The sequence below is a fragment of the Oryctolagus cuniculus genome, chromosome X, assembly GCF_051225735.1.
Source record: "Oryctolagus cuniculus isolate XC-2025 breed Fujian yellow rabbit chromosome X, ASM5122573v1, whole genome shotgun sequence".
Taxonomy (NCBI): Eukaryota; Metazoa; Chordata; class Mammalia; order Lagomorpha; family Leporidae; genus Oryctolagus; species Oryctolagus cuniculus.
In genome coordinates, this window is record NC_142888.1 from 86,734,256 (window position 1) to 86,856,151 (window position 121,896).

Consider the following 121,896-nt stretch of genomic DNA (forward strand, 5'->3'; position numbering starts at 1 on the left):
AAGACGTGCAAGTCCCTTGGCCCCTGCACTCATGTGGGAAACATGCATGAAACTCCTGGTTACTGGCTTCAGTCTGGCCTAGTCCTGGTCATTGTGGCCATCTGGAGAGTGAACCAGCAGATAGAAGATGTATCTCTCTCCCTCTCTCTCTGCCTTTGCCTCTCAGTCACTGTAAATCTGATATTCTGACATTGAAAGACAGAGTTACAGCGAGGGGGAAAGAAAGGGAGGGAAGGAGAGAGATTTTCCATCTTCTGGTTCACTCCCCACATGGTTGCAATGGCCGGAGCTGAGCCAATCTGAAGCCGGGAGCCAGGAGCCTCTTCCGGGTTTCCCACCTGGGTCCTGAGGACTTAGGCCATCATCCACTGCTTCCCAGTAGCATTAGCAGGGAGCTGGATCAGAAGTTGAGCCGCAGGGACTCCAACCAGTGCCTCTATGGGATGCTGGCACTGCAGGCTTTGGCTTTAACCTGCTGATTCACAAGGCTGGCCCCAAATAAATAAATCTGAAAAAAATTGGGGAGGGAAAGAGCACCAACACTTGTCTGTCTGTCTGTCTGTCTGTGATCCTTTGTCTTCCTGCCTTGTCTTTTTTTGCTTTCAGAATTTGTTCTGTTAAGTTGAAAGATGGAGTGATCACGTGAGAGGGGAGACAGAGAAACATGGAGATATTCCATTGCTTGTATCATGGCTACAATGCTTGGGGCAAGACCAGGACAAAGTCTGGAGGCCAGAACTTCATGCTGGTCCCTGCTGTGGTTGCAGGGGCCAAAGTGATTGGGTCTACATAGGACTTTCATCCCATTAGCAGTGAGCTGCAAGGGAACCAGAACCCAGCCTCCCATATGCCCCATGCGAGTGGCCAGTGGAGGCCTAGCACCCTGAGCCACAAGGCTAGCTCCACACTCAGCCTTTGAAAGTCGTGTATGCACGAGTTCATTTGACTTTATCTGTGTTCTCAGTGATGCTTTAACCTGACTGGGACCCCAATGGGTATGGCTGGTCTTTGTGGCTCCTTTGAATCTCTAGCTTCTGTCTATCTGTCCACTTCTCAAATCAAGAAAGCTGTGGTTTTGGTAGAGATTATGGTTACCATTACATTTGTTTGTTTTCATTGTAAGACTTCCTAGATTGCCTTAAAGTTAACTTGGGCAGTAGGCAAAAGATCTTCTGTCTGCTGGTTCACCGCCCCCCCCCCCCCAATTGCTTTCATGGTGGCCCAGGCCATCTACAGCAACCTGGAATTGCATCTTTGTCCACCATGTGGATAGTAGGGGCCTGAGTACCTGATCCATCACTTCTGCATTCCCAGACACAAGAGCAGGAAGTTGGATAGAAAGTGGACCTAGGCCCATATGAGAAGTTGGCATTGAGGGTGGCAATTTAACCAGCTGGGCCACAAAGCTGGCCCCCAAGCAGTTTGGAAAACTTGCAGTGTGGGGTATGCATTTGGTTCAGCCAGCAGCTTAGGTGTGTTTTGTGATGCCTGCATCCCACATGACAGTGTCTGGGGTCCACTCTAGCCTCAGTTCCCATTCCAGCTTCCTGCTCTTACACACTCCGGGAGGGAGCAGGCCATGGCAAGGGCTATGGCGGGACACCTGAATTAAGCGCATGGGTATCCTGCTTCAGCTTGGACCAGCCCTAGCTCTCTCAGAGATCTGGGGAGGAAATAAGCACATGGGAGATTTCTGTCTGTCTGTCTTTCCTCCTCCAACTGCTTTTGCAGATGGTTTTGAAAATATGTTAATTATGGGAAAGGCAGAGGGATATTGAGAAAAGGACAGAGAGAGATGGAAAACAAGATCTTCCATCTTCACACCCCAAATGGCCTCCATGGCTGGGTCAGGCCAGTCTAGAGCCAAGATTTGGAAACCATGTGCCAGTCTCCCGCGTGAGTGGGAGAACCTAAGAATCTGAGATATCTGCTGCCTTCCCTGGCACATTAGCACAGAGCTACAACACATCCTGAGCAGAGGGCACTGCAAGCCTCTGCATTGCTGCAGTTGCCAGTCCAGGCTCTGGTCCCAATCCCAGCTTCCTGCCCTTACACAGTGTAGGGGGCTTCAGGTGATGGTTCAAGCATGTGGGACCCTGCCACACACCTGGGAGAACAGGGTTAAGGTCTTGGGGCCTGGTATCAGCCTGGCCCAGCACCAGCAATTTCAGAAATTGGGGAGGGAAACAGCAGACCAGATATTTATGTTTGTCTGTTTGTGTCCCCTGTTTTCCTTTCTTGTCTTTTTTACTTTCCAGATTTGTTCTGTTTAGTTTAAAGGGGCAGAAACAGAGAGATACAGAGATCTTCCATCCCCTGGAGTACTTCCCAAACAACTGAAATGACTGTGGCAGGACCAGTCCAAAGCCATGAGTGCAGAACTTCATGCAAGTTCCTGATGTGGGTGGCTGGGGAACAAGGATTGGGTCGTCCTGGGCTGACATCCCTGGCATACTACCAGGGAGCTGGATGGGAAGCAGAAGCTGGGCTCCAGTATGCCCTGCAGGAGTGGCCAGCTGAGGCCCAATGCCCTGATCCACAAGGCTAGCCCCATGCTCAGCCTTTGAAAGTCATGTGTTCATGATTTCATTTGGCTTCATCTGTGCTCTCAGTAACACTCTAACCTGATTGGGACCACATTGTATATTGCTGGTCTTTGGGGGGCTGCTCTGATTCTCTGTCTTCTGTCTGTCTGTCTACCTCTCAAATCAACAAAGCTGTAGTTTTGGTAGAGATTTTGGTTACCATTACATTTGTTGGTATTCTTGTTTTCTTTTAGGACTTCCTTCATTGTCTGGAGTAGACTTAGACAGCAAGAACTGGCAAAGAACAGACAGATCTTCTGTCTGCTTTTTGCTCCCCAAACTGTTGGTACAGGCCAGGCCTTCCACAGCAACCTGAAACTATCCAGGTAGGCCACACAGTGAGCAGGGGCCCTGGTACCTGATCTTTCACCTACTTCTCTTGCAGGCACATGAGTAAGGACCTGGATGGGAGGTGGAGCAGCCAGGACTAGAACCTGTGCTCATCCGGGATGCTGACATTGCAGGTGGTGGATTAACCTACTGGGGACAATTCTAGCACACATGATGATGTTGGTAGAATCCTACAGTGAGGCTATGCATTTGTCCCAGTGAGCAGCTCAGGTGTGTCTTGTGATGCCTACATCCCACATGGCGGTATCTGGGATCCACTCCAGTCACTGTTCCTATAACAACGTCCAGGACTATGGGACCCTGCAATCCATGTGGGATACCTGGAGTAAGCACCTGGTGCCTGGCTTCAATCTGGACCAGCACCAGTTCTTTCAAGGTTTGGGGAGGAAATCAGCACATGAGAGATTTCTCTTTCTGTCTGTCCATCCCCTTCCAGCTTTCTACTTTTGCTGATGGTTTCAGAAAGTATTTTAGTTATGGGAAAGGCAGAGGAACACAGAGAGAAGGAGAAAGACATGTTCCATTTGCTGGTTCTCATCCCCAAACAGCTTCAATGGCTGGGTCAGGCCAGTCTAGAGTCAGGATCTGGAACCTCATCCCAGTCTCCCATGTGAGTGGGGGGTGGGGGGGACAGGAAGTTGGCCATCTTCTGCTGCCTTTCCCTGCACATTAGCAAGAGGCTGAATTATTTACTGGGCAGCTGGGAATGCAACAATGTGCATTGCTGCAGTTACAAGTGCAGCCTCTGTTTCCAGTCTGTGCCCTGTGAGGCAGCAGGTGATGGTTCAAGCACGTGGGACCCTACCACACACCTGGGAGACCTGGGTTGAGCTCCCAGGGCCTGGCATCAACCTGGCCTGACACTAGCAGCTTCAGAAACTTTTTGAGGGAAACAGCAGATCAGACATAACTGTTTATCTGTTTTTCTGTGTCTGTCTGTCTCCTTGCCTTACCTTTTTTGCTTTCAAGATTTTATTCTGTCTAAAGCAGACTGACAGGGAGAGTGGGGAGACAGAGCGATATGGAGATCTTCCAATTCCAGTGTCATCCCCAAGTGGCCAAAATGCTGGGGACAGGAACAGGCCAAAGTCAGGAGGCCAGAACGGCATGATGGTACCTGCTGAGGGTGATGGAGACTCAAGTGATTGAGCCATCTTGGGGTTGCCAATCCATTAGCAGGGTGCTGAATGGAAAGCAGAAACAGGGCTTCTGTATACCCAGTGTATATGACCAGCTGAGGCCCAACACCCGGTACCGAAAAGCTAGCGCCACATCTGCCTTTGAAAACCATGCATTCACGAATTCATTTGTCATAATGTCTGTTCTCAGTGACACTTTGATCGGGACCCCAGTGCATAATTTGGTCTTTGGGGCTGCTCTGATTCTGTCTTCTGTCTGTCTGCCTCTCATATCGACAAAGCTCTGCTTTTCATAGACATTGTGGTTAGCATTACATTTGTTTGTTTTCTTGTTTTTTTTTTTTTTTTGGTACAACTTCCTTCATTGCCTAAAAGTGGACTTAAGCAGAGATAGCGATGCAGAGAAAGACAGGCATTCCTTCTGTTTTACTCCACCAAGGGCTGCTGCGGCAGGCCAGGCCTTCCATAGGAACCTGGAACTGCAGCCAGGTAGGGGACATGGCTGGCAGGGGCCCAAGTCCAGGCTCTGTTCCCAATATCAGCTTCCAGCCCATACGTAATGCGGGGGCAACAGGTGAATGGAGCTGGCCATCACCTGGGAGTCCTATGGTAAGTTCCGGGTACCTGGTGTCAGCCTGGCCCAGCACTAGCAGTTTCAGAAATCTGGGGAGAGAATTAGCAGATCAGACATTTCTGTCTGTGTTTTGTTCTGTGTCCTCTGATCTCCCTGCCTTGTATTTTTTGCTTTCAAGATGTATTGTTTAGTTAAAAGGCAGAGTGACAGCTAGAGAGGGTAGTCAGAGAGACATGGTGATCTTCCATCCCCCGGATCACCCCTCAAATGGCCAAAAAGGCTGTGGCAGGACCAGGCCAAAGCTGGGAGTCTAGAACTGCATGCTGGTTCCTGATTTTTTTGGCAGGGCCCCAAACCATTGGGCCTTCTTCGGCTGTCATCCCAGGTGCATTAGCAGGGAGCTACATGGGAAGCAGAACCCAGGCTCCCGTTTGCCCCCTTGCAAGTGGGCAACTGAGGCCCTGTGCCCTGGACCATAAGGCTAGCCAACACTCAGCCTTTGAAAGTCATATATTCATGACTTTGTTTATTTTCATCTGTGTTCTCAGTTATGTTTTAACCTGATTGGGACCCCAGTGCAAATCGCTGGTCCTTGGCGCTGCTCTGTTTCTGTGGTTTCTATCTGTCTGTCTGCATCTCAGATCAACAAAGCTGTGGTTTTGGTAGAGATTTTGATTACCATTGCATGTGTTTGTTTTCTTGTTTGCTTTGTAAGACTTCTTTCATTGCCTGAAAGTGAACTTGGGCAGCCAGACCTGGCGAGGCTGAGAGAGACAGATCTTCCATCTGCTGTTTCACTCCTAAATGACTTGGGGCAGTTCAGGTTTTCCATAGCAACCTGGAACTGTATGCAAGTTGGCCATGTGGGTGAGATTTTCCCCAGAAACCTGATCCATTACCTATTGCCATACCAGGAGCCTTAGCAGGTAGCTGGATGGGAAGTGGAATAGCCAGGACTAGAACCTGTGCTCCTGTGATATGCTGGCATTGCAGGCGGCAGCTTAACTCACTGTGCCACAACCATCCCCCACCTCCACCCCAAGATGAGGTTGGAAAAACCTAAAGCAGAGGAGTATGCATTTTGTCTGGCCAGCAGCTCAGGTGTGTCTTCTGGAGCAGCTCAAACTGTTTGAGATATTGAGGGAGGAAATCAGCATATGGGAGATTTCTGTCTGTCTGTCTTCTTCCTCCCCACCCCTGCTGTCTCTCTGCTTTCAATGATAGGTTAAAGAAGTATTTTAGTTATGGAAAATGCAGAGGAATACAAAGACAGAGAAAGAGAATTCCATCTGATGGTCCATACCCCAGATGGCCTATATGGCTGGGCCAGGCCAGTCTAAAGCCAGGATCTGGGAACCCCAACTCAGTTTCCTGAGGGGGTTGGAGCCCCAAGATTGTGGGCTATCTTCTGCTGCCTTCGCCAGCATATTAGCAAGGAGCTGACTCTGATCTGGGGCAGCAAGAAATGCAACCCTCTGCATTGCTGCAGTTGTAAGTCCAGGCTCTGGTCCCAATCCTAGCTTCCTGCCCATACACACTGTGGGAAGCAGCAGGTGATGGTTTAGGCACTTGAAACTGCCACACACCTGGGAGACTCCAGTTAAACTCCTGGACTTAACATCAGCCTGGCCCAGTACAACCATTTTCAGAAATTGGGGAGGGAAACAGCAGAGCAGAAATTTTTGTCTGTCTGTCTGTGTCCCCCAGTCTCCCTGCCTTGTCTTTGTTTTTGTTTTGTTTAGTTGAAGGCAAAGTGACAGCAAGTGATAAAGAGACAGAAAGATTTGGAAATATTCCATTCCCTGTATCACCCCTGAAATGGTGGCACAGGCTTGTACAGGACTGGGTAGAAAACAGGAACCCAGACCTGTACACTAGTCTCCGTTGTGGGTGTCAGGGAACCAAGTGATTGGGCTGTCTTGGGCTGCCATCCCAGGCACATTAGCAGAAAGCTACATGGGAAGCAGAACTTGGGCTCCCCTATACCTCACGTGGCTAGCTTAGGCCCCACACCCTGATCCATGAGGTTAGCCCCATGCTTAGCCTTTGAAAGCTGTGTATCCATGACTTCATTTGTCTTCATCTGTTCTATCAGTGATGCTTTAACCTGACCAAGACTCCTGTGCATAGTGCTGGTCTTTGGGGCTGCTCTGATTCTCTGGCTTCTGCCTGTCTGTCTGTCTGCATCTGAAATCAACAAAGCCATAGTTTTGGTAGAGATTTTGATTCTCATTAAATTTTTTTTGTCAGTTTTCTTCATAGGACTTCTTCATTGGCTTAAACTGGACTTAGGCATCCAGAGGTGGTGTGGAAGAGAGTGACAGATCTTTTGTCTGCTAGTTCACTCCCCAAATGGCTGTTGGGGCAGGTCAGGCCTTTCTCAACAACCTGGAACTGTATGCAGGTTGGACACGTGGGTGGAAAGGTCCCGTGAATATGATCCATCACCTGCTGCCTTCCCTGGTGCAGCAGCAGGGAGCTGGATGGGAAGTGGAGCAGCCAGGACTGGAACCTGGGCTCACCTGGGAAGCTGTCATGGCAGGCAGCAGATTAACTCACTGGGCCACAATGCCAGCCCCCGAGGTAAGGTTGGAAAAACCTTGCAGTGTGGGGTACGCATTTGGTCCAGCCTACAGCTCAGGTTTGTCTTGTGTTGGCTGCCCACATCCCACATGGCAGTCCCTGGGTTCCACTACATTCATTATTCCCTTTCCAGTTTCTTGCTTGTACACAGAGAGGTTGACAACAGATGATGGGAAAGGCTGTATTGGCCCTGACACTCACGTGAGACACCCGGAATAAACACGTGGTGCACAGCATCAGCCTGGACCAGCGCTAGCTCTTTCAGAGCTCTGGGGAGTAAATCAACACATGGGAAATTTCTGTCTGTCTGTCTGTCTCCCTCCATCTTCCTGCTTTCACTGATGGGCTTGGGGAGTATTTTAGTTATAGGAAAGGCAGAGGAACACAGAGACAAGAACAGACAGAGAAAGAAAGAGAAAGAGATATTCTATCTGCTGCTTTACCAACCAAAAGTCCTCCTTGGCTGGGTCAGGCCTTTCTAAATCCAGGATCTGGAAACCCCAACCCAGTCTCCCTTGTGGGTGGAATGGCCCGGGAACACGGGCCATCTTCTGTTGCCCTCCCTGGCTCATTAGCATGGAGCTGAAAACCCTCTGCATTGCTGCAGTTGCCACGGTCCAGGCTCTGCTCCCAATCCCAGCTTCCTGCCCACACACAGTGTATGAGGCAGGAGGTGATGGTTTAGCATGTGGGACCCTGCCGAACACATGGGAGATCCAGGTTAAGCTGCTGGGCCTGGCCCCTGTCTGGCCCAGGACTGGAAGTTTCAGATATTGGGGAGGGAGAGAGCAGACCAGACATTCCGGTCTATCTGTCTGTCTGTTTTTATGTGTCTCTGGTTTCTCTGCCTTGTCTTTTTGATTTCAAGTTTTACTTAGTTTAGTTGAAAGGCAGAGTGTCACTGAGAATGAGGAGACAGAGAGAGCTGGAGATCTGACATCTGGATCACCCCCAAATGGACACAAATGATTGGGTAGGACCAGGTGGACTCCAGAAGCCCAGAACTGCTTGATGGTCCCTTCATAGACGGTGGGGACCCAAGTGATTGGGCCACCTTTGGCTGCCTTCCCATTAGCAGGGAGCTGCATGGAAAGCACAACATGGGCTCCTGTATTCCCTGCGCGAGTGACCAGCTTAGGCCAAACTCCCTGGGCTATGACAGTCGTGTAGTCAAGACTTCTTTTGTCTTCATCTGTGTTCTCAGTGACACTTTCATCTGATCGGGACACCAGTGCGTATTGCTGGTCTTTGGGGCTACTCTGATTGTCTGGCTTCTGTCTGTCTTTCTGTCTGCCTCTCAAATCAACAAAGCTGTGGTTTTTGTAAAGATTTTGGTGACCATCTCATGTGTTCATTTTCCTGTTTTCTTTGTAAGATGTCCTTCATTGCCTCAGAGTGGATTTAGGCAGGGAGAGCCAATGAGGCAGACACAGACAGATTTTCAGTCTGCTTGTTCATTGGCCAAATGGCTTTCAGGGCAAGCCAGGCCTTCCACAGGAACCTGGAACTGCATCCAGGTCTGCCACTTAGGTAGCAGGGGACCAAGTACCTGATCCATCACCTGCTGCCTTCCCAGGCACATTAGCAGGGAGCTGGCTCAAACCTAAAGCTGTGGGGTATGCATTTAGTCTGGCCAGCAGCCCACATCCCACATGGCAGTACCTGAGTTCCACACCAGGTTCTGTTCCCATCCTATCTTGTTGCCTGCACACATCAGGGTTTACAACAGGTCATGGCAGGAGCTGTGGTGGGACACCTGGAGTGAGCGGCTGGCACCTGGCTTCAGGCCGAACCAGTGCTAGCTCTTTCAGACATATGGGGAGGAAATAAGCACATGGGAGATTTCTATCAGAAATTTCCATCTGTCTTTCCCACTTCAGCTCTCTGCTTTCTCTGATGGGTTTGTGAAGTATTTTAGTTATGAGAAAGGTACAGGAACACAGAGACAAGGACAGACAGAAAAAGAGATTTTCCATCTGCTGTTTCACACCCAACGTGGGCCCTATGGCTGGGTCAGGCCAGTCTTAAGCCAGGATCTAGAAATACTGTCCCAGTCTCCCATGTGGATGGGAGGGCCGAAGAGTATGGGCCATCTTCTGCTGCCCTCCCCAGCACATTAGCCAGGAGAGCTACATCACATCTTGGCCAAGAGTAATGCAAACCTCTGCATTGCTGTGGTTGCACGTCCAGGCTCTGCTCCCATGTGGGATCCTGCCACATACCTGAGGGTCCCAAGATAAGCTCAGGGGGCCTGGCTTCAACCTGGTCCATCACTAGCAGTTTCAGAATTTGGGGAGGGAAACAGCAAAGCAGACATTTATGTCTGTCTGTCTGTCTGTCTCTGTTTCCCTGTCTGTCTGCCTTATCTTTTGGCTTTCAAGGTTTGTTGTGTTTAGTTGAAATGTGCAGTGTCAGAGAGAGATGGAGATCTTCCATTCTTCCATACCCAGGAATACCCCTCAAATGGCCAAATTGCTCAGGCAGTACATGGCCAAGGCCGGGAGCCCAGACTTCATGCTGCTCCCTGCTGTGATTGGCAGCCCCCCAAGTGACTGAGCCATCTTGGGCTGCCATCCCAGATGTATTAGCTTGGAGTTGCATCATAAACATAACCCCGGCTTGCCTGTGCACCTTGCAAGTGGCAAGCTGAGGCCCAATACCCTGAGCACAAGGCTAGCCTACACTCAGCCACTGAAAGTCATGTATTCATGGCCTCGTTTGTCTTCATATGTGTTCTCAGTGATGCTTTAACCTGATTGGGAACCCAGAGCATACTGCTGGTCTTTGGGGCATCTCTGTTTCTCTGCCTTCTGTCTGTCTGCCTCTCAAATCAACAAAGCTGTGGTTTTGGTAGAGATTTTTGTTACTGTCACATTTTTTCAGGTTTTGTTTATAAGACATCCATCATTGACTTAAAGTGTACTTTCCTTTTCTCACTGTCACTCCACCTTTCAACTAAACAGAACAAAATAGACAAGGCAGGGAGACAGGGACACAGAAAAAACAGACAGACTTAAATATCTAGTCAGTGGTTTCTCTCCCAAAATTCTGAAAATGTCAGCGCTGGGCCAGGTTGCTGCCAGGGCCCCAGAGATTACCCTGGGTCATCCAGGTGTGTGGTAGAGTCCCAAGTGCTTGAACCATCACCTGCTGCCTCCCACAGTGTGTGTGGGCAGAAAGCTGGGATTGGGAGCAGAGCCTAGACTTGCAACTGCAGCAATGCAGAAGACTACATAGCTGGCTGCCCAGGATGTGATGCAGCTCCCTGCGAACGGGCCGGGAAAGGCAGCAGGAGATGGTCCATGTTCCTGGCTCTCCCATATACATGGGAGTCCTGGGTGGGGTTTCTAGATCCTGGCTGTAGACTGGCCTGACCCAGCTGTGGAGGGCATTTGGGGTGAGAAGCAGCAGATAGGAGATCTCTTTCTCTTTCTCTCTCTGTCTGTCCTCATCTGTGTGTTCCTCTGCCTTTTCCATAACTAAAATACCTCCTGAACCCATTAGTGAAAGCAGAGAGCTAGAGGGGGACGGCAGACAGAAAGACAGAAGTCTCCCATGTGCTGATTTCCTCCGCAGATCTCTTATAGAGATAGTGATGATGCAAGCTGATGCTGGGCACCAGGCAGTTACTCCAGGTGTCCCACCTGGCTGGCTGGACCAACACAGTCCTTGCTGTCACCTCTTGGCAACCTTGCTGTGTGTGAGTAGGAAGCTGTAATGGGAACAGAACCTGGAGTGGAACCAGGGCACTACCAGGTGGGATGTGGACATTACAAAATAAACCTGAGCTTCTGGCTGGATCAAATGCATACCCCACACTATTGGTTTTTTTGATCCTCATCTTGGGGGTTGCCATTGTAACCCAGTGGGTTAAGCTGCTGTCTGCAATGCCAGCCTCCCAGATGAGCACAGAGCCCAATCCCAGCTGCTTTACTTCTCATCCACCTGGGAAGGCAGCAGGCCTTGACACCTATGTGACCAACCTGCATGTCATTCCAGGATGCTGTGGAAGGCCTTGCCCACCCCATAGCCATTTGGGGAGAGAACAAGCAGATGAAAGATCTGTGTGCCTGGCCAGCTCTCGCTGCCTAAGTCTGCTTTCGGGGAATGAAAGGTTTCTTACAAGGAAAACGAGAAAACAAAGGCAATGGCAACCAAAATCTCTACCAAAACCACAGTTTGGTTGATTTGAGAGGCAAAGAGACAAGCAGAAGGCAGAGAAACAGGGCAGCCCAAAGACCAACAATATACACTGAGGTCCTGATCAGGTTACAGCGTCACTGAGAACACAAATGAAGTCATGAATACACGACTTTCAAAGGCTGACTGTGGGGATAGCCTTGTTGCCCAGGGTGTTGGACCTCAGCTGGTCACTCGTGTGGGGCATACGGAAGCCTGGGTTCTGCTTGCCATGCAGCTCCCTGCTAATGCACCTGGGATGGTAACCACCAGAGGCCACAATCGCTTGGGTCCCCACCACCCACTCCGGCCCAGCATGCAGTTCTGGCTTCCTGACTTCGGTCTGGTCCTGACCGAGGCATTGCGGCTGTTTGGGGGTGATCCAGGCATTGGAAAATCTCCATGTCTCTCTGTCTCCTCTCTCTTACTGTCAATCCACTTTTTAACTAAACAGAACAAATTTTGAAAGCAAAAAAAGGCAACATAGGAGACGGGTGGACATAGACAGACAGACAGACAGGTATGTGTGGTCTGCTGTTTCCCTCCACAAATTCTGAAACTGCTAGTTCTGGGCCAGGCTGAAGTCAGGTTCCTGGATCTTAACTTGGGTCATCCAGGTGTGTGGCAGAGTCCCAAGTGCTGAACCTGACCTGCTGCCTCCCACAGTGTGTGTGGGCAGGAAGCTGGGGGTGGGAGCAGAGCCTGGACTTGCAACTGCAGCAATGCAGAGGATTACATAGCTGGCTGCCCAGGATGTGATGCAGCTCCCTGCTAATGTGCAGGGCAAGACAGCAGAAGATGGCCCACATCTTGGGCCCTCCCACTCAAATGGGAGACTGGGACGGAGTTCCTAGATCCTGGCTGTAGACTGGCCTGACCCAGCTGTGGAGGGCATTTGGGGTGAGAAGCAGCAGATAAAAGATCTATTTTTGCTTCTTTCCATATCTCCTTGTCACTGTGTTCCTTTTCTTTTCCCATAACTAAAACATTTTCTGAGATCATCAGCAAAATCAGAGAGCTGTTGGGGGACAGACAGAAAGACAGAAATCTCTCATGTGCTGATTTCCTCCCCAAATCTCTGAAAGAGCTAGCACTTTCCAGGCTGAAACTGGGCACCAGGCACTTGCTGCAGTTTTCCCACATAGATGGCAGGGCACCATAGCCCAGGCCGTGTCTGCTGCCTGCCAGAGTATATAGAAGAAAGGAGTTGAGCTGGGAACAGAACTGGAGTGGGTCCCAGGCACTGCCATGTGGGTTGTGGGCACCATAAGACACACCTGAGCTGCTGACTGGACCAAATGCGTACCTCACACAACAGAGTTCTTCGGTCTTCATCTTGGGAGCTGGCATTGTGGCCCAGCAGGTTAAGCTGCCACCTGCAATGCCAGCATTCCAGATGAGCACAGGTTCCAGTTCTGGCTGCTCTACTTCCTATTGAGATTCCTGCTAAGGTACCTGCGAAGGCAGCCAGTGATGGATCAGGGACGCGAAGGCAGCCAGTGATGGATCAGGGACTTGGGTCCCTGCCACCTATGTGGCCGACTTAAATGCAATTCCAGGTTGCTGAGAACAGCCTGGCCTACCATGACAGACCTTTGGGGAGTGAACAAGCACATGAAAGATCTGTCTCACTCCTTCTCGTGGCCTTTGCTTTCACTCGATGAAGGACGTCTTACAAAGAAAACAAGAAAACACACAAATGTCATGGTAACCAAATCTCTACCAAAATCACAGCTTTGTTGATTTGAGAGGTGGGCAGACAGACAGAAGCCAGAGAAACACAGCAGTCCAAAGACCAGCAATATGCACTGGGGTCATGGTCAGGTTAAAGCAGCACTGAGAGCAAAGCTGAAGACAAATGAAGTCATCAAGGGTGGGATAGTCTTATGGCACAGGGTACTGGGCCTCAGCTGGCCATTTGGGCAGGGTATATGGGATCCTTGGTTCTTATCCTCATACAGTTCCCTATAAATAGGATGGGAGTGCCTAGACAGCCCACAGACTTTGTTCCCAGCCACCCTCAGTGGGGCCAGCATACAATTCTGGGATCCTGACTTTGGCATTGTCCTGTCCCAGTCACTGTGGCCTGCTCAAGGGTGATCCACACGATAGAAGATCTCCATGTGTCACTGTGTCACCTCTCTCGCTGTCACTCTACCTTTCCAACTAAACAATAAATCTGGAAGGTAAAAAGGACAATGCAGGGAGACAGAGGGATACAGACAAGCAAACAGAAGGACATAAATGTCTGGTCTGCTATTTCCCTTCATAATTTCTTTTTTTTTAAATGTTTATTTTATTTGAATGTCAGAGTTACAAAGAGGTAGTGGCAGAGGGGGAGGGAGAGGGAGAGAGAGGGAAAGAAAAAGAGAGTTGTCTTCCATGTGCTGGTTCAATCCCAAATGGCCATGGCTCTGGTAGGCTGAATCCAGGAGCCAGGAGCTTCATTGCGGTCTCCCACATGGGTTCTGGGACTTTGGTCATCTTCCACTGCTTTCCCAGGTGCACTATGGGGAGCTGGATTGGAAGCAAAGCAGTTGGTATTCAAGCTGGTGCCCATATGGGATGCTGGCACTACAGGCTGTCTCATTACCTGCTACTCCACAGTTCCGGCCCCATCCTCCTCAATTTCTAAAACTGCTAGTTCTGGGTCAGGCTGACGCCAGGTCTCTGGAGCTTAATACAGGTCCCCCAGGTGTGCAGCAGCATCCTATGCATTGAACTTTCACCCACTGCTTTCTACAGCATGTATGGGCATGAGGCTGGGATTGGGAACAGAGCCTGGACTTGCAACTGCAGCAGTGCAGAGGGATTGCATTGCTGGCTGCCCAGGATCTGATGCAACTCCCTGCAAATGCACCAGGGAAGGCAGTGGATAATGAATCAGGTTCTGAGGACTCTCCCATACATATGGCTGACTTGTATACAGTTCCAGGTTGCTTTGGAGGCTTGGCCTGCCCTGGCAGTTGGGAGTGAACCAGCAGATAGATCTGTCTCTTTCTCTGTCTCGTTGGTTCTCACTGCCTAAGTCCACTTTCAGGAAATAAAGGAAGTCTTGCAAAGAAACTAAGAGAACAAATGAAGTAGTAACTGAAATCTCTACTGTAACCACAGCTTTGTTGATATGAAAGGCAGAAAGAGAGTCAGAAGCCAGCGAAACACAGCAGACCCAAAGACCAGCAACATGCACTGGGTCCCGGTCATGTTAAAGCATCAATGAGAGCACAGATGAAGACAAAAATGTGTTTATAGATACGTGACTTTCAAAGGCCTAGCATGTGGCTAGCCTTGTGGCACAAGGTGTTAGGTCTCTGCTGGTCACTCATGCAGGGCATACAGGAGCCCCATGTTCTGCTTCCCATGTAGCTCCCTGTTAATGGGTTGTCAGCTGCAAGATGGCCCAATCGCTTGGGTCTGCACAGCAAGAACCAGCATATAGTTCTGGGCTCCAGAATTCAGCCTGGTCCCACTCCAGCTATTGAGGCTGTTTGGGGTGATCCAGGCACTGGAAGATCTCCATGCCTATCTGTCTCCCCTCTCTCATTGCCACTCTGCCCTTCAACTAAAAATAATAAATAGTGAAAGCCAAATAGAAAAAGCAGGGAGACTGGTGGACATAGATTTGTCTGGTCTGCTGATTCCCTCCCCAAATGACTGAAACTGCTGGTGCTGGGCCAGGCTGATGCCAGGGCTCCCAGGTGTGTGGCAGGGTCCCAAGTGCTTGAACCATCACCTGCTGCCTCCCACAGTGTGTATGGGCAGGAAGCTGGGATTGGGAGCAGAGCCTGGACTTGGAACTGCAATAAGCAGAAGGTTGCATTCTGGCTGCCCAGGATCTGATTCAACTCTGTGCTATGCCAGGGAAGGCATGGAGTCAAATGAAGTTATGACTTCTAAAGGATGAGCATGGGGCATTGTGGCTCAGGGTATGGGGCCTGGACTCTGCTTTCCATGCAGCTCCTTGCTAATGCACCTGGGATGGCAGCCCAAAACGGCCCAATCACTTGGGCTTCTGCCACCCACAATGGGAACCAGCGTGCAACTCTGGGATCCTGTCTTCAGCCAGGTCCTGCTACAGCTTTTGTGGCTGTTAGGGGCTTGATCCAGGGGACAGAAGATCTCTTTGTCTCTGACTCTCCCTGTCTCACTGCCATTCCACCTTTCAACTAAATAGAATAAAACTTGAAAGCAAAAAATACAAGGCAGGGAGACATAGAAAAACAGACAGACATAAAGGTAGGGTCTGATGTTTCTATCCCCAATTTATGAAACTGGTAGTGCTGGGCCAGTCTGATACCCAGGAGCATAACCCAGGTTTCCCAGGTGTGTGGCAGATTCCCAAGTGCTTGAAGTATCTCCTGTTACCTCCAAGTGTGTATGAGCAGGAAGCTGGGAATTGTAACTGGAGCCATGTAGAGGGTTGCATTCTCAGCTACCAAGAATTTCATGCAGCTCCTTGCTAATATGCTGGGAAGGCAGTAAAAGATGACCCACATCCTTGGGACTTTTCACCCACACGGGAGACTGGGATGGGGTTCCTAGATCCTGGCTTTAGACAGGCCTGACCTAGTCATGGAGGCTGTGTGGAATGTGAAGCAGATGGAAGATCTCTTTCTCCTCTCTCTGTCCGTGTCTCCTTATCTCTGTGTTTCTCTGCCTTTCCCATGACTAAAATACTTCCGGAATCCATCAGAGAAAGCAAAGAGATAGAGGGGGACAGCAGACAGAAAGACAGAAATTTCCCATGTGCCTATTTCCTCTGCAGACCTCTGAGAGAGCTATTGCTGGTCCAGGCTGAAGCTGGGTGCCAGGCACTTACTGCTGGTGCCCCACGGGGGTGGTAGGGACAACAAAGCCCTTGCCATGACCTGTTGCCAACCTTGGTGTGTACGAGCAGGAAGGAATGAGAACAGTGATTAGAGTGGATCCCAGGCACTGCCATGTGGGATGCAGGCTTCACAAGACACACCTGAGCTGCTGGATGGGCCAAATGCATACCCCACACTGCACAGCTTTTTCACACTCATTTTGGGGACTGCCATTGTGGCCCAGTAGATAAGACGATGCCTACAACCCCAGCCTCCCAAATGAACACAGGTTCGAGTCCCAGCTGCTATGTTTCCCATCCAGCTTCTTTTTTTAAGATTTATTTTATTTATTTGAAAGGCAGAGTTACAGAGAGAGGTAGAGACAGAGAGAGAGGTCTTCCATCTGCTGGTTCACTCCCCAGATGGCCACAATGGCCGGAGCTGCGCAGATCCGAAGCCAGGAGTCAGGAGCTTCTTCTGGGTCTCCCACATGGGTGCAGGGACCCAAAAACTTGGGCCATCTTCTACTGCTTTCCCAGGCCTTAGCAGAGAGATGGATCAGAAGTGGAGTAGCTGGGACTAGAACTGGCACCCATATGGGATGCCGGCACTTCAGGTCAGGGCTTTAACCTGCTGTGCCACAGCGCCAGCAACCCCCCCACCCATCCAGCTTCTTAGTAATGTGCTTTGGAAGGCAGCAGGTGATAGATGAGGTACTAGGGCCCCTGCCACCTATGGGCTGACCTGCACACACTTGCATGTTGCTATGTAAGGCCTGACCTGCCCTGATAGCCATTTGGGGTATTAATGAGCAGACGGTAGATCTGTCTCTGTCTCCCTCATCTGCTTGGCTGCCTAAGTCCGCTGTCAGGCAGTGAAGGCTGTCTTACAAAGAAAACCAACAAATGTCATGGTTACCAAAATCTCTTCCAATACCACAGCTTTGTTGATTTGAGAGGCAGACAGACAGACAGAAGCCAGAGAATCAGAGCAGCCCCAAAGGCCAGCACTGGGGTCCTGATCAGGTTAAAGTATCACTGAGAGCACAGATGAAGTCAAATGAAGTCATGAATGCATGATTTCAAAAGCTGAGTGTGGGGCTAGCCTTGTGGCAACAGGGCACTGGGCCTCAGCTGGTCACTTGCGAGGGGCATAGGGGAGCCTGGTTCTGCTTCCCTTGCAGTTCTCTGCTAATGCGCCTGGGATGACAGCTCAAGAGAGACTAATAACTTGGGCCTGGCCACCCACAGCAGGGACCAGCATGCAGTTTTGGGCTCTTGGCTTAGGTCTGGTCCTGCCTCAGTCACTGAGGTCATTTGTATGGTATTCCAAGGGATGGAAGATGTCCATGTCTGTCTCTCCCTCTCTCACTGTCACTCCATCTTTCAACTGAAATTGAATAAATCTTGAAAGCAAGAAAGACAAGGCAGGTAGACAGAGGGACACAGGGAAACAGACAGACAAATGTCTACTCTGCCATTTCCCTCCAAAATTCTGAAGCTACTAGTGCTGGCACAGGTTGATACCAGGCCCTAGGAGCTTACCCCGGGTCCTCCAGGTGTGTGGCAGGGTCCCATGGGCTTGACCTGTCACCTGCTGCCTTGCACAGGGTGTATGGGCAGGAAGCTCAGATTGGGAGCAGAGCCTGGACTGGCAACTGCAGCAGTTCAGAGGGTTGTATTACCATTGGCCAGGTTCTGATGAGCTCCTTGCTAATGTGCTGAGGAAGGCAGAAGATGGCCCACTTTTTTTGGCCCTCCCACCACTCGGGAGACTGGGACGGGATTCCCAGATCCTGGCTTTAGACAGGCCTGACCCAGCCACGGGGGCCATTTGGGATGGGAAGCAGCAGATGGAAGATCCCTTTGTCTCTCTGTCTGCCTTTGCGTCTGTGTCTGTGTTCTTCTGCCATTCCCATAACTAAAATAGTTCCCAAACCCATCAGCAAAAGCTGAAAGTTGGAAGGGGATAGCAGATAGAAATCTCCCGTGTACTGACTTCCTCCCCACATCTCTGAGAGAGGTAGCATTGGTGCCAGGCACTTACTCCAGGTGCCTGCCCTACATGGATGGCAAGTCCCCATAGCCCTTGACATGACCTGCTACCTGCTTCAGTGAGTAAGAGCAGGAAGCTGGGATGGGAACAGTGACTGGAGTGGAACCCAGGCACTGTCATGTGGGATGTGGGCATCATAGACCAAATGCATACCCCAGAGCTTTAGGTTTTTCCAGCTTCATCATGGGGGTGTCATTATGGGCCAGCTGGTTAAGCTACCACCTGCAGTGCCAGCATCCCTGATGAGCAGAGGTCCTGGTCCCAGCTGCTCCACTTCCCATCCAGCTCTCTGCTAATGTGCCTGGGAAGGCAGCAGGTGGTGGATCAGTAACTGGAGCCCCTGACACCCACGTGGCATACCTGGATGTTGTTTCAGTTTGTCTTGGAAGGAACTTTTTGCCCCAACAGCCATTTGGGTATGAACCAGCAGATGGAAGATCTGTCTCTCTCTGCCTCACCGGCTCTCATTGCCTAAGTCCTCTTTCAGGAAATGAAGGAAGTACTACAAAGAGAACAAACAAATGGAATAGTAATCAAACTCTACCAAATCTACAACTTGGCTGATTTCAGAGGCAGAGATAGGCCAGAGAATCAGAGCAGTCTCAAAGACCAGCAGTATTCACCAGGGTTTGGATCATGTTAAAGCATTACAGAGAACACAGATGAAGTCAAGTGAAGTCATGAATACATGGCTTTCAAAGGCTGAGCTTGGGGTCAGCCTTGTGACATAGGCTGTTGGATCTCAGCTGGCCACTTGTGTGGGGGCAAACTGGAGCCTTGGTTCTACTTCCCATGTGGCTCCTTGTTAAAGCACCAAGATGGCCCAATAGCTCTGCCCCTGCCACCCACAGTGGGGACCAGCACGCAGTCCAGTCATGGAGACGGTGTGGGGTGTCAACCAATAGATTAAAGACCCATTTCTCTTTCTCTATGTGTCTGTCCTTGTCTGTGTGTTCCTCTGTCTTTCCCATACCTAAAATACTTCCAGAACCCATCAGTGAAGGAAGAGTTGGAAGGGGGCAGACAGACAGTTTGCCATGTGCTGATTTCCTCCCCAAATCTCTGAGAGAGCTGGTGTTGGTCCAGACTGAACTGGGTGCCAGGCACTTACTCTGGGTGTCCCACCAAAGCACTTCCCATGGCCTGATGCCCATCATGGTGTATACGAGTGGGAATCTGGAATGGGAACAGAGCCTGGAGTGGACCCCAGGCACTGCCATGTGGGATGTAGGCATCACAAGTCACACCTTAGCTGCTGGCTGGGCCAAATGCATACCCCACAGTAGTGGGTTTTTCCAACTTCATCTTGGGGTCCTGCATTGTGGCCCAGTGGGGTAAGCTGCTGCATGCAGTGCCAGAATTGCAAATGAGTAAAAGTCCTTGTCCCAGCTGCTCCACTTCCCATCCAGCTCCCTGCTAAGGCACCTGGGAAAGCAGCAGGTGATGGATCTGGTACTCGGTCCTCTGCCATCCACATAGCTGACTTGGACTCAGTTCCAGGTTGCTGTGCAATGCATGGCCTGCCCTGACATCCCTTTGGGGGGTGAACCAGCAGACAGAAGATCTGTCTCTGCCTTGCTGACTCTGGCTGCCCAAGTCCACTTTCGGGCAACGAAGGACGTCTTACAAAGAAAACAAACAAATGTAATGGTAACTGAAATCTCTACCAAAGCCACAACTTCATTGATTTGAGATGTGGACAGGCAGAAGTCAGAAAAACAAAGCAGCCCCCAAGACCAGTAATGTGCACTGGGGTCCCAATGAGGTTAAAACATCACTGAGAACACAGATGGAGACAAAGGAAATCATGAATACACGGCTTTCAAAGGCTGAGCATGAAGCTAGCCTGTGGCTCATGGTGTCAGTCCTCAGCTGGCCACTTGCACACAGTAAATGGGAGCTGGCATTCTATTTCCCATGCAGTTCCCTGCTAATGAGATGGCAGCCCCAAAAAGGCCCAACACCCACAGCGGGGACCAGCATATAGTTCTGGGTTCCTCATCTCGGCCTGGTCCTGCTTCAGGCATAACGACAGATTGTGGTGATCCAGGTGATGGAAGATCTCCATACCTCTGTCTAGTCTCTCTTGCTCTCACTCTGCCTTTCAACTAAACAGAATGAATTTTGAAAAGCCAAAAAGTCAAGGCGGGGAACAGGAAACAGTCAAACAGACACAAGTGTCAGGTCTGATGTTTCCCTCCCCAATATCTGAAACTGCTAACACTAGGCCAGGCAGTCCTAGGAGCTTAACACAGAACTCCCAGGTGTGTGACAGGGTCATATCTGCTGCCTCCCACAGTGTGTGTGGGCAGGAAGCTGGGACTGGGAACAGAGCCTCGACTTGCAGCCGCAGCAATGCAGAAGGTGGATTGCCTGCTGCCCAGAATGTGGTTTAGCTCCTTGTTGCCAGGGAAGGCAGCAGAAGATGGCCTATGTTGTTGGGCCCCCCAGACATACAGGAGACAGGGGTGCGGTTCCCAGATCCTGGCTTTAGCTTGTCCTGACCCAGCCATGGAGACCACTTTGCATGTGAAGCAACAGTGGAAAGATCTTTTTCTTCTTTCTCTCTGTCCTGCGTTCTTAAGCCTTTCCCATAACTAAAATACTTTCCAAACACATTAGCGAAAGCAGAGAGCCAGAGTAGGACAGACAGTGAAATTTCTAACAGAAATCTCCCATGTGCTGATTTCTTCCCCAAATCTATGAAAGAGCTGGCACTGGTCCAGGTTTAAGTCGGGTGCCAGGCACTTAATCCAGGTTTCCCAAGTGGGTGGTAGGGCCAACACAGCCCTTTCTGTGACTTGTTGTCAACCTCAGTGTATACAAAGTAGGACTCTGGAATGGGAGCAGTGACTGGAGTGGAATCCTGGCACTCCCATATGGGATGTGGCCATCACAATACACCTGATCTGCTGCCGGACCAAATGCATACCCCACACTGCAGGTTCTTCCAACCTCATCTTGGGGGGTCGGCATTGTAGCCCAGTGGGTTAACTTGCAATGCCGGCATCCCACGTGAGCAGAGGTCCTGGTCCTGGCTGCTCCACTTACCATCCAACTCCCTGGGAATGCTGCAGGTGATGGGTCAGGTACTTGGGCCCCTGCCACTGATGTGGCTGATGTGCATGAAGTTCCTGATTGTTGTAGAAAGCTTTGTCCACCCCGAATTCTGTTTGAGGAGTTACGCAGCAAACGTAACATCTGTATGTCTGCCTTGCGGTCTCTCACTGCCCAATTCCACTTTCTGGCAATGAAGGAAGTCTTACAAAGAAAACTAGAAAACAAGCAGATGTAATGGTACCAAAATCTCTACCAAAACCACTGCTTTGTTGATTTGAAATGCGAACAGACAGACAGAAGCCAGAGAATCAGAGTAGCCCCAAAGACTAGCAATGTGCACTGGGGTGTCAATCAGGTTAAAGCGTCACCGAGAACACAGATGAAGTCAAGTGAAGTCATGAATACACGACTTTCACAGGTTGAGCATGGCTCAGGCTGTAGGGTCTCAGCTGGCCACTCACTGGGTTCCACAACCGGGTTCCAGAATTGCCTCTCACTCCTGATGCCAGCTTCCTACCAGGGCAGCCCCTCATGTGTCTGGGTTCCTGCCAGCCATGTAGGAGACCTGGAGTGAATTCCTGTTTGCTTGTTTCAGCCAAGGCTGTTTTGGGCATTTGGGGAGTGAACCAGTGAACAGAAGGGCTTGCTCTCTGTCTCTTTCTGCCTCCCAAATAATAAAAGAAAGCTAGAGGTAGGTGTTTTGTTCCTTTTTTCAATCCCCTTTCTCTTACTAATTGCACAGAAAGAGCTGCTGGCTCGGTGGCTGAGCCTGCCTGCAGATGGGCCCCGTAGCCCTGGGATATTGTCCTGCTTTCTCACACCTGGTTCCAGTGCTCTTTTTCTTTCCTCCAGGGCAGTCGTCACCTCCCAGAGATCTCCCAGAGGCACTCAGCCACCCCCTCCCTCCAGCTGAGCCCAACAGCAGCCTCTCACATCTGGATAAGGGACTCAGCCACTGCACTTATTAAGTGAAATCATCACCCTCTCTCAGCCACAGCGATTGTGCAGAACTCTCAAAAGGTTGAGAGCAAATAGGATAAAACAAAGACAAACAAACAAACCCGGGGCATATGTGAGCCCAGGTCCTGCTTCCATGCACCTGGGATGGTAGCACAAGACGGCCCAATTACTTGGGCCCCTGCTACCCACAGTGGGGACCAGCATGCAGTTTTGAGTTCCCAGTTTTGGCTTGGTCCTTCCCCTGCCTTTGTGGTCATTTGGGGGGTGATCTAGGGGATGGAAGATCTCCATGTCTCTCTGTCTCAAGCTCTATTGCTGTCACTCCTCCCTTCAAATAAACAAATCTTGAAAGCAAAAAAGATAAAGCAGAGAGATAGGGAGACACAGAGAGACAGATAGAAATATCTAATTTTCTGTTTCTATCCCCAAATTTTTCTGAAAATGGTAGTGTTGGTCCAGGCTGATGCCAAGCCCCAGGAGCTTATCCCAGGTCTCCTAGATGTGTGGCAGAGTCCCAAGAGCTTGAACCATCATCTGCTGCCTCCCATAGTATGTACGGGCAGGAAGCTGGGATCCGGAAGGCAGACTGGACTTGGGACTGCAGCAAGGCATAGTGGAGCCAAGGTTGCATTGCTGGCTGTGCAGGATGTGATGCTTCTCCTTACTGATGTGTCAGGGAAGTCAGCAGAAGATGACCTATGTCTTGGGCCCTTCTACCCATATGGGAGAGTGGGATGGGGTCCCCAGAGCATGGCTTTAACCTGCTCTGATCAAGCCATGGAGGCTGTTTCCGGTGTGAACCAGCAGATGGAAGGTCTGGTGTTTTTTTTTTCTCTCTGTCTCTCCTGTCTCTGTTCATCTGCCTTGGCTATAACTAAAATACCTTCCGAAACCATCAGCAAAAGCAGAGAGATGGAGGGGGACACAGAACAATACACGAATCTCCCTCCTGCAGATCTCCCCAAAAATCTGAAAGAGCTAGCACTTTTCTATCCTGAGCGCAAGTGCCAGGAGTTACTCCAGACATTGCACAGAGGTGGCAGGGCCACTGTAGCCCTTGCTGTGACCTGTTGCATGCCACAGTGTATTCTAGTAGGAAGCTGAAATGGGTCAGAGCCTTGACTCCAAGCCTGCACTCCTGAGTGGAATATGGGCACCTCAAGAGTGATCTGAACTGCTGGCCCAAATGCCCATTCCTATGCTTTCATTTTCTGAAACATAATCTTTGGCCAGCCAGCCATTGTGGCACAGTAGGTTAAGGCTCTGCTTAGAATGTGGATGTCCCATGTGTGCCTGGGTTGTTGTAGTCTTGGCTGTTCCACTTCCCATCCTGCTCACTGCTAATGTGGCTGAGAAAGCTACAGTAGATGGCCTCAGTCCTTGTCCTCTGCCATACCTGTGGGATACCCAAATGTAGTTTCAACTTCCTGGCTCCTACTTGGCTCACCCTGTCCATTCTTGGGTCTGGCGAGTAAAATCATTGCTAGTAGAGCCTTCTCTCCCTCTCCCTCTCTCCCTCTCTCCCTCCCTTTCTGTAACTGTCTCACATAAATAAATAAATATTTTCTAAAGAGAGCCCCTTATCCTATAGTAGAGTGCCTTGCATTTGTGTTTCTGCTCCCCTTTTAATTCCAGCTGCTTGCTAGTACATACTTTGGGAGGTAGAATGTGGTACCTTTTGTGGTGAGTCCCTGCTGCCCATGGGGCAGATCCAGACTGAGCCACTGGGTTTTGGTTTTGTCTAGCCCATTCCTGAGCATTGGTTTGTCTTTGTGTCTGTCTCTCTCTGCCTCTCAAGTAAATTTTTAAAAATAGTTTTCCTTTCTGGGTCGATATTGCTCAAGAAAACATAGTAAATATTCGTAAAACCCTCTGGACCTTCTGTAAGTGATGTGGCAAGCACCCACCCCACAAATTGACACAGTATAAGAAGGACAATGGCTATCTGTATTCCCAGGCAAAGTGGCACTATGATAGGAGTCAGAGTGTGTGTGTGTTGGGGGAGGGGGACAGACAAAGCCAGTTTTCCCAGGAGAAAGGCTCAATGGACAAATAAGTTGTGCTGAGACTTGAGTGTGTGGGGCCCAACTGCAGATCTAAGAGAATGTTAGTTCTTAAGAGATGTAAACATTTTGAATTGGGAAGAGATAAGAGAAGGGGCCATGAGGATGTGGGGAAAAAGGGACACTAATCCACTGTTGGTGGGAATGCAAACTGGTAAAGCCACTATGGAAGACAGTTTGGAGAGTCCTCAGAAACCTGAATATAGCCCTACCACAGGGACCCAGCCACCCCACTCCTTGGAATTTACCCAAATGGAATTAAAGGGAAAAAAAGAGCCATTTGCACCTCAATATTTGTTGCAGCTTAATTCACAATAGCTAAGACATAGAATCAACCTAAATATCCATCAACAGATGACTGGATAAAGAAACTATGGGATATATACTCTATGGAACACTATACATCAGTAAAAAAACAATGAAATCCGGTCATTTGCAACAAAATGTAGGAATCTGGAAAACATCATGCTGAGTGAAATAAGCCAGTCCAAAAGGGACAAATATCATATGTTTTCCCTGATCGATGACAACTAAACGAGCATCTAAAAGGAAACCCATTGAAGTGAAATGGACACTATGAGAGACAATGACATGATCAGCCCTTGTCTAGACTGTTGTGGAAGAACTTACTATTTTATTCCTTTTAGTATTTTTTGTTGTTGTTGTTGTTCTATCTGTTCCACTTAATACCGCTGGTTGAACTCTGTAATTAATACACAATTATTCTTAGGCATTTAAAATTAACAGAAAAGTGATCTCTGTTAAATATAAGAATAGGAATAAGAGAGGGAGGAGATATACAGGTCGGCACATACTCAGACTAATGAAGGATAGAATTAAAAGGCGAGAATGATCCTGCGGGGGAAGCAGGACACACAGCAGACTCATAGAATGGCAAATGCCCTAAACAGCACTCCAGCCTCAGAATCAACCCTTGGGGCATTCGGATCTGGCTAAAAGGCCCATGAGAGTCTCACAGGCATGGAAAGCCAAGACACTGTGGCAAAAACAACCTAAATGAAAGATCTTTGTGAACAAGACCTCACTGGAAGGAACAGGCCATCAAGGAGAGAGGCGCTTTTCTCTAAAGGGAGGAAGGAACCTCCACTGTGATATGGCCTTGACTAAACAAATTCAGAGTTGGTGAACTCAAGGGGCTTCCATACCCTTGACAGCTCATGGCAAGAGCCTTGGGTGATTACTAACGTCATAAACAAGAGTGTCAATTGCTAAATCAACAACGGGAGTCACTGGGCATATGCTCCCCACGTAGGATCTCTGTCCTTAATGTGTTTTACTATGAGAGTTAAAGATAACACTACTAGTCGAACAATACCTATACCTTGTGCGGTTGTGTGAGTGCAGTCTGTTGAAATCTTTGCTTAGTATATACTAATTTGATCTTCTGTATATAAAGATAATTGAAAATGAAACTTGACGAAAGGTAGGAAGGGAGAGGGAGTGGGAGAGGGGAGGGCCGCGGGAGGGAGGGAGGTGTTGGGGGGGAGCCACAACAATGCAAAAGTTGCACTTTGTAAATTCACATTCATTAAATAAAAATAAAAAAGAAAAGGGGCCATGAGATTGGATTCTATGCTTCATCTTCAGTTTTATTATGAACACAATAAAATCATATGCACTTCATATGGCCCCTGCTTCCAGACCACAACTTACAGACTGAGTCTTCAGACCCTACTTAGCATGGCAAGGGACTGCCTCTACTAATCCTGTCAACCTCAAACAGACAGTAAGATATCAACTACTGAGCAGTAGGACAGGAATGTGAGCACAGAACTTTGCCATGGAGTTCAGTGCTGGGCCTGCTATAGTGAGACTCAACACACAATAGAGCACAAAGACCCCATACTCAAGACAATGTTCACAGATAGCATCTATTGACCTGCCCCAGTATCAGGCAAAGACCTGTGCCCTGGTAGTCTGGACTTATGTTTTGGCTTGCATCCCTGACAGCTCTGCATTGTTCTGGCTCACACCTATGAGACTGAACAGGGCCCTGTGTGTGTGAGATTCATAACCCAGATTGTGTCAGCCTAAGTGGCCAAGGGACTGCTTGGAAGTACAGTAAAAAAATGATCACTGGACTGTGTCTCGGAATTCAGTGCCAGGCTGGTAAAACCCAATGCTGGGAAGATGCTAACTGGCCCTGTTCCCCCATGAGCAGCTGCATATAGGGCCTCTGGACCTGTCCCAGTGCTAAGTAGAGATCCTTAGCCCCAATCAACTGAAATTATATCCATGCTAGCATCATTTGTAGGTGGTTGCAGTTGTTTCAGGCTGTGATTCCATGTCAGCCACAGGCTTTGGTCCTAGTCCTGTGTTATGCTGGTCTTAGTGGGCTGCGGGCTCTGCATGTGATCACAAATTGCAGTGTTAGTGTCCAAAGAACTTCCCGCTCTAGTCCTCTTCCAATGCCAATCAGCACAACACAGAGAAAGTAATTATCCATTTGGTGGAAGAACATGTGTATAGATTCCAAGATATTGCATGGAAACCTGGGACTGGTACCTCCATGGTGAAGGCCAGAGCCAGGTAAAATCCTGTGGTGCCTGACCACAGGCTGGTAACTAAGGACAAGGCATCTGAGCCTACATTGACCACAGGAACAGGCATGGGGCTATGGATTATCCGTTTTAAGAAACAACTTCATTTCATTTTAAACACAGCAATGGTTCACTTGGGACAAACCTGAGATAGAAGTGCCCTCTAGTGCTGAAAAAATGATAACACACCAATAGCTGACAACAGAAAACCATGACTTCAGGGGCTGTCTAGTGCAGAAATAGCAGAACAGAGATGTGAAGAAAATAAGCAGACTGCTTAGAATTTCTGGAACAACAGTTACAACCAGAGTCAGGCTATGAAGATACTGAAAAAGCATGTTCAGATGACCTCATATGCCAACCATCAAGACTTCTCAGGGAATTGTGAATTCACCTGTAAACAAAGGTATACGAAATCAACCAGATAGCAATTGACATCTGCAAAATCTAGGATTAAGAATTCAAAATGGTGGCCGACATTGTAATGTAGCGGTTTTATCCATTGCCTGCAACATCAGCAGCCCATATGGGCTCTGGTTCAATTTCTGGCTGCAGCACTTTCAGTCCAGCTCCCTGTGAAAGTATGCGGTAAAGCAGTGGAAGATGGCCCAATGGCTTCAGTCTGGCCCAGCCATGGCAGTTGTGGGCATTTGGTGAGTGAACCAGCACATGGAGGTGCTCTCTCTCTCTCTCTCTCTCTCCCTGTTACTCTGCCTTTCAAATAAATAAACAAAATAAATGTTTTTTTTTTTAATTCAAAGCCTCTGTCTTAAGGCACCTCATCAGACTTCAAGCAGAGAAATGGAAGTAATTTAAAAAATAAAACCAAAATGCTTGAGTGAAAAAAGAAAACTAAGCAAAATTAAAAGCATGATAGAAGGGGGAGATTCAAGATGGCTTTCTAGAGAAGTCCAGTATTTGCCTCTCCCTCTACCAAGATACTCCAAAACAGCTGTATCTGTGGGGCCCTAGAGACATCCCTGCAGGATAGCAGGGCAGAATGAGCCCTGTGGGTCCAGCTGGGCTCAGCAGGGTAGCAGAAGCCCCAGAGCCCAGGCCCACAAAGCACTCCGCACCACAGCAGATAGCAGGAGCAAGGCAGCTGTGATAGCCCCTAGGACTCTGGAAATAAGGAGGCCCACCCCATCATTATTGCCACCACCTCCCCTCCCCTAACCACTTGAAAAATCACAGGTTCTGACTGGATTCCCTTGCATACACCCAGTCTGACTGCAGAGGCTCAGAACTCCTTACACACTAGGGATGGTTCTCCCAGTGGGTTGGAGGGCACATTAAGGAGCTAGTCTGTGCTCCTCACAACTGGGTGGGTGAAATGTGCTGGCACCATGAGCTCATCTGAGCTGTGAATCAGCTGGCTCACCTTGGCACAAGGGAAAGCTGGTAATTCAAGCACAGCGGTTGGTACCATCAACACCTTCCCCCTACCAACTGTAGTCAGAGGTAGTCCACCATGACCATCTTGGGCTTCACTCTGGACACTTGCCCTATCCAAAAATGGTGGTCAGATCTCCTGGGCCCTAGCCAGTGTACACTCCTGGAACTCAGACTTAAGTGTGAGGTATTCCACCTAGCCCAGCAATGCCTTACTAAGCACGGCTTGTAATAGGGCTCTTTGTGCTGAGCCTAACACAATACAACACTATGGCTTGCTGGAGAATCCACACGTAGCCCAGGACCAGCATAAGCCTCATGGCTCTGGGCTCCATTCACTCCCACAGAAGCTGCTAGTTTGGGTACTGCTGCTGACTCAATGCTTGGGCCTGAGGTAGCTGCACCCAACCCAAATCAGTAAGTAGCACAGAGATAGTGCCCAGACAGCCTGTTCTGCTAGTACCGAGCCAAAGTCACTCTCACATTTCCAAGCACTCTCTCAGACAACATCTTTGATTGCCTCATTGATGCAGCATTGGTACAACCCTTAGAGCTCTTGATCTGAACAATGGCTAGGAGCCTTTAAATTCATTCAGCTCCTAGAGCTAGCACTGACTTCCCAACTCCAGGGCTAGACTAAAGACTGGCTGGGAACCTATGTGCCAGGCACACCCACAACACCAGCAAGGCCTGCTTCCAACACGGGAAAAACTCATCATGCCAGTTCTATGTGGCCTTGAAAGATAGCAGAGACCTGTGTAACAGGAATCTCAGTAAATGCACTGAGCCAAAGGAACAGCCCAGATTCTTTCCACAGCTACCATCAGCTATAGTGAATAAAGGCTAAGGAAGATAATACTACAACATCTAACTGAAGCTAAAGATAAAACACTATTAAAACAACACCCAAAGGTATACCTCAAGGAACAAAGCCTTCAATCAGCAAAAACCATCCTGCAGCAGTGATAGAAACAAGAGATCACCCAGATGCACAAAAATCAACATAGAAACACGAGAAACAAGAAAAAAGGAAAAAATATGATTTCCCCCAAAAGAACAAAACAATGCATTCATATTGGATTGTGAAGAAAGGGAAACTTACAAAATGTCTGAAAAATAATCCAAAAGAATGATTTTAAGGTTATTCAAAAATGCAGAGAAAGAATTAAATGAAATTAGGAAATTAGTACATGACATTGATGAAAAATTTGGTCAAAATACTGAAAAAGAACAAAGCATAAATAGTAGAAATGAAGTATTCAGTAAGTCAAATAGAAAATGCCCTGGAAAGCCTTAACAACAGACTACATGAGTCAAAAGAACTGAAACAGGTCTTTGAAACATATCAGTCAGACCAAAAAAAAAAAAAAAAACCTAAAAAAGAAGAAAAATTAGATTGAAAACAGTTTGGAATCTGTGGGATACAATTAAATGACCAAATATATGAGGCTTTGGGATTCTTGAAGGAATGCAAAAACAATTTAGAAAAGGGTTCAGAAAACCTATACAACTAAGTAATAGCAGAAAATTTCCCAATTTGGAGAAAGTTATACACATTCAAATATAGGAAATGCATGGCAAATCAGAAAAAAATGCTCATCGTGGCACATAATAGTTAACATTTCAGAAGTAAAACAAAAAGAATATCCTAAAATTTGGAAGACAGAAATGCTAAGTCACTTTTAAAGCAACTCCCATCAGATGGACAGCAGGTTTCTCAAGAAAAGACCTATGGTCGGCGCCGCGGCTTCCTAGGCTAATCCTCCACCTGCGGCGCCGGCACCTCGGGTTCTAATCCCGGCTGGGGCACCGGTTCTGTCCCAGTTGCTCCTGCTGTGGTCCGGGAAGGCAGTGGAGGATGGCCCAAGTGCTTGGGCCCTGCATCCGCATGGGAGACCAGGAGAAAGCAGCGCCGGCCGCAGCAGCCATTGAGGGGTGAACCAACAGAAAAGGAAGACCTTTCTCTCTGACTCTCTCATTATCCACTCTGCCTGTCAAAAAAAAAAAAAAAAAGATAAAAATTCCTCTTGATGTTTAAGGTGTATTCTTCCAGAAAACTATAATCCTTTCTTTTTCTATTTATCCAGTGGCTTGTGTTTCCCAAAGTGACCCTGTTGCTATTTCAACTATATATTTAAAGGGATTGTTGTTGCTTCCCATAGTGGAAGCATTCACTCATGAGATCAGGAGAAATAAGGAATTTGGCTAGTAGATAATTAGGGTAATAATGAGATGACCCATATCTGTTTTCCTTCTGGGACTTCCCTGTTGGTGAATCTAGGTGAACATACTTTACATTCCAAAGGTTGAAGCCCAGACCTGCAAGATGTCACTTAGTTGGCTCTGAAACTGAGTCATCAAAAGCCATTCTGCTTTCTATTAAGCCAGCTGCTTCAGGGTGTAGTGGAACATGCTGAGGCCAGTGTGAACGTAACTGTGCTCATTAGGGACTGAATGGAAAATGCCATTAAAATGGACAAGGCCTTCAGTGAAAGGTATTTTCCTCATGAGCTTTCCTGGCAACAAATGCAAAGTAGTATTTAGGGTTTTTACATATTTTCATGAAAACAAAATGAAGCACCTTCTATGATGGATGTGTTGCATTGTAAGTCAGCTATACACATGTGTCTTGCTTGTGTCTCTGAAGAATGGTGCCATATTGTAATCTTAGTTTTCATACACGCTGAAGCTGTAACCAGTTTGACCCAGGTGAGTGATAGTCTATTTCTGAGTCTATGCCTAAAGTTCATGCTGGCTGATACTACTGTTTTCTCCATGAGCCCAGCAAGCCATGCCAGAGTGTCTGGAGGCAGATGTGTGGTGGAGTGGTTAAGATGCCACCTGGGATGCCTACATACATTAAAGTGCCTGGCTAGCTCCATTTCCAAACCAGCTTCCTGCTAATGTGCACCTTGGGGAGGCAGCAGATGATGGATTTAGTACTTGGGCCCCCTACAATCCATGCAGGAGACCCAGATTGAGCTGCTGGCTCCTGGCTTTGCCTGGTCCAGCCCTGGAGGTTGTGGGCACTTTGGAAGTAAACCAGCAGATGGAAGGTTCATTCTCTCTCTCTCTCGCACAATGAAACCTAATTTTTAAAAAGAATGAACTGTCTCACAAAGAAGCTAACATCCATAGAATATATCATATCATCCCCTGATTATTCAGCTCCATATCTTCTGAGATTGCTCTTTAGTGAGCATTCACAGGAGATCCAAATATATCCATACCCTGCCCTTTTGCACTGATCTGCATAATACTTACCCCTTATACATTTTTATCACCTATTTCATAATCATGTCCTATATAAGAGACATCCAGACAAACCATTATCTAATGTTCATGTACTAGGGATGATTCATACCTCTGTCCCCATCTCTTTCCCTGCAAAATAAGCAAGTTTTTCTGGCATTACTGCCAATTTTATATGGAGTCATATCCTTCAATAAATGTCTTTTATGTTACTATTTGCTAATAGCAGTTACTATTGTTTTGAACCAAGTTCTGTAACTGATGCAGACATTGATATCCAAAATTAGATACCATATAACAAAATTAAGGATAATTATTGAACTTCAGAGTAGATTACCTGTCCTAGTTAGGCTAAAAGCAGTTGAAGACCTTACAGGTGTTCTAGAAGGTTAATATGGAAGTCCACAGAATGAAAAGACAAAATACTAAGTGCTTCTCTTAAATGTATAGCTTTCAGAAGGTATAATGTTAGAAGATCTCATTGCTGCCATATAGAAGTCTGAAGGATATAAGGAGTGAAAAGATTGTGGGGGTGAAGTGGAAGCTTCTGAGGGCTGTAGAAAGCTTTAAAATGATTAAATTTTTGATCCAAGCTGTCAAGGAACATTCTAAAGCTGAGACATGTACAAATAGAATTTCTTGATTTCTTGAAATGCAACTGAAGGGCTAAGTTAGCCAAATCCTATACTTGACACTTAATACTGTGACTTATCAAATTGCAGAATTTGTTGACCAGCATTGACGATTCACTTTTATCAATGGCAGTCACTGAAACAAAAAGTGACAACTCATGAATATGAAAATTGAGGAAAGTAAAAGAACCTCTACCTAAAATGCCACTGAGCATCTTTTCAGCAGAAACAATCCTTCTCTTTGCCCAAAGAAGCAGTTTCTCTTTTGCTCAAGACCAAGTAATTCCTTGCCTATGATATTAAATTGCAAGAGCAAGCCAATTTTCCTATCCCATGTCTATCATTGTCTTCAGATTTATAGTGGAGTAAGATCCCACCATTTACCCCCAGACTGGGATGGAATATCAAATATCATGTCAAATCAAGGAGAAAAGCATTTGCCCAAAGAACTGTTGGACTTTGAACATATCTGAAATATCTAAAATAAAATTCTGAGCATTTATGCGGGAATGGATTATGATGGTGATATATAATTTCAGATCTGATTGAATCTATTAATGTGGCCACTTTCCAGAGAATCTGTATTCAATATGCTAGAGCTAGCAGCTTAACACAAGACTGAAATCACTGTGCTGAATAAAAATTTGCAAGAAAAATCTCATATCTCATCAATGTTTTTCATCTGAAGGAGAATAAATTTTCAGAGAGCAGAATGGTAGGGGATGAAAATGGAAGCCAGCGATCACAGGAAGAGAATCAGGATAGAAGATGGAAAGAGAACCAATAGTTGTAGGAGCCCCACTGTGCCAGGCAGTATGACAGGAGCTCCTGGACACCACTTCTAAATTTCATTTGACACTCAAGCACGTTATGTGTGGATTGTAATAATTTCCCCTTTAGAGGTAAGGAAGCTGAAGTTCAGAGGTATTAATTAACTTGCCCCGGAGTGCACAGTTACTACACAGCAGAGACATGATAGGGGCACAGATCCATTGCCTGTGACTGCAAAACACAGGATGGGGTGTTTGCAGGCCGAAAGGCGCCTTTCTCCTATGTCAGAGACTAGTGCCTGCTAGCACAACTCAGCCGAATCAAACGCAACTAAAGACAACCTGTGCTATTGTCTGACTATGCCACCAGAGGGCCCGGGTTTGGAAGTTTTCTTTAAACAGTTTTTTCCTGTTTCTTCTACAGGGACTTGCTGTAGCTGAGGGAGCAGAAAATGCATTGCCTTGTCAAGACTGAGTGTATTGGCCTGGCAGTAGAGACATGAACTTGCCATTCATTGCCTTTCTGTGAAACACATGCACCATTCACTATCCCATATGTGAAGTGTGTCATTTCCTATTCAGTTTTGGAGAGGAACCCAGGTAGAGAGATATTTTGGATTCTGGACTGAAATTTGCCACTCACCTCTGAAATTTCAGGGATGAGTGTGGTGCTCCCTGCAGAGTAGGAGCTCAGTCTGTGTGTGGTCTAGATGAAACAACAGCACAATCATCCTCTCTCCAATCACTGCATTGTCAAAACCCCACTTTCTCAATGCCCTCATGGTATAAAGGCTGCACTATCTCCTGGCTTCCAAGTGTCACCATAGACTGCATCGTGGCTTAGCTCCTACAGCTGGCCTCCCTTCCCTGCCCCATCCCAATTTAACACATGTGTCCTGAATGCAGGCAAGTCCTGGAGCCGACAGTCTCTGGAATCAGATGCGTGGTCAAATGTTCTGCACATGGTAAATACTCAAAGGTAGGAGTTTCTACTGTTTTTTTTGACAGGCAGAGTGGACAGTGAGAGAGAGAGACAGAGAGAAAGGTTTTCCTTTGCCATTGGTTCACCCTCCAATGGCTGCCGCGGCCGGCGCGCTGTGGCTGGCACACCGCGCTGATCCGATGGCAGGAGCCAGGTGCTTCTCCTGGTCTCCCATGGGGTGCAGGGCCCAAGCACTTGGGCCATCCTCCACTGCACACCTGGGCCACAGCAGAGAGCTGGCCTGGAAGAGGGGCAACCGGGACAGAATCTGGCGCCCCGACCAGGACTAGAACCCAGTGTGCTGGCGCCGCAAGGTGGAGGATTAGCCTATTGAGCCACGGCACCAGCCTAGGAGTTTTTACTTCTACCACTCCTTCTCCTCCTTCTCTTCCTCCTCCTCCTCCTCCTCCTCCTCCTAGAAACTGGCAGAGGTGAGGTTGAACTCGAGTCTCCTGACTGAGCTCAGTACTGTTTGCTCTCACTTCTTTTTGCACCACTGTCAGTACACAGTTAATTTTGGATAGTGGAATCTTTGCTTCCTTCCTCCTTGGCTGCTTCTGCATCCTCTTTTGGAGTCCCATGGCCAGGGGATTTTAGTCACCAAAAGACAGGACTGGTTTTCTGCCTAAGCAGACATGTATGTGAAAACCATCATAAAGGTCTATGGTTGGAAGCTATGTTTGATGTCATTTCCAGTACAGATGCATAAATAATTTCAACTGAGCCCACTAGAGAGATTCACTCTCTCCCTAAAATGTGTCCTTATCCCAGCACTGCATATCCTTGATAGTAGGAACTGTCTTCTACTACTGTTGGAACTTTCCCCCATGGCCTTCATTCTGCCTGCCAAAAAGATACTTTTCCTAGCACAAACCTGGACCCCACTAGCTTTGATATTCCTCTTTCTCTTTTGTTATGGATGAAGGCTTTTGTAGCCAAAACAATCATTCAAAGTTTCATCCTTATCATTTTCACTTTGTTTCCTTTGGCCTTGGTTCTATGCATTGGCTTTGAAAATGTCATCCCAGGGTTAACGCTGGAGTTAATTTGTAACAAAGAGTGCTCTGGTTTTGCAATAGAGGGCATGTTATAAAGATGGAAAGGCGTTGCTTTCTGAGAGATGCAGGTGGCTTCTTGGGCATGTGCTGTAAGTACTTTTTTTTCTCTTTGGGGACTTTGAACATCTCTATCAGGAACGGAGAGTCTCAAACAAGTGTGAGCTTCAAATTCTTAGCTCTAAGGGCCAAGGTCTAAGTGTGGTCATCTGACTTGTAGCAGTTTTGGTGACTTACATAATGAGGACACTGGTGGCAATGGATGTTGGGTGGAGTGGTGGAAAGGGGTGGAAAAGGGGAGTTTGGGATGGAAGTGCTAGGAGGCAGTGTGAGCTTCTCAGAGCTGACACATAGGAATGGAGAGGTGCCCCAGAGGTGCGATGCACAGGGCATCATGGCTCATTACATGCAGGGAATGAGAATGAAGGAGGCCCGTAGGATGACTTCCGGGTTTCTGGCATGGGGGTTTCCATCTCCATAGACAGTGATGTTGAGATGAAACACTAGACTGAGATGTCAAATGATTAAGAAGGAGCAGGCCTGAGGGAAAGGGAGATGATATGTTTATGTTTGGGACCTTTGAGATGTCTGAATTGAGACGGAAGCACTTGTGACCATCCTGTAGGATATATCCAACAGACAACCAGATAAGTGGCCAGGAACTCAGGAGAGCAAGCTGGGCTATAAACATGTAGGGCCACGTGGTAGTTGAGTGTCTAGGATGAGATCACTCAGGAAAATGGTGGTGGGTTGAGTAAGGAGCCTTGCCTGACTCCATGGATATTTTCCTTCTAACCACTTATTTATGATCACTGGAGTTCCATAGCTGACTTCACTTATTCATGGTCACTGCAGTCCCACAGCTGACTCCCTTACTTTGCTCCTTTGTCTTAGCTCTTCCATGTTCAATGAACCTTACACCATATCTTTCTTCCTTCCTTTTTAATAATTAAGAAAGGAAAATTTATGGGTATAAGAAAAATAGTGTTAAGATATCTTACACTTTAGAAAGGACTCTGTAGATGATCCTGATGGCGAGGGAGATCTAAAACACAGAAAGTCACAATTTTATTTTCCTGTCATTTGAAAATACTCCAGGCCGGCACCGTGGCTCACTAGGCTAATCCTCCACCTAGTGGCGCCGGCGCACCAGGTTCTAGTCCTGGTCGGGGCGCCGGATTGTGTCCTGGTTGCCCCTCTTCCAGGCCAGCTCTCTGCTGTGGCCCGGGAAGGCAGTGGAGGATGGCCCAGGTGCTTGGGCCCTGCACCCCATGGGAGACCAGAAGAAGCACCTGGCTCCTGGCTTCGGATCAGTGCAGTGCACCAGCTGCAGCGCACCAGCCGTGGCGGCCATTGGAGGGTGAACCAACGGCAAAAGGAAGACCTTTCTCTCTGTCTCTCTCTCTCTCTCACTATCCACTCTGTCAAAAAAAAAAAAAAAAAAAAAAAAAAAGAAAAAAGAAAGAAAGAAAGAAAGAAAGAAAATACTCCAGTGCTTCTATGCTTTACATACATGCATGAATTTCAGCTCATGACCTTGTACATAAACCACTATCCTTTCATTTTACCTAATCATATATTTTACAAATTATTCTTAGTTTGTCTTTTAGCTAAATATAGGTGGTTACTCATTGCACAATTTTATGTTAAGAAAATGCCAAGTTTTCAAAAATAAATCACAATCCAAAATTCTAATCTACAAAAAAATGTAAAGAAAGAGAATTCCTCCCTCTCCAAAAGGCTGCCTCTCATTCAAATAAATGGTGATTCAAATTCCATAGATTCAATTTAATTCAATATTTTTACAACATTGCTATTACATCTGATTCAGAGTCTGTGACATTATTTTTGTGGCTCTGACAAGTCATTTGTCCTATGCCCTGCCCTTTTTACGTCCATCATGTTTTCAGGAGAGAGAGGCCCCTACCAAACCCCCGATGAGCACAACATCAAATATTTGCTATTGTTTTATTGATCGAGGTGGGCAATTATTATGTCTCTGGCTCAGAGAGTGTTTCATCCAGCCAAGCTCTCCTAATGATTCTCTCATGTCATCTGTTATAGATTACCTTCCTTCCAAAATGTCACAATTCCTCTATTTGGTTCTCTTGGTACTTGGGCTTCATGGTGCAATCCAGTGTGTGCCACCTAACAGGCCTGAAGGCAAAGTAACCATCTGCCATTCGCCCCAACAAAATTCCACTCTCTCTAAGATGGCATCCATCAATGCTGATTTTGCTTTCAACCTGTACCGGAGGTTCCTTGAGGAGACCCCAGATCGCAACATCTTCTTTTCCCCTGTGAGCATTTCTGCAGCTTTAGCCATGCTTTCCTTTGGAGCCTGCTCCAGAACTCAAACCCAAATTCTGGAGGTATTGGGGTTCAACCTCACAGATACTCCAATGGCAGAGCTCCAGCAGGGCTTTCAGCACTTGATCTGTTCACTAAATTTTCCAAAGACGGAGCTGGAATTGCAGATGGGAAATGCCCTCTTCATTTGGAAGCAGCTGAAACCATTGGCAAAGTTCTTGGATGATGTCAAGACCCTCTATGAGACTGAAGTCTTTTCTACTGACTTCTCCAGTGTTTCTTCAGCCCAGCAGGAGATCAACAGTCACATGGAGAAGCAAAGCAAAGGGAGGATTGTGGGCCTGATCCAAGACCTCAAACCAAACACCATCATGGTCTTGGTGAACTATATTTACTTTAAAGGTAATGCTCTAATATGTCAGTTTCAAGTCTAAAGTAGAGATACTTTGTGGGGCCTGGGGGTGGGGAGCTCATGGTTTCCAATAGGGATCTGCTCCTTTGGACATTGCTTTGCACAGTACTAACTCTACTAGCAAGGACACACAGCTCTGAAAAGGAGCCCAGTTAATGTCTAGGGAGAGCACACTTGCAGGGTGCTGGTTACAATAATGTTAACATCCTGCTCAGATTTGGCTAACGCATCATGTTTTTCAAAAGATTTAGTGGAATGAGACAAGCCTGCTTTTGGCACGTAGACAGATTTACATTTAGGTTGTACCATAAGCTTCATTTATTGTGCACACTTGAGCATATTACATAAATATTTTATCATATATTACGCACCCATTATGTAGCAAATACTGTGTTACATGTGTGGTTCATACACATTGTCTCATTCAACCTTCACAAGTGTCCATGTTCACACAGTCAATAAGTTACAGAGCTGGCATTTCTAATTAGGTCTTATTCTAAAGCTGATGTGTATGACAAGAACCATGTGACTCTTCTCTGAAAGTTCTGTGCCAAATCATTTCTCCTAGTTCTGTAACACATGTTGGCCACATTTGGTGGAGAGTGAACAATTGTTAAGCCATAAACCACAAGCATGTAGATGACTAAAACAGCAGGACAGACCTGTTTTCTTATCTCACTTTATGTGTTCCTATGGAAGAGTAAACTGTGGCTCTGATGGTTTTAATGTAAGTGCAGTGGTTTTGAACACAGACTATGAAGTCCAATAACCCTGGATTTTGGCTCTCAGCTCTGACATTTGCTAACCATGTCAAGTGACTTTCTCTTCCTGATCTTCAGTGACTCACTTGTAAGTACCTACCTTTGTGACAGTCTTATTTACTAGCAAGATGACTAGTGGAAAAGATCTCATTGCCACTAATATTCCTTTTTTAAAAGCACAACTCTCTTCCCTATTTTAAGCACAGTGGGCAAATCCTTTTGATCCATCCAAGACACAAGGCAGTTCTAATTTCTTGGTGGACAAGACCACCATCGTACAAGTGCCCATGATGCACCAGATGGAACAGTACTATCACCTAGTGGATGTGGAACTGAACTGTACAGTACTGCAAATGGACTACAGCAAGAATGCTCTAGCACTCTTTGTCCTGCCCAAGGAGGGGCACATGCAGTGGCTAGAAGCAGCCATGTCATCTAAAACACTGAAGAAATGGAATCGCTTACTGCACAAGGGGTAAACATGTTAGAGGATATGAAGAGATGGGTGGAGGTTGGGCATAACGGTGTGGGTGAGACTGTATTTGACAGGAACCAAGAGTCAGGAAAATAACCCTGAGCCACCTAAATATCTATGTGAAGATAGTTGTTAAGAGTATGTTGAGAACATGTCATGTGCCATGCCCTTTGCCAGGCCAGATACTTTATATCTTTTATTTCAGCTAAAAACATCAACAAGCCTACAAAGCAGGTAGTATCAATGGCATTCTTAAAATTGGAATGGCAGGGAGCCAATGTTGTGGCGTGGTGGGTTAAGCCACCACCTGAGATGCTGGCATTCCATGTGGGCGCTGGTTGGTGTCCTGGCTACTCCACTTCCAGTCTAGCTTCCTGCTAATGGCCTGGGAAAGCAGCGGGTAATGGCCCAGATACTTGGACCCCTGCACCTGTGTGGGAGACCCAGAAGAAGCTCCTGACTCCTGGCTTTGGATCAGCTCAGCTCTGGCTGTTGCAACCATTTGGGGAGTGAACCAGTGGCTGAAAGATTCATTCTCATTATCTCTCTCTCTCTCTCTCTCTCTCTCTCTCTCTCTCTCTGTCTCCCCCTCCTTGACTCCCCCTGCTCAGTAAACTCTGCCTTTCAAATACATAAATAAATCTTAAAAAAATTAGAAAGGCAGGTCTAGAAAGATAAAATGAGATACAGAAAGTCAGTCTGCTAGTGAGTTGATGCTATCCTAGAGACCAACTAGAGCTTGGAGGACAGGTTGGTTTTTGATTTTTTAAAAAGATTTATTTTCTTTTTTTGAATGGGGGAGGGAGGGAGGGAGGGAGGGAGAGAGAGAGAAAGAGAGAGAGAGAGATTGAGATTCTATCTGCTGGTTCATTTCCCAACTGGACATAACACCAAATGGCTACAACAGCTGGGGCTGGGCCAGGCTGAAGCCAGAAGCCAGTAACTCTATCCTGGTTTCCCAAGTGGATGCAGAAGCCCAAGCACTTGGGCCATCTTCTGTTGCCTTATCTGGCACATTAGCAGGAAGCTAAATTGGAAGAGGAGCAGCTGGGACTCATACTGGTACTCAGATAAAGGATGCTAGCTTTGCTGCTGTAGCTTAACCCACTGCTCTAAAACATCAACCCAGTATTTTGATGTTAAGGGTTGAGTAGGCTAAACAAACAAAAAAAGAGTTGAGTAGGCTGCCGTCATAGGCTAATAGTGCAATATGGAAAACTGTAATGTTCATAGGTGCTTCCCATTGACCTTTTTTTCCCCCATTGACCTTCATGCCACTAGTTGCCCAACACCCAAGAGGTGTCTTCTTTTGATTATAAGGGTGTTACATCTCCCCACTTCTGGTGACTTCTGGTGTTACAATCCAACATTCATTGAATCACAGAGCATTACTTCCAGAATAATTTCTGTGGTTTTGGTCCCAGGTGTTGACATACAATACAACAGTTTTAAATACTTAGGAGAGGACTACAGTCCAACATAATACCCTGATATGAAATAGGAGAGAATCCTGAGCTTAGTGTGAGTATCACCATGTTTTTACTTCCCCTTTATCCACAGGTGGGTTGACTTGTTTGTTCCAAAGTTTTCCATTTCTGCCACATATGACCTTGGAGCCCTGCTTCTGAAGATGGGCATCCAGGATGCCTTTTCTGAAATTGCTGATTTTTCTGGACTCACAGAGGACAATGGTCTGAAACTTTCTAATGTAAGTTGATACATACAGTCCTAGAATGTATGGCTGGAAGGACTATTGAGAGTAAATTAATTAAACTTTATAAAAATTTATTTATATAAAAGGAAAAATTTAACATATTTCATATATATAGTTTTAAGAACATAATGATACTTCCCACCTTAACCTCCCCCCTCCCTTTTGCTTTCTCTTGTTTTCACCATCTCTCTTCCTTCCTTTCTTATTTTTCTTTTAATTTTTACAATGACATACTTTCAATTTACTTTACAATCACAAGCTTAACCCTCTACTAAATAAAAAATTCAACAAGTAGAAAAACCACTGTTCCTCAAGAGTATAGACAAGGGCTATAAATAATAATCAAATATCAAAATCTCAATTTTGCTCATATACATTATGCTTTTTGTACTCTGTATATTAGTTACCACAAATCAGGGAAAACAAACATATGGTATTATTCTTTGGGGGACTGGCTTATCTCACTAAGCATAATGATCTCCAGTTGCATCAATTTTGTTGCAAAAGACAGGATTCCATTCTTTTTATGGCTGAGTAGTATTCCATCCACATTTTCTTTACCCAGTTATCAGGTGATGAACATTAGGGTGATCCTATATCTTAGCTATTCCAAGTTGAGCATCTATAAACCTTGGGAGTTTCTTTCAAATGGTGATTTGATTTCCTAAATTCCCAGGAGTAGGATGGCTGGGGTATATCTGTTTTTATATTTCTGAAGAATCTCCATACCATCTTCCATAATGGTTATACTAGTTTACATTCCCATCAGCAGTATGTTAGGGTACCTTTCTCATTTTATCAATGAGGAATCTAATTCTTAGAGATGTTTTGTGGCACCTTCTAGGCCATAATCATTCCAGAGTTATTCCCATTTCCCCAAATAAGTCATAATAGCAATTCCTTCCATACCTGACTTTTATGCTCCAAAATGACTCTCATAGAAAAGCTTAATGATCAGTAGTGACTTTGGTGAGAAACAGTTCTGGATCAAGTGGAATGGAATGAGTGCTTACAAGGTGACTCCTAGAGGCAGAAGCCCATGGAGAATGAAGTGATTTCCTAACAGCTAGTCCTACAATCACCAGAGATTCATTAACTGCATGTAACCCAAACTTCATATCCAAATGCCAGCCAGAAGGAGGAGACCCATCCTTTCTTTTCCTTTCCTAATTCCAAACCCCCCAAGTATGTTTATAGTTTTTCAAGGAACCAGCGGTGTCCGTTCTCCCACTATAGGTTGCCCACAAGGCTGTGCTGCACATCGGTGAAAAGGGAACCAAAGATGTATCTGTACCTGAAGTCAGAATCCCGGATCAGCCTGAAATGACTCTCCTTCACCCTATTGTCCAATTTGATAGATCCTTCCTGATGATGATTTTGGAGAAAAGCACCAGAAGCATTCTCTTTCTAGGGAAAGTTGTAAACCCAACAGAAATGTAGTTGAGCAAGAGTCCATTGGTTAATTGCGTGTGTGTATTGCAATTGTAAATAAATAAGTAAATAGTATCATCTGATGTGATTGATATGGACTTGGATACGCCTTCCTCCTGCATAGTGGTGAATGTTACACCCTGATAAAACTGCATTGGTGATGGAAGAGGGCAATCCTGCGACCAAACATTTAGATACATAAGTGACTCATTATTATCCAAAGCACTAGAAGCCCCTGTGGGTATATTCCTCAGAATTCCATCCAGTTAGATACCAGAAAATTTGACTGCTAAGTGTTTTCTCTGGGAAAGAGTTGAAATGCAGGTCAGGCCCTCATATCCCTGTATTTCAATAATAAGATCAACAAACTAAAACAATTCAGATGCAATAGCTTATATGTGAATTTCTCAAGCTCCTTCCCTCCACCCTGTCTGAGTGGGTTTCTCTTCTTACCAGAACTTCCATTGGCAGTTGGGATAAATGTACTCCCACTACAGGGTTGAATCAGACTGAAGGCTTACTGGTAAGGATTTAGTTTTCATGACCCAACAAGCATAGGATAATAGAACAAGACAGAGTTAGATTCCCCTGTATAAAACCACCTCCAACCAAAAGTATCCATCTTGTTAATTTCTAAGATGAGAGCAGAGAAGGAAAGCTATTAACTCACCTCATATCATATAGCCCATCTTTTTCAATATCCTAATTAGACCCCTTTCCAAATGCTGCAACCTTGTCACGTTTGTTCAAGTAGGAATCTCTTGGTTAGTTTGTATGTCTCTGTTCTCACTTAAATTTGATATTTTCACATATCCAGATGCTTCAATGAACCATCCCCACCCACCAAATATATTACATCTCCAAAATCACGGTTTTGGAATTTGGCTCACATAAATAGCACAGGGAGGGTTAATGATGTAGTGTCTGAAGTTCTAGCCCAAAGGTGAAACCCTTCAGTGATAGGAAAACAGTAACAAATGCATGAGTGCTATTGCAGATGTCATGCTTCAAGTTTGAAATAAATAACGTATGTTTTTAAAAATATGTGCACAGCGAATATTCTAATTTTTTCTGGTGAGACCCATTTATGTGGAGGTTTGCTTATTCCAAGTTTACTTCATAGTTTGATTTTATACAAAAGAAATCCATGTCATCCGGATTTTGTAAACATTCCGTGCTGCAAAGCATGTAATGTGCTTATCACAAAGCCTGACACCTGATAAGAGCACTGTAAATATTAGTTGTTTCAATATTGTTGGTCAACATCAGACAGCAGGTTGCTGTTAGAATCAGAGTTGTAATGTGGGTCTCCTGTTTTGCAAGTTTTGTTATGTAGTTCAGGCCCTACCTTCAGAGGCCAGCATAGATGTGTTATGTATCCATTCATAAACATCCCCGAATAAGTTGGAGCAGAGCTTGTTCTCAGACGACTATCATTATCTCCAGAGGGAAGAAAAGGACTAACAAGAAACTGTCCCTCAAGTAGTTCATACATCCCTTTGAGAATAAATATCATTCAGTCATTCATTCCTGTGGCCAGATCATGAAGGGATACCACTTTTCATCTTATAAGGCTCAAGCAATTCTAGAAAACCAGGAACAGATCACTATTTACTTAACTGCAGCCCACTTATCTATAAGAGATCTGGAACAAATATCTCACTTAATAGGGAAATTCTTACCAAAAATTTCTACTCAATTGAGAACAAGACAAAGATTCTCTATATACTTGCTTTGAATTAACATTCTGTTGGAGATCTTAGTCAAAGAAATAAGATAGAAAAAATATACATTATACAGGATGAATTGATAAGGAAAAAACAAATCTGCCTACACACATACATGCACACACATAAAGAATATTTATGGATAAGCTCTTAGAACAAAAGGAAGAAGGCATACTGGGGAATCAGATACATGACAGTAGTAGCATTGATTGCATGGGGTTCACCAATTCCATTTTTGTTTTATTTCTACATTGTATAGCCACATGGCTTCTCTGATGTATTACATTTCTTAGCTTCCCTTGCAGGTAAGTATGACATTATGAGTAAATTCTCATCAATAGAATATAAATGTAATGACATGCAACACTTACTGACCAAGGCATTACAATAGTTGGGTACATCTTCCATTCTCTTTCTTTTTCCTTTATGCTGAAAGGTATGCTTAATTATGATCCTGTCTAGCCACATGCAGATGAAAAGCTCCCTGGAAGACTGTTGATCTATGTGCATGTTTTCAGAATAATCTTTTAAGTGATAAAAAATTAAGGTTACAAAACCACCAATAATATTGAAATATAATTATAAAAATCCTACAGGGAGTGACATCAGTAACATGGCAGAATAGGAAGCCCTGAATAGCCACTACCTCTTCCCCCAAAAACACACCAATTCAACAAAATACAAATTCCTTTTGTGAGAAATTCAGAATATAGTTGAGCAGCTTCTGCACATTAGGAAAGTACAAAACCAGCCACATAAAAGCTGCTGGGAAAAATTATGATGCAGTCTTACCTTGATACCTATCCCCAGCATTGCGCCATATGAAAGAAGGAAACCTCTCAGATCCCAACTCCTCCCTAAAGAGGGAATGCTTTGGATCATACATCCAGTGCATCAACTTTTTCACATCTCTATTGATGACATGCTTGTGTCTTGCCCATCTTGAACTGCTGACAGAGTCCAGCATACTTTATATACCAGGGAGTCTGTGAGATCAAAGATGGCAGTTTGGGCTAGTAGTTACCATAGCCCCTCCCTAAACCAGAGGAAAAACTCAAGCTCACAGCTTATTCCTGGGGAAGGAAACAGATGGATGCATGTCTAACACACAGATTTTCTGGAGGCTTCCCAAAAGACTTGCTTCTACTTTTCCTGTTTTGGGGTGCTGAGGAGACAGGACATATACTATAGCCATGTAGGAACTGGTGAGGACAGACAGTGGTTTGAACTAACAGTCACTTTATCTTTCTCACCAATTTAACAGAGGAAGCAGATGAAAAAGGCCAGCTCCCACTTTCTCCATGTTGAGGGACAGAGTTGGATTACATGTCTAGTGGCCTCACTTTTATATGCACTACCCAAAGTAATTGCTTTTTGCTCTGTGTCACAGCACTGATGGGACCTGGCATAGTATAAATACTGGAGAGGGCATGCTGGAACACAATGAGAAAAAATATGGTGATTTAATTTAACATGACCACAACCCTTCTACCTGGCTCAGTAAAGAAAAAGTAGGCAAAAATCCCCAAATACCAGCATCTGTCTGGGGAGGGAAAGCACTGGACAGAGCCTCCAAAGGTCCAGCTTTTCTGGAGGCTGCCAAAGGGACTGCCTCCAGTTCTGATTCTCTTGGAGTACTGACAAGACCTGTCATACTCTAAGGAACTGGGTATCACTAAGAACAAAGAAAGTGCTTTGGGCTAGCATGAAGCTTCTAGAAGCTCCCACAATCTCTGGTTAAGTGATTGGTGAGGGTCTTCTGTACATGGGCAGTTTGTACAGATTGGAAGAAGTGGCTGTATTTTCTAATGCACAGATATCAACACAAAGAATAAAAAAATGACTAAATGGAGAAATATGGCCAAAAATGAATAAAATAAGTCTCCAGACAGTGACTGTAAGGTAACCTAATTCGCATCAAAACCAATTCAGAATAACTACCATAAAGGTGCTCAATGAAGCCAGGGAAACAATGCAGAAGCAAAGTGAAAATTTCAACAGAGATAGAAAATATAAAAAGTATCAAACATACTTCTCAGAAGTGAAGCATATAATAAATGAAAAACTTGCTGGGGGTTGGCTCAACAGCAGATTAGGTTTAAGAGAAGAAAGAATGAGTGGATTTGAAGATAGATAATTTTAAATTATCCAATCAGAGGAGGGAAACAGAGTAAAAAAATGAGCAAAAAGTAAGAAAGCTTAAGGGACTTAGAGGACATCATCAAGTGAAAGAATGTATGCCTTTGGGGAGTAATAGAAGCAGAAGACAAAGCAAACGGGGGCATGAAAATTGAAAATAAAAGGAGTCACTGTGCACTTACTCCTCATGTAGGATCTTTGTCCTTAGTGTGCTGTACATTGAGATTTAATGCTATAACTAGTACTCAAACAGTATTTTTCACTTTATGTTTCTGTGTGGGAGCAAACTGTTGAAATCTTTACTTAATGTATGCTAAACTGATCTTCTGTATATAAAGAGAATTGAAAATGAATCTTGATGTGAATGGAAGGGGAGAGGGAGTGGGAAAGGGGAGGGTTGCGGGTGGGAGGGACGTTATGGGGAGGAAGCCATTGTAATCCATAAGCTGTACTTTGGAAATTTATATTCATTAAATAAAAGTTAAAAAAAGAAAATAATGACTGAAACATTTAAAAACTGTTTGAAGAAATTACATCTGGATTCCAGAGGCCCTACTGATCTCAAACACAATGAATGAAAAAAAATTAGGACATAATTAAGAGTCAAAGACAAAGAATGAATCTTTAAGGCAGCAAAAGAAAAATACCTTGGCACATACAAGAGAATGTCTAAAAGTCTATCAGTGTATTTTGCTGGAGAAATTTTGCATGTCAGATGGCAGTGATATAATATATTCAAACTACTGAAGAAAAAAAAAACTACCAACCAAAAATATTATACCTGGTAAAAAGTGTCCTTCAAAAATGAAAGAGATTAGGCCGGCGCCGCGGCTCACTAGGCTAATCCTCCGCCTAGCGGCGCCGGCACACCAGGTTCTAGTCCCGGTTGGGGCGCCGGATTCTGTCCCGGTTGCCCCTCTTCCAGGCCAGCTCTCTGCTGTGGCCAGGGAGTGCAGTGGAGGATGGCCCAGGTGCTTGGGCCCTGCACCCCATGGGAGACCAGAAAAAGCACCTGGCTCCTGGCTCCTGCCATCAGATCAGCGCAGTGTGCCGGCCGCAGCGTGCCAGGCGCGGCGGCCATTGGAGGGTGAACCAACGGCAAAGGAAGACCTTTCTCTCTGTCTCTCTCTCTCACTGTCCACTCTGCCTGTCAAAAAAAAAAAAAAAAAAAAAAAAAAAAAAAAAAAAAAAGAAAGAGATTGGGGCCGGCGCTGTGGTGCAGTGGGCTAAAGCCCTGGCCTGAAAAGCGCTGGCATCACATATGGGCACCAGTTCTAGTCCCGGCTGCTCCTCTTCTGATCCAGCTCTCTGTTGTGGCCTGGGAAAGCAGTAGAAGATGGTTCAAGTCCTTGGGCCCCTGCACCCACGTGAGAGACCCAGAAAAAGCTCCTGGCTCCTACCTTCGAATCCGTGCAGCTCTGGCCGTTGTGGCCATCTGGGGAGTGAGCCAGCAGATGGAAGACCTCTCTCTCTCTATCTCTACCTCTGTAACCTTGTCTTTGAAATAAGTAAAATAAATCTTTTAAAGAAATGAAAGAGATTGGCACAGACATTTGGTAGCACAGGCTAAGACATTGCTTGAGACACCCACATCCCATATCAGAATGTCTGATTGGTATTCTGGCTCCACATCATATTCCAGTTTCCTGCTAATGCCACTGCCCCCCAGGCCCGAGATAGCAGTTGATAACTCAAGTATTTGAGTCCCTCATAGTCACAAGGGAAACCCAAATCGAGTTCCAGTTTCCTACTTTTGGCCTGGCCCAGCTCTGACTGTTGTGGCCATTCAGGAAGTAGACCAGTAGGTGGGAAAATAACGTGAAAATAAATTCTTTTAAGTTGAGAGAGACAAAGATTGTACCAGAAAACAAAAACAAAAACAAAAACTGAGGGACAACATTACCACTGGTAATGGTAATTTTTTAAATAATAAATGCTAAAAGGAGCTTTCAAGTTTAAATGAAAGTTTACTAAAGAGCAGTACAAAATTACATTAAATATAAAATCACTTGTAAAGATAAATGTACAGATGGATACAGAACACTGTAATACCAAAATAATGGGGGGGGGGAGAGAGAGAGAGAGAGAGAGAGAGAGAGAGAGAGAGAGAATGAATATCTTCCATCTACTGGTTCATTTCCCAGATGGTCGCAATGGCCAGGGCTTGGCCAAACTGAAACCAGGATCCAGGAGCTTCTTCCAGATCTCCAATGTGGGTTGCAGGGGCGCAAGCCTTTGGGCCATCTTTTGCTGCTTGTCCAGGAACATTAGCAGGGAGCTGGATCAAAGGGAAGCAGCTGCAGTGTGAACTGGGTGGCATATGGGATGCCAGTGTAGCAGGTAGCAGCTTTACCCACTATGCCATAACTCTAGCCCCTCTAGTATAAATTTTAACAGACAAAACTGCTAAAGTAACTATACAAATAAATTATGTTAATATATACACAATATAAAAATGTGAGTTGTTACATGAATAAAGTGTGGGGAGGACAAACAACACTATAACATTCATGTATGCATTTGGGAAATTAGTACCAACTTGAAATAGACTATAATAACTATAGGACATTTTTTCTAAGCCCCATGGTAAGTACACACACACGCACACACACAAGCTATGTAAAATACACAAAGGAAAAGTGAAAAGAATTAAAATGCATCAATATAAAAAAATGAAACATAAAGGAAGACAACAAGAGGGAGGAAAGGGGAAATAAATGAGAGAGGAAACACTTAACAAAAGGGAAATAGCAATTAATTCTCTATCAATAATCAGTTTAAATGTAAATGGGGGTCAGCATTGTGGCATAGAAAGTAAAACTGCTGCCTGCAATGCCAACATCCCATATGGGTGCCAGTTCATGTCCTGGCAACTCCATTTCCAACCCAGCTCCCTGCTAACACTCTGGGAAAAGCAGAGGAAAATGGCCCCAGTGTTTGGGCCCCTGCCACCCACAAGGAAGACTCAGAAGAAGATCCTGGCTTCTGGCTTTGTTTCAGCTCAGCTACAGCTGTTGCAGTCATTTGGGGAATGAACCAGTGGATGGAAGTGCTATCTCTCTGTCTCTCCACCCAGCCCCCCACCTCTCTATCTCAGACTTTGCCTTTCAAACAAATAAAAATACATCTTTATTTTAAAAAATGAATAACAATAAATGTAAATAGGTAAAATTCTCTAATTAAAAGATAAAAAGGTGAAAGCCACTATGGAAGTCAGTCTGGAGATTCCTCAGAAACCTGAAGATAACCCTACCGTTCGACCCAGCCATCCCACTCCTTGGAATTTACCCAAAGGAATTTAAATTGGCAAACAAAAAACGGTCTGCACCCTAATGTTTATTGCAGCTCAATTCACAATAGCCAAGACCTGGAACCAACCTAAATGCCCATCAACGGTTGACTGGATAAAGAAATTATGGGATATGTACTCTTTAGAATACTATACCGCAGTAAGAAACAACGAAATCCAGTCATTTGCAACAAAATGGAGGAATCTGGAACACATCATGCTGAGTGAAATAAGCCAGTCCCAAAGGGACAAATACCATATGTTCTCCCTGATCGGTGACAACTGACTGAACACCAAAAAGGAAACCTGTTGAAGTGAAATGGACACTATGGGAAACGGTGACTTGATCAGCATAGCCCTGACTGTTAATGAACAACTTAATACATTATCCCTCTTAGTAGTTTTTTTTTGTCTGTTCTACTTAATATGACTGGTTTAATTCTGTAATTAATACACAGTTATTCTTAAGTGTTGAAAATTAACTGAAATGTGATCCCTGTTAAACATAAGAGTGGGAATAAGAGAGGGAAGAGATGTATAATTTGGGACATGCTCAAGCTGACTTGCCCCAAATGGTAGAGTTAGAAACATACCAGGGGATTCCAATTCAATCCCATCAAGGTGGCATGTACCAATGCCATCTCACTATTCCAAGTGATCAATTTCAGTTCACAATTGATCATAATGAAAGGACTAAGAGTCAAAGGGAGCACATAAACAAGTCTAGTACCTGCTAACACTAACCGATAGAATAAATAAAGGGGAGAGTGATCCAACATGGGAAGTGAGATACTCAGCAGACTCATAGAATGGCAGATGTCCTAAATAGCACTCTGGCCTCAGAATCAGCCCTAAAGGCATTTGGATCTGGCTGAAAAGCCCATGAGAGTATTTCAGGCATGGAAAGCCAAGACACTCTGGCAAAAGATCTCTGTGAGTGAGATCCCAGTGGAAAGAACAGGTCTTCAAAGAAGGAGGTACCTTTCTCTGAAGGGAGGAGAGAACCTCCACTTTGACTATGACCGTGTCTAAACAAGATAAGAATCGGAGAACTCAGAGGGCTTCCATAGCCTTGGAAACTCATGACTAGAGCATAGGGAGATTACTGATGCCATAGACAGGAGTGTCAATTTGTAAAGTCAACAACAGGAGTCACTGTGCACTTACTCCTCATGTAGGATCTCTTTCCTTAATGTGCTGTGCATTGAGATTTAATGCTATAACGAGTACTCAAACAGTATATTTCACTTTGTGTTTCTGTGTGGGAGCAAACTGTTGAAATCTTTACTTAATGCATACTAAACTGATCCTCTGTAAAAAAAAAAAAGAAATTATCAATTCCCAACTTGACTCTCACTGGGATTAAACATGACAATAGGTCTGATCTGATTTCATCATCATTGAAAAAAAATCATCTATTATTTTTCACTTTATGTTTCTGTGTGGGAGCAAACTGTTGAAATCCTTACTTAATGTATACTAAGCTGATCTTCTGTATATTAAGATAATCGAAAATGAATCTTGATGTGAATGGAAGGGGAGAGGGAGTGGGAAAGGGGAGGGTTGTGGGTGGGAGGGACGGTATGTGGGGGAAGCCATTGTAATCCATAAATCGTACTTTGGAAATTTATATTCATTAAATAAAAGTTAAAAAATATAGAAAAAAAGATAAAAAGGTGACTATATGGGGCTGGTGTTATGGCGTAGTGGATAAAGCCACTGACTGCAGTGCCAGCATCCCATAGAGTGCTGGTTCAAGTCCCAGCTGCTCCACTTCTGATCCTGCTCTCTGCTATGACCTGGGAAAGCAGTGGAGGATGGCCCAAGTGCTTGGACCCCTGAACTCACGTGGGAGATCCAAAAGAAGCTCCTGGCTCCTGGCTTTGGATCAACCTAGCTCTGCTGTTGCAGCCATCTGGGGAGTGAACCAGCAAATGGATGACCTCTCTCTCTCTCTCTCTCTCTCTCTCTCTCTGTCTTTCCCTCTCTCTGTTTGTAACTCTTCCTCCAAAATAAATAAATAAATAAATATTTTTCAAAAGTGACTATATGGATTAAAAACAAGATATAACTATATGCTTTTTAAAAAGACTCACTTTAGATATAATTATTACATACATGGGCTGAATGTGAGGAGATGGAAAAACAAATACACATGTTGGCCAAAGGTAGCGGGGGTTGCTACACTTATATCAGACAAAATGGACTTTAAGTCCAAAAAAATTTCAAAAGAAGCGAAGAAAGATATTATATAATGTGAGAATCAATTCACCAGGGGGACAAGCAGGCAAACAGAGCACCTTAATATATAAAAACAAAAGCTGAGAAAACTAAAGGAGAAATTCACAAAATATTTCCTTTTAACAGCACATGAACACAGAAAACTGACAAGGAAATAGTGGACTTTGGCTCAACTTTAGATCAAATAGTCATAACAGACATAAAATAAGGGACTTAAAAATGCATGAAAAACTGTAGTTTAAAATAAGTTTATGAAAAAATAAGTTTATTTTGATGCAAAAAATTTTAAGTCCGTTCATACAATGGTCTTAAAATGTTCATGGCATATTATTAAAAATCTATCTGTGTAAATTACAGAGTTCAACCAATAGTATTAACTAGAACAAAAAAAATACTAAAAGGGATAAAGTATTAAATTGTACATCAACAGTCAGGACAAGGGCTGATCAATTCACTGTTTCTCATAGTGTCCATTTGTTTAAATTTAACTGAAAAGTGATCCCTGTTAAATATAAGAGTGGGAATAAGAGAGGGAGGAGATGTATAGTTTGGGACATGCTCAAGCTGACTTGCCCCAAATGGTAGAGTTAGAAACATACCAGGGGATTCCAATTCAATCCCATCAAGGTGGCATGTACCAATGCCATCTCACTAGTCCAAGTGATCAATTTCTGTTCACAATTGATCATACTGATAGGTCTAAGAGTCAAAGGGATCACACAAACACAACTAGTGTCTGCTAATACTAACTGATAGAATAAAAAAGGGAGAGAACGATCCAACTTGGAAAGTGGGATACACAGCAGACTCATAGAATGGCAGATGTCCTAAATAGCACTCTGGCCTCTGAATTAGCCCTTAAGGCATTGGGATCTGGCTGAAGAGGCCATGAGAGTATTTTAGGCATGGAAAGCCAAGACACTCTGCGAAAAAAAAAATCTAAATCAAAGAAGGAGGTACCTTTCTCTGAAGGGAGGAGAGAACTTCCACTTTAACTATGACCTTGTCTAAATAAGATCAAAGTTGGCGAACTAAAAAGGCTTCCATAGCTTTGGCAACTCATGACTAGAGCCTAGGGAGATTACTGATGCCATAAAAAGAGTATCAAATTGTTAAGTCAACAACAGGAGTCACTGTGTACTTACTCCTCATGTAGGATCTTTGTCCTTAATGTGTTGTCCAATGTGAATTAATGCTATAACTAGTACTGAAACAGTATTTTACACTTTATGTTCTGTGTGGGTGCAAACTGATGAAATCTTTACTTAATATATACTAAACCAATCTTCTGTATATAAAGAGAATTGAAAATGAATCTTAACATGAAAGGAATGGGAGAGGGAGCGGGAGATGGGAGGGGTGTGGGTGGGAGGGAAGTTATGGGGGGGAGCCATTGTGATCCATAAACTGTACTTTGGAAATTTATATTTACTAAATAAAAGTTTAAAAAATCTACCTGTGGATTTTTAATTTTTTTGCACTACAATGTACTTATCTTTTAATTCCACAAGCTTTGTGAAGTACCCTCATACACAGGATATTCCACATAATGCCAGCAAAATATGCTCTCTTCTCAAGTGCACATAGAACTTTCTGCAGGATAAGTTACATTGTACACTTCAAAACAAGTCTTAACAAATTTAAGATGACTGAGAATACTAAGTATCTCTCTCTCTCTTTTTTTTTCCACAGTCAGAGTTAGACAGTGAGAGAGAGAGACAGATAGAAAGGTCTTCCTTCCGTTGGTTCACCCCCAAAATGGCTGCTACGGCCAACGATCCGAAGCCAGGAGCCAGGTGCTTTTCCTGGTCTCCCATGGGGTGCAGGGCCCAAGCACCTGGGCCATCCTCCACTGCCTTCCCAGACCACAGCAGAGAGCTGGACTGGAAGAGGAGCAACCGGGACAGAATCTGGCACCCCAACTGGACTAGAACCCGGGGTGCCAGCGCCACAGGTGGAGGATTAGCCTAGTGAGTCGCAGCGCCAACCTAAGTATCTCTTTTGATCATAATGAAATGAAACTCGAAGTCAGTATCAGAATGAAAACTGGAAAATTCACAAGTACAATGAAACTAAACGAAACATCCTGAACAAATTGACCAGACAGTAAGTCAAAAAAAAAAAAAAAAGAACTTAGAATATCTTGAGGCAAATGAAAATGGAAATACAACATAGCAAAACTAATAAGATGCAAAATTAGCAGTGATAAGAGAGAAGTTCATGGTGATAGAGGCCTAAATTAAATAGAAGAAAGATCTAAAAATTACCCTTACTTTACATCTTAAGGAGCTAGAAAAAAAGAACATATTCTGTACAAAGTTAACAGCAGGGAAGAAATAATAAAGATTAGAGGAGAACCAAACAAAATAGAGAATAGAAAAACAGTAACAATGAATCAATGAAACTAATATTGATTTTTTTAAATGTAAACAAAATTGACCTTTTAGATTAAAAAGAAAAAGAGAAAATACGAAAATAAATCTATAGTGAAATAGGAGACATTACAAACGATGAAAAAAATTAAAAGGATTATAAGAGGTATTATGAATAAATATATGCCAACATATTTGATAATCTGATAGAAATTAATAAATTCCTAGAAGCCTAGTTACCAAGGCTGAGTTATGAATAAGTATAAAACCTAAACAAACCTATAATTAACGAGGCAATTGAATCAGTATCAAAAACCTATCAACAAAGAAAAGCCCAGAACCAGATTGCCTCACTCGTGAATTCTTTTAGATATTTAAAGAATAATTGAACCATCCTTTTCAAACTCTTCCTAAATATTGAAGAGGAGTGAATACAATCAAATTATTTTGAGGGCAACATTACCCTGATACCAAAGCCAGAAAATGACAATACAAAGTTAAAAACTATAGACCAATATTCACAGTGAACGTAGGTCCCAACGCCTCTAAAAATACTTTTCATGTGCATTCAACAGCACACTAAAAGATCATATACTACAACAAAGTGGCATTTATTTCAGGGATGCAAGAATCAGTCACATTCCAATAATATGATATACCACATTAATAGAATAAAGAACAAAATCATATGATCATCTCAATAGATGTAGAGAATGTACTTGACAAAATTCAACAGTTTTTCATGATCAAAACATGATAAAAATAATCAGCAAATTAGGAAAATTAATTACATCAACTTAATAAAAAACATCATATACAAATGGCCTATGGCAATATAGCATCATGCTTGATATTAAAAGGTGAAAACCTGTGCTTTCTGATAGAAAACAAGTCAAGGAGTATCATTCTCATCACTTACATTCAACATACTACTTGCAGATTTTGCTGGAGAAATTAGACAAGAAAAAGAAACAAAAAGCATCCAACTCAGGGAAAAAAATACAATCAACTGTTTGTAGATGACATGATTTACATGCAGAAAATACTACTCTACCAAAAAAAAAAACTGTCAGAACTAAAAAACAAATTGTAGGATACAAGACCAACATTGAAAAGTCAATTTTCTGTGTATTCACAAACAATGAATAATACAAAAAAGAAGTAAAACAACCTCAATTACAATAGCATAAAATATAGGAATAAACTAAACTAAGGAGATGAGAGACTTATACTCTGAAAATTATAAAATATTGCTGAAAGAACTTAAAGATACAAATAAATGTGAAGGAATCCCATGTTCATGGATTGGAAGGCTTGCTAATATTAAAATATTAAACATTAGTGGCCTGCATTGTGGTGTAGCAGGCTAAGTCCCCATCTGCAACACTGGCATCCCATATGGGTGCCAGTTCAATTCATGGCTGATCCACTTCCAATCCAGCTCCCCTGTTAATGCACCTGAGAAAAGAGCAGAGGATGGCCCGAGTGCATGGACCCCTGCACCCATGTGGGAGATGCAGAAGAAACTCCTGGCTCCTGGTTTCATGACCCAGCCCCAGGCCATTGTGGCCATTGGGGGAGTAAAGCACCAGATGGAAGATCTGTCTCTCTGTCTCTCCTTCTCTCTCTCTGTAACTATGCCTTTCAAGTAAACAAAATAAATATTAAAAATTTTATGAAAATATTAAATCCTAAAATATCTAAGCAATCTAAGAGTCAATTAAATCTCTATCAAAAATCTCAGTGGTATATTTCCATAGAAATAGAGAAAGCGCCGGCGCCGCGGCTCACTAGGCTAATCCTCCGCCTAGCGGCGCTGGCACACCGGGTTCTAGTCCCAGTCGGGGCGCCGGATTCTGTCCTGGTTGCCCCTCTTCCAGGCCAGCTCTCTGCTGTGGCCAGGGAGTGCAGTGGAGGATGGCCCAGGTGCTTGGGCCCTGCACCCCATGGGAGACCAGGAAAAGCACCTGGCTCCTGGCTCCTGCCATCGGATCAGCGCAGTGCGCCGGCCGCAGCGCGCCGGGTGCGGCGGCCATTGGAGGGTGAACCAACGGCAAAGGAAGACCTTTCTCTCTGTCTCTCTCTCTCTCTCTCACTGTCCACTCTGCCTGTCAAAAAAAAAAAATAGAGAAAGAAAATTCTATACTTCATATGGAATCACAAAATTTATCAAATATATAAAGCAATATTGAATTAAAGACACAAATCTAGAATAACACATTTCCTGATTTCAAGTTAATGTAAAACTATAGAAATTAAAATAGCATGAAGACAGACATATAGACCAGTGGAATAAAATAGAGATATAAGAAACACATCCACTCTCATAGTAAACTGATCTGTGACAAGTATGCCAAGAATTCATAATGAGGAAAAGATTTCATTGTCTATAAATTGTGTTGGGAAAACTGGATATCCATATGTAAAAGAATTATATTAGAATATTTTCTTATACTATACAGCAAAAAGTCAACTAAAAATGAATTAAATCTTAAGCATATGAATTGAACGTAAATTTCTAGAAGAAAACATAGGAAAAGCTCTCCTTGATATGACATTAAAAGCACAAGCAATGAAAGTAAAAATAGGCAAGCAAAACTACCATACAACCCAGCTATACCATTCCTTGGAATTTACTCAAAGGAAATTAAATTGGCAAATAAAAGAGCTCTCTGCACCTCAATGTTTATTGCAGCTCAATTCACAATAGCTAAGACCTGGAATCAACCTAAATGCCAATCAACAGTAGACTGGATAAAGAAATTAGGGATATGTACTCTATAGAACACTATACAGCAGCAAAAAAAAAAAATGAAATCCAGTCATTTGCAACAAAATGGAGGAATTTGGAAAACATCATGCTGAGTGAAATAAGCCAGTCCCAATGCAACAAATATCATATGTTCTCCTTGATTAGTGACAACTAACTGAGTACCAAAAAGGAAATCTGTTGAAGTGAAATGGATACTATGAGAAACGGTGACTTGATCAGCCCTTGTCCTGACTGTCAAGGAACAACTTAATACTTTATCCCTTTTAGTATTTTTTTTTGTTCTACTTAATACTATTGGTTGAACTCTTTAATTAGCACACAATTATTCTTAGGTGTTTAAATTTAACTGAAAAGTGATCCCTGTTAAATATAAGAGTGGGAATAAGAGAGGGAGGAGATGTACAGTTTGGCACATGCTCAATCAGACTTAACCCTAATGGTAGAGTTAGAAATGTGCCAGGGGATTCCAAAAAAAAAAAAAAAAAAATGACCTAAATGAAAGATCTCTGTGAGTGAGATCCCAGTGGAAATAATGGGCCATCAAAGAAGGAGGTACCTTTCTCTGAAGGGAGGAGAGAACTTCCACTTTGACTATGACCTTGTCTAAATAAGATCGAAGTCGGTGAACTCAAAAGGCTTCCATAGTCTTGGCAACTCATGACAAGAACCTAGGGTGATTACTGACGCCGTAAATGTCAATTGTTAAATCAACAGCAGGAGTCACTGTACACTTACTCCCCATGTAGGATCTCTGTCCTTAATGTGTTGTACAATGTGAATTAATGCTACAACTAGTACTCTAACAGTACTTTATACTTTGTGTTTCTGTGTGGGTGCAAACTGTTGAAATCTTTACTTAGTATATACTAAGTTGATCTTCTGTATATAAAGATAATTGAAAATGAATCTTGATGTGAATTGGATGGGAGAGGGAGCGGGAGATGGGATGGTTGCAGGTGGGAGGGAGGTTATGGGAGGAAAAGCCGCTATAATTCAAAAGTCATACTTTGGAAATTTATATTTATTAAATAAAAGTTAAATAAAAACTACATCAAACTAAATAGCTTCTGCATAGCACACGAAAGAATAGAAATAAACATCAACATAGAGAATGGTAGAAAATATTTGCAAACCATATATCTGGTATCTAAATTATATAAGGTAATCCTACAAGTCAATAGCCAGAAATAAATAACCCAATTAAAAATGTGCAAATGACTTGAATAGATATTTCTCCATAGTATCCATACAAATGACGTAGAGATATATGAAAAAATAGTCAGCACCACAGATCATCAAGGAAATGCAATTCAAAACCACAATAAATATTACCTCATACCTGTTACAATAGCTATTATTAAAAACTAACAAACAAAAGATGTGGTAGTGAGGATGTGAAGAAATTGGAACCAATGTACACTGTTGGTTGTAATGCAATATGGCACATTCACTATTGAAAACAATATGGAGGTTATTAATGAAATTAAAAAATGGAACTATCATATGACTTAGCAACCCTGTTTCTGGATATATTTCCAAAAGTATTAAAATCAGAATATGAAAGAGATATTAACACACCTCTGTTCATCGCAGCATTATTTATGGTAAGCAAGATGTGGAAATAGTCTAGATACTAATTTATGGATGAGAGAATAAAGAAAATGTGGTATGTACTAACAGTGAACTATGATTCAGCCTTAAAAAAACAAGGAAATCCTAGCAGTTATAACAACATGGAGGAACCTTAAGGAGATTAAGTTCAATAAGCCAGTCTGGGGTGGGTGCTTTGGCTTAGCAGGTAAACCTGCCGCCTACAGTGCTAACATCCCATATGGGCGCCTGTTCAAGTCCTGGCTGCTCCGCATTCGATCCAGCTCTCTGCTATGGCCTGGGAAAGCAGTAGAAGATGGCCCAAGTCTTGGGCCCCTGCACTCATGTGGGAGACCCAGAATCAGCTCCTGGCTCCTGGCTTTGGATCAGCCCAGCTCCAGTTGTTGCAGCCAATTGGGGAGTGAACCAGGGGATGGAAGACCTCTCTCTCTCTCTCTCTCTCTCCCTCTCCCTCTCCCTCTGCCTCTGCCTCTCCTCTCTCTGTGTAACTCTGACTTTCAAATAAATAAATTTCCTTTAAAAAAGCTAAATAATCCAGTCACAGAAATACAAATCCTGTGTTATTTCATTTATATAAGGTATTTAAATTAGTCAAACTCATAGAAGCAGAGTAGATTGGGGATTACTGGATCTATGGGGAGGGGAAAATAAGAGTTGCTGTCCAGTGCCTGTAAAATTTTAGTTATGCAAGATGAATAAATTCTATAAATTTTCTGTAAAATATTGTTCCTGCAATTAATAATAGTGTCATTTGCATTTAAGTATTTGTTGAGAGTAGATCTTATGTTTGATGTTTTCACTATAATAAAATTACAATGAAAAAATACTCACATAATATTGTTTCTATAATAACGTGTAAAATAATGAGATCTTGCAACATGGCTTAGTGCAGGCTTCTGTAATAGAATATCATTGATCAGATGGCTTATAAACAACAAAAACTTATTTCTCAAAACTCTGGAGGCTGGAAGTCTGAGATCAGGATGTCAACATGGTGAAGGTCCTATTCCACCTTGTAGACTTCCTAACTTCTCCTACTGTCATGTGTTGGAAAAAGAACTAGAGAGCTTTCTAGCTTTTTTTCTTTCTTAGATTTTTATTTATGAGGGCTCCATCTCATGACCTAATTACCTCCTATAGACTTCCACTTCCTATTTTCATCACCTTATTGGATAGTATTTTAAAATAAAAGAGTTGAGGAACAAAATCATTCAGTCATAACACAGTAGGTATGTAAAATACAGTACTTCTAAAGCAATGGGAAATATAAGCAACATTTTGATGTCTGCAACAAGCATAGTATTTTTTCAAATCATATGAGTTTTATATGTGACAAAATCACAGATACAACTGCTACTATTGTGTTTTGTGGCCCACATTTACAAGTGAAAAGACAATTTTGGTTTGAGATTGGTAAAATTAAAGATGTAATTTTAATTTATTTTTTCCAAAATAAATATTTTATTTAAGGAATACAGATTTTGTGCATTTCATAAGTACAATTTTAGGAATATAGTGGGACTGGCGCTGTGGTGCAGTGGGTAAACCACCGCCTGCAGTGCTGGCATCCCGTGTGGGCACTGGTTCTAGTCTCGGCTGCTCCACTTCCAATCCAGCTCTCTGCTGTGGCCTGGGAGGACGGTAGAAGATGGCCCAAGTCCTTGGACCCCTACACCCGTGTGGGAAACCTGGAAGAAGCTCCTGGCTCCTGGCTTCACATCGGCCCAGCTCTGGCTGATCTGGGGAGTGAACAAGTGGGTGGAAGACCTCTCTCTCATTTTCTCTGCCTCTTCTTCTCTCTCTGTATAACTCTGACTTTCAAATAAAATAAATATTTTTTAAAAAAGGAATATAGTGATTCTTCCCACCATACCCGCCCTCCCTCCCATACTCCCACCCCTACTCCTTCTCCCTCTCCCATTCCCAGTTCCCATTTTCCACTAAGATCCATTTTCGATTAACTTTATACACAGAAGAACAACTCTATACTAAGTAAAGAGTTCAACAATTTGCATGAAAAGAAAACTGTTCCTCAACAGTTGAGACAAGGACTGTTCAAATTCATTGCATCTTGAATTTAATTTATTTTTATTTTTTTATTTTTTTACAGGCAGAGTGAACAGTGAGAGAGAGAGACAGAGAGAAAGGTCCTTCTTTGCCGTTGGTTCACCCTCCAATGGCCGCTGCAGCCGGCGCGCTGCGACCAGCGCACCGTGCTGATCCGATGGCAGGAGCCAGGTACTTCTCCTGGTCTCCCATGGGGTGCAGGGCCCAAGTACCTGGGCCATCCTCCACTGCACTCCCTGGCCCAGCAGAGAGCTGGCCTGGAAGAGGGGCAACTGGGACAGAATCCGCCATCCCAACCGGGACTAGAACCTGGTGTGCCGGTGCTGCAAGGCGGAGGATTAGCCTAGTGAGACGCGGCGCCGGCCTTGAAGTTAATTTCACTTCTCTCTTTTTTTTTAGAAACTTAATTAACTTTAAAGAAACACCCAAGAATGATTCATCTTTTTGGAGCACTTACACATAACTATAATCCAACTCTTTGAGGACAGTGGTCCTGCATGGGAAGTTAGTGCACAGTGACTCCTGTTGTTAATTTAACAATTAACACTCTTATGTATGACATCATTGATCACCCAAGGCTCTTGACATGAGCTGCCTAGGCTATTTGAATCCATAAACTCCGTCAGTATTTAGACAAGACCATAAACAATGTAGAAATTCTCTCCTCCCTTCAGAGGAAAGTACATCCTTCTTTGATGACCACTTCTTTCCACTGGGGTCTCATGCACTGAGGTCCTTCATGTAGGGCATTTTTTCCCACTGTGTCTTGACTTGCCATGCCTGAAATGCTCTCGTGGGCTTTTCAGGCAGACCAGAATGCCTTAAGGGCTGATTCTGAGGTCAGAGTGCTACTTAAAGCCATAATTTTAATTTTTAAAAAATGTATGGATCTTCTAAATTTTATCCTTAGATATCCTTGAATGATCTATGGAATTCTGGTTAAAAAACTTGGATGTGGAAGAGAAACAATATAGAAAGGACCTTGATGTGTCAATAAGCACAGGGAGGAGAGATGCACATTGAACTAAAATGCTTATCTCAGAAGATTAGGTGATAAAGAATAAATTTCTACCTCTTTTAATGACCTGATTTATTACTAGATACATTTTTATTAAGCAACCTAGCTATATTAATCAACTCAGGCCACTCTAACAAACTACAGTAGATAGGATGGCTTAGGAAACAGAAGTTTATTTTCTCAGTTTTGGAGGCCACAAAATATGGCTGCAGTGCTGGCAAATTCTGTTTCTGGTGTGGGCTCTCTTCTTGGCTTGCAGATGACCAACTTTGCATTATGTTTGCACAGGACTTTTACATGTGTTTTTAGGTAGAGGAGGGAGAGAGAGAGAGAGAGAGAGAGAGAGAATAATAGCAAGTGAAAGAGAGGGAGGAGAAGGGGAGGATGGGAGGAGGAGGAGGAGGGAAAGGGAAAGGGGGGGAGAGAAAGAGAGAGAGATAGAGGAATTCTATCAGATCAGAGCTCCACTCTTGGTGACCTTATTTAATCTTGGTTACTACCTTATTCCAAATACAGCCACACTGGGGGATAGAATGTTAACATATTACTATTAGGGATACATGTATGTCCAGTTCATAATACTAGCCTTAATCAAGTAATGCAGAAACTGCTAGCAGTACTGGGGATGTTGTAGACTTGATTTTCCAGGAACCAGACCCTGAGAGGGAGATTATAATACAGGATACTTATTAGGGCGTGCCCTTGGAATTGATGTCTGCAGAGGTGAAGGGAAGGAAGGAAAAATGGGCAGAGGTAGAAGTCAAGCTGAAATGCAAGCCTAACACCAACAGCCACCTCTAGGAGAGCTATATAGGAAATCTGGAGTGAAAATTGACAGTCATATTTGTTCTGCATTAGTCTGGGCCTTCACAAATCTGCTTTGATCAGTCATTGACTATGAGCTTACCAGAAAACGTCATTACCTAGGGCAAGACATCACTACAGATGAGGCAGCCCCTGAAGGGATTAAAAGTCGAATACTCTCTGTTGCCAGGATCTCTAGTATCTACAAAAATTCTTTTCTTGAAAAGGATTCAGTATGGCACACCTTCACGTATAATGTAGTCACCTCCTTGTGTTGCTGAAATCTATTTTTTAAATAAAAATCTGTGTAGCAGCTTCTCTGGGGTTCTTGTGAATCTTTTTTTCTGAGGGAAGCATCAAAACATTTTGTAGAATGAACTACAGCTTCTGTTGTGGCGGCTGGTCTCCATTGCACTGCAGATACTCTTCACCTCTCCCCCTCCACCATCCATTCTGGATTCCCCTTCATTCTAGATTCAGTTGGTCTTCATAGCATACCTGATGACATGACTGGCTACTATAGTCTTCTGTAGCCAAAATTACTGCACTTGTCCACTTCCTATCAAAATTGTATAGTACCAAAAAACATTCATATAGATCATTTGGGTGTCAAACATATTTTCGTTTGTCCCTGTTTTGTAGCAATATCTCTTCTTCCTCCTGTTGACTGAAGTCAATTAGTCCTGTCTAAATGGTGTAGTAAAGAGTCTGGCTCAAGAGGCAGGTGTTGTGTCACAGTAGGTTAAGCTGCTGCTTGGGACTCCCATATCCCATATCGGAGTGCTAGTTCAAGTCCCAGCTATTCTTCTTGGCTTCTTTTCCCTGAACACAAGGATTACAAACTCTCTAGGAAGCAGCCATTTCATTCACAGCACAAGAGAATTCTTGCTGAATTTAACAGCATAAGTGTTTGTCCTCTGGTGAGTACCAGCTACATCTCAACAGAACCCAGAATTGTGGTGACAGGAAGCAAAGTCCCTCAGTGGACCATCGGGAGTACTGTGACTGTGACCACTCTTTTTTCCATCCAATGCTTCAGGAACCCCTGAATTCACCCTGTGCACTCATCATACCAGTACTAGGATGCAAAATGACAGAAACGGACTAATATCAGCTTGCATAGTCATTTTGTCTACTTGGTTATTTACTGTCTTTTTATATGGTACATGTTTTTGGTGGGTACTAGAATATTAACTTAGTCTACTTGTGGTGTTATAACAAAAGTCCTCAGCCTGAGTAATTTAGAGACAAAAGAAACATTTCTTATAGTTCTGAAGGTTGGGAAGTCAAGGTCAATGTCCTAGCAAATTTGGTTTCTGATGAAGGCTAATTTCTCATAGTTCCTGCTGTCTATGTTCCCTCATGGTAGAAGAGATGGAAGGGCAGGAGAATGCAATGCACCCATCAAACTTGAGAGCCCTTTTATAAGATTATTAAGCTTTTTTTTAAGAGCAGAACCTTCATGACTTAGTCAGCTTTCAATGACCATAACTCTTAATATTGTTGCTTTAGGGATTAAGTTTCAACATGAATTTTGGAGGGGATATCATCATTCATACCACAGTATTCTGCCTCTGGCTCCCCAAAACTCATTCCCTTATGTATAAAATACATTCATTCCATCTCAATAGCTCCCCAAAGTCATAAATCATTTCAGCATCAACTCTGAAGTCTAAGTCCAAAGTCTCATCTAAACATCATCTAAACCAGATATGGATGAGTCGCAAATCATGATTCATGCTGAGGCAAATTACCCTCCAGCTGTGAGTCTGTGAAGTCAAAAAAGTTAATTTGATCCTAAAATGCAATGTTTAGCTGGTGTAGGAGAGATATTCTGATTATAATAGGGAAAATTACACAAGTAAAAAGGGGTAATATTTCTCACTTCTCAGCAACAATTTCTGTTTTACTCTGTGCTGCTATAACAGCATACATCAGACTGAGTAATTTATAAACAACAAAAATGTATTTCTCACTAGTAGGGAGGCTTGGAAGTCCAACATCAATATGCCAGAATGTTCAGTGTCTGGTGAAGTCTTATTCCTTATAGATAGTGCCATCTAGGTGTCCTAACATAGTGGACAGGAATGAAGAGAAAGTAAACACTCTCTTCAACAAAATCCTTTTTATATAAATGCTAATACCATTGACAATGGCAGAAATTTCATGACTTAATCACTGCTCAAAGGTCATGCCTCTGAATATAGTTGCATTGAGGATTAACTTTCTTTCTTTCTTTTTTTTCTTTTTTTTTTTTTTTTTGACAGGCAGAGTGGACAGTGAGAGAGACAGAGAGAAAGGTCTTCCTTTTGCCGTTGGTTCACCCTCCAATGGCCGCCGCGGCCGGCACGCTGCGTCCAGGGCACCACGCTGATCCGAAGCCAGGAGCCAGGTGCTTCTCCTGGTCTCCCATGGGGTGCAGGGCCTAAGGACTTGGGCCATCCTCCACTGCACTCCCGGGCCACAGCAGAGAGCTGGCCTGGAAGAGGGGCACCTGGGACAGAATCCGGCGCCCCGACCAGGACTAGAACCTGGTGTGCCGGTGCCGCAAGGCGGAGGATTAGCCTAGCGAGCCGCGGCGCTGGCCTGAGGATTAACTTTCAACATGAATTTGAGGGGACACTATCATTGAAATCATAGCACACGGAATACAAATATTTTTCAAAGTTTGTACCTATAATCATCTGTATATCAACTCACTTCTACACTGATCCTCCTTGTGCCTGTTTTTCTAATCTTTCTCTTAACAGATTCCTAACTAAAACCCAGGCCATTTACCACACATATGTCTGCATATATTGTAGCCTCAGGTCATTTATCTCTCCACATAATATTATATTCTTCAATAGTATATAAGGGATCATACTCTATGCACTAAGATAAGAAAAGGGACATGAGAAATGAAAATATTGGAAAGGAAGAGACACAATTCTCATTTGTAGTCTGTGATGAACTACATCCACCAAATCCAGAGATACATTAATAGAACCAAAATATGAATTTAGTAAAATTGATACAAAATAAACACGTTTTATAGTGTACATAATGGCAAATGGAAAATGCAATTTACAAGTATCACAAAAGTAATAATTCTATAAATTGCCTATAATAGATGAGATGGCATTTCTGGAAGAAATTTATAAATTACATAATTCAAATAAGATTAAAAATGGAGAACATTGGAGAAACTCTGCAAGATATAGGCACAGGCAAAGATTTCTTGGAAAAGACCCCAGAGGCACAAGCAGTCAAAGCCAAAATTAACAATTGGGATTATATCAAATTGAGAAGTTTCTGTACTACCAAAAAAAAAAAACAGTCAAAAAAGTGAAGAGGCAACCAACATAATGGGAAAATATATTTGCAAACTGTGCTACAGATAAAGGATAAATAACCAGAATCTGCAAAGAGATCAAGAAACTCCACAACAACAAAACAAACAACCCACTTAAGAGATGGGCCAAGGACCTCAAAAGACATTTTTCAAAAGAGGAAGTTCAAATGGCCAACAGACACATGAAAAAATGTTCAGGATCACTAGCCATTAGGGAAATGCAAATCAAAACCACAATGAGGTTTCACCTCACCCTGGTTAGAATGGCTCACATACAGAAATCTACTAACAACAGATGCTGGCAAGGATGTGGGGAAAAAGAGACACTAACCCACTGTTGGTGGGAATGCAAACTGGTAAAGCCAATATGGAAGACAGTTTGGAGATTCCTCGGAAACCTGAATATAGTCCTACCACATAACTCAGCCATCCCACTCCTTGGAATTTACTCAAAGGAAATTAAATTGGCAAATAAAAGAGCTCTCTGCATCTTAATGTTTATTGCAGTTCAGTTCACAATAGCTAGGCCTGGAATCAACCTAAATGCCAATCAACAGTAGACTGGATAAAGAAATTATGGGATATGTACTCTATAGAATACTATACAGAAGCAAAAAAAAAATGAAATCCAGTCATTTGCAACAAAATGGAGGAATCTGGAAAACATCATGCTGAGTGAAATAAGCCAGTTCCAATGGGACAAATATGATATGTTCTCCCTGATCAGTGACAACTCACTGAGCACCTAAAAGGAAACCTGTTGAAGTGATATGGACAGTATGAGAAACAATGACTTGATCAGCCCTTGTCCTGACTATCGAGGAACAACTTACTATTTTATCCCTTTTAGTATTTTTTTTTGTTCTACTTAATACCATTGGTTGAACTCTTTAATTAACACACAATTATTCTTAGGTATTTAAATTTAACTGAAAAGTTATCCCTGTTAAATATAAGAGTGGGAATAAGAGTGGGAGGAGATGTACAGTTTGGCACATACTCAATTGGACTTACCCCTAATGGTAGAGTTAGAAACGTGCCAGGGGATTCCAATTCAATCCCATCAAGGTGGCATGTACCAATGCCATCTTACTAGTCCAAGTGATCAGTTTCAGTTCACAGTTGATTATAATGAGAGGATTAAGAGTCAAAGGGATCACATAAACAAGACTAGTGTCTGCTAATACTGACTGATGGAATTAAAAAGGAGAGAATGATCCAACATGGGAAGCGGGATACACAGCAGACTCATAGAATGGCAGATGTCCTAAACAGCACTCTGGCCTCAGAATCAGCCCTTAAGGCATTTAGATCTGGCTGAAAAGCCCATGAGAGTATTTCAGGCATGGAAAGCCAAGACACTGTGGCAAAAAAAAGACCTAAATGAAAGATCTCTGTGAGTGAGATCCCAGTGGAAAGAACGGGCCATCAAAGAAGGGATGGAGGAAATTCTCTCCTCTTTGAAAGGAGGAGAGAACTTCCACTTTGACTATGATCTTGTCTAAATAAGATCATAGTTGGCGAACTCAAGAGGCTTCCATAGCCTTGGCAGCTCATGACAAGAGCCTCAGATGAACACTGACATCATAAACAAGAGTGTCAATTGTTAAGTCAACAACAGGAGTCACTATGCACTTACTCCCCATGTAGGATCTCTGTCCTTAATGTGTTGTACAATGTGAATTAATGGCATAAGTAGTACTCAAACAGTACTTTACGCTTTGTGTTTCTGTGTGGGTGCAAACTGTTGAAATCTTTACTTAGTGTATACTAAATTAATCTTCTATATATAAAGAGAATTGAAAATGAATCTTGATGTGAATGGAATGGGAGAGGGAGCGGGAGATGGGAGGGTTGCGGGTGGGATGGATGTTATGGGGGGGGGGGAGCCACTATAATCCAAAAGCTGTACTTTGTAAATTTATATTTATTAAATATAAAATGGCGAGGTAAAAATATTTTAAATGCAGAGGTAAATTGTGTTACTTATTTACTATATTGTGTTTTTAAGTATAATATTGATATATATATACAAGTATAGCTGCTCTCTAAATCAATCTATAAATAAAGTACAATTTCAAAGTCTTAATAGTAACTTTTGTTGACCTAATAAAATTCATCTCAAAGTCCATATAGAAGGAATAAAATTCCATCAATAGTTAATAAAATTTGGGAAAAGAATAAGGTGGGTGTCAGGAAAGTGAAATCAGTCAGGGTTCCTCACTGTCAATGACAAGTGGCAGGTCCAGAAGCAGATAGAGTTCTGCTATGTAATTCTTCTGCTGCTGCTGCCACAGTTGCCGGTAAGCATATATAAGAGGCTCACGAGCTTAGCAGGCATGCTTCCTGTGTACCCTTGCACACCACTGCAAGAATAAAGAGGTATGAATCTACAGGAGACCCCAACATTGTTCTTTGGCTTGTCCAAATATGGATCCAATCTTGCTGGAGCTGAGCTACTGCATTACACTTGGTGTAGTTGGCTGGATTTGGCCAGACCAGTGAGGAGCCTTCTGCCCCACCAGAGGGTGGAACTCAAGGGTGGCCAGACATGAGTCTGTGGAAATCAGTGGCCATGGCCTTGCCTTCCAGGTTGCTCCCCTGGAGTTGGCCAAGCTAAATACCTTCACATTAGTGTAGAGAAGGCATTGTTTGCCTTTGGAGAAACATTAGGTAAGAAGGACACCCAGGCAGCAGTAGAACCCACAGGGTGGGTCTTTCTAACTGCCCTGTGTGCAGAAACTAATGCTAGATTGCAGGAAGAGATCCAAGAATAGGGCCTGTGGCATACTTTAGAGTAGGCAAGAGGATCAGAAGTGAAAGAAGATAACATTCATGCTCTGCAAGAAGGGATTGCCATTGTCTGAGTTACACTCAGTGCAAGAAGACAACCCAGTACTTGTGATGGTTGAGTCCTCCAGTGACAAAGATGACACTGACCCTCCAGTGCTGTTCAAAGCCTGTCCAGTGGTCACCCTGAAGGTATAGACCCAGCAACCAAAGGCTCCTCAGGGGCAGCTGTAGCACCTCCTCCAAGCAGTAGAGCATTTGGTGTTTTTCCTGTACATTCCGAGTTGCTGGATCTGGGTGCACATTTAGGTAAAAGGCCTCTGAGTCCATTGCTGCTTCGCTGCTTCAGTTATGAAGCAGTGGACAGGATTTTGCTCTCAGGGCTGGAAATGGAAAAATCGATGCCTCTGACCACATGTCACATGGTAGGGAATTATTCCTTTAGATTAGATTATGGCAGGAGTTCTTATGATGTGGCACAACATCAGAGATTTACCTGGGGCCGTCAGCAGGTGGCAGACACATGCTGAGTTACAAGTAGTGACGTGGGAAGTTGGGTATTTACAATGCCATCTATAATGCTGGGATTCATGGGTCAGATGAAAAAGTTTTCACTTCACTACAGGGATGCAGGAACTTGTGCTTTAGATAGCTCCCTCTGCACTGTTTGGTCCTTTGGTGGCAATACTTGTCCTATATGTAAAACAAAATATATGATTACTTGCAGTGTTGCTGATTTGGAAAATGATGAGAGAGTGTATACTCAGAAGGTAGTATGGGCCGTGACCCAGGAGAAGAGAGAAGGGAAAGGACCAATTAACATCACTGAAACCCAGAGATGAGTTGATCTCTTAGCAGCAGGAGCAGACTGGCAAAACTAGATGAGAAGACTAATAAAATATTTCTAGAATTATGGCAAAAATTAAAACCAGAAACAATAGTTCCAGACATTTCAGAAGTCCAATTTGAGTAAAGAATCCAAGCTGGCACCAGGGGTTTGAGCAATACGGTTATATGACTCTTTAGGGTCCCTGAAACAACCACTTTTAGGGTCATCTGATTGGGCATTTAAATTTGTTTAGGGAGGATGCCAAGGCAGCTGCTTGGCAGGGACAGGTGGAGATTGGAGGCCTCTTACAGAGTCTGCTATCCATTGGTCCACTTTTAATATTCAGAGAGTGTTGACATTCGTTGACACAGAAACTGAATGTACATTACTGCACAGCAATCCTGAGAGATTTTTTGGGTCTCCAGTATCCATAGATGACTATGGAGGATGCTGTATTCAGGTAAAAGCATTACTTTTGGAAATAGGGTATCTATCACCTCAGGAATATACTGTGTATGTATCCCCCAGACCTGAGTACATACTGGACATTGATGTACTACAGAGCCTATGGCTAAAATGACAGTGGGGGAATTCTGCCAGTGAGTGTGCCTGGTTAAAGCTGTACTGAGGGGCATGCCACCTATCCAGCATTACAGCTACCTGTGCCTAGGTAGCTGAAAAATACCAAGCAGTACAAACTGCCAGGGGGTCAAACAGAAATGACTTTAACCTTCTGGGAACTGGAGAAGATGGGCATTATTAGACCTGCACATAACCCATTTAATTCACCAGTAGGGCCTGTAAAAAAAAGTCAGATGAGATCTGGAGGTTGATGTTAGATTACCAAGAGCTTAATACAGTTTTTCTTCCCCTACATGCAATGATTCCATCAGTGAGTGATATCACAGAACATCATAGTCATTGACTGGAATTTATGAGTGTGTTTTAGATCTAGAGAATACTTTCTTCTCAACTGATATGTCTTGAGAGTCAAGACCAATTCACCTCCACTTGGGGTAACTGGCAATGGACCTCCAATATTCTTCCACAAGGCTATCTACATAGCCCCCACCTTGTGCCATGGTTTGGTAGCAATGGATTTGGCATAGTTGTCTGTGTATTTGTCAGTACACATGTTCCATCATACAAATGATGTGATGTTAACCTGTAACTCTCTTGTAGATTTGTAAACATCTATACCCATCTTGCTGAGCCATCTTAAAGTCATTTGGCTGGGAAATCAGAGTCCAAAATGCATGGACCAGGACTCTGTGAAATTCTTGGGAGTTGAGTGGTTGGGTAAGACAAAAGTCACCCCCAAAGCAATCATAGATAAAAATCTAGGCCTTTCTGATTCCAGTGACTATAAAGCAGTTACAAGAATTTATAGGATTTTTGGGATATTAGAGTGTGTTTATCCCATATCTGTCACAAATCCTGAGGCCCTTGTACTGTTTGGTAAATATGTTAATTAAGTGGAAATGGGGTGATTGGACACAAGCACACTTCACAGTGGTTAAGTAGAATGTAAATCCACCCAAGTCTCTCAATGTGCTTGATTCAACCATACAGTGTGTTATTCACACACACATCACCGCAGAAGGGTTGGAGGGGCATTTGGAAGTAGCGTGAAAGACTCAGTTTATTGGGTTTTGGTCCCTTTTATGGAAAGGAGCAGAGATTTGGTACTCCTTAATTGAAAAGCAGCTTACTCCAGTGTATGCCACCTTGATGGCTACTGAAAGCATAATGAGCACCTCACATCATTTTACACACCTCTTCACCCTATTGTTGGTTGGATAAGAAACTGGGCAGTGAAACCATGTGGAAGGACAGTAGAGATTCCCACACTGACAAGTGGGGAGCTTACCTGCAACAATAGGGAGCTCTAAATGCAAGCCCATTAAAGTCCGAATTACAAGGGATTTGGGGGCATTGTCACCTATTTAACTCCCCAAATCCTCAGGAGCCATGGAACCATCTAGTCCATACCAATATGAGACTCCACCAATTCCTATGGAGGCCTGGTATACACATCGATCCAGCAGAGGACATCATTCACAGTGAACCATGGAAGCCTTTCAGCCTTCCCAAGATGATTTGGTGAGAATGAGGCAATCACCAAAGTAGTCAAGAGGTTGAACTATGAACAGTTTTGCTGGCTACTGTCAACGAGCTTTTGCCTATTGTTAGTTGCATCAATAGCTGGGCCATCTATTGAGGCCTAACTGGATAGCGACATGGAATGCAGAAAATTGAATGGTTATACACTGAACTTTGTAGAGGTAGGCCATGTGGCAATATCTGTGGGATGTGGGACACCAGAAGAAAATCATCATATACCATGTGATGAGGTGCATGCCTTTTGCCCATCCTGGGGATGATGAGGTTGATACCTTAAGTAAAGTACTTTGGTTGGGAAAGGCCCCAGAAAATGATGTTACTAAATGGTTACATTGGGTGGCTGCTACACACAGAAAAAAAGTGATGTGGGTTACAGTAAAAGCTTGGAACTTGCCTGTAACTTAACAAGAGGTTGTAGACACTTGCAAAATCTGTACTGTCTATTTCCAAGAACATGCCTGTTGAATACCACTAACCACTGGAACTGTGATGCGTGGCTGGGTGCCTCTTGAAAGATGGCAAATAGACTTTATTGGGCTTTTTCCCCAATCTGATGGATACAAGTATTCTGTTACTGTATAGACACTGCTATGGATTGCTTTTTGCTACTTCTGTCAGGCAACATTTTGCTACTTTTGTTAGCTTTTTGCTACTTCTGTCCTGCATGTCTGACAAGATTATGTGCTGCATGTGGAAGACCACAAGCTATTGAGAGTGACTGCAGGACCCATTTCACGGCCTCCAAAGTACAGTGTTGGACAAAGCACCTAGGCATTGACTGGAAACTACATCACCATACCATCCCTAAGGAGCCAGAATGATTGAGCATTGAAGCAAGGCATCAGGAAGTAAGCTGACTCAGGCTCCATGGTGAGATGGACCAAGAGAATGTAGACTGTGTTACAGTGATTAAATGAATGGCCTCAGGCAGTAGCAGTAGCCACTGAAGACTTTGCTGCATTATTCAACACAAAACAATGTATTGTTAACTGCTTCCATGGCCCTTGAGCTGGGGGGAACATGTCACCTGGCAGTGATCATGTAGCAAAAGCCAGCAAGATGTGGTTCACCTTGCTGTCACCATGAGGAGCAGGAATAGAACATGACTTGTGGGTGACACTACGCGTTATAGCCACTTGGCACCCTGTGGTTAATGTACATTACCCATGCAAGGAAAGGGCCACTACCTTGCTCAAATGCACATTTGTCTTAGCTTTATTGCCAATGTAGACGAGTATCCAGAAAAAGCTATGCCTCAGTGGGCAACCCTTTTTGCTAGCTGTAGTGTTATGTCAAGATAAATCCCTTGCTTCTATCTTAACCAATGGTCAGGATTTGTCATTGCTGGTGCCACTAACTTCTTGGTCTTATTGCCCTTAGCCTGGTGGCTGCAAATACCGTTGGTGGACTGGGCACACACCTTTGCAGTGGTGACCAACAGATTGATTTATTGCATTACACTGATTACCTATCAGCTCTGAATCTGAGCTGCCTTGGAAGGTAACCACAGCTGCTACCAAAACTATACTAGGTAGGAAGGATGGAATTCTTCTGACCCATCATGGTACAACACTTGAACCCATGTGAAGATGGCTAGCCCAGGAGCAGTTTAAAAAGAAAAAAAACCTGTCCATGATTGGAGTATTTTGTGTGGGATGATCTGGGATAGCTTTATTTGCTCACTCGTATGTTTGTTACTTTAGCCTATATTGTTGTTGTGGAATTTGGATGCCATATTCCATACTCTTCACACATTCCTCATACAAGGGACCCTCCTGGAAGATAACATACATGTTGATTGTGAGATGAGGAACCCTGAAGCAGTAGAGTGTTGGGAAAGTGAAGTCAGGCTCCCTCGCTGTCATAGCAACTGGCAGGCCAGAAGTTGCTAAAATTCTTCAATGTTACTCCTTCCCTGCCTGACCCTGTTATCTGTAAGCATATATAAGAAACTGAGGGCAGAGCTGAGGGTAGACTCCTTTGCAGCTGGCCTGCCACCATGAACAAAGTGAATGTGTTTCTTGTATACCTTTGCCCACTGCTGAGAGAATAAAGAGGTATGAATCTACAAAAGTCTCCTAAGTTGTTCTTTGGCCTGTCCAAATCCAGACCTAATCTTATGGGAGCTGAGTTCCTGCATTAGAGCAGGAGAAATTTTTGATAACATAAAAAATAGAAATTAGAAGAATGACATGTTAATACATATACAAATATATAGGTGGAAATTTCAAGATAGACATAAACATAAATGGGAATTTGAAATATGATAGAGTTGAAATAGTAAATCTGTGGAGTGGGGCTGGCGCTGTGGCGCAGTGTGTTAAAGCCTTGGCCTGAAGCGCTGGCATCCCATATGGGTGCCAGTTCTAGTCCTGGCTGCTCCACTTCCAGTCCAGCTCTCTGCTGTGGCCTGGGAAAGCAGTAGAAGACAGCCCAGGTGCTTGGGCCGTTGCACCCACAAGGGGAGACCCAGAGGAAGCTCCCGGCTCCTGGCTTCAGATCAGCGCAGCTCCCACCGTTGCTGCCATCTGGGGAGTGAACTAGCAGATGGAAGACTGTCTCTAACTCTCTCTGTAATTCTGTCTTTCAAATAAGTAAAACAAATCTTTATAAAAATCTGTGGGGAAATGGTGATGAGATCTATACTGGCAGTGGAACAATAGGCTTACTGTGTGGGAAAAAATTACTAGAACGCTACATCTTGCCATATAATGTAACAAATTCCAGGTGAACTAGATTCAAATGTGAAAAGAAGAAAATTAAAAGTATGAAAAGCATAAATTATAAAATGGTGAATGGGGAGAAACTCTTGACATAATAAGAGAAAATAAAACACATAGAAGAAAACACTGGAAAATTTGATCTCAAGAATAAGGCCTTATGAATGACAAAATGCATCTTAAAGTAGAAATATAATCATCAATAATAATAAACTGCATTAGGAACATCAAGCATGTGATTAATGACATAAAGTGCAATAAGGAAATAGCACATAATTCAAGAGGAAAAACTGGCAGAAATTAGGAAAAAAATTAGTGCTGAAGGAGGAAGAGTTTGCCCAATAAGCCCATGAACAGTGATGGTAATGAGACCCATGGTAGACTAATTCAAACCAAATCATTGGAAGAGAGGTCCATGTACATGCATTAAAGTTATTGTTTTGTTTTGCTTTGCTTTATCTTAATTTTTATCTTTTTATTTTAGTATCTCACATATACAAAAAGTATAAAAGTTATCAGTGTTCAATTCAAAACATTTTGACAAAGAGCACATATTCATGTATTCAGCATCCAGATCAACAATGGTAACATTCACCGCTTTCCAGGAGCTCCCTTCCTTCTACCTTATGCTTACTAACCCCTCAAGAGAAACAATTATTACAAATCATCAAAAATTACTTTATATATCTGGAACCAAACAAGGATGCACATTTTCATGATTACTATTCAATATAGTTCTAGAAGTTTTAGCCAGAGTCGTTAGACTAGAAAAATAAATCAAAGGCATACAAATGGGAAAGGAGGAAGTTTAAATGATCCCTGTTTGCAGATGACATAATTCTATATATAGGAGAACCAAAAGACTCCATTAAGAGATTATTGGAATTCATAGGAGAGTTTGGCAACATTGCAGGATATAAAATCAGCACACAAAAATCAACAGCATCTACATACATAACAATACCATGACTGGGAAAGAACTTGTAAAATCAGTCCCATTCACAATAGCTACAAAAAGTTTGAATACCTTGGGATAAATTTAACCAAGGATGTGAAAGAAAATTACAAAGCATTAAGAAGAAAATAAAAAAACACAAAAATGGGAAAATATTCCATGTTAATGGATTGAAAGAATTAAAATCATCAAAATGTCCATATCATCCAAAATAGTTTACAGATTCAGAGTGGTTCCAATCAAAATACCAAGGACATTCTTCTCAGATCTAGAAAAAAAGATCCTAAAATTCATTGGGAAACACGAGACACCGAATATCTAGAGGAATCATAAAGAATAAAAAATTGGAGGCACAACAGTACCAGATTTCAAGACATATTACAGTGCAGTTATAATCAAAACAGCTTGATACTGGCATGAGAATAAACACGTCAACCAATGGAACAGCTTAGAGACCCCCAAAATTAACCCAAGTGTCTACAACCAACTAATCTTTGACAAACAAGCTAAAATCATTCTTCAACAAATGATGTGAAAATTGAATCTCTGTATGCAGAAGTATGAAGCGAGACCCCTACCTTACACCCTATGCAGAAATCAAGTCACAACGGATGAGAGATCTAAATCTAAGACTTGAAAATATCAAATTACTAGAGAAAACCATAGGGGAACCATTGCAAGACACTGACATAGGCAAAGACTTCTTGGATAAGACCCCGGAAGTACAGGCAATAAAGGAAAAATGGACAAATGGGATTCCATCAAGCTAAGAAGTTTCTGCATGGCAAAAGAAGCACTCAACAAAGTAGAGGCAACTGACAGAATGGGAGAAAATATTTGCAAACTATGCAACTGATAAATGATTAATGTCTGGAATATATAAGGGTCTCAAGAAACTTAACAATAAAAGAGATAATCCAGTTAAGAAATGAGCTAAGGGTATGAACAGGTATTTTTCAAAGGATGAAATTCAAATGGCCAACAGACATGTGAAAAGATGGTCAGGATCACTAGCCATCAAGGAAATGCAAATTAAAACCACAATGAGGTTTTATCTCACCCCAGCTACCATCCAAAAATAAAAAAAAAAATACTGGTGAGGATGTTGGGTCAGGGGGGAAGGTACCCTAATACACTGTTGGTGGGAACGTAAACTACTACAACTGTTATGGAAGATGGTATGGAGATTCCTCAGAAATCTGAAAATAAATCTACCATCTAACTCAGCCATTCCACTCCTGGGATTTTACCCAAGGGAAATGCAATCAGCATCCGAAAGAGTTATTTGTACCCAATGTTTATAGGAGCTCAACTCACAATAGCTAAGATAGGGAATCAACTGAGATATCCATCAGCTGGTGACTGGATAACAAAATTGTCATGGGGCCGGTGCCGGCATCCCATATGGGCACCAGTGCTAGTCCCGGTTGCTCCGCTTCCGATCCAGTTCTCTGCTATGGCCTGGGAAAGCAGTGGAAGATGGCCCAAGTCCTTGGGCCTCTGCACCCACGTGGGAGGCCCAGAAGAAGCTCCTGGCTCCTGGCTTTGGATCTGTGAAGCTCCGGCCATTGCGGCCAATTGGGGAGTGAACCAATGGAAGGAAGACCTGTCTCTCTTTCTGATTTTCCTTCTCTTTCTGTGTAACTCTGACTTTCAAATAAATAATTAAATCTTAAAAAAAAGATAAGAGGCATATCACAAAAAAACTACATATGATTTCAAAGTCTTTAAAAAATAAATTGTGGTATATATACATGATAGAATACTACTCAATCATAAAAAAGAAAGAAATTCTGTCTTTCACAACAAAATACATGCAATTGGAGACCATTATGCTTAGTGAAATAAGCGAGTCCTAAAAGACAAATACTATACATTTTCACCGATTTGTGGTAACTAATATACAGAGTACAAAAAACGTAATGTATGTGAGTGAAATTGAAATTTGATTATTGCTTATAGCCATTGTCTATAATTATGAAGAACAGTGGTTTTGTATTATTCATTTAATTTTTTTATTTAATGGAGGTTTAATCTTGGGATTATAAGGTAAATGAAATTATACCACTGTAAAAATTAAAAAAATAAAATGAAAGGAAGGAGGAGGGAGGTTGAAAGTGAGGCAGGTTGGGAGAGTAGGCTGGGGAGTATGATACTCCTAAATCTCTCTCTATATATATGAAATACATGAAATTTGTTCTCCTTATATAAATAAAATAGCTATTAAAACAGACATAATAATGAAATTACTTTTTGTAACAACTATCTTGACTATCATCACTTTTATTTTTTGAAAATATTTACCTATATGGAATCATGCAAGTTATAATCTTTGTTGGCTGCCCTTATCTTTGGTTCTATTTGCCACTTGGCACTATGTGATTGCTTGTAAATTCAGATTTTTCAGGTTCATTGTTGTATGGTATTATGTTATATGAAAATATCACATTTTATCTATGCCCCCTAAGACTGATAAACATTTAATTAATTTCTAGTGTATACCTTATTATAAATAATGCCTCCACTTCTGATCAAACTCCCCAGTGATGCACCTGGGAAAGCAGCAGAGATGGCCCAAGTGCTTGGGCTGCTGCACTCTCGTAGGAGATCTGCAAGAAACTCCAGTATCCTGGCTTCAGACCAACCTAGCACCAGCCATTGTGGCCATTTGGGGAGCGAGCCAGCGGCTGTAAGATCTCTCTCTCTCTCTCTCTCTCTCTCTCTCCCCCTTTCTTTCTCTCTCTCTCTCTCCTTCTCTCTCTGTATCTCTGCCTTTCAAATAATTGTCTTTAAAAAACTCAGTTAAAATACTGCCTCTCCAATAACATGATCCCCAATTCCTTTAAGCAGACTTAGTAGCTCTGTTTTCTGAATGCCCACAAGTTCTCCTTGACATCTACCACTGTAACACTAATGGCAATCTGTTTTAATCCTCTGTTTGTTCACATGTTGTGCCCTCCAAATGCAGAAATATGCAAGGAAGCATCTGACATGATGGTGAAAAATTAGAAAAAGCTAAACCAGAACAACTGGAGGTAGTGTCCATATGTGAAATAGTTTTTAAGCATCCCAGGTGATTCCAGGGTGCAGTCAGTAGTAAGAACCACTGTTTTCATTTTGTACTCCCTAAGAACAAGTATTTCTGAAGAGCAGAGACTGAGTTTCCCTTGTCGCATTTTGTGTCTGACATCTATTATAAGGAATGACATAAAGCTATTTGTCATCTTGAACTGCACCTGTGGTACTCCTGTTAATATTAATTAGCATTTATACATTTCATAAGACCATTAAGTAGAAAAAGTTAAGTGACTAGCAGCTACAGATGTAGTGACAACAGCAGACTCTCTGGAAGGTCATGTAACTCAGTTTTCCTCCTCATTCCAAGAGGTTACATCCTTGAGAGGGCTGCTCTGATTCCATGTAGGGAGAGGGCCCTTGATCATTGAGTGCTCTGCACATAACATCTGACTTGGAGAGAGGAGTCGGGGCATTTTCTGGGGCTACATATTCTTCATACAACTCTTTTAAATTCTTTATCTTTTCTTAAGATATATTTTTATATATTTGAAAGGCTTAGTTACAGAGAAGAGAGGGAGAGAGGGAGAGAGGGAGAGAGGGAGAGAGGGAGAGAGGGAGGGAAGGAGGGAGGGAGGGAGGGAGGGAGGGAGGGAGATATTTTCCATCTGCTGGTTCATTCCTCAAATGGTCATAATGGCTGGGGCTATGCCAAGCTGAAGCCAAGAGCCTGAAGCCTCCTCTGGGTCCCCCATGTAGGTGCAGGGGCCCAAGAAAAACCAAGTGTTTAACCCACTACACCACAACACTGGCCCCTTTGTCCCCTCTTATGGTGAGTGTAATGGCTAATTTATGTATCAAAGTGGGTAGGCTATAATAGCAAGTTTTTGGTGTCGATGTTTCTGTGAAGGTATTATTTAGATGTGAATAACATCTAAGTCAGTAGACTTTGAATAAAGCAAATGAGCCTTTAAAATGTGTGTGGGACTCATCTAATCAGTTGAAGGCCTCAGGAGAAGACTGAGGTCTCTTGAAAGAAGAAGGAATTCTGCCTCCAGATTGCTTGTGGATTTTATACTAAAACATCAAGTTTTTCATGGTCTCCACTCTGCCAGCCCTGCTGCTTTTGGACCTGCCAGCTTCCTCAGTTGCATGAGCCAATTCTTTGAAGTCTCTCTCAATTCTCTCTTGCTCTCTCGCTGTCTCGCTCTCTCACTCTCTTGCTCCCCATATTCCTCAACAATCAGGGATAATTAAACAGTCTGAGAAAACAATATATTGTTCTATGGCAAATCATCCAATTTGGGTGAAAAAAGTTTGCCTAAGAAATATTTCCCAATATCAACTCTGCTCCCAAGAGTGAGGAACGAAGCATTGAAGGAGAGAGTGGATAAGAGATCATGAGAGCGGAGTAGTGTAAATGGACAACAGGAGTGACCAGAATGATTGCAGAAGGGTTAGCTGTATGTTGGACACTACACTAAGAATTTTACATGTATTGCGTCAATTCAATCCATTTTTATGGCATTCTTATGGAGGAGTGTGTCAGTCAGTTGATTGTCCTGCCCCCATATTCAAGGGAAAGGTTGCTTCTGGGAAGCAGCTGTCCAATAAGAGGCTATATCCTCTTTCTACCTCCACGCAGTTTAATGGTGTGATGTAGTTGGTTCTTGAGATGGAATGAATTATTCTCCTCAAAATGATCCATGACGTGATCTATGGAATGTGTTCATTTTAAGTTAAATTGCAAAAGGAACCATGTAGATGAAAAATGTTAGGGGAGGTGGAGAGATTTTCCTGGATTATTCAGGTAGATCTAAATGCCATCACAAATGTTCCTTTGAGAGGGGGGCAGAGGGAGATTCAACCATAGGAGAAGGTTGCATGATGACAGAAGCAGAGAGACATTTGAAGATATTTTATTGCTGTATTTGAATGTGGAGGAAGGGGCTGTAGTTCAAAGAATGCGGGGCATGCAACACTAGGAACTCAAAAAGGCAAGGAGACAGATTCTCTGCTACCACTTCCTGAGACAGCATAGCCCTGCTGACATCGTTGCTAATGAACAGTAAATCTACTTTTGATTTCTAGCCTCCAGAACTATAGTAAAATAAGTTGATTCAGTTTTAAGCCAGTATGTATAATTTGCTACACCAGCTATAGGAAACGAATACGATTCTCACCAAAACAGTCCTTTTGTGGGTGGAAATATTACAACACTGATTTACAAGAACTCTGAATATTTTGACTTCCTGAGTGTCTCCCACCATAAAGAAGCATTTTGTAACTGCACTGGGATAAAGAGAATATAATCTAAGCTTCATTCCCTATTATGTTTTCATTATTATTACATTCATATTTCTTCTGTGTGTATATATATATATGTGTATATATATATATTAAGAGGTACAGTTACAGACAGAGGGAGAAACAGAGAAAACGGTCTTCCATCTGCTGGTTCACTTCGCAGATGGCTGCAACAGAAGAAGTTGGGCCTATCTGAAGCCAGGAACCAGGAGCTTCTTCTGGGTGTCCCATGTGGGTGCAGGGGCCCAAGGACTTGGGCCATTTTCTACTGCTTTCCAAGGCCATAGCAAGGAGCTAGATCAGAAGAGGAGCAGCTGGGACTGGAATCAGTGCCCATATGGGCTTCCAGTGCTGCAGGCGGAATCTTAGCCCAGTATGCCACAGTGTCAGCCCTGTTGTTCTTACATAATTGGAAAGCAAAGCTTTTTATGGGCCAGTAAGGGTATCATGAGTCCAATGCCCTGCAACTATTGTACCTAATGAATAAGTCTGTGCTATATGTCACTTCTGGATCATGGAGGCTATGGAATCAGCAGTTTCCCCACTTTCTCCTTCTTGGAACAAGTCTTACAGATCCAAGCAGGTTTTACATTTGCACAAAAAAAGAGATTCGGTTTTATCTGAGTCACCATGGAGAGGAAAGTGACTTTCCTATGTGAGAATACCTTCTTTGTACTGCTATGTGAGTCACAAGCAAACTTCTGCAGTTTTAAGCCACAAAAATGTTGTGGATTATTAGCAACAGCAACTAACACTGCACTGAAGAACATCAAAACTGACATTTTGAAGTGGGAATCACCTATATTAAAAACACACACTGTGTGGCTTTGCCTTAGTGGTTAATTTACATGAAGTGAGTGAGCTGATGTTGGGAACTAGGGATACAGCTACACAAGTTGCACAGTTGGGAGAATTTACCATCCATGATAAGCTGGTATCAGACCAAAGACTTACTAAGCATGAATCTCTAGGAGAACAGGTTGGATAATAGTATGCTGGTAGTGGGTATGGATTGTTACTTCCTACATTTAGCAAGATGTGTAAAGAAACGGATACACAGAGGCAAGAATTGTCTAGTTTGAGATTTAAGACAAAGTTATAGTCTCCTAACTGGCGATTATCTTAGTGTGCTCAGGACATCCTAATAAAATAAAATGCTTGCTTTTAATAGCAAAAATTTACTTTCTCACAGTTACGGAGAATTGAAGTCCCAGAACAATGTCTGACAGGGTTGATTTCTGATAAGGACTCTTACTGGTTTACCTTCTTTCAAAGTCCTCACATGGCCTTTCATCTTTGTGTGTGCATTTATAGAAAGTAATGTAGGCCAGCGCAGTGGCTCAACAGGCTAATCCTCCACCTAGCGGCGCCGGCACACCGGGTTCTAGTCCCGGTCGGGGTGCCGGATTCTGTCCCGGTTGCCCCTCTTCCAGGCCAGCTCTCTGCTGTGGCCTGGGAAGGCAGTGGAGGATGGCCCAAGTGCTTGGGCCCTGCACCCCATGGGAGACCAGGAGAAGCACCTGGCTCCTGCCTTCGGATCAGCGCGGTGCGCCAGCTGCAGTGTGCCAGCCGTGGCGGCCATTGGAGGGTGAACCAATGGCAAAAGGAAGACCTTTCTCTCTGTCTCTCTCTCTCTCACTATCCACTCTGCCTGTCCAAAAAAAAAAAAGTAATGTAGATCCCTTTTTTCTTCCTCTATGTACACCAATCCTATAAGATTAGGATCCCATAATTATGACCTCATTTACCTTAGTGAAATTCTAAAATCTTTAACCCCAAATAAAGTCACACTGAAGCTTAAAACTTATATAACTTTTATGGGGACACAAATCCATACTGTGACATTGCAAGTGGTATTTTAAAAATGCCAACTATTGCTGGACCCAAACAGGAAGAAGTGGAGCTGAAAGAATTCTTAAGGAAAAAGGCAAACTAAAGCACCTCAGAGTGGAACAGGCAGATTCGAGAATTCTGAAAGCCAATTCCTACACAAAATTACCAATAAACTGGCCAAACTTGTCATAATCAATTATTCTGAACTCCAGAAACTAACCAAAAGCTTGCATAAACCAGGAAAATTCTTAATCAAGAAATGATCCAGAAGAAGCTCCTGGCTCCTGGCTTTGGCCTGGCCCAGCCCTGGCCATTGTGGCCATTTGGGGAGTGAACCAGAGGATGGAAGATGCTCTCTTTGTACCTCTGGCTTTCAAATACCTAAATAAATCTTAAAAAATTATTACAATGAATGAAAACAAAACACACCAAAATCTATGGGTAGAGAAAAATCAGTATTAAGAAGGAATTTTACAGCAGTAAGTGCTTACATTTAAAAAAAAAATAGAACAATCGCAAACAATCTAATGATGTGCTAAATGAACTTAGAAATAAAAAACAAACCAAATCCCAAATCAGGAATTGAGAAATAATAATAAAAGCACAAATAAGTGAAATTTGGAATTAAAATACTACTAAAGATCAAGAAAATGAAAGCATTTTTTTAAAAAAGATGTAACAGGATGCCAGTGCTGTGGCATAGTGGGTAAAGTCACCACCTGCGATGCCAACATCCCATATGAACGTCAGTTCAAGTCCCAGCTGATCCACTTCCAACCCAGCTCTCTGCTCTGGCCTGGGAAAGCAGCAGAGGATGATCCCAGTGCTTGGGCCCCTGTACCCACATGGGAGACTTGGAAGAAGCTCCTGGTTCCTGGCTCCTTGTTTTGGACCAGCCCAGCTCCAGCCCTTGCAGCCATTTGTGGAGTGAACCAGCAGATGGAAGATTTTTCTCTCCATCTCTCCATCTATCTGTAACTCTGCCTTTCAAATAAAAAAATAAATATTTTTTAAAAAAGATGTAATAGACAAACCTTTTGCAAGACTAACAAAGAAAGAAGAGAGAGCGAAAACTCAAATAAATAAGATTAGAGATGAAAAAGGAGAAATTACAATTGATGCCACAGAAACACAAAGGATCATAAGAAACTACTATAAACAACTATATGCTTACAAATTGGAAAACCTCAAAAAATGCATAAATTCCTGGATGTATATAACCTACCAAGATTAAATCCAGAAGTTACATAAAATCTGAACACGCCTGTAACAGGCAATGAGATTGAAGCTATAATTATAATCCTCCCATGAAGGAACAATTCAGGATTTGATGGCTTTACTACTAAATTCTATTGGACAGAGAGTAACTAACTCTAGAACTTTTCACACTAAAATATTGTAAAAGATGGAACTCTGACAAACTCTTTTTATGAGGCCAGCAAAACTCTGATACCAAAACCAAACAAAAACATAACACAGAAAGAAAACTACAGACCAGTATCTTTTTTTTAACTTTTATTTAATGAATATAAATTTCTAAGGTACAGCTTATGGATTACAATGGCTCCACCCCCATAACTTCCCTCCCACCAGCAACCCTCCCCTTTCCCCTCCCTCCCCCCTTCCTTTCACATCAAGATTCATTTTCAATTCTCTTTATATACAGAAGATCAGTTTAGCATATATTAAGTAAAGATTTCAACAGTTTGCACCCACATAGAAACACAAAGTGAAAAATACTGTTTGAGTACTAGTTATAGCATTAAATAACAATGTACAGCACATTAAGGACAGCGATCCTACATGAGGAGTAAGTGCACAGTGACTCCTGTTGTTGACTTAACAAATTGACACTCTTGTTTATGGCCTCAGTAATTACCCTAGGCTCTTGTCATGAGCTGCCAAGGCTATGGAAGCCTTTTGAGTTCACCGATTCTGATCATATTTAGACAAGGTCGTAGTCAAAGTGGAAGTTCTCTCCTCCCTTCAGAGAAAGGTACCTCCTTCTTTGATGACCTGTTCTTTCCACTGGGATCTCACTCGCGGAGATCTTTCATGTAGGGGTTTTTTTTCCCAGAGTTTTTTGGCTTTCCAAGCCTGTAATACTCTTATGGGCTTTTCAGCCAGATCCAAATGCCTTAAGGGCTGATTCTGAGGCCAGAGTGCTGTTTAGGACATTTGCCATTCTATGGGTCTGCTGTGTATCTCGCTTCCCATGTTGGATCGTTCTCTCCCTTTTTTATTCTATCAGCTAGTATTTGCAGACACTATTCTTCTTTATGTGCTCCCTTTGGCTCTTAGTCCTATCATTATGATCAATTGTGAATAGAAATTGATCACTGGGACTAGTGAGATGGCATCGGTACATGCCACCTTGATGGGATTGAATTGGAAACCCCTGGTATGTTTCTAACTCTACCGTTTGTGGCAAGTCAGCTTGAGCATGTCCCGAATTGCACATCTCTTCCCTCTCTTATTCCCACTCTTATATTTAACAGTGATCACTTCTCAGTTAAGTTTCAACACTTAAGAATAACTGTGTCTTGATTACAGTATTCAACCAAAAGTATTAAGTAGAACAAACAAAAAAATACTAAGAGGGATAACGTATTAAGTCAATCATCAACAGTCAGGGCAAGGGCTGATCAAGTCACCGTTTCTCCTAGTGTTCATTTCACTTTAACAGGTTTCCTTTTTGGTGCTTAGTTAGTTTCCACCTATCGAGGAGAACAAGTGGTATTTGTCCCTTTGGGATTGGCTTATTTCACTCAACATGATGTTTTCCAAATTCCTAACAGGGATCACTTTTCAGTTAAAATTTAAACACCTAAGAATAATTGTGTGTTAATTACAGAGTTCAACCAATAATACTAGAACAAAAAAAATACTAAAATGGATGAAGTATTATATTGTACATCAACAGTCAGGACAAGAGCTGATCAAGTCACTGTTTCTCCTAGTGTCCATTTCACTTCAACAGGTTTCCCCTTTGGTGCTCAGTTAGTTGTCGCCGATCAGGGAGAACATATGATATTTGTCCTTTTGGGACTGGCTTAATTCACTCAGCATGATGTTTTCCAGATTCCTCCATCTTGTTGCAAATGACCGGGTTTCATTGTTTTTGACTGCTGTATAGTATTCTATAGAGTACATGTCCCATAATTTCTTTATCCAGTCTACTGTTGATGGGCATTTGGGTTGGTTCCAGCAGACCTGTATCTTTGATTAATATAAATTCAAAAATTCTCAGCAACATGTTAGCAAAGATAACACAACACTATATCAAAAAGATGATACATCTCAATAAAGAGGAATTTATCTCATGGATGCAAGAATGGTTCAACATCTACAAATCAATAAATTTTATTAATAACATTAACAGAATGAAGAAAAAAACATCTGATCATCTCAAAATATGCAGAGAAATCATTTGATATGATTCAATAGCTCTTTTTGTTAAAAATTAAACAAATTAGTTATATAAGTAATATATTTCAAAAATTATAAAGGCTGCATATGACAAACCAACAGCCAATATAATGAATGAAGAAAAGCTGGAAGCATTTACTCTCAGATTTGGAACAGATAAGAATGTCCATTTTCACAACTCTTATTGAATATAGTATTAGAAAGAGCAATTAGGAAGGAGAAAGAAATAAAAGACATCAAAATTGAAAAGAAAGAAGTCAAAATATCCATGTTTGCAGAAGACATGATGATGTAAATGAGGTTGTACTAAACCCTTCATAAAAAGCTGTTAGAACTGTTGATAAATTCAGTAAATTCTCAGGATACAAAAATCAACATACAAAAGACAGTGGCTTTTTTTTTTAACAAATCAATAATGATCTTGCTGAAGGAGAAATCAAGAAAGATATCCCATTCACAATAGCTACAATAAATTAAATATTTAGGAATAACATCAACTAAAGAAATGAACTGAAGACTCTTTGGGAGGAGGGCTCCAAGATGGTGGATTAAGGAGGGAGCTCACTGATAATCCAGGAAAAGATAGTTTAATAAAATGGAGATACTGTAGTCTCAGGGAAAAGTTAGGGGAAAAACTGCAGAGGAAATTCTTCTGGAACTAGTGGGACACAGTGAACCTATGTGGAGGGCGTGGGCACCCACGGCTCTGGACCCCAGCTGCTGAGTCTACGCACCAGTGCTGGAAAGAGAGCTGAGGCGAAACCTCAGTAGCCTGGGACACAGGCAGAAAAGCAGCAGGAAGAGCTTAGAGGGAACGAGGCTTGAAGCCCCATGAGGGAAAGTACACCAGCCTAACTAGAGGAGAGAAAAAAAAAATAAAAGGGACTAGTATGGACATGATTCTCTCTCTCCACTCACCTTACAAAGGTGAGCAAGACAATACAGAAGGCTCCATTTTGGACATACGTAACAGTTACACCAGCTCGGGGCTGCACCTGTCCTCAGCCAAGCAGAAAAACCTGACTCTGGTGGGGAGAAATAACAGGAGACTAAAACCTAGTGGATTTATGGAGCTTATGAACCAGGACTGTGACAAACACACACACACACACACACACACACACACACACACAAACTGAGTGCGTGTGGGATAACTCACAGTGTGCCTGAGATGTGAATAGTCTCAGTGGGAGACACCACAAATTCGGGCAGCCTTGGCTACCCAGTGAGAGACATTGCAGGGGAATCTGAGCTTACACTGATGACTGCACAGATCCTTTGTGTGGTCCTCAAGACAGAGCAGACAAATATTATACCCACTTGGGCTACTGCTCAGACGCTGATTGCCATCGAGGAGAAGAGCTCAGCTGAGCAAAATTACATTCTTCTGAATAAAAGGGGGGGGAATTTACCATGCCAAACCTGGGTGTGTCACCATTGGCACATCCTTAACCCTGAAGAACTAAACAGAGCTCTCTGGCCACACCTACCACAAGACTCTAGAGATTCACCAAAAGCAGACAGTCCACTTAAACTAGAGTCATAGTATAATGAGAAAAGCTACCATAGTGGGAAAAAAAGAAGAAACCAAAGAATATCTCCACAATGCCTAACAACAAATGCAAAAACCGAGGAAACAAGAAGGAAGACATCATGATGCTCCCGAATGAACATGACACTCCAATACAAGATTATGAAGATGATGAGATAGAAGAAATGCTAGATACAGATTTCAAAAAAATTTATGATAAGAACATTTAGAAGTTATCAAAAACAAATGCATGAACTACAGAAATCCATTCAGGGCAGGACAGAAAATCTCTCGTGAGAATGAAATCTTAAGGAAGAATCAAAATGAAGTAAGGAATTTAGTAGAACATGAAATTGAGATATTGAAGAAAAACCAAAATGAAAAGAAGAATTCAATAGAACAAATGAAAAACACATTTGAGAGCCTTAAAAACAGAATCAAGCCAGCGCCGCGGATCACTAGGCTAATCATCCACCTTGCGGCGCCGGCACACCGGGTTCTAGTCCCGGTCGGAGCGCCAGATTCTGTCCCGGTTGCCCCTCTTCCAGGCCAGCTCTCTGCTGTGGCCAGGGAGTGCAGTGGAGGATGGCCCAAGTCCTTGGGCCCTGCACCCCATGGGAGACCAGAATAAGTACCTGGCTCCTGCCGTCAGATCAGCGCGGTGCACCGGCCACAGCACGCCAGCCACGGTGGCCATTGGAGGGTGAACCAATGGCAAAGAAAGACCTTTCTCTCTGTCTCTCTCTCACTGTCCACTTCGCCTGTCAAAAAAATTAAAAAAAAATTAAAAAAAAAAACAGAATCAGTAAAGTAGAAGAGAGAATATCAGACTTAGAAGACAGAGCACAGGAAAGTATACAGTCAAACCAAAGAACAGAAGAGGAAATTAGAAATCTAAAAAATATTGTCGGGAATCTGCAGGATACTATTAAAAAAAAAAAAACAATATTCAGGTTCTAGGAGTTCCTGAAGGCATGGAGAGACAGAAAGGATTAGAAGGCCTTTTTAGTGAGATACTAGCAGAATACTTCCCAGGTTTGGAGAAGGAAAGAGACATTCAAGTACAGGAATCACATAGAACCCCCAGTAAACATGACCAAAAGAGAGCCTCACCATGACACACTGTAATCAAACTCACCACAGTGAAACATAAAGAAAAGATTCTAAAATGTGCAGGAGAGAAATGTCAGATTACTCTCAGCAGATCTCCAGTTAGACTCACAGCAGACTGCTCACCAGAAACCCTACAGGCTAGGAGGGAATGGCGAGATATAGCCCAAGTACTAAGAGAAAAAAACTGCCAGCCCAGAATATTATATCCTGCAAAGCTCTCATTTGTGAATGAAGGTGAAATAAAGACCTTTCATAGCAAACAGAAATTGAAAGAATTTGTCACCACTCATCAAGCCCTGCAAGAGATACATGTAGAGGTGTTACACACAGAAACACAGAAACACGGCCATCAATACCAAAGAAGGTAAAGGAAGAAAATTTCCCAGTAAAAGATCACAGGAAGTTCAAAAGCATATATTAGAAATATCTTTGGAGGGGAGCCACAGAGTCTGAGCGCCAGTGCGGGAAGGGGAGTCTATGTGACAAAGAAACCAGCAGAGAGAGGAGAGACGCCCAGGGCTCTGAGTCCACACATCGGCGTTGGAAGCGGAGGTGAGCTTAGTAACCAGAGACATTGGCGGGGAAACGGCAGACAGAATTTTAGAGGGACGCGGGTTTTGAAGTGGGAAAGTCCAACAGACTACAGGAGAGAAGGAAAAATAAATAAATAAATAAATAAATAGGTGGGGGCATACTGGTACAGACAAGTATCACTCTCCGCCAACCTTGCAAAGGCTAGCAAGAGACAAAGAGCTGGGATATACATAATAAAAGGGGAGAGTTAAGACTACAATTCAGTAGTCTAGGCAACCCAGTGGGAGTCCACAGGACTCTTTGGGTAGAAGCCAGCGAAGCTAAATACCATCCATTCTGCTCAGCCTTGCAGTATTACTTACCTCCTGAACAAAAAATAAAATAAAATAAAATAAATAAATGAATAAATAAATAAATAAAGATTTACCACACATAACCTGAGGGTGTCACCTTTGCACACCTGTAACCCTGAAGAACCAAGCAGAGCTCTCAGGCCACACCTATCTCAAGCCTCCAAGGCTCCTCCATCAGCAGGCAGTACACTTAACACGGACATAGTATAATAATAATAAAAAAAAAACACTCACAGTGAGGGAAACAGAATTAACCATGCCAAGCTATAAACACAGAAATCGAGGGAACAAGATCAACGATGACATTATGATGCCTCCAAATAAACAAAATACCCCAAGCCAAGATTATGAAGATGATGAGATAGAAGAAATGCAAGATACGGATTTCAAAAAATTTATAATAAGAACATTTAGAAGTTTTCAAAAGCAAATCCTTGAACTACAGAAATCCTTATTGGACAGGATTGAGAATCTCTCTCGTGAAAACGAAATTTTAAGGAAGAATCAAAATGAAACGCAGAAACTAGTAGAGCAGGAAAGTGTGATAGTGAAGAGAAATAAAAATGAAATGAAGAGCTCAATAGATCAAATGACAAACACATTAGAGAGCCTTAAAAACAGAATGGGTGAAGCAGAAGAGAGAATATCAGACTTAGAAGAGAGAGAACAGGAAAGGATACAGTCAAACCAAAGAAAAGAAGAGGAAATTAGAAATCTAAAAAATATTGTTGGGAATCTACAGGATACTATTAAAAAAACCAACATTCGGGTTCTAGGAGTTCCTGAAGGCATGGAGAGACAGAAAGGATTAGAAGGCCTTTTTAGTGAGATATTAGCAGAGAACTTTCCGGGTCTGGAGAAGGACAGAGACATCCTAGTACAGAAAGCTCATAGAACCCCCAGTAAACATGACCAAAAGAGATCCTCACCACGACACGTTGTAATTAAACTCTCCACAGTGAAACAGAAAGAAAAGATCCTAAAATGTGCAAGAGAGAAATGTCAGATTACTCTCAGAGGATCTCCAATCAGACTCACAGCAGACTTCTCATCAGAAACACTACAGGCTAGGAGGGAATGGCGAGACATAGCATAGGTGCTAAGAGAGAAAAATTGCCAGCCCAGAATATTATATCCTGCTAAGCTCTCATTTGTGAATGAAGGTGAAATAAAGACCTTTCATAGCAACCAGAAATTGAAAGACTTTGTGGCCACTCGTCCGGCCCTGCAAAAGATACTTAAAGATGTGCTACACTCAGAAACACAGAAACACGGCCATCAATATGAAAGAAGGGAAAGGAAGAACACCTACCAGTAAAAGAGCATGGGAAGCTCAAAGCATATACTAGAAAATATCTCCGGGAAAATGACAGGGCAAAGTCACTATGTATCAATAGTCACATTAAACGTGAATGGCCTGAACTGTCCAGTTAAAAGACACAGACTGGCTGACTGGCTTAAGGAACAACACCCAACTATTTGTTGCCTACAAGAAACACATCTCTCTAACAAAGATGCATGCAGTCTGAAAGTGAAAGGTTGGAAAAAGATATTCCATGCCAACAGAAACCAAAAAAAAGCAGGTGTAGCCATATTAATATCAGACAAAATAAACTTTAATACAAAAACTATTAAGAGAGACAAAGAGGGGCACTATATAATGATTAAGGGTTCAATTCAACAGGAAGATATAACAATTATCAATGTATATGCACCTAATTACAGGGCACCGGTCTATTTAAAAGATATGTTAAGGGACTTAAAGGGAGACTTAGATTCCAATACAATAGTACTGGGGGACTTCAATACTCCACTCTCAGAAATAGATAGATCATCCAGACAGAAGATAAACAAGGAAACGGCAGATTTAATCGACACTATAGTCCAAATGGATCTAACAGATATCTACAGAACTTTAAATCCTACATCTAAAGACTTTACATTCTTCTCAGCAGTGCATGGAACCTTCTCTAGGATTGATCACATACTAGGTCATAAAGCAAGTCTCAGCAAATTTAAAAGAATTAGAATCATACCATGCAGCTTCTCAGAGCACAGTGGAATGAAGCTGGAAATTAGCAACTCAGGAAACCCCAGAAAGTATGCAAACACATGGAGACTGAGCAACATGCTCCTGAATGAACACTGGGTCATTCAAGAAATCAAAAGAGAAATCAGAAACTTTCTGGAAGTAAATGAGGACAACAACACAACATATCAAAACTTATGGGATACGGCAAAAGCAGTATTGAGAGGCATGTTTATAGCAATAGGGGCCTATATCAAGAAATTGGAAAGGCACCAAATAAATGAGCTTTCAGCGCATCTCAAGGACCTAGAAAATTTGCAGCAAACCAAACCCAAATCTAGTAGGAGAAGAGAAATAATTAAAATCAGAGAAGAAATTAACAGGATTGAATCCAAAAAAACATTACAAAAAATCAGCCAAGTGAAGAGCTGGTTTTTTGAAAAAAATAAACAAAATTGACACCCCACTGGCCCAACTAACTAAAAAAAAAGAAGAGAAAAGACACAAATCAATAAAATCAGAGATGAAAAAGGAAACATAACAACAGACACCACAGAAATAAAAAGAATCATCAGAAATTACTACAAGGACTTGTATGCCAGCAAACAAGAAAATCTATCAGAAATGGATAGATTCCTGGACCCATGCAAATCAAAACCACAATGAGGTTTCACCGCACCCCGGTTAGAATGCCTCACATACAGAAATCAAGCCACTATGGAAGTCAGTTTGGAGATTCCTCAGAAACCTGAATATAGTCCTACCATACAACCCAGCCATCCCACTCCTTGGAATTTACCCAAAGGAAATTAAATTGGCAAACAAAAAAGCGGTCTGCACCCTAATGTTTATTGCAGCTCAATTCACAATAGCTAAGACCTGGAACCAACCTAAATGCCCATCAACGGTTGACTGGATAAAGAAATTATGGGATATGTACTCTTTAGAATACTGTACCGCAGTAAGAAACAACGAAATCCAGTCATTTGCAACAAAATGGAGGAATCTGGAACACATCATGCTGAGTGAAATAAGCCAGTCCCAAAGGGACAAATACCATATGTTCTCCCTGATTGGTGACAACTGACTGAACACCAAAAAGGAACTCTGTTGAAGTGAAATGGACACTATGAGAAACGGTGACTTAATCAGCATAGCCCTGACTGTTAATGAACAACTTAATACATTACCCTCTTAGTAGTTTTTTTTTGTCTGCTCTACTTAATATGACTGGTTTAATTCTGTAATTAATACACAGTTATTCTTAAGTGTTGAAAATTAACTGAAATGTGATCCCTGTTAAACATAAGAGTGGGAATAAGAGAGGGAAGAGATGTACAATTTGGGACATGTTCAGGCTGACTTGCCCCAAATGGTAGAGTTAGAAACATACCAGGGGACTCCAATTCAATCCCATCAAGGTGGCATGTACCAATGCCATCTCACTAGTCCAAGTGATCAATTTCAGTTCACAATTGATCATAATGAAAGGACTAAGAGTCAAAGGGAGCACATAAAGAAGTCTAGTACCTGCTAATACTAACCGATAGAATAAATAAAGGGGAGAGTGATCCAACATGGGAAGCGAGATACTCAGCAGACTCATAGAATGGCAGATGTCCTAAACAGCACTCTGGCCTCAGAATCAGCCCTAAAGGCATTCCGATCTGGCTGAAAAGCCCATGAGAGTATTTCAGGCGTGGAAAGCCAAGACACTCTGGCAAAAAAACAACAACAACAACAAAAAACAAACAAAAAAAACCAAAAAAACAAAACCTAAATGAAAGATCTCTGTGAGTGAGATCCCAGTGGAAAGAACAGGTCTTCAAAGAAGGAGGTACCTTTCTCTGAAGGGAGGAGAGAACCTCCACTTTGACTATGACCTTGTCTAAACAAGATAAGAGTCGGAGAACTCAAGGGGCTTCCATAGCCTTGGAAATTCATGACTGGAGCATGGGGAGATTACTGATGCCATAGACAGGAGTGTCAATTGGTAAAGTCAACAACAGGAGTCACTGTGCACTTACTCCTCATGTAGGATCTCTGTCCTTAACGTGCTGTACATTGAGACTTAATGCTATAACGAGTACTCAAACAGTATATTTCACTCTGTGTTTCTATGGGGGTGCAAACTGTTGAAATCTTTACTTAATGTATACTAAACTGATCTTCTGTAAAAAAAAATAAAAAAGAAGAAATTATCAATTCCCAACTTGACTCTCACTGGGATTAAACATGACAATAGGTCTGATCTGATTTCATCATCATTTAAAAAATCATCTATTATTTTTCACTTTATGTTTCTGTGTGGGAGCAAACTGTTGCAATCTTTACTTAATGTATGCTAAACTGATCTTCTGTATATAAAGAGAATCGAAAATGAATCTTGATGTGAATGGAAGGGGAGAGGGAGTGGGAGAGGGGAGGGTTGCGGGTGGGAGGGACGTTATGGGGGGGAAGCCATTGTAATCCATAAGCTGTACTTTGGAATTTTATGTTCATTAAATAAAAGTTAAAAAAAAAAAGAAATATCTTTGGAAAAATGGCAGGGCAAAGTCACCACTTATCAATAGTCACATTGAATGTAAATGGCCTCAAATCTCCAGTTAAATGGCACAGACTAGCTGAATGGATTAAAAAACAAAACCCATCTATTTGCTGCTTACAAGAAACACATCTTTCCAACAAAGATACATGCGGACTGAAAGTGAAAGGTTGGAAAAAGATATTCCATGCCAACAGAAACCAAAAACGAGCTGAAATAGCCATCCTAAATTCAGAGAAAATAAACTTTAACACTAAAACTGTTAGGAGAGACAAAGAGGGGCACTATATAATGATTAAGAGATCAATTCAACAGGAAGATATAACTAGCATAAACATATATGCACCTAATTACACGGCACCAGGTAATTTAAAAATTTGTTAAGAAACTTAAAGGAGACTTCCACTCCAATATAATATTATTGGGGAACTTCAATATTCCACTTTCAGCAAAAGACAGGTCAACAAGACAGAAGATGAAGGAAACAGCAGATTTAATCGACACTATAGTCCAAATGAATCTAATAGATATCTAGAGAACTTTTCATCCTACACTTAAAGAATACACATTCTTCTCAGCAATACATGGAACTTACTCTAGGATTGACCACATACTAGGCCATAAAGCAAGTCTCAGGAAATTCAAAAGAATTAGAATCATACCATGCAGCTTCTCAGACCATAAAGGAATGAAGTTGGAAATTAGCAACTCAGGAATCCCTAGAGCATATGCAAACACATGGAGACTGAACAACATGCTTCTGAATGGGCAGTGGGTCATTAAATGAGGATAACAACACTACATATCAAAACTTATGGGATACAGCAAAAACAGTGTTAAGAGAAAATTTATAGCAATAGATGCCTACATCAATCAATTGGAAAGGCACCAAACAAATGAGCTATCAAAGCATCAAATGGATCTAGAAAAACTGCAGCAAACCAGACCCAAAATTAGTAGGAGAAGTGAAATAATTACAACTAGAGAAGATATTAACAGAATTGAATCCAAAAAAAAAAAAAAAACATTACAAAAGATCAGCAAAACGAAGAGCTGGTATTTTGAAAAAGTAAACAAAATTGACACACCATTGGCCCAACTAACTAAAAAAAGGAGAGAAAAGACCCAAATCAATAAAATCAGAGATGAAAAAGGAAATGTAACAATAGACACCACAGAAATAAAAAGAGTCATCAGAAATTACTACCGAGAGTTGTATGCCAGAAAACAGGGAAATCTATCAGAAATGGATAGATCCCTGGACACATACAACCTACCTAAATTGATCCATGAAGACACAGAAAACCTAAACAGACCCATAAATGAGTCAGAAATTCAATCAGTAATAAAGGCCCTCCCAACAAAAAAAGCCCAAGACCAGATGGACTTACTGCTGAATTCTACCAGATAATTAAAGAAGAACTAACTCCAATTCTTCTCAAACTATTCAGAACAATGTAAAAAGCAGGAATCCTCCCAAATTCTTTCTGTGAAGTCAGCATCCCCTTAATCCCTAAGCCGGAAAAAGATGCAGCTGAGAAAGAACTACAGACCAATTCCCCTGATGTACATATGCAAAAAATCCTCAATAAAATTCTGGCCAATAGAATGCAACAACACATCAGAAAGATAATCCACCCAGACCAAGTGGGATTTATCCTGCGTTTGCAAGGATGGTTCAATGTTCACAAATCAATGTGATACACCACATTAACAAACTGCAGAAAAAACCCATACAATTATCTCAATAGATGCAGAGAAAGCATTTGATAAAATGCAACACCGTTTCATGATAAAAACTCTAAGAAAACTGGGTATAGAACGAACATTCCTCAATACAATGCAATTTATGAAAAACCCACGGCCAACATTCTATTGAATGGGGAAAAGTTGGAAGCATTTCCACTGAGATCTGGCACCAGACAGGGATGCCCACTATCACCACTGGAAGTTTTAGCCAGAGCCATTAGGCAAGAAAAAGAAATCAAAGGGATAGAAATTGGGAAGGAACAAGTCAAACTATCCCTCTTTTCAGATGATATTATTATTTATTTAGTGGATCCAAAGAACTCTACTCAGAGATTAATGGAACTTATAGAAGGGTTTGGCAAAATAGCAGGATATAAAATCAATGCACAATAATCAACAGCTTTGGTATACACAGGCAATGCCATGGCTGAGAAAGAACTGTCAAGATCAATCCCATTCACAATAGCTACAAAAACAATCAAATATGTCGCTCCCCGTCTTCGTGGAGGAACGACACAGGACCCTGCGCTGTTCTTTTGTCTGCTCGGCCCTCCCCGGGTTTGCCGCTGGTTCTTCCCGGGTTGGCTACCGACCCTTCCACCTCCGTGGAAGGGCGGTTCCCCCTAGCCACTTTCCCCACTTCTGCGGGGGAACCGCCCTTCCACGGAGGTGGAAGGGTCGGTAGCCAACCCGGGAAGAACCAGCAGCAAACCCGGGGAGGGCCGAGCAGACAAAAGAACAGCTCAGGGTCCTGTGTCGTTCCTCCACGAAGACGGGGAACGACACAAATACTTTGGAATAAACTTAACCAAGGATGTCAAAGATCTCGACAATGAGAATTACAAAATCTTAAAGAAAGAAATAGAAGAGGATACCAAAAAATGGAAAAATCCTCCATGATCATGGATTGGAAGAATCAACATCATCAAAATGTCCATTCTCCCAAAAGCAATTTATAGATTCAATGCAATCCCAATCAAAATTCCGAAGACATTCTTCTCAGATCTGGAAAAAATGATGCTGAAATTCATATGGAGGCACAGGAGACCTCGAATAGCTAAAGCAATCTTGTACAACAAAAACAAAGCCGGAGGCATCACAATACCAGATTTCAGGACATACTACAGGGCAGTTGTAATCAAAACAGCATTGTACTGGTACAGAAACAGATGGATAGACCAATGGAACAGAATAGAAACACCAGAAATCAACCCAAACATCTACAGCCAACTTATATTTGATCAAGGATCTAAAAACCAATTCCTGGAGTAAGGATAGTCTATTCAATAAATGGTGCTGGGAAAACTGGATTTCCATGTGCAGAAGCATGAAGCAAGACCCCTACCTTACCCCTTACACAAAAATTCACTCAAAATGGATTAAAGATCTAAATCTACGACCCGACACCAACAAATTATTAGAGAACATTGGAAAACCCTTCAAGATATAGGCACAGGCAAAGATTTCTTGGAAAAGACCCTGGAGGCACAGACAGCCAAAGCCAAACTTAACAATTGGGATTACATCAAATTGAGAAGTTTTTGTACTGCAAAAGAAACAGTCAGGAAAGTGAAGAGGCAACCAACAAAATGGGAAAAATATTTGCTAATTATGCAACCGATAAAGGATAAATAACCAGAATCTGCAAAGAGATCAAGAAACCCCACAACAACAAAACAAGCAACCAACTTAAGAGATGGGCTAAGGACCTAAATAGACATTTTTCAAAAGAGGAAATCCAAATGGCCAACAGACACATGAAAAATGTTCAGGATCACTAACCATCAGGGAAATGCAAATCAAAACCACAATGAGGTTTCACCTCACCCCGGTTAGAATGGCTTACATACAGAAATCAACTAACAATAGATGCTGGCGAGGATGTGGGGAAAAAGGGACACTAATCCACTGTTGGTGGGATTGCAAACTCGTAAAGCCACCATAGAGGTCAGTTTGGAGACTCCTCAGAAACCTGAATATAGTCCTACCATACAACCCAGCCATCCCACTCCTTGGAATTTACCGAAAAGAAATTAAATTGGCAAATAAAAGAGCTGTCTACATCTCAATGTTTATTTCAGTTCAGTTTACACTAGCTAAGACATGGAATTTGCTGGTGGCATGGCTCATTTGGCTAATCCTCCACCTGCGGCGCAGGCACTCCGGGGTTCTAGTCCCAGTTGGGGTGCCAGGTACTAGTCCTGGTTGCTCCTCTTTCAGTCCAGCTCTCTGCTGTGGCCCGAGAAGGGCAGCGGAGTATGGTGCAAGTTCTTGGGCCCCGGCACCTGCGTGGTAGACCGGAGGAATTACCCAGCTCCTGGCTTTGGATTGGCCCAGCGCCGTCCATAGCAGCCATTAGGGGAGTAAACCAACGGAAGGAAGACCTTTCTCTGTCTCTAACTCTCTCTCTCAGTGTCTAACTCTGCCTGTCAAAAACAATAAAAAAGGCATGAAATGAACCTAAATGCCCATCAACAGAAGACTGGATAAAGAAATTATGGGATATGTACTCTATAGAATACTATACAGAAGCAAAATAAATGAAATCCAGTCATTTGCAACAAAATGGAGGAATCTGGAAAACATCATGCTGAGTGAAATAAGCCAGTTCCAATGGGACAAATATGATATGTTCTCCCTGATCAGTGACAACTCACTGAGCACCTAAAAGGAAACCTGTTCAAGTGAAATGGACACTATGAGAAACAATGACTTGATCAGCCCTTGCCCTGACTGCCAAGGAACAACTTACTATTTTATCCCTTTTAGTATTTTTTTTGTTCTACTTAATACTATTGATTGAACTCTTTAATTAACACACAATTATTCTTAGGTATTTAAATTTAACTAAAAAGTGATCCCTGTTAAATATAAGAGTGGGAATTAGAGAGGGAGGAGATGTATAGTTCAACACATGTTCACTCGGACTTACCCCTAATGGTAGAGCTAGAAACGTGCCAGGGGATTCCAATTCAATCCCATCAAGGTGGCATGTACCAATGCCATCTTACTTGTTAAAGTGATCAGTTTCAGTTCATAATTGATCATAATGATAGGATTGTCAAAGGAATTACATAAATAAGATCAGTATTTGCCAATAATTGATAGAATTAAAAAAGAGAGAATGATCTTACATGGGAAGCAGGATTTACAATAGACTCATAGAATGGCAAAAGCCCTAAACAGCACTTTGGCCTCAGAATCAGCCCTTAAGGCATTTGGATCTGGCTAAAAAGCCCATGAGAGTATTTCAGGCATGGAAAGCCATGACACTCTGGAAAAAAAAAATGACCTAAATGAAAAATCTCTGTGAGTGCAGTGGAATAAACGGGCCATCAAAGAAGGAGGTACCTTTCTCTGAAGGGAGGAGAGAACTTCCACTTTGACTATGGCCTTGTCTAAATAAGATCAGAGTTGGTGAACTCAAGAGGATTCCTTCGCCTTGGCAGCTCATGACAAGAGCCTAGGGTGATTACTGATGTCATAAATAAGAGCATCAATTGTTAAATCAACAATGGGAGTCACTGTACACTTGCTCCCCATGTAAGATCTCTGTCCTTAATGTGCTGTACTATGAGAATCCATGGTAAAACTGCTACTCAAACAGTACTCTATACTTTGTATGTCTTTGTGGGTGCAGTATGTTGAAATCTTTACTTAGTATATACTAAATTGATTTTCTGTATATAAAGAAAATCAAAAATGAATCATGATGAAGAATGGGATGGGAGAGAGAGTGGGAGATGGGATGGTTGCAAGTGGGAGGGAGGCTATGGGGATAAAAGCTGCTATAATTAAAAAGTTGTACTTCAGAAATTTATATTTATTAAATAAAAGTTGAAAAGAAAAAAAAGAAGTGAACCATCTCTACAATGAAAATTATAAAACACTGATGAAAGAAATCATAAAAGACACAAAAAGGGAATATATTCCTTACTTGTTGATTAGAAGAATTAATATTTTTAAAATGTCCATAGTATGTGAATCAATCTATAAATTCAATGAAATCCTTATCAAAATATCAATGACTTTAATTACAGAATAAGAAAAAAAATCCTAAGATTTGGAGGGAATCAGAAAATATCCAGAATATCTAAAGCAATAATGAGCAGGAAAAAATGAAGCTGGAGGCATCACAATACTTGATTTCAAACATATTACAAAGCTATATTAATTTAAGCAGCATGGTACTGGTAAAAAAATGTCACATGGATCAATGAGCTAGAGAGTACAGTAATTCATTCACATATTTGCAGCCAACTGATTTTTGACAAAGGTGACAAGAACATACCTTGGAGGAAGAATAGTCCTTTCAATAAATGGTGCTGGCAATTTACATATTTAGAAAAATTAAATTATACCCATACTTCTAATCATATATAAAAATAAACTCAAAATGGATCAAAGACCTAAATATATGAAATGTTTGAAACTATCAATTTGCTAGAAGAAAACATATGGAAAACATTCCAAAACATTGATGTAAGCAGTTCTTTCTAGGATTAGAATCCAAAAGTAAAAGCAACAAAAACAAAGAAGATAAATACTATTATCTCAAACTCAGAAGTTTCTATATAACAAAGGAAACAATAAATGGACTGAAGAGATTTCTGACAGAATGGAGAAAATATCTGCATGCTACTTGTTGGACAAAGGATTAATATCCAGAACATATCAGAAACTTAAAAAAAAAACCCTCAACAAAACAACCAATCCAGTCAAAAAATTGGCATAGGACCTGAAGAGATAGTTCCCAAAAGAAGAAACATAAGTGGCCTACGAATATATAAAAAGATCCTCAATATCACTCTTCTTCAGAAAAATGCAAATCAAAAACACAATGAGATATCACATCATCCCTATTAGAATGACTATTGACAGAAAGACAAAGTAACAAGTGGTGAGGATGTGAAGAAAGGGGAACTCATATACACTGTCGCTGGGAAAGTAAATTAGCACAGCCACTAGGGAAAATAGTGTGCTGATTTCTTTAGAGACCAGAAATTATAAACAATATACACAATAGAAATTAAAATAGAACTGCCAGATGATTCAATAATTCCACTCCTGTGGATACATACAAGACATTGTTAAGTCAACAACAGGAGTCACTGTGCACTTACTCCCTATGTAGGATCTCCGTCCTTAATTGTTGTATAATGTGAATTAATGCTACAACTAGTACTCAAACAGTACTTTACACTTTATGTTTCTGTGTGGGTACAAACTGTTGAAATCTTTACTTAATATATACTAAATTGATTTTCTGTATATAAAGATAATTGAAAATGAATCTTGGCTGGCGCCATGGCTCACTAGGCTAATCCTCCGCCTGCGGCGCCGGCACCCTAGGTTCTAGTCCTGGTTGGGGCACCAGATTCTGTCCTGGTTGCTCCACTTCCAGTCCAGCTCTCTGCTGTGGCCCGGGAGTGCAGTGGAGGATAGCCCAAGTCCTTGGGCCTTGCACCCGCATGGGAGACCAGGAGGAAGTGCCTGGCTCCTGGCTTCAGATCAGTGCAGCGCGCCAGTGGTGGCAGCCATTTGGGGGGTGAACCAATGGAAGGAAGACCTTTCTCTCTGTCTCTGTCTCTGTCTCTCTCTTTCTGTCTCTCACTAACTCTGCCTGTCAAAAAAAAAAAAAAACAAAGAAAAGAAAATGAATCGTGATGTGAATGGAATGGGAGAGGGAGCGGGAGATGGGATGGTTGCGGGTGGGCGGGAGGTTATGGGGAGGGGGCACTGTAATCCAAAAGCTGTACTCTGGAAATTTATATTTATTAAATAAAAGCTTAAAACAAGAAAAAGAAGAAATTGTAGTATTAAAGAGATACCTGTACCACCATGTTTAATGCAGCATTGGTCACAATAGCCAAGATGTGGAATCAACCAGGGTATCTATCAGCAGATTAATGGATAATGAAAATGTGGTGGATAGATAGATAGATAGAGATACTACTCAGCCATGAAAAAGAATTCCGTCATTTGTAGCAAATGTATGGAATAGAGGACATCATGTTAAGTGAAATAAGCCAGACATAGACAAATACCACATGTTCTCCCTCATATGTGGGGACTAAACAAACACAATCTGAATACATAATGTTGACTACTAGAGGCTGTGAAGGATGGGAGGAATAGAGGGGGTTTGGATAAAATAAATAGGGGAAGCTGGGTGTGGCTCATCAATTGTGACAAATATACTAATATGAGATGTTAACAACAGGGTAAACTGAGTGTGGTTTACAAGTTGTGGCAAATACATCTTGCTAATGTAAAATTTTAACTGTAGGAGAAGCTGAGTGAGTAACATGTGGCGATTCTTTGTACTACTTCCCAATTTCTGTTTTATAAATTTAAAACTATTCATAAATAAAAACTTAAAAAAGAAACCAGTAGATATTGTCTTTGTGGCTCTCAGACATAGTAATCAAAAGACATTGCCTCTAAAATGCCTATTTTCAATATTCTTAAATAGCTAAGAAAACATAAGAAAAGAAATCATGAAAGAAATATGTCATGAATTAATGAATATCAATGGATAGATGGAAATTATAAAAAATAATTACCTCGAAATTCTGTAATTGAAAAACACAGTAACTAAAACGAAAAATTCACTAGAGGAATTCAATTTGAGATTTGATCACACAGGAAAGAAAATTATCAAAGTTTAACATTGGTAAATTGAGAAAAAGAGAAAATATTGAATAATGAAGAAAGCCTAGGAGTCTTATAGTGCATAATTAAGTATACCAACATAGATAGATAGATAGATAGATAAATATAGATAGACATAAATAGATATATTATGTCAATCCATTAGCAATGAACAACCTGAAAGAAAATTAAGAAAACCTTCAATTTATAATAACATCATAAATATTAAAATTCTTAGGAATAAATTTAACCAAGAAAATGCAAGACTTCTACACTAAAAACAAAATATTGGTGGAAGAAATTAAATAAGACCTAAATAAATGGAAATCTATACTGTGGTTTTTTTTTTAAGATTTACCTATTTATTTGAAATGCAGAGTTACAGAGAGAGAGAGAGAGAGAGAGAGAGAGAGAGATCGTCCATCTGCTGGTTCACTCCCCAGTTGGCTGCAACAGCCAGGTATGGGGCCATGCTGAAGCCAGGAGCCTGAAACACTACCTGGGCCTAACACGTGGAGATGTGGAGGATGAACTTGTAGTTCAACAGCAGCCTGATGCATTTTGGGCTGAATGCAGTAACTGGATAGAAAGAATATTGGACTTATGTTCATTGGAGAGGTAGTGAGTATATTCCAGGTGTGAAGCAATGTGCTCACAGATATTTGAAGGCCAGAACAGCAAACAGAGATAACTAACAGTTCTCCAAAAATTGATACCCTGCCCCCCCTTGGACAAAGTTGTTCTTGATAAACAGTTGTCAATCCAGGGACTATTTTTCCCTGACTGCCTTAGAGCTGGACAGGTATTTGTGACTTGTTCTTATCAATGCAATATGAGTGGAGGTGATCTGCTTTTACCGAGTCAAGGAATTTAAGAGGTAGATATGCCCTTTCTGTCATTTATTTCCTCATTTTTCCCCATCTGGAAGCAGGGTATCACAGAGCCCAAAGGTATAGAAGAGTCATAAGTCATGGAGGAACTTGAACCTCTGAATTACCTTGTAGAAGAACCTACCCACCTATCATAAACAATTGCTTTAATTTCTCAGATATTGGGAAATAAATCTTTAACTTATTAAAGCCAAGAAAACAATGAACTTATTTTATAAAACAGCATGATCCTTATCTGGAAGTGTGCCAATATTGTCCCTCTTGTCCGGTTGAGGATATAGACTCAGGAGATAGAAAAACTCCCAAGGCTATTTAGTGGTGAAATCACAGTTTACACTCAGGATACCTCACTCTGGAAATCTGGCGTAGACAAGGACCTTATCTGTCTCCCAGGAAATGGTAATAACAGAGACAGTGACAGCAGCATTGGCCTTTCTGAAGTTACTTCATGTTGCAATAGAAAGTCACCCCCAAGGCAAATAGAAGGCAATAAACAGAAGCAGTCAGAAAGGAGCCAGCATGATGGAGCAGCAGGTTAAGCCACCTCCTGTGACATCAGCATCCCATATCAGAATGCTGGTTCAAGTCCCAGTTGCTCCACTTGCCTTATTAATGAGCCTGGGAAAGCAACAGAAGATGGCGCAACTACTTGGACCCCTGCACCCACGTGGGACACCCTGATAGGGTTTCCTGGCTTTGGAGTGGCTCTGCCCTGATCTTTAAGGCCATTTGGGGAATGGACCAGTGGCTGGAAGACTTTCTCTCTCTCTCTCTCTCTCTCTCTCTCTCTCTCTCTCTCTGTGTGTGTGTGTGTGTGTATCTATGTACGTAAGAGACAGACTCTCCCCTTCAAATAAATGAATAAATAAATTTTTTGAAAAACAATCAGAAAACTTCACTAGTTTTTAAGAAGGGGCCCCTAGATTCCAAGAAGCCAGTTGGAACTAAATATGTGAAGGGCACCATCTCCATCAGAAGAGCCACACATTTCAAATCCTCTTGATGCCACGTTCATCACTAATTCATTCAACCAACATCAGTGGAGGGTCTACCATGTGATAGAGTCTGTTCCAACAAAACAAAACAAAAATCCTAATGGAGCTTCCACTCTGTATGTGAGGAGACAGACAGTGAATATAGCATGTGTTATATAATGATAACCACCGCAGAAAACAAAAAAGCAGGCAAGAAAGAAAGTACAAAGAGTTCAAATAGAATGATCACTTTCTGCAGGCTGGAGAAACAAGGGTTACTCTCTGTTTAACATACACACTTCCCAGAACCTGAGATGAAACGCCCCCACAAGGTCTAAGTTGATTTTTGCTACCCCTGTCACTTATTTGTCTTATGTTCCTATAAATTATTAACTTTGCAAGGTGATATTTTGCAAGGGTTTGTTTCGGCCTGCATCCTCCTCCGCTACCCAGTTTTGGCAACTGTCTTATCTGCTTTCCATTTGCTGCTATCTAAATAACCAGCCTGTTCTTTGCTGATTGTGGCCTTGTTACACAAATAACTTCCTCTGATTTTGTTCCATTTATTTATTGCCTCCATCTCAGTCCCATCCTATTTTTTTTCATGGACCCAGATGAACATCACCAAGTGTGTTTTGGAGTTGGAAGTATGGAGTTCAAACCTTGGTCCTACTACTTGCTGGCTATGGGAACTTTGGCAAATTATTTATTGTCCAAGTAGCAGGAAATGGGTACAATGCTAGAGATAGATTATAGTCATTACATTATATTACATTATAGTCATTATATTATAGTTGGCCCCAGAATGTATATCAATGCATCTTTTCTTGGGCAGAACATTCAGGGGCTCAGTCAGTCAAGAACTAAAGTTTGGGTACACCACTGAGCAATAAACTTCAACTCCTGGGGTGCTGGTGAAAAGAAATGAGGATATTAAAGTGGAGAGTGGAGGAAGGAAGTAATAAATACTAACTTAAGGCCAGTTACTGAACTTAGGAAATTGGTCTTTGCAAATATGTCTCTTCTTCAGGATCATGGATGTATACTACATGTTTTAATTACTATATATTCTCTATCTTCCTAATCCATGCATAAACTGTGATCATGGTTGTTAAATTCACTACATAGATTGAAGACTATTAAAACATAATCACAATTGATCTGGAGATTGTTACTGAGGGATTCCAGAACTGAAGCTCAATGAAGTGATTGATAAAATGTTAGGAAGTGAAAGAATTTGTTTTGGGTTGAACATGAAGCAGTTGTATTTATTCAGGCAGGGCTGTTTTGGAAGAAAGTCAATGGGAAGAGGGTGTGTGGTACTGGGCAGTGAAAAGCACAGATTCTAGAAGACATGCATTACTTTTTGGAAGCCTATCATCAACTTTATCCTTCCATACAGTTGTCCAGGTTTTCCTTAAAATAACTACCCTTGCCCTTTATATTGTCTACTTTAATCAATGACACTACTTTTCTTTAAGAAGTAGACACAATCCCAAATTAGGATAGTATAATGCTATGTGGCTAGATTTTAATCTTAATAATAGGGGTAGAAATTGTGAAAGCATCTGAAGTCCAGGCAATTAACATGCCTGGACACTGATTAGTGTCCTAATCAGAGCACTCACTCTATGACACTGCTTTTGTGAATTCCTTCTTAAAAAGCTTTATTAATTTATTTGAAAGTCAGAGTTAGAGAGAGAGAGAGAGAGAGAGAGAGAGATGGAGCTCCTCCATCTGCTGGTTCACTTCCCAGATGGCCACAAAGGCCAGGACTGGGCCAGACCAAAGCCAGGAGGGAGGGATTTCATCAGGGTCTGCCATGTAGGTAGCAGGGGACCAAGTGCTTGGCCCATCTTCTGTTGCTTTTTCCCAGGCCATTAGCAGGGAGCTGGGTGGGAAATGGAGATGAGACACAAACTGACATCCATATGGGATGCCAGCATTGCAGGTGGCAGCTTTACCCACTACCATACAATGCCACCCTCATGTTTTAACACATTCTTAGCCTAGATTTCCAGACTCTTGTTGGTTTTCTGAACTTTTAATATGATTATAATAACTTCATTCTTGCATACATTTGTCTGAATCGTTTTCTACTTTTCCTAGCTCGTAAATAATATTCAGTAGAAATATGACATAGCAGTGATGTATGTGGGTACTGGCTTCATAACAAATGCATGAATTCTACCTATACCACTTATCCTCACTCTATTCCCAGTTCCCTATTTGGGAAAGGAAGTGATAAAATGACACCTACATCACAGTTACTGTGCGTTAACTGCCAGTAAATGTTGGCTTTTAGTGTTACATAACAGTGACTGCATGTTTTTAAAGTAAGTATTCCTATCCTTTCCTTCTTCACTACCATGTTGCAAGGAGCAACCTCTGTTGCATGGGAGGCACCCAAACATTGGATTGCATTACACTGATCAGAAGAGTGGCTACAGCAGCACGAGGGCAAGACACTAAACAGATAAGCTCAGCTTACCTAGGAAAGAGCAAGGAGCTACCACTAGGAAAAAGGAGAATACTAAAATTGCTTTTCAATGATTTTTGGCTATTTTGGAGTCTTGGGAAAATGATATTATAGTGTAACTGACTCAACACAACAGACTGTACTTTATATTAATGAGAATATTAGGTATGGGTGTGAGGTGGAGAAAAGCTCTTCCCCTCATCTGGTACTGGGTGCTTCGGCTGAAGCCTTCTCTGTCTTGCCCTCTCTTTGGACAGTTTCTTTTCCAGGTGATGCTGAACAGTACTTCCTCTTCCTGCCCTTACCTATCTATTGTTTTCTGTAATTAAGACTTTATCATCAATACATATGTAGTTATATTTTAAATGTTTTGATCTGAATAATTCCTATGATTTGTAAAATTTTCATTGGCCTGCCTGGGAGATCTAAAGATTTTGTCAGCATCGTTTAGCTAGTGTTTACTTTGTAAACATCAAGGACCTTTAAACTTTCCTCGTCAACTACTTTCCCTTTTGCATCTAGCAGCTCCAAGTTTTACTCCAAACAAGGTCCAAATGCATCCTTCACTGGTGCTAGAGCAGCACTACCTGAGAAAAATCTTTTTTGTGTGTGCTGTTCTTTTTTTTATTTTTTATTTAGTAAATATAAATTTTCAAAGTACAGTTAATGGATTACAATGGCTTCCCCCCCCCATAATTTCCCTCCCACTCACACCCCTCCCATCTCCCGCTCCCTCTCCCATTCCATTCACATCAAGATTCATTTTCAATTATCTTTATATACAGAAGATCAATTCAGTATATATTAAGTAAAGAGTTCATCAGTTTGCACCCACACAGAAACACAAAGTGTAAAATACTGTTTCAGTACTAGTTATAGCATTACTTCACATTGGACAATACACTAAGGACAGATCACACATGAGAAGTAAGTACACAGTGACTCCTGTTGTTGACTTAATTTGACACTCTTGTTTATGGCGTCAGTAATCTCCCTAGGCTCTAGTCATGAGTTGCCAAGGCTATGGAAGCCATTTGAGTTCGCCGACTTCGATCTTATACTGACAGGGTCATAAAAATTTTATTTATTTATTTGACAGATAGAGTTAGACAGTGAGAGAGAGAGAGAGACAGAGAGAAAGGTCTTCCTTCTGTTGGTTCACCCCCCAAATGGCTGCTATGGCCGGAGCTACACTGATCTGAAGCCAGGAGCCAGGTGCTTCCTTCTGGTCTCCCATGTGGGTACAGGGCCCAAGCACTTGGGCCATCCTCCACTGCTTTCCAGGGCCACAGCAGAGAGCTGGACTGGAAGAGGAGCAACTGGGATAGGGACTTTAGGGGCCAGCCCTAAGGCGCAGTGGGTTAAAGCTCTAGCCTGAAGTGCCGGCATCCCATATGGGCGCTGGTTCTAGTCCCGGCTGCCCCTCTTCCAATCCAGCTCTCTGCTGTGATCTGGGAAAGCAGTAGAAGATGTTCCAGGTCTTTGGGCCCCTGTACTCATGTGGGAGACCTGGAAGAAGCTTCTGGCTCCTGGTTTTGGATAAGCTTAGCTCCGGCCATTGCGGCCATCTGGGGAGTGAACCAGCAGATGGAAGATCTCTCTCTCTCTCTGTCTCTACCTTTCTCTGTAACTGTCTTTCAAATAAATAAAATGAATCTTAAAAAAAAAGAATCAGGACTTTAACTACTAGGGGGATGTCTTTTCCAATTGCTTACTCTAATATATATTCCAAGAATCTGATAAACCTATGGGAGCCTGAATTTATTCAGTCATGCATCTTTTATTCAAAAGTACTGTATTTGCTCAGAGGTTTTAAAATAAACTATGTTTTGAATGTACACACATGCATACAAAACTGTTAACAGTAGTAGGTTCTAGGTGGCAAATGGTAGAGGTGGATGGAGAGGAATGGGTTTTGGGCACAACTTGTATTTAAACTTTAGTCTGTATATTTCATGTTTCTTTAACCAGGAGCATGTGACACTCTCACAATTATACGTTCCAAAAGCTATAGATCCCTCTTTCCAAAGGCATTTTCATTGACTTTTCATTAAAATTGTCTATTTTCTGGGAATTTTTTAGGTCAACTTCCATAGTCAATCATCCAAACCAGTTTCTGCATATTTCCTTGATATTTGTACCCTTCTTTCATTCTGTCAGAGTTAATTGGGGAAGCTATAACCTTGACTAAATCTTTTTTCCATGCCTGTACCTGACAGGTCGATCATGACTGGACAGAAAACAAATCAAAGCCCACACAATTAAATTAGCCTTTAATGCTGCCAGAATACTTTAGTTGCTCCTAACCCAACTACATCTCCCGTTTTACACCATTTTGCTTGTTATCAAACCTCCAATATTGTCTCTACCATCTTCTCTCTCAGATGATACTTTACCTCCAACTTTGCAGAGAAAATGGAAGAGACTAAAGAATTTCCACAGGTTCTTATCACTACTGCTATGCACTTAGCAGTATGTACACACACACACACACACACACACACACGTATACTCTAGCTTCTTGCTTGTTTACAAAGATTAACTTTCTGCAGTTTTCTCTAAGACTAACTTCAGGATACAACCACAAGTCCTTCAGCTCACTTTTGCCTGGAACTCCAGCAATTCTTCTTTCACTTGCCTGTGAAATTATTTACCTTTTCACTCTAGTGGATCATACACACACACACACACACACACACACACGTGCAATTTTAAAATCTGCCTTTCAAAAGATTTATTTGAAAGGCGTAGTGACAGAGAGGGAGAGAATGAGAGGAGGGAGAGAGAGAGAGAGCGAGCTCTTCCATCTGCTGGTTCACTCCCCAAATGGCTGCAATGGCCAGGGCTGGGTCAAGCCAAAGCCAAGATCCTGGAACTCCATCTGGGTCTCCCACATGGTTGGACCATCTTCTGTTGCTTTTGCCAGGTGCATTAGCAGGGAGCTGGATGGAAAGTGGAGCAGCTAGACTTTAGCCAGTAATTGATGTGAGACGCTGGTGTCACGAGTGGTGGCTTAATCCATTGTGCCAAAAACCTTTCTTCTATTGTAAAATTAAAAATTCCTTGCTTTTACTTTTTTTTGAACTCACATTAGATCACTTTATTTGCCCAGAAAACTTAAAAATTTACCAACATTTGAATGCATCACTTTCCCTCATTACTTGATTACATACTCTATCCCCCAACACTACCATCTCTCTCCCTCTCCCCTTCTCTTTTTCTCTCTCTCTCTGTTCTTCCTATCAGGTGCACACATGTACATGTTTTATTATAATTTATATAACATGTTATATAATTATATTAAAATTATAAAGTTCAATGAGTTTTTAAAAATGTGGACAGCTTCAAAATCCATCCTCAAATTAAGATAACAAGTATTTGCATGGAGATTCAGGAATCTCACAATTGGGTATTTATCCAAAGAAAATGAAAATAGTATGTGGAAGAGACATCTGCACTCTCATGTTTACTGCAGTACTACTTACAATAGCCAAGAGATGGAATTGATCTAAGTGGATAAATGAACAAAGAAAATGTGGTACATACATGCAATGGGATACTATTAAGCCATAAAAAGGATTAGAATCTGTCATTTGTGGCAACATGAGTTAATCCAGAAGACAAAATATTAAAGAGAAACAGCACATGATTTCACTTATATATGGAAGTTAAAGAGCTGTTCTCATATAACTTATGAAAACAATAGTGGACACTGGAGGTTGGGAAGGCCATGGGGGAAGGGGCTGCGGAGAAGTTGGACAATGAGTACAATATTCTAGTTGTAGAAGAGAAAAAGGTTCCGATTTTCTATTGAACTTGATCCCTATGAAGTCTTTATGTCTTTCTCTATGTCTCCTAATATTTTTGGACTTGAAACTTTTTAAAAAATTAGAAGTTTTGCTGTGCAGGTAAAGGAATGTAATGTGAATTCACAGGAAAGAGAGAGCAAGGAATTTTTAATCTTATGATAGAAGAAAATTTGGGGCTGGCATTGTGAGGCAGTCAGTGAAGCCACCACTTGCAACACCAGCATCTCATAACAGAGTACTGGTTCGAGATGGAGAGATAGATGGAGAGAGATTTTTTTCCATTTGTTGGTTCACTCCCTACATGCTTACAACAGCAAGAGCTCAGACACTCTGAAGCCAGGAGTGCAGAACTCAACCCAGCTCCCCAACATGAGTAGCAGGCATACAAGTATTTGAGCCATCATCTACTGCCTCCCAGGGTGCATATTAGCAGGAAGCTAGATTGGAAGCAGAGTGAGTAGCTGGGAGTCAAATCAGGCACTTTGATATGAGATGAGGATGTCCTACCTGGTAACTGAACTGCGATGCCAGGTGCCCACTCTCTGAAGTCTTTTTCTGTCTGATATTTGTGCAGTTACTCCATCCTTCCTGTAATTATTTGTGTGGCATATCATTCCACATTTCTATATTTTAACATACTTTAAGTACGTTTCTTGAAGACAATGTGTAGTTGTATCTTGTTTTATTATTCACTTTTATAATATTTGCCTTTTATTAGGAGTATTTGCTTCATTAATATTAATGTAATTATCAATGGAGTTCTCTTGGTCTTACCATTTTGTTCATTTTGTTTTGTTTTGTTTTTGTTTTTTTCCCCCATTTTTGTCGCTGTATTTCTTTTCTCCTGCCTTCTTTTGAACTAATTGAGATTTTTCTTGGTGTGTAATTTTATCTTAGCTGGTTTTTAGCATTTTGCCTTGTATCCTTCTACTTACTTGTTTTATTTTTGTAATGGTTGATTGAGTGATTTTGATTTAACATGTTTAGCATTTCATTTAGCATTTCTTTTAATACAAGTCTATAGGTGACATATGAGGAGGTTTCAAATGTTCATGGAAAATATAATTAAAAGATATACTTATTTTGCTACAAAATTTTTGAAATTCCTGCATAGATTTTTATTTTTAAAACTAAATATATTAATTTAGTTGTATGTAAGGCAGACTGACAGTGAGAAATGGAGAGACAAAAGAAAAGAGATCTTCCATCCATTGGTTCACTCCCCAAATGGCCCCAACAGCTGGGTCTAGGCTAGCCAAAGCCAGGAGCCTGAAACTCCATTCAGGTCTCCCACTGAGGCGGCAGGAGCTCAGGCACTTGGGCCAATTTCTGCTGCTTTCCCAGATGCATGAGCAGGAACTAGATCAGAAGTGGAGCAGCTGGGACTGCAGCCAGCATTCAGATATGGGAAGCCAGAATCACAGATGTTGGCTTAACCTGCTGAGCACAACAGTAGTCTCTGCATAGGTTTTTTATAATGTCCATCTTTTAAAAAAAGTATTCATGTATTCTTGTTTGTAATGGAGAGAGATAGAGTGAGAGAGAGGAAGAGATGTCCAATCATCTGCTTTACTCTTCAAATATCTGCAATAGCCAGGGCCAGGGAAGGTCAAAGCCAGGAGCTGGGAACTCAATCTAGATCTCCTAAACAGATGTCAGAGACCCAAGTACTTGAGCTGTAAACTGCTACTTTCATGCTTTGCATTGGCAGGAAGCTGCTACTGGAAGTGGAGCCAAGATTCAAATCTAGGCACTCTGATAATGGCATGTGGGCATCCCAAGCACTGTCTGAACCACTGTGTCAGACAACTGCCACATAATGTGAAATCTTTTGAAGAACTTAGATATGAAGGGACAGAGTAAGCACCAAGATCAAACCAGATATGATACAATTTTTTTGAATTATCAGAGAATTTAACTATGATTAGTATGTTAAGGGCATTAATGGAAATGGGAGATAACACTAAAGTGCAGAAGGATAATATTAAAAAATGGAAAATGTAATGAAGAATCACAAGGGAAGGCAGAAAGAAAAATCCAACAAAGAAATCAACTGAAAGAAAAATCACGAGCATGAAGATAATGTTAATATAAATTTCCCAAATTGAAATATATTCTTTCTCCATGAGAAAGAATGGGGAAAAAAGAACCTACAAGAACTGTGGAATAATTTCGAAAGTGTAATATATGCATAAACATCAAAAGGAGAAAACATAACAAACAGGAGAAATATTTGAACTAATAATGGGGAAGAATTTTCGAAAATTAAGAACAGATACCAAACTATAGATTCAGGAATTTCAGAGAACAACAAGTAAGACAAATAGCATAAATCTACAATTAGCCATATTGTGCTCAAACTGTAGAAAAACAAACAACGGGAAATTCATGAAAGAAGCTAGAGACAAAAAAGGTGTTACGTGTAAGGGATCAAATGAAAGAATTACAGTGGAATTCTCATTAACCAACACTAAAGAGAAGAGAGCTAAATATTTAAAGTGCTGAAAGAAAAAAAAAAACTAAGAAACTCCACCAACTTAAATTCTTTACCCAGTGAAATTACCCATCAGATGTGAAACAGAAATAAAGCTTTGTTCAAACAAAAACTGAGGGAAGTCATTGCTAGCAGATTTACTTTGCCAGTAATGTTAAATATTTTCTTCAGCAAAATGAAATTCTATAGGTCAGAAACTTGAGTCTTTATTTTTAAAATATTAATGATGTTGGTTCCAGTTTCTGTAATGATAAAATAAAATGCTCTCAAGCAGTTTTTGTTTTATTTTTTTGTTTTATTTTTCTTTCTCTTTTTTTCTTCCTCATACAAAGTGTTGAACTCTTTACCTAGAATAGAGTTAATCTTCTGTGTATAAAGTTAAATGAAAATAGATCTTAGTAAAAAAAAAAAACGAGACTGGGAACAGGAGAGCAAAGAAGTAGAGGGATAGGAGTGTGGGTAGGTGGGTGGGTATGGTGGGAAGAATTACTATGTTCCTAAAGTTGTACTTATGAAATGCATGCAAATAAATAAATTAAAAATAAAGTGAAATAGAATCCTCTCTTTTTCTTAATTGATATAAAAAGCAATAGTTAAATCCTTTAAAGTAAGAATATTAAACATATTTTGAGAAACTATACAAACTATAGAATATGGAGACATGAAACGAATGACAGAGATGGCATAGTAGATGAGACTAAAGACTAAGAATGCTCCGTTACAAGATATTAGCACTTGTGCTGCACATTATTTGAAGGCAAATTCAGATTAGTTTAAAAATTCATATTGCAAACATTAGGGCAAATGCTACATAATCTTTTAAATAAGTAAAATTGATAAGCTGCCAGAAGAGACAAAATGGGTACTTACTAGAAATTCAATTAAAACTAGAGAAGGCTGAAAAGTATAGGAAAAGCTAAATAAAGAGCCAAGTACAATGAATAGAAAACAGTAACAGACATGGTAGATATTAATCTACCTGTATCAATAGTCACATCAATAGCCACTGTAATTGTAAATAGTCTAAACACACCAATTAAAATACAGAGATTAAAATAAAACAAAATACATAGATGGTCAGACTGGATTAAAAAAACAGGACCTGACTGCATGTTATGTCTAAGGAAGTCATTTTAATATGAGTATACAGACTCAGCTAGGTTAAAAGTTAAGAGATTAAGAAAGACATAGCATAACAAAAAGAAAATAGACTAGCTATAATTTCAGACAAAGTAGCAGTTCTGGAACAAGGAAATTATTAGGGATAAAGATGGTCACTGCATATGATAAAGGGATCAATTATCCAAGGAGATATAACAATCCATAATGTATATTCAGCTATCAACAAGGCATCAAAAACGTGCTGCTAAACTGATAGAACTAAAAACAGAAATAGATCAACCCACTGTTATATTTGGAAACCTCATAAAACTCTGTCTACAATTTATACATCAAGCATGCAGAAAAACAGTAAGGATACAGTAGATCTGAACAACACAATCAATCACGTTCACTAAAATGACATTAATGGAAAGCATCCAACAGCCTCAAAATACACATTCTTCTCACATTCACATGAGATATTCACCAACATCAATCATGTTCTAGACAAAGAATAGAACTTATACAACGAATATATGCAGAAAACAATGGAATTAAATCAGTAGTCAATAACAGAAAGATAGATGGAGAAATCCCAAATTGCTTTGAGATTAAATAACACACTTCTGAGTAAAAACATGGGTCAAAGAAAGCTCAAGAGAAGTTTAAAAATATTTTGATCTAAATTAAAAGGAAAATATAATATAATCTTCACATTAAATGCAGATATTATTAAAGAATGATCTAATGTCATTAATCTAAGCTTCCAACTTCAAAACCTGAAAAAGAAGAGCAACTTACGCATAAAAGAAGCAGAAGGAAATAAAGTTTTAGAAAAAATAAAAATAGGTTTCTGATGATTCTTTTTATTTCTGTGGTGTCTGTTGTTACATTTCCTTTTTCATTTCTGATTTTATTGATTTGGGTCTTTTCTTTTTTTAGTTAGTTGGGCCAATGGGGTGTCAATTTTGTTTATTTTTTCAAAAAAACAGCTCCTCGTTTGACTGATTTTTTGTGATTTTTTTATTCAATCCTGTTGATTTCGTCTCTGATTTTAATTATTTCTCTTCTCCTACCAGATTTGCGTCTGGTTTGCTGCAGTTTTTCTAGATCCTTGAGATGCATTGAAAGCTCATTTATTTGGTGCCTTTCCAAATTCTTGATGTAGGCACCTATTGCTATAAACTTTCCTCTTAACACTGCTTTTGCTGTATCCCATAAGTTCTGATAGAATAAAAAAGGGAGAGAATGATCCAACATGGGAAGCGGGATACACAGCAAACTCATAGAATGGCAGATGTCCTAAACAGCACTGTGGCCTCAGAATCAGCCCTTAAGGCATTCACATCTGGCTAAAAAGCCCAAGAGAGTATTTCAGGCATGGAAATCCATGACACTCTGGCAAAAAAAAAAAAAAATTACCTAAATGAAAGATCTCTGTGATTGAGATCCCAGCAGAAAGAACGGACCATCAAAGGAGGAGGTACCTCTCTCTGAAGGGAGGAGAGAACTTCCACTTTGACTTTGCCCTTGTCTAAATAAGATCAGAGTTGGCGAACTCAAGAGGCTTCCATTGCCTTGGCAACTCATGGCAAGAGCCTCAGGTGATTACTGACGTCATAAATAAGAGTGTCAATTTGTTAAGTCAACAACAGGAGTCACTCCTCATGTAGGATCTCTGTCCTTATGTGTTGTACTATGTGAATTAACGGTATAACTAGTAGTCAAACAGTACTTTATACTTTGTTTTTCTGTGTGGGTGCAAACTGTTGAAATCTTTACTTAGTATATACTAATGTGATCTTCTGTATATAAAGATAATTGAAAATGAATCTTGATGAAGAATGAGATGGGAGAGGGAGTGGGAGATGGGATGGTTGTGGGTGGGAGGGTGGTTATGGGGGGGAGGGGAAGCCACTATAATCCGAAAGTTGTACTTGGGGAATTTATTTAATTTATTTAATAAAATTTATTTAATAAAAGTTAAAAAAAACCTCAGCAAAATAGGAACAGAATATCTTCCTTAAACTTCATATGGAAGATCTACTAAAACTTACAGCTAGCATCATATATTAATGGTAAGAAATTAGACCATTTTCCCCTAATAACAGGAACAATGCAAGTGTGTTTTGTGCCATCACTCCTATATCACACTGCAGCCCTAGTGAGTGATATTAAAGAAAGGAAAGACAGTAGAGATATACAGATTGGGAAGAAGAAAATGAAATATTCCTTGTTCACAAATGTTATTGTTGTTTATCTAGAAAATTCCACAGAATTGACAAAAATTCCTGGAGCAAAAATAAGCTTAGCAAAGTCACAAATTTCAAAGTTAATATATGAATATTACTTTTCTACATATCTGCAATTGCTTTCCTATATACCTCAATCTTTTCACACCTTTCAATGGCCCAAGCCACCATCATCTCTCAACTAGTTCATTGTTATAGCTTTTTTGACTGGGTTAACTCTTCCTCTCCTATAATCTATTCTCAAAAAACCAGAAAACCAGAGTAGCCTTTTAATGGCTACATTATTTTTTTCCAGCATAAGACCCTCTATGATATCCATCTCACTTATATAAAAAACCAAAGTCCTTCAAGTGGTCTACAGAACCTTAGTTGTCAGATTTTTTTCTACCACTCATTGCCTCATTCACTTAAAGCTCCTGTGACCTCCTTGCTCCTTGGATGGACCAGGTGTGTCCCCACATCAGAGCCTTTGTGCTTGCAATTTCTTCTCTATGTGATGCTCTTTGCTCAAATAGACACAGATTTCTTCCTCACACTTTTCAAATCTTTTCTGAAATATCACTTCAGTGATATTTACCATGACCATCCTATTTAAAATTGCAACCATCTATTCCACTCTTCCTCTCCTGTAGCATGCTTAATCTTTTTCTGTAAAACTCCATATTCCAAAATATTTGTAAAGATGTATTTATGTGAAATGCAGTTACAGAGCAAGAGAGAGGGAGAAAGAGATAGACAGAAAGAGATCTTCCATTTCTTGGTTCATTCCCCAAGTGGCTGGGCTAAGCTGAATCCAGGCACTTAGAACTTCATCTGGGCCTCCCACAGTGGGGAGACAAGTGCTTAAGCACTTAAACAATCCTCCCGTGCTTTCCTGGGCTCACTAGCAGGGAGCTGGATTGGAAGGAGGGCAGCCAGGACTCAAGCCTGTGCTCCAATATGGAAAGCTAACTTCATAAGTGGTGTCTTAACCCACTGTGTCACAATGTCAGCCTGAGTGATAATATTCGAAAATGTGACATAACTTATTCATCTTATTAATTCAATGTCTCTCCCTGCTATGAAGTAAGCTCCATGAGGACAAAGGGATTTTCTCTTTTGCTCACTGCTATGTTATCATTGTCTATTGATGAGTCTTCCAAATACACGTATTAGATACTGCAAAACATACCTACATCTGATTCACACCCCACCTGCACTGCATTCAAGGCTGTTCTTACTTAGACATAAGATATCCCCTAAATTCATCCATTTTCATCATCACTGATTCACTGCCACTGCATACTCAGTGATTGTCATTGCCGATTGACACTCCCTACCCACAGACGCTATATAAAGTTGTGACCGTATAGGGAACACTTGTCCCATGCCCACCTTCATGGATCTCCTATCTGCAAATGTCCCCTGGTCACTTAGGGAACCTCCAAATTACAGACCACAACTCATAGTTTTCTTTCACAGTGTGCCTCTGAAAAAGAAATCTCTGCTCCTCTTATGTAACTTTCTTCATTTTAGTCATCTCTTAAGCTCAAACTTCTTGAAACTAGTAGAAAATTCATTTTGTGACATTTGTGCACTGGTTTACAAAGGCCAAGTGTATATATTAGACATTCTTTTGATGTAACACAGAGACCAGTTTTACAGCCATAGTTGTTCTATCTCCTAAAACAGAGAAGTGCTTTGTGGGAGTGGCATCAGGGTGTTTTCGAGCATCTTAGATGGAGTGTGCTTTCATATTTTCAATGTCAAGGGCTTTATCAATACATAGCACTTTCTAATCTTCCTCTGTTGCCTGGTTGTATTAACATTGCTAGATAATATATGCTGCCACGGTTTTGTCACGTCTTCCTCATACAACTTGGCAGATGCACATCTATGCATAGCATGTACATCTTTTGTGTACAGACAGCTTCTTTTCTAACAGATTAATTGCATCTAATAAAGGCCTTCTGTCTATAATAGTCCTGATGAGTTCTATCTAACATAGATTCAGTTTCCTTCACCTGTCTGTCAGATATGTCCAGAGAGATGCTTGTGTGACAAAGCGAAAGCAGATTTTATTTCATAGAGTCAGGATGCTTTTATTTTAGGAAGATTGCATTCTGGCAGCACCAAAGAAAGATGAATCCCTGAGTATCAATTTAGCTATATCTAGGGAGATATTGTTGGGGAAAGGTCACCACAGACTTGTATATTGGGTGACACTGTCTGGGAAAGCAGTGTTCTGGTATAATCAATAGGATCTGAGGCCTAACAGAATTCTTAGACGTTAGTTTTCCATGTGAAAATATTTTGTTCTTTTGATAGTTAGGATTGGGATCTTCTGTGAGTGACTTAAAATTCACAGCTGAATTTGTTAAATAATTTAGAAATGCATTTGCCAATCACGTAAAAATCTGGGGCTTTGCAATTTCAGGATGAAATGGTATCTCTGTTCAATGAAATCTGGTCCTTCTCCACCATGCTAATTAAATATGACCCTCATCCTCAGATCTGAAGCATCAATTGCTCTCCCAGCAGCAGACCAGAGGAAAGAGTGAAGAAAAAAACTCAATGCTAACTCCAACATTTTTTAAGGACTGGTCCTAGAAAGTGTCATATGACCCTTTAGCTTTAAACTCATTGACCAGAACTTGATCATAGACCACAAATAGGGATATTCAAAAATCTATTACATATTCCAGACAGCAATGTTTCTAGCTAAACTACTGTTAGTTGGCTGATAGAGTCTAAGGGCACATGCTATGGCATGAATATCTGTGTCCCCTCCAAAAATTCATTTTGAAATGCACTCCCTAATGCAAAAGTGTTAAGAGGTGATGACTTAGGAGTTAATAAGGCCATAAGGGTTCTGCTCTAATGGCTCGGATTAGTATCTTGTAAAAGTGCTGGAGAGATGGGGCCAGCACCGTGGCTCACTTGGTTAATCCTCCGCCTGCGGCACCAGCATCCCATATGGGCACCAGGTTCTAGTCCCGATTGCTCCTCTTCCAGGCCAGCTCTCTGCTGTGTCCCGGGAGTGCAGTAGAGGATGGCCCAAGTGCTTGGGCCCTGCACCGACATGGAGACCAGGAGGAGGCACCTGACTCCTGGCTTCGCATCAGCGTAGCGCCAGTCATGGTGGCCATTTGGGGGGTGAACCAACGGAAGGAAGACCTTTCTCTCTGTCTCTCTCTCTCTCTCTGTCTATAACTCTGTCAAATAAAAAAAAAGTGCTAGAGAGAATTAGCCAGGCCCTTGTGTCCTTCCATCTCTTCTGCCATGGGAGGATACAGTGTTTGTCCCCTTTGCAGGACACAGCAACAAGGTGCCACCTTGGAAGCAGAGAGCAACACTCACCAGACAATGAATTACTGGTGCCTTGATTTTGGATGTTCCAGCCTCCAGAAGCATGAGAAATAAACTTGTACTATTTATTAATTATCCAGTCTGTATTATTTTGTTATAGCAGCCCAGATTAAGACAGCCATCATCAGACTTAAGAAGAATGGAGCAGTCTCTGTCACAACCCTTCTTATTCAAGCTACTTCCTAGGTTTACACACATGTGTGCATTATATAGCATCTGTTTCTCTCTGTCTCTTTCACACACACAAATACACACACACACACACACAGTGTGTGTGTTCGTAGCATGTATAAAAAAGACAATATAAAAAATTAGTGGTTAAAACAGACTATTCATCTCAATTTAGCTATGAACATAAAACCTTTCTGAAAAACAAGGTTGCCTTTAAAAATAGGAAAAATTGGATTTGAGTCAGCATACCTCAGATTTAAACTCGAAGTCTTCCTGTTACAGCTCTGAGACCTTGAGTAAGTTATCCTAAGTTATTTCATCACACCAAGTTTCAGTTTCCCATCTGTCAAGCAGAAACAGTAACACCAAATAGTTTGGTTACTGTAATTTTATTTTCAGTAACATGTGTAAACTGTTTAAGCACAATATTTGACATACAATAAGTTCAATAAATAGAATAATCTATTATTATTTTATTATTTCAATATATACATGATTATTGACATAAAAACTCACCGATATATCCATATATAAGATGCTTGAAGAGCAGATTCAAAATTCTCACAGCATTGTGTACGATTCTTCCAAGAATTTTTGTAAGGGCCCTAAAGTTTGGACAGCCTAGTTTTAACTCAAGTGGTCCTAAATAATTTATTCATTTTTTTTCTTTTTTCCTTTCTCTTTCTTTTTGTCTTTTCTTTTTCCTTTCTTCTCTCTCTCTCTCTCCCCCTCCCTTTCTCTCACCCCTTCCACTTTTTTATACTTCATCTCTTTATCTTGTGGTATCAAGATTCAAGTATTCCACTCCTAAACATTCCAGGACCCTACCAACTAGATGCCAGTTTTAGAACCACCATAAATCCAGTTGTGATAACAAAAATTGCTTCCAGACATTGCCAAATGAGCCTGGGATAGGGGGATGGGAGCAGAATTGACCACTATTACAATCACTACTATAGGCAATAAGATATTGAAAATTTAAATAGAATTGTCAATTATAAATGTGAACTATTTACCAAAAATGTATTAAGTATGATGTAAACTTCAGCCATTTTTCCTTTTCAGTCCCCCAGTATATAAAATTTTGTAAGTACACAAAATTTACAGAAGCATTAAGGAATAGGAAATGAAATGATGGAAGATGGAATTTTAAACAAAAACACAACATTCCACAGTACTGCAATTTTTGTAAAATTTGTAGTTCTGCAGCTGTTCAATGAAGTGGAATAATGAAACCGTATTTCACCCATATATCCCACTTCTAGATCTTCTAAATAATCGCACTCAGCCCATTGATATCTCAGACTCTGAGTACTCATTTGAATAGAGAATACAATGTTGGGAGTAAAACAAGCCTGCCTCATCGAACTTATTTTCATTAAATAACGGAACTTGTGCTACACATTTCTCATACCTGAACCTATAGCTCCACTTAGTGGCTAATATGGTTCATAGGAAAACCAAGTTTAAGAGCAGTTTTCAGGAATCTGATCAGTCCTAAGCCTGAGAGGAACAAACGTGCTATTTCTGTCTTCCGATTTGGGGACAACATTTACTTAAAATAACTGAATGTGGTAAAATCATAATCCAAACAGTTATGCTTTCATCAAAGCACAGGTGTATTAGTCAACTTTTCATTACTTCAACTAAAACACCTGGGAGCAGCTTCTTGCGAAGGAGAAGGTTTATTCTGACTTACGGTTTGGAGGTTTGCAGTTCAAAATGCGGCAGCTCCACGAATCCGACACTAAAAGGAGACTGGCAATGGCAGAGTGCAGCAGGGAGGGATGGTCACATGGTGAGCCAGGAAGCAGAGGGAGAAGCTAGGGTGAACTCTGCTTAAATAACCAGCCCTCTCATGAGAACTACCTTCCAAGAACAAGCCCCTAATAACCTAAAGACCTCCCACCAGCACCGCCTCCTAGCAGCGGTAATTAGATCAGATCTCCATCAACTGTTAGCACTAATCCGTTAACTGTTAACCTAAGACTTTGAGGTTTTAATGTCTGCATGAGGTTAAGGATCCAAGTCCTGTTCAATTCATAACAGAGAAAAATCATGTTCCCATGCATGGAAGGCCTACATAAGCTCAAATATCGAGGTTAAAGAACTCCTTTTCTCTTTCATCCTGCCCTATTCTACTGCAACAGCAGTAATTATACCAACGTGGAGGAGTCGAAGAAACAGCTGATAATAGGCTAATGAAGCCCGGCTAAGGAGGATGTTGATGACATCCAAACATGCCATGCAGAGTTCACAAAAAATTCTGTTTTAGAAAATACACGTTTATTGGTATTTTATTGTTAAAGTAATATGTGCACATTACAATAATTCAGAAAATTATAAAAAATATTTTCATTGTCCTACCTCTATGTAAATAATTGCTTTA

At 41.8% G+C, this 121,896-nt stretch overlaps 1 protein-coding gene and 1 long non-coding RNA gene across 11 annotated transcripts; one reads left to right on the forward strand and one right to left on the reverse strand.

The window, feature by feature from the left end:
- Nucleotides 1-29,754: 29,754 nt before the first annotated feature.
- LOC149119694 (uncharacterized) lies at nucleotides 29,755-121,448 on the reverse strand. 8 transcript variants are annotated; one of them, XR_016227934.1, is made up of 3 exons: nucleotides 121,207-121,448; nucleotides 119,757-119,850; nucleotides 29,755-30,301 (listed from the first exon to the last, which is right to left on the reverse strand). It is a non-coding gene; the product is annotated as an uncharacterized LOC149119694 (long non-coding RNA). The 8 variants fall into 8 exon arrangements; XR_016227933.1 differs by lacking the exon at nucleotides 29,755-30,301 and adding an exon at nucleotides 48,028-48,248 and having other exon boundaries at nucleotides 121,207-121,447; XR_016227936.1 differs by lacking the exon at nucleotides 29,755-30,301 and adding an exon at nucleotides 59,754-59,995.
- On the forward strand, nucleotides 35,041-43,955 carry SERPINA7 (serpin family A member 7). Of its 3 annotated transcripts, none has more exons than XM_002720252.6 (5): nucleotides 35,041-35,093; nucleotides 37,066-37,713; nucleotides 38,686-38,959; nucleotides 40,520-40,667; nucleotides 41,910-43,955. In XM_002720252.6, the coding sequence occupies exons 1-5, from the start codon at nucleotides 35,042-35,044 to the stop codon at nucleotides 42,111-42,113; spliced, it is 1,326 nt and encodes a 441-aa protein (XP_002720298.3). In that variant the 5' UTR covers nucleotide 35,041; the 3' UTR covers nucleotides 42,114-43,955. The 3 variants fall into 3 exon arrangements, with proteins under 3 accessions (XP_002720298.3, XP_089180309.1, XP_089180308.1); XM_089324182.1 differs by having other exon boundaries at nucleotides 35,062-35,093; nucleotides 37,597-37,713; XM_089324183.1 differs by lacking the exons at nucleotides 40,520-40,667; nucleotides 41,910-43,955 and having other exon boundaries at nucleotides 38,691-38,720.
- Nucleotides 121,449-121,896: the final 448 nt, after the last annotated feature.

What these genes read in the sequence shown, in the direction of transcription:
- SERPINA7 (XM_002720252.6), top strand. Translation starts at nt 35,042, where the DNA reads ATGGAAAGGCGTTGCTTTCTGAGAGATGCAGGTGGCTTCTTGGGCATG. An exon ending in TGGCTTCTTGGGCATGTGCT is followed by an intron (nt 35,094 to 37,065) that starts GTAAGTACTTTT and finishes CATCTGTTATAG; the next exon opens with ATTACCTTCCTTCCAAAATG. An exon ending in AATCGCTTACTGCACAAGGG is followed by an intron (nt 38,960 to 40,519) that starts GTAAACATGTTA and finishes CTTTATCCACAG; the next exon opens with GTGGGTTGACTTGTTTGTTC.